Here is a 139,601-nt window from a genome sequence, read left to right on the forward strand (position 1 = left end):
TTTCTTAGAATAAGCTCTGCACTCATGTTTTAGGATCTGTTGGAAATTTTCCTTTGAGGAAGGGAAAGCACTATGTTGCATACTGCTTTTTGATCTTTGAAATTGCCTCTTGTTGATGGTGCTGAATATGCCGATCGTCACCAGCACCCTGAGGCCTGAGGCAGTCACCTGAAAGTGAAACAGCCACACAGCAGAACCAATCATCTTACAAACTAACTTGGGGAATATGACATTTTGTATGTCTGTTCTGCCCTCTTGCCATGCCTTTTCAGATACCAAGTGTCTTATCATCTAGATTTCCATTCCACCTCATAACCTGTAGTTGAGACTTTTCATTTCAGCTCTGGAGAAAGTCTGAGTAATGTGTAATGTGATTGAATTACATATATACATCAGGCAGGAAAAAGAACGAATGTAATTCTAGGCTAACACTTCTGGGGAGATTCCAGTCAAGGACAAGCAATCATTTCTCTGATAAAACTGCTCCCTAAGAGCTCACTTGAATTAATGCTCCAATGAGTGATTAAATTCTTTTGTTACTTCCTTCTACAAAATACATCCCCTACTCAGCCCAGCATATTACGGAAATTAAGAACATCACAGCCTGTTCTCCCAAAACTCAACATTTCCCAAACACAAATAGACAAATGAAAGGCTATACATAGCAACAGAATCCGGCAGTCCCCCTCATCACAGTCCTGTGGTACTGAGTTTTAAAATGGGTGTATAAAGATATGAAAAATCTGTGTGTGTGTGTCATACCGTGGCTTAAAAACAGGGCAAGCTGTGCTGCTGCAGCACTACAGGACATTTGATGTGTTTTTAACACGGCTTTAAAATAAAGCTTGTATCCTGGATCAGGCAAGAAAAAGAATAAAGTTGGATATCCATTGTTATTTTAATTAAGCATTCTTTGTTAATTAGCATTTAAATTGTCTTCAGATCATGGAAGGAAGTGGTACATTTCGTGAGCACCATCAAACAAAAATTTCACTTTGATGGGAAAGCCAGCAGAAAGAAAATTCTGTTTTCATTGGGTATGTTTTACTGTTTACGGCTAAAAATAAAAGATGGTTTTGGCTAGGAAAACCTTTAAGAGTGGTTTTTACTCTGCATAAATGGCAAAGTTGTAAAATTTCTAAAAAAAAAAAGTCACAAAACTGTTAGATTTGTATCAGCAAAAATTGCATTAAATTTTATAGTTACACACAGCTCTGAATCTGTTGTCTTAAAACATATTCATTCCTATTTCTAAAATCAGTATCCATGTAGAAGTGGACATGTTTTAGAATAGTATAGAAAATTAAACTCTTTTACTGCTTACAAGTTTCACTGAGAATATCAGGAAAAAAAAGAAGGTTGGTATTGGTATTTATTGAACAACACCAAAGTCCTTTCATTTATAGATTTTGCGTAATGAAAGATTACGTCAACACGTTCAACCATTTGTCACCTTTGTGAACTCGAGGTCTTTTTGACCCTGGCTGGGAAAAGACTAGCAATGTGCTAAAATCTTTTTGGCCTCAGTGGGCCTCAAGTACTTATTTGAAGTCAAACAGGTACCACGGGTTTTACTAAGATGGAGATTTGTTCATTGTTTAAAGCTTGCCACACATGAATTTACAAACAGATATCACTCTAGAACTTGCTCACGATCTCTTCATTATACATCTTCCTTTGGTGATTTGGCTGCTGTATATTTCACTAATGTATTCAGTGACATAATTCATCTGCAAATGAGATGCCCTTTTTTGATTATATTTCTGGAAAAAAAGTGTTTTCCAGCCAACTTTTTGACAGTACTTGGGGAAGAGTGGGAATGGAAAGAAAAATTCTTGAAGAAGTGAAAAAGGCTTTTTGGGGAGGGGTTTTGATTTATTTTACTTCCTGTTGGTTCATTTAGGCTAATAGTCTTCCTCTATATTACACTCCTTCAGTAACAATTAATTGAGTGTTTTTGTAATTAACTGCAACACTGCTTATAGCTGTATAGGCAAAAATTTACTGGGATCTAAATTAATTATTTCCACACAAATACCAGCAGAGTGGAATTCGCTTGAGGGGGGACAAAAAAAAAAAACAAAACTAACAAAAACTAAAAAAAAACCAAACACTTTTGCATTCTCTCAGCTGTCTCAAATAGAAAATTCATAACCTCTTCCAGACAAAGGCTTTTAAAAAGGCAGGCTGAAATACAAAGAATTAAACAGGTTTCTTTATGGCTTAATTAGAATATTGGATGATATAGTTACATGACAGGTCTGTTTTGGTTAATTTGGCAGCTCTGGACCATGAAGAACCAAGGGAGGTTTCAAAGTAACGCTCCGTAACATCTCACCCACAAATGCACAGAGGTCATGATGGACTCCCCTCTCAGACTGCATAACGGTCAGACAGCGGGAAAAAGCACAAGTGCACAGCTTCAGCCAGAGAGAAGCATCAGGGCCCCCAGTTCCTTTTCTCCTGAGGCAGGGATCACATCACTCACTCCCAAGATGGTGCCACAACACCCTTCTGCTTTGGTAGTGTGACAGAGGAGTTAGAGAGCAGCCCTGGGTTGCTTTTGTATTTATACCATATATGGCACAGATTTTTCTGTCTTCTAAAGAAAAAATTAGTCTGGATTACCGGATACCATAATTTCACAGCAGACATTTTAACTGCCAGAAACCGCCATCAGCAAAACCAAGTCCTTTCCTGAAACCAGGACCCAAGAGCAGATTATGGTGTACAGCCTGGGCTCAGGCTAGAAGACAACCACGGTGTGCTTCAAAGTTTTCAGAAGCGAAACCCTGTCATGGCTTGATTCTGCAAAAGGACTGACTCAAAGGTATTCCCTTGTAACTTGTGCTTGGTAAGAAGCATTTTTGTGACCACATTTCCAAGTGTCTGAATAGGTAAGCAGATGAGAATTAATTTTGCAGCAAGGGTTATTACGATGGAGTCTGAGTCTGACATTCTTAAGGCAAATGCCAGAGGATTTGTAAATAGAAGTACACCAGCTGCACTTTCTAAATAAATGAATAATGTAAAAACAATTCTTGCCTTTCATAGATACTGCACAGTATAACATACTTTTTTTGCGTAACATTTGTGTGTTTGTAATGGCAGTTTTCTCCGGGGAAGTGACAATTATGACAACTGATGACACTACCTAGAATGTGCTTTCTAATTACTGTGCTACAGGGAGGGGTGGGGGGTAGGATGGGGAATCAATATCAATGAAACCAATAATATCTAAACAAGCATTATCCTACAGATTAATTGATGTTACATTATCTGCAATTCTTCAACCCAAGCATAGTTTTCCCTGCATATTCAAGCTTTCTTCTTAGAATCTACAGACAAGACTACAGTATTGCAGTATCAAAATAGCACAAGTAACAGTGGTACCGTTTATACCACTGATAGGAATAGTCACATTGGCTAACAGCCACTATCCTTAATACGTTATTGAAGCATTTTGTAAAAGGGCTTGTTTGAAATTCAGTTTGTCTGGTCTGAAACAAGGATTCTGAGAGAAAAAATTTTCAAAAACCTGCCAGAGAAACTGGTAAAATATGAATAAGCATAAACTAGAGTTACAAATTTCTTTCCTTCCTGTGAAGCTTTATTAGTGTGGATGTAACCGGAGGGAGTATAGGAAGGTATTTTCCTAAAAGTATAAAGTAGGTCCATACTTGCCACACATTCCTTATTTAAGAAAGTGTGTTCATTATTATGCAAGAAGTGTTCTTTCTGCTAGCTAGGAGCATTTTTATGCTAAATTCAAACATAATGAAGCAAAGCAAAAAACCAAAACAAAACAAAAAAATCACCTTATGCAGATTAGGAAGCCATATTCTGGAAACAGAAAAAGTACAGCTCAACAAAATCAATCTTAAAGTCATAACAAATCAGGTTTGTTCAATATTACATCCTTCCTGAAGAATTGGATCTATGACATTTTCAGAATGACATCTGAAAAAAACATTAGGAATGCAAGGCAGAGGGAGGCAGTGAAAAGGTTACATGCTAACCACACACATAAATATAATTTCTTACCATTTAGCAGGTTGAAAAGCAGACATTTTCTAGTCAGTGTTTTAGCAAGGGGCACACGGAATAATTAGGAAATCTTTTGCCCTCTTGTGCCTTGAGATAAAGTGCCTGGCTCAGTGATGTCATAAAATAAAAGAAGTTCAGCATAATTTTTGTCCATCCAAGGGAAAGTCATTCATGTCACATGAAATGAAATTTGTGTGGCATCTGTTCAAGAATGAAACGGATCACGGCACAGGCTAAGACAAAGTGGGAAATACACTTGTCTACAAACAGAAGTTCAGAGAGATGCAAAAAAGAGTGAAGCATGCAGTCATCCAAATACAAGGTAATATTTCTGAAGCCTGTTTCAGAGAGCATTTTGGATCTTCTCATGCTTTGGATTCTCTGGTGTAGTTTCTAAAGCCTCAAAACTGAGTCATGAGAATGGATAAAAAGCTCCTGACATGAAGTAGTAATGAGAGCAAAATATGGAATCTAACGCAAGTCTGGGCAGGGCGGGGGAAAGAAGAAAAATAAGTAGATTTTAACATGGATATATAAAGACTGTAATTAGCTGTCCTTACTGAAACTGTTTTTCATTCTCTGAGCTCCAATTTCTACATCAATGAATTAAGTCCAGAAACAGGATTTTTTTTAAACAAATATATAATTTTACTGGGTGTCCACTCTAGTAATTCTTCACAAGTTAGTTATATTAGAATTTTATACAGGAGGAAAAGGAAAAGGACAGACAATGGAATTATAGAATGCAGTAGAGTTTCAAGTTTTGTGATATTTGTCATGGTCCAAACACATGGCAAGTTTTGAATGGCATTACATTGAGCACAAGTATCTGAAAGTGGATGAGAAATGACACATATGACTAATTTATCCCACGATAAGAAAGGACAATGAGAAAACATAGAAATGGTGACAGTGTAATAACACTACTCTGAAACACTAAAAATTTGAAGTCTGTGTTACTTTTGAAAGGTGATGATCCTTTTCTACACTCTTTTACTTTTCATGGTCATTTTTTCTACATCCACCTGCTGCTGATACTCTCTGAAAGGAGGAAACCATCCAAACTTCATAGACTTCTCTCATACCCTCTCCTCGTCTATCTGTGGAGAGATCTTTCCTTCTGCTTTGAGCTAAGGAAGCAGACATATATAGAGCTGATAATATGGGTGGACCATGGCTGTAGAAGTAGGCATAATTAAGTTCTCTGTTTCCTTCACTGAGTTTCCTGAAAAATTCTAAAATTCGTTTTAGCCTGTTGGAGTCTTGAGTCAGAGCTTCATAAATCTACTAATCTCACATTAGTAATGCTAGTATTGAGTTGAAACCCAACAAATTCTTAGCTAATTCACTAGCAACCAGGTCTCAGGAGACAAATTCAGTCAGCAAACAATCAAGCATTTCCTTGAATGCACAACAAGATTTTATCTTAAGTAGGGTAATTATATGATCAGTATAAATTAAATCCTGCTTCTCTTGATCACCCACAAGTAAGTTAAGACAGACGTTATTCCAGCTAAGGATTCGAAGTACTTCTCCCTCCTTCATGCCTACATGTCTAAACTTGAGAAATTAATGAAAAAACAAATAGTAATTTATTGCTATTGTGATTTGTACCGCTCTGCATTTTCCCACTACTGGGGGATAAGTAAGATAACAGAAGGCAATAAGAGGCTTCATCTGATTTCTCCAGTGGTGAAAAGAATGGTTTCAAGATAAGAAAGGTATTTCAAGTCAACTGTGGCACAGATAAAAGCAGGCTACCTGCTGGTCTCCCAGCATGTGATGCAATCATTGGTTTCTCCTTTCCAGGTAAAAATACTTTGTCATATGAGTCCCGGATTTTATCTGGTTAAATGAAATTAGTTTTTAGTCATGATAATTAAGCTTTCATTATAATGTGTGAATGAAAGATTAAAGTATGAGATGAAAGTGCTGAAGCCGAGGGAAGAATGGGAATTCCTTTTTCCCTCCCGCTTTACAGATCTCAACATAACCCTTTGAACATTTCACAGACAATTCGTTTCTGAAATGGTCAGTACCTTAAATACATGGAAGCTATGCTTGTTAACTTTTTTACCTCAGGTTTTGTGGTAGTGTATGATTCTTATGTCACGCTCCTCTATGTGCTGCCATTGCTACTAGACAAAGTACCTAAATACATGTCAGGTACAAAACCACTGTAGAAGTGGTAGGTTATACAGTCACACCCCTAGCACTAGTCCTTATTTGGCATGGGGTGTTAGCAGGTGTGTAGGCAATGCTAAAGCTGAAATCAGGCTTGGGGTATTTATTCATTTATTATTAAACATTTTCATTTGTACTGTCACAGTCACTTATTTTATACTGTATGAGCCTTCAGTCCTAATGCTACAGTATTTGCCTTTTAAGATGGGAAAAAATGTGCCAACTGGAAGGGAGATTAGAAAATTTCCTTTAGAATTTCATTTAGAATATTGTCGTTAGCTTCAGTGTCAGAAGCTGGAACTCCTTTAGCATGGTCCCAATATTCCAGAGGATTCTTAGAAAATAATTCAATTTATTATTGACAACCATTGGAGAGATATACATATAATTATATCTGTGCCTATATGTATGTGTCTATATTTGCACTATAAATATAAATTAGCAACACAAGATCTCCAAATTTATTGAGGACAATAGAAACCTCTCTCCCTCGTGAGAGTGAAAAGGTTTCTATTCACTCATAATAGCATGACAGAAGGTAGAAAGCCACTTATCAGCCTTATAAATTGAGCTCGTTATTAGTTGAGCAGTTTCAAAGCAATTCAAAGACACTAATTTCATTCTCCCCACCCCTACACCCCAGTGCTCTCATTCCAGCACTCCATGATCGCAGCTACTCACACCCACCTCTCATCTCTTACCTATCTCACACCCCCCTCCTCCACATCAAATCAAGAAACAGCATGCTCCACTACCCTAGTAACCCAGGTGCACCAGAGCAAGCACTTTACTCCAATAAAACCACACGGACAGAAGCTCCACAATGTGCTGTGAAGAAAAGCAGTCTGTAACCCCTAAGATAATATCTCTTATTGAGTGAGATGCTTAATATTGGTGGGAAGTAAAAATAAAAATAAACTACCTACAGAACTGGCTAATTAGGAGACAGCACACAGAAGATACATTAGATTAATTCAACTCCCAGATAAGGATATCTTGGCAAGTAACCTGAAATTAACCTCTTGTTTGCCAGAAGTCAGTCCACGGCAGCAAAAATGACTAGGGTTTTTTTCAGCTAAATTAATTCACAAAGGGATGTTCTTAGGAGGCTGAGGTGGGACAGAAAGTAAGCTTAAAATCTGAATATCCTGGAAAACAAAGGCTGAACAAATAGGAACAACATATCAACAATAATTTTTAAAATCTACCTTATTAAAAAAAATAAAATCCTCAATCAAGTGAAAAATCTGAATTCAAGAAGGTTTCCCATGGGCACATATCCCTGCACAGAGAAATTAGTGCATCTCTAAAGAAACAGAGACAGAAAAAACAGCAGGATCTGGCAGAGACCTGTTTTATGTCAGTCCAGGGCAGGGGTGGAGGAGATTGGTAAGAACACCTTCCCAAAACCAGTACTGACAGGTTAAAGAAAATGTTCTGTTTCCACTGTTCTTTGCCAACTAAAGAAGCCCTCCTATAAACATTCAGGCTTTTAAAAGGCAAGTAATCAGATCTGGGCCACAGTTTCTGACATTTCTTGTCTGACAAACATCCACAGCCATGCCACAGAGCACTGCAATCTTTTCAAACTTCAATGAGAAGTTTTAAAGATTCTCACAGAGTCTAGGGTTTTGTCACACCTTCTCACACACACAAGCGTACCACCTCTTTCTCTACTTCCTCAATGAAATGGTTTCTTTTCAAGTCAAATTATTTCTATGGATTCCTGAAGCTTTGACAGAACAGACTGAACTGCTGTTTGATTTCCTACAAATCCTACGTGTGGACTCAGCATTTTGAGAGGAAACCGAGAAATAAACAGTGACAGTAATGTCCTGCCTCCTTGTTCTTGAAGGGATACACTGTACAGACCTAATGCAACATGACTTTCTATAGGGCTCACCTTGCTCGGCATGCCAGAGAAGTGTCTGGTTTTGTCCATTCAGTCCTTGCCTTCCTGCATGGCTATGTGTCATACCTCTCATCGAGGTCCTGCAATGCTAGATTTGTTTTCCTTGAAAATACCTGGCCTTTGAAGCATATAATTCTGAGATAATGTCAATCAAAAAAAGTAAAGGTAGGTTTCAAGGTGATGGAGAAATCTTTAAAACACTTAGAGCTTTAAAAAATATGAAAGAAATAAAAATAAATCTGTATCATTTGTTCAAAATATATTTCAAATGTTTGGGCCTTCTATGATTTATCTAAAGAAATAGCACCAGCTCTGCAGATATACCATAAATATTGCTAGCTGTCACAGGGGAGTAAGGAGGTGTCTTATTTATCCTCAATCCCTTAACAAATCCACTTATAGAAGTTAGACACTCTGGCTCCAGGGAAGTTCGTGTTCTTGAAACTGAAAAACATAAGGCTGAGTAAGGTTCTTTCAGGTTTCTTCTTTTCATATTGTGAGATGTTTGTCTTCACTAATGTTACAGGGTAGTAATCATTGTTCATGCATTAGCAGCAAACAATCAAATAATTTCACAGCTATCCAGTATAAATAAATATTTTCTTCTAATTATACCACATGAATTATATACAGGTGTTCATGATCTTCTAGAGGTACTTAGCACTCTCATGCAAATGGAGTCTTTGTCTTTCTCAAAGATTAAGAAAATCCCGGGTGAGCCTTGTTAATGCTATGTAGGCGGATATTTGTGATCTGTGACAGGTTATCATATAATTGCAGTGGAACTATCCATGGTATTTACTTGAATGCCTGAAGAGTTTGTTATTATTGGAATTACTACAGTGATTCCATAAAAAACAGTGGTCTGATCTTCTGGTACTTAACTATCTCAAGCTGATTTACACCAGTAAAGTGAAGGAGAAACAGACAGTATCTAGATAGGTGAAAACACATGACTAACTCTTGAAATTTTACCAACCATCATGATGTTGTTCTGTTCCTTCACCTTTTTTTACTTCAAACCCCCCCAACCCCCACCCCTCACCCCCACTCCCAGTCTAGCTCTCACTCCTGGACTTTTTTGTATCATTGACTAAAAGTAAAAAGTACCAATTATGAAAAAAGATCATTTAGGCTGCCCTCACTCAGTGGCTTGAGCTTTCCTCAATGCTAAATGGTGGTTAAGTCCCAAATCTTTTTACCATTTAGCTCTATATGCAAACGTTACTATTATTTAACCTGAGTAGGATGGGAGGTTGTGACATAATGCTTTTTACCAGTGATATCACCTTCTTTTCCACACAATTAGTCTATAAATAATTAACATGAGTCATCACCCCATTTAAAGGCTGGTCTTGCTGAACTTCCATTCCTATTGAGTCTGCTCAGAGAAGGAATGAGCCTTCAAACCATGTCCCTTCTTGCTGCAATAAAAAGGGCAGAAATTTTTGGAAAGGGCCATTGAAGTCTGACAATATTGGACATTATATACTGCGTTACAAAGCAAAGAGAAGCTGGCAGGTGGTCAATTTGTCATGCATTAGAGTTTTGGCCACTTAGATAAATTGTAAAGGGCACAGGGCAGGATATTTAGGTCCACTGAATTATAGTGAGACATTTTAATGTTCTGTGATTAGTTAAAGGAATTATTTTGACCCTTAAGCCACTGTGGTATGGGAAAAGAATCACACTGTGCTAACCTATATGAATTTAACAGACAGTGACAGAAAGCCTAAACAGTGGCTAGCAAGTAGAAGCCAGCCTTTAATAATGTCGCTCATTCTAGACTATGAGAAATTGCATGGTTTCTTTGCTTCTCCTATATTGAATATCCCATAAAATTGGATCAATGACAACAAAACAAACAGGAACTTTGGAGAAGACAGCTTCCCACACATACTCAAGGTAGTTTTTTTACCCATGTAATTGATGTTATTATTAGATGAATAAAAACCACAACAAAAAATGGAAATAGTTAATATGGCAAGTAGACGACTGGATCCTGTCATAGTGATTCTAATGGGGGAGCTTAATACCTATATTACTTATAAATGACTTCAGCTCTGACTAGGCATTGTCTGTCATGAAAACATATTCTGCATTTCACATCTGTGCCACTAGATTATTAGCACTAGAACATCTTCGTGTAATCATTTAAAACTGCACCTCAAATTATACTCCAGTAAAGCTACACTTTTGTCACACAAGTCACAAATTTGACACAAATCCATGACTCTTGAAAAATATCCTTCCATTCAGTCTAAAGAGAAGCTGCAGCTGATTACCAGAGACGTAGGTCATCTAGAATAGAAAATTTTATGAAGGTCTCTGTTTTCACAATCAAAATTCTTACAGTGCAATTATATTGCGTGCAATAAATCTTAATCACCTTGCAGAAAATATTATTTTTCACAGCATTCTTTACTATTTCAGTGAGGGAAAAAATTTATAATAGCTTACATTTTGTAGCTTTAGTCATTGCTAAAATTCATCTGAACATGATTTATCTGTAGGAACTTTGTTCCCAATGTATGCACAGCACAGCTGGTTTGGTCAATACAGGCTCTTCAAGAATCTTGAATAAGAGATGTTCAAAGCATTATAATAGTAAATTGGCCAAGTGTTAGTCCTCTTCTGGATGCAAAACTGTTGAAGCCCAATATAGTTATGTGCTCCAACTCTGAACTGTTCAGATCAAGCCTAAGCTTAGAACTCCTCACACATACAAGGTTCTCATTTCTCTGCTATGAATAATTTTCTTACAAATCAGCAAGTTTTGCAAGGGTAGATGACTCTTTCCTCATATGGACCAATGGAAACACAGATTCAGTATAGGATCAGTAGATACTTCACAAAAAACCTGAAGAACAATTTTTACATTTTTTTAGTATGTTTTGCTCAATAAAGTTTATCAGGGTTTTGACTGAATATGAAGCCATACCTTGTCATTATTCATTATATATGCCACTTACAGAAAGAGTCATACCTTTTACTTGATAAGTTAGTGCAGAGTACAAAAGATCATATGGGCTGTGGGGTCTAGAAAGCAAAAATTGCTGGAGTATGTTAGACCTTCATCCAGCAGTGTGCCTCCACTCTAAAAAGACCATAATGGATGTTGGAGTAAAAAACACCCATTCTGTACAACTTATTAATTCACAGTGGTGCAATTCAATAACCCTTTCAAGGCTCTTTCTAGCTACTGAATAGTACGTGGCTTAAATAACCCTGTAATTCTGTTCCTAGGTAGAAAAGTCACACATAAATAATACAAGTTTTTAAAAGTCCATAATTACTATTTGCAAACCAGATGATAATGGACCAAACAAGTTCTACAATTCAACTAGCCAGTTCTTCTAGGCTACAAAACAGACTCTTTCATCTCTTTGAAGTTTCATTTTTTTGAACATTAATGGTACAAAATACAATTATTTCAACCTGCATTTAATTTTAAAAATGAAATTTAGAGACAAGAATGAAAGTGTAAAGTGGCTTATGCTGCTGGATCCTATTCTTCTCATAATGACTTAAATTAAGTGTAGACTGCTTGGCTTTTTTGGTTTAAAGTTAGACCTTTCATGTCTTTTACCTGTAAGATGGATTATTTCTTTAGAGCGCCTCCTCACCAATTATGAATGGTATAAAATCATACCTCAGGTCTTAACTGCTGGACCCCTCTTTCTAGATGATGTGTTTACTCTTCTGTCAGATAAATCAAAACCCTGTTGCTATACTTAAGCACATCAATATAAGTGCCTGTAGTCTGGTACTGAAACATTCATCCTTCTCTCCAGTTAGTTTTAGGGTAACAGACTCAGGTAATAATAGCTTTTGAGTAGAACGTCTGGGTAAATACAATTTGGGTAGATTTAAAAACAGGTCTCATAAATCAGTTTTTCAGTGGTGTTTATTTTTGTTGTTGTTCTCGATTCTTGTCATGCAAACATTAGTCTTGTAGGGTATGCCAGCCTTTGTTATGGCTTTGATTTATTTCATATAAGAGAAAGTAACTTGTCATTGTGTTAAGAGTTAATGGACTCTTAAAAAAAATCTCTTTAGTTTATTATGCAATTTTCTGAAATTTGGGTCAATGAGGGCCCAAATCATCTTAGCCTGTGTTGCATTACCACCTTTAAATATATATAATTATATTCTCCATTGATTAAAATATTAATTTCATAAGTTTTTCAGGTAAATGCAGTACTTTTGAAAAGAGCTCAGATTAAACTGCAATGAATGATTGGAAGGAAACTCGAAGGTGACACTGAATTTAGCTACCACAGAGATAAGGGACTAAGAAAGGGAGAGAAAAGGCAGGGTTCCACTGAGTTCTAGGTGGCAGCAGGAAAAGATCTAAAGAGCCAAGCTTGATGGTGACTGATACTGCTGCAACTAGCAGCAGCAGTCAGTGGTTGTACTCAGTCTAAAACCTCGCTTATCCCATGGCAGTAGTAGCAGCAGCATAACAGGAACAGTGGCAAGGCCCACTTCCCACGGACCAGATGTAGGCAAAACAGATGGTGGTACCATTGCTGTTTCATTTCTGAAAGTTATGTGCTCCCTCAGACAGCTGCTTCCTTGCTTCTGGCTCAGGATGGCTTCAGGACAGGTGAATCTGTTTCTGGATGAAAACTGCCACACGAACAGCTCAAGAACATGAATTGTTCGTACATCTCAGGACAGGTGTAGCATACAGAGTGGAAGTACAAGCTCCCTAAATGTATTGTGTTAAAATGTTAACCGTGGAGAATCTTGGCTCTGTAAGTCTAACAGTTCTTAGTCCAACACCTTGTGCAGTGTCAGCTGTTCTGACTTGGTAGTTTTTGCAATGATTCAGATAGCTACTTCTGCACGGCGTTTGGCCAGGGGATGTGTGCCCTCCAGACAGGACACCGATGATCCTCTATAAATGTACATATTTGGGGTATAAATAAAAAAAAATAAATGACAAATGCACAAAACATGTAAGAAAAAAAAATTATCTCCAGTCCTTCCTATTCCATAGTATTTACTTCTTACTGCTAAAAGTCTTATATCTGTAATACAAAAATACCATACGAGATTAAGTGATTCAAGTCAAGTTACCTGGCAAGGCTGTCTCAGAAGTAGGGAAACAATGTCAAGTTCCAGATTCCCAGTTAACTAAATAGACTTCTAGGTTACTGTAGATTCAGGTGTCCAATACGCTAGGCCACCTTATACAACATCTAGGTAAGCACATCTTATCCTGAGGAATTAACATTACAGATAGCATACACGAGGAATGTACAAGTTCAAAGGTAAATTTCTTAGCAGAATTCATTCTTACATATTGTGTTTACTGTTCCCTCTAAATATTTATGTAAATCATTAGAAGTGCACTTTATAAATTACTTCAGTAACATTAAATGAGGCCAACTATCCAAAAGCAATATTATGCACAACAGAAAGGTACGCAGTCTCCAGAGTTAAGCATACCCCTTCTGCATCTGGCTGTACATGAATTGTTTGTAACACCTCTGATTTAAGTTGGTATTAGTGTCCTTGTTAGGTTTTCATGTCAAAATATTGATGTTATTTTAAAAAACATTATCCTGAGGGTGTCCCCGAGGGTCGATTATGCACAAAATTAAAAGGTCGATAATGACTTCCAGAAACACCATTGGCCTGACTCTCCAAGGCTGTTAATCTTCTATGTCTGCTTAAATTTGTGCCAAGAGAATACAAAACACTACAATGGGCATCAGTGAGTAGAGAATACTCACTGGGTCATTGACCATGAACTCTTCACCCAGGTGAATTACTGTCTTTGCATGCAACTACCCAAAGGGAAAGGGAGCAAAGAATGAGGCCTACTGCCTCTGATGAAGCAATTACAGAGTGAACGCAATATTTTATTTTGCTTTCCATCAATGCCCGATTCCTCTATTTAGCCTCAGAAAGTGGCGGCTGAGCACATTTCTGATTACCATGTATAACTTCCTAGGACTTGCGCACCTAGGAAACCCCAAAGGATGTAAGGTCTCTAATTCTGAAAGATCAAAGGCTCCCTCCATAATGAAAAAGTAAACACAAGAGTAATTTTACTGGCTGTCATTCTCATTAGATTATCTTATGCATTGGAGCCCTGCATTACTCTGTTTACACTGACGAGGCAACTTGTGATTAGAGAGTAAATTTACTGTTTGAATAGGATGAGCATCAGAACGGCAGGAAATGCCATTGACTGCAGTTTCAAATTCCAACAAAAAGTCTGGCATGCTCGGCTGCCTATGAGCACCTCTGAAGTAAAGCGCTGTAGTTAAGCTTTCACCTTGCATGCTGGTCTAGAATTCATAGAAAGAACATCGGAAAGAAATAATCATAAGAAGCCCTAGCTGTTGTTCAAATTGTTACTGCTTTACTCTTGGTGAGACAATATATTTAGATGCTTCTCAATATTCACTTTTTCACTCTGCTTCCCTTTGCTGACCCCCACTCTTTCAAAAATATTGTCTACTGCACAGGGGGAAAATTTGTTTGGATAAGAGGTTCAATGTCTTCCAACTGAAAAGACCATAGCAGAAAGCAATCACAGCATACAAAACACCCTATTGCAGCAATTATAGAACAGTAAGAATCTCTAGATATAATTTGGGTGATTTATTATGCACTGTTGGTAGTCACTGGAGGAGAACACAGTCATGTAAACAGAATTATTTTATCATGTTAAAATGCTAAGTGCGCATTCTTGTTTTTCACATTTTCATATCCAGTTGCATGGTGGGGTCTGACGACCCTATACTGTCTTCAGACTGGTAAAAGGTGTCCTTCATTGACCTCTGGTTTAGACCCAGAGATCTTGCTTCAGTTTCCATGGACAAACAAGCCAGGAAGTCAGTAATAATTCCCTCCAAATCTCAACCCACCAGTATTCTAACTTTATTGAATTAGAATGTAGGCCAAAATGAGAATAGCTATGCAAAGTCAAAGCTCATTAAGGTCAGCTGGAAAAATATAACTTTCTCAATTATATTTTAAAAGTTAACTATTAAATTAACTGATGGAAACTGGTGATGCCCCATGACAAGCACCTACAATTATGCAACACAAATTATAGAGTTGAACAAAGAAGACCCTGACATATCTTCTTCAATGTCCTCTGCTTTCTCCAAGGTGACTATGCTATATTTCCCTCTGTTTTGTGTTCGTAATTAGCTAGTAAAATATCTTGGGTCCTGATAAAAGGACAGCAAGCTATAACCTCAAAGTTAGAAGTTTGCATTTTAGAGTTATTTTACTTTCATTCAAGTTTTAGTTTCCAGTCATTCTCGACTGAACAGCCTTTTCCTACAAAGTATGTTTTTATTTTGAAAATACTTATACATTGTAATGAACGCCATCTCTCGGTCTTCCCGGGTGGTCAACTAATCAGGCTGACCTCTTTGGTGTGTCTCTATCGACAATAATCTCCAATTCATATACTCAGGGGGTTTGATTCTTTTTTGCACTGTCAGAAGATTTTCAACATTCTTTTGAAGAACATGAGTACTGAAACTTCACAGAATTTCAGTATCACTTTTTACCTGTGGCAAAAAGAGATGAAAGTCCTGCCCTTCTCACCAATCTCCACTGTAAACAGCCAAAGACTCCCTTAAACCTCTTTCCACAGTTTTGTCTTGAAAGTTCATTTTTGTCTATCCACGCTGATATCTGTGTTTCTTATACAATCTCACCTTTCTAGATAAAATTGAAAGATTCCTATGGAGTTAATATTCACAATCCACACCTAACAAACCGATCAAATAATTTTTCCAATCAGGGACAGAATAATCCAATGTAGCTTAGGTAACTACTAATCAAAAGGTTCTCAGAAGTTAAGAGCTCTTAATATCTGGCAGTAATTTCTTTTTAGCACCATAAAATACTCTTGGCAGCTATGTTTTGTAAAAGTCAACATGATGATAAGCCAGGAAAGGAGGAGGAAAGGAGGAATGATGCTCTGTCACGAGGCTGCCAAAAGAAAGCTTTCCTACTTAAACCTCTGCTTAGGCAAGTCTTTTTTCATAATCTCTGGCCAAAACACTGGTTTGCACTGGGCAGAAAAGCAGTAAAGAGAAACTCACATGGGTGAAGAGAACAGCACGAATAACTTATTTCCTTGTAGAATGAGGAAAAAAAAAATGGGTACTATATTGTAACAACCATAATTGCTTGTTACCTCTTTCTGAGGCAACACAACATGGTGTAACTTGGAGAGACTAAGGGTAGGAGTCAGTCTGAAATACTTTCAGTGATAGTGGTTTATTTAATTAAGAGATGATACCACAATTTCTTATCTTGATATAGCCTGTTGAAGTCAACCAGAAAATTACTCCCTAAGAGATGAAGAAGTGTGCTGGTTTTGGCTGGGCTAGTTAATTTTCTTCACAGTAGCTTTCTAGAAGGGAAATCTTGAGTCATAGCCTCCTATTATTTTAATTGGATTGTTTTATGAAAAGTGACTGTGCTGGTTTTGGCTGGGATAGGGTTAATTTTCTTCGCAGTAGCCAGTATGAGGCTATGGTTTTGATTTGGGCTGGAAACAGTGTTGATAACACAGGGATTTTTCAGTTCCTGCTGAGCAGGGCTTGCACAGAACCAAGGCCTTTCCTGCCCCTCACCCCACCCCACCAGCGAGGGGCTGGGGGGGCACAAGGGGTTGGGAGGGGACACGGTGGGGACAGTGACCCCAGCTGACCCCAGGGATGTCCCACACCACATGGCGTCATGCTCAGTGCACAGAGCTGGGGGAGAAGGAGGAAGGGGGGCATGTTCAGAGTGATGGCGTTTGCCTTCCCCAGTCACTGTTACATGTGATGGAGCCCTGCTGCCCTGGGGATGGCTGAGCACCCGCCTGCCCGTGGGAAGGGGTACATGAATTCCTTGTTGTGCACGGCTTTTGCTTTACCTGTTAAACTGTCTTTATCTCAACGTACAAGTGTTCCTCACTTATACTCTTCCAATCCTCTCCCCCATCTTGCCATGGGGGAAGTGAGTGGCTGGGTGGGGCTGAGCTGTCGGCTGGGGTTAAACCAGGACAAGTAACAATATCAGCTATTTTTTGGTATACGTTTCTTTTGTTCTGTATTCTTTTGACAAAACTAGAATAGCAACAATATTTTAGCATTCCTGCCTCTACTGCTACATCTAATTGTCCAGATATGCCTCTTGTCCATTTCTTCAGTAGCATGTACATTCTGTGCTGTACACAGAACATATGAGGGTCATTTCCACATCATCATACCTGCTGTTTTTCAATCAAATGGTTTTGCAGCAGCTGTGCTAATATCGACAGAGCATTCTTCACTGAGCTGCTGAATACATAAATAAGTAGTGTCATGTTTGAACCTGCCAAATCTTTAGTCCCTCTGAGTTATTTAGGCGGTTGATGGTACAATAAACAAGGCCTGGAATGGATGTTTAACAAGTTAGGCGGTCATGAAAAAATAAATAGCAATGATACTAATATTAATCTTATTTACAAACTAGAGATGATCAAGCAGGGTGGGCATTTTATTATTCTGACACACCTGAAGAACTTCATTGTTCTGGCAGACTTGGTTTTGTGACTGGACAATGGAGAAACAGTTTTTCCATATTTTTGCCTGATATTTCTTTTCATTTTTCATTCTCCAAACAGCCTAAATGTCTGTTTATTTTTTCATCAGATAGTCAGTTCTTTTATTCTTCCCTAAGTTTAAGCACTAATGGATCTTCAAGTGTCCTTTTTCAGCAGCCAAATGAGAGGCAGTTTTTAAATGGAACTTCTTCCTCTGTGGTAGGAGGGCTAACAGGTATCTCTGCCAGGCATCACCCCTTCGTCAATTCTTTGAATACAGTCAAAAATTGCACGTCAGCAAGTACAGGCGGACATAAGGGAAAAACATTTTAATGGGAGGATGACACAGCACCAGAAGAGGTGACCAGAGAGGTTGAGGAATCTCCAGCTTTAGAGGTTTTTTGAGACTCAGCTAGACAAAACCTCAACTAGCCTGATCTACTGTTGGCCAAATTTTGAGCAGATTTTTTGAGCAGAAAGTTGGACTTCATGATCACCAAAAGATTCCTTCCACCCAAAATTTCTATAATTCTGTGTAATTGCAGGCAAGCCACAGGTCTAACAGAAATTCTTCCTTTGGCACATTCCCAAACCTCAGCTCAGACAGCTGTACTGAAGCTGAAGTTTTCTGTTATAATCCAGACTTAGTATATTTAATCTACCAATTTTTGCCTCAGTTTCTCTGTGTGTAAACTGGGGTTAATATACTGCCCAAGAGCAGCTGCCAGGATGACACAGCTAAAGAGTGTGAAGTGCTTTGATGTTTTGAGACTTGTTCCCAAAAGGAATTTGAAATATTGAAATATGTCACATGTCACTTGCATATGTCACAGCACTGCTATTATCGTTATATTTTAAATTGCTTGGGAAAAAAAATATCCCATGACACAAGGATTTGAAGGTGGCAAACACCCCCTCCTCACTGACCATCGGCAATAGAGGAAAACTCAATTTCTTTCCTGAGGTTGGCAAAAATCTCAGCATACCCACACAACCTGCCAAAATCCTGAGGCATGCATTGCACACAGAAACATGTCCTAACACAATTTTTCATTAAAGACTTTTCTTAAACAATAAAATAAGTCACTCCCCACCCCCCACTTCCCCCAAATAAAACCAAACCACAAAACAAACTCACAAAAATTGGACAATATAATTTGTTTCAAATTACCCCTTATTTATACTCGTTACAGTCTGGTTGCCAATTTACAGGCAGCCAATATAAAGACGACAAGAGGTGTAATCTGCTCAGGATTGCTCAAAACCAGAGAACAAATATGTCCTGGAACTCTGAGGAGGCATAAGCAGAGCAGCTACTCTGCTGGAAGCCTGACTGAAAGGGAGTTGCAACAAATCAAGCACTGTGCTTATGGGGAGGATGTCTTGCAGTTGCAAGGTCAGCCTGGGACAAATAAGAGCACAGGATGACCAAAATGTATAGATTGAGACATTTTCATGCCATGTCTCGCAAACCGGGCTTACCTTAGAACAGCTGTAGTTTACAACAAGTGACAGACAATTAGAAGAGGCTTGCTGCAATGACAGTCTTCACTAGGGAAAAATAAAGTAGGCACCCTACTCATTCTTTAAGCACCTATAGCATGACTATCATTTGCATCTAGCAATTCTTGTGTCCTTGCAACAGCACGTTGTAAGCTTGTCTGGCCAGGGAACATGTGTTTATGTACATGTTGGTAAAGATACTCTGAATGACCTCCCCTCAACAGCCAGGCTAATGTTTTTATAAAACTAAGAACAAAATAATTTGTATGCATCCAGATGGCAATGTCACGTAAGCAATTCTCCAGAGCAGAGACTAAACTCCACAGGGTACAAGATATGCAGCTGTGCATTATGAGAGTGCTGATGTTATTCTATGTTGTGTTAGGAAACAATTTCGTCTAGAGGCTTCCCATGTCCTTTGAGCAACAAAGGCTTGGAGACAGATCCTTGAAACATCATGTGTTTCATACCTCTGGGGTCCATCTCTGCAGTTTGATTATTTCTTACTGGTCTTAAGAGAGGATAAGTTCCGATATTGCAGTAGCATCTCTTAGTTGCTGAAGCAATTACACAAAATTACACAAAAACATCCGCTCTAAATCACCTGTATCTCCAGTTAGATGGAATACCTGCCTGAAAAGCTGCTGGTGCCTGAGAAGAGATGAGTAAAGAAACATACTCTCTTCTTCATGAAGTGAAAAAACATAGGCAGTAACTGATAGACCAATGGATGGTTTCTGAACAAAACATCAAGATCCTTGCTAAAAGTGGTCAGTACTATTCCAGCTCTCCATAATACATTTTTAATATACTATGACCACATTCATGCTTTCAAGCAGCTAAGGATAAACCGCAATCAGAACCGCATATACCATGCCTCTTAGTCACTTTTAGCTTCTTACTTGATCATACAAAGTCAAGCAAAACCGAACATGTGTTATGCAATGTGCTCTTGCTTTACATTATTGAGTATAGGAACACAGCTGACATTTGCAGAAAAAGGGGGTTAAAAATAATGAGTAAGACATCACAATATACACACAAGAATAACTTAGATCTGCATTTTATTGTGTCATGGGCACAGTTTACCTCAGAGTGGATGTGATCTCAATAAAAACCAGCGGAGGTAACCCCTGGCTGGAAATGCTGAACACAGACACATTTAACTGCCTTGTGGAACCTACATTTCACTTGTGAAGTGTTAGGCACGTCAATGAGGATGTATGAAGGATGTTTTTCTTTACCTGCTAGAATACTAACATTCCAGTTGTAAGCATTTTCAGGTGACTGCCTGTCTTCTTTTTCTCCTTGAGTCTTAATGTAGACTATCTCCTACAAATTACGCTAAGGAACTCTTTGCAGGGGTAATTATTTTTAGTTGTTATTCTTGATTCTTCTTATTCATCATCTGTCATTGGCCCTGCTCTTTTCAAGTAAAAAAAAAGTACACAAACCTGAATCACCTTACACTTCTTTTAAATAGGAGAAGTTAATTCAGACAGTGGCCACACAAGAATCAATCAGGAAAAATTAGCTCCTTTAAACCCAAACCTTGCTGTAACACAAATCAACTTTAGTAGACTAGACCTTCATTATGTTCAGTTTTACATCAATGACAATCCTATGATCTCATAGCTTGCGAACCAGCAGGGGTGAGATGTGAGCATTCAACCATTGGAAACTGGTTTGGCAGTTGCAGGGAAACTAAAAAAAAGAATAAGTAACTGAAGCAACCCTATGTTCCTAGTCTTATGTATTTTATACTGCAGTACATCTGCAGAATGGCACTGAAAGTGTTGGCAATAGGTTGCTTGGGAGGCAACCACTTACAAGGCTGGGGCCAAGATTCATAGAGACCATGTAGGTCCCTGGCCGTAGGATGTATTTTGCACCTGGAGCACAGGGCAAGGTGCTGAGATGACTTTAGCCATTTCAACTCTGTCCCTAACTCTGTTTGCTGTGCCATTATATATTCTATGCATGCAATTTCTTTCAACTAAGGAATAGAATTAGTCATTAAAAATATAATACAAATAGGCTTTACTCAGAATCCAAATGGTTTTTATTCTGCTGGCAGAAAGATATGGACTTCCAGTATGAACAATGTGAGAAACCTTGTTCCTGTACAGTGTTTTTCCTGCCCTCGGCACTTAAAGTGGTACACAACACCCTGTCATGACTTGCCGTTTGAGACACATGCAGAATGCATCACCATGATATTAAAATGAAATAATTAAAAAGAAAAAAAAAAAAAGAGCGGGGGGGGAATCTGGTGAGGAAGCAGCTCTGCTAATATAAGCTCAATAGTGCCACCTGCTGAGAAAACGTTCAAGGCATTTGTGCCTCCGAGGCCAGTGGCTCGTTCAGACAGAACGGTTGATTTTACACCACCTGCACTGCTCATGATGGCATCTTTTCACAGCCCTGCTTTGCATGACCTACCGCAGCAAGGCTCCCTTCCTTGGCCTGGCTTCATCCGCTTTGTGTGTTTTGTGAACAAACACACACGAGGACAGCATCTGTCTGGCAGTTGCCTAGAAATGAGTCTCATCTGAGGTGCAAATGAGCAAGTGAGCGGTGAATTTAGAAGGTGGCATGTTATCAACCTGCCTCTCCCTCATGTTACAACAGTAGGTTTAAAGGATCTATCTTCAAATAATTCTATTTATTCTTAATATTGTCTCCTTTCTTAGCTTAATCAGGCTTTTGTCTTCCTGTATTAGCAAATGCTAGCAGTTCAAGCAATAAGTGCTTTTTTTCCTTTGTTACCCCTAACAGACAAGTTATTTCAGAGCTACAACCACAGTGTGCACGAAGGTGAGGAAAGGAAGGGAAGCAGACAAAGCATAGTTTCCCCATCAAGCTCATAAAAATGAAGAGAATACAGATCTCCTTCTGCAAGTGAACGCTTGTGTTTTCACATCGAAAGAGCTCAACCTATGTCAACACTGCTCAGCTTCTACATCAGTGAACACAGCCTTCCTGTTAAACCTCAGAACAAAAGTCTTACGGTCGAGGTCATGCTCCAGCAAAGTGCAAATACGGAGCTGAAGATCTAAGTCGTCTTTGGGGCCGGATTTATTCACCATGGTGCCATGGCCACTCAGAAACAGGGAAGGATGTTTTCAAGCACTTGAAAGGAGTCCAAGCATCAGAAACCTTGCATACCTCTACAAGACATGGGCGACACTTTGTAGGACATAGCCTGCTGTTCCTATACTCATACTTCTCATTACCCTTGACAGAGATTGCCCTGGAACAGAGGGATATTTCAGGAGCCCAAAGCACATCAATTTTGCTTTTTCTTCCCTACAACATCTTGTCATGGTAAAGAGTAAAACAAGAGGGGAAAAACTACAAACCACACATCTCCTTTCAAAGTAATGGAACCATAAAGAAGAAGGACAAGGCTACAGACAGGGTGATCTGTTTCACAGTTTGTAAACTATGCTTCCTAGTGTGGAAAAGAAGCCTACATTAATAGACTGTTAGCAAGTCTAATTTAGGAAACATTCTGAAGAGAAAAATCAAGTGCAACTCTAACAGTCTGCAGTACACAGCCTCTAGAGGTACAACACGGAAGGTCATCTTGACCCACATATTTTAAAATTAAACTGGTAAACTCAGTCAACTGCCAAGATCTATCATGTAATACAAATCAGCAGAAAGCACCCAGTGTCTGCTGCGCAGAACCCAGTAATTCAGATCTAAGGATTCTCCTTGATGCCTTTGTAGGTACTTGGGGGGAAAAAAAGGAAAAAGAATAAAAAAAGAGAAAATTCTGAGCAATCGGAGGCCCAGGTTTCTAGGCTGTCACTCACATTTCATTACAAAAGGTATTAATTGGGCTCCATGCAAGAAATCTGACATAATTTTAAATAATCATCAAATTACAAAATTAAGTAGCTACAGGAGTTTTGATCTACCCTATTTGGCTTTATCTGAATTTTCTGTTCTAATTCCCATGATCTCTCAATGAATGAAACAGAATACTACATTAAGCTTTCTAATAAAGACATTTCTGGGAGGGGTTTCTTTGCTTTCAAATGCTGTGTTCCAAAAATTACATCACCAAAATAGCTTGGTCCCCTCCCCACCATGGCACTTCTAAATTGACATAGTTTAGTACACCAATTCAGAGAGAAGTAGTAATTCTTTCCTATTAATATTAAAGTTCTTAAGTGGCAGTCATATACATTGATGATGCCTACGAGTTCCTAAGTGACATATATATAGGATGGCACACTAAACTTGGCCATCCCTTCACTTACTAACAATTTGCTGGAAAAGATAGAGTTCTTTTTTTTTCCCCCTATGATAAAGAATGAATTACAGTCTGAATAGCAAGATACAAACAGTGTGTTAACCATTTATATCAACTCACAGACTATCATTGAACTTCACAGTATTATCCTAGTCTTCCTTCCAATTTCTTTCCTTTGTGTAACTGTTACAGGAACTTTTAGGGTACACACGGTACGTGAAAGCTTTCAAGTGTGACATGCAGAACTATTTTCATAAGTATTTTGAATTTTATTTTCTCTAGTGTGCCATATAAGATATCCTGTTCTACAAGAAAAATCTTCCAAAAGAGAAAAAGGTCCTGTTGTGCCATGGGTTTCCTGATTTCTTTCACCATATGCAAGGAAATGCAATGCTATTTTGGAGAAAGATGAATCTATTTGTCAGGTGCACACACTTAATTTTCCCAGACATGTTTCAATCTGTACTAAGTCTATCTTGACAATTATTCTGCCAAAATATAATTTCCCCTTTAGTTCCATATGATGAGGAAATTCTTATAATTATCACCAGGATGACAGTGTCAGCTGGCTTTAGTTTTGCTCATGCACATGTGAATGTACAAGTAAATATGGAATATATGCATTGAAGTGACCAGCTAGGCAGGTAACTGTGGACTCATTTCTGTTTAGTACACCGTTCAGAGAGAAGTAGTAATTCTTTTCCATTAATATTCAGGTTCTTAAGTGGCAGTCATGTACATTGATGATGCCTATGAGTTTCCAAGTGACTTATCTATAGGACGGCACACCAAACTTGGCCATCCGGTCACTTGCTAACAGTGTCCTAGAAAAAATTGAGGAATTTCTATGGACTAATTTCCGTAAGATGTTATCTTAAATAAACCAACATATCTATTCAGTTCCATGCCAGAGGCAGCTACAGCGAACTAGTGAATTCTATACTCTATAAATTGTGTGGTGGAGAGGCAAAGGTAGAACCCAGAGATCCACATTTCCCTGAGATTTAATATATGATATAAGTGGGCTGGTATGTGTTAAAGGTACCTGACATATATCCTATCTTAAAAAAAAAAATTAAGCTCAAATTTTAGCTTTGACTTGGGAAAAGGGAATTATATCTAAAACATACAGAATTATCTCAAACAGATATTCAGATAAAATAATTCCTCAATCATCTGTTTTATTCATGACTGTTTCTCCTTATACTTCTAAAGGGGACAATATGAATTTGTTTGAGTTCAACTTCATTTAAAACTTCAAGCCTCATTAACTGCCAAAACAATGGTAGAATGAATGTTTTAAGCCTTTTCATTTCAGAAAGATTTTTCTGCTAGTAGGAACTTATGTGAAATTTTGCAAAGAAAAGCCTCACTCATTTTTCAAGATAACTTTTTTCTGCCTCTGGATGGTGCTGGCAGAAGGAATAAAAAGCTTCTCTCTATGGAATTTTAGCTCTCTGTGTTGGTGAGGCATGTGAGCAGCCTGATGAACAGAGTCATGGAGGTGTCTGTCCTTATTAACAACTTCAACTTATTTAGATTTCCATGGGAACACAAAAAAATATAGTCAAGGGATGCCAGGGCTGTTTATATAATGACATTGCCATGAAATGCAGATGGATGTTCTAGTGCAGAACAGCAGTACCAGTCACACAAACAGCCAGGGGACAGTGCAGAGGTGGGATACAGAGGGGCATCCGGTACCAGCTTCCCTGACCTTTCACAGCATGTGTGCTGCTGCCTGTTAGTGTTACCCCCACTCTACAGACAGAGCCAAGCCATAGAACCTGAGTAATTTGCTAGAGGAATCAAACCTTTGATTGCAACTCAAACAAAGGCTAAGCTTACTAGATTAGATGCCAGTTAGATTTCATCAGCTCAAGTCTTAGGCGTTGCAGTTGGATATGGGCAAAGATGCACCTTTTGACAAAATTCTGTACCCACTTTTCAGAAATCTGTCCCTGCCACCTACCAGAAGATGGATAACCCCCCCTTCGTGTTCTTGACCAATGCAATTATGAGATAAAGTGTTCCTAGAAGATTAGTTTGGCCTGTGGTCCTTTATTATTAACCCAAATCAGGCCAAGATGATATAAATCATGGTTATATGGGCTAACCCACTTTCAAATTGAGTCCTTTTAAATATGCATCTATAAAACTTTGCTCTGTTTCTGATCAGATGGTATGGGCAACAACAACAAAATAACACTAATATTTACATAATAATGGATTAAGGGACCAAAACTACCAAAGCCTCTGGATAACAACAGCAAGTGAAGCTGGTTTTGGTACACAGGTAAAGCCAGATACTCTTTACAAAAAAAGAATCCAGACCTAACCCAGAAGTTTTTCCAGGAAGAAAGCTCATTAAAGTTCTATTTCATGTCCTATTCTGAAGGCTGAAAAGCACTAAATATCCGTTGATGAGCAAAGTCACCCTGTGTAAAGAAAAGTGAACAGAAATTTAAAGATAGTAAGAATATTCATTTTGGTTGGTAATAAGAGCTTTTCACATGTGATGTTTCCCTGTAGAACTTTAAAAAAGAGACTAGGATTCTACCTAAATGTTGTTTGACCTGTCCTCAGGATTTTAACTGAAACATTTATCCTTGTTATAAAATTCTACAGGATTTTAAAACATCTTAATAAATTTTGTCTAAGACCAAAAGCAATGGCCTTACTGCTGTTTGGAATTTTGTCATGGGCTTCAGTAAGGACTGGCTTTACTCTAAATTTTAGGAATAATTTTACAGCCATTTTTGTTCCATCACAATGAATGCTGCAGGACTCCCTGATATTAAAATGTCCTGAATAATATTAGAGTAGAATATAGATTTTAAAACCGTGCTGGAAAAATGAAATTAATATTTAATTGGAAGAAGTCAAAATGTCCTCAGAAGAACTAATTAAGAGAAGGATACGTCTCCAGAGCCTACACACTACGCACTAGGAAAGAGGCGTGAACAACAGTAAAAAGCGTTATTCAGTGTGGAGATCAAATGAGCCAGGATAAGAGCACCATGATACGAGTCATGAAGACTCGGTGCTTCTACTTACCCACTCACACTAAGGGGATAGAACAGCAATAACCCACTTCATACTTCATATAACTTTCTAGATCAGGGTGTCCTGAGGAACCTGATCAGGAACAGGCCTGCTAGGAGTTTCACATACATTCAACACACAACATTCCCCCTGCCCCGCACATCTCAGTCAACATACTTCTGTTGTAACACGATTACCCATCAACACTGCTTCCACTATTTCCACAGCTATATAATCTATTCTTTTGACAGATCTCTAAGCTGCCCAAATCTGCAAACAGGAGTCATTGCTCAACACCTTCGTAGTACAACTGCTTTGGCACTGTGTAAAGGAGACGTTTACCCTACCAGTATTATGCAATGCCATACCAAGCCAGAAAACTATCAAACACCTGCAAATACTAGAAAGGAAATAAAATAACATGAAATCACAACTACAAATAATGATGCCTGTGAAGGCAGCTATGCAATGATCAGAAGTTAACGCTACAAAATGGATTATCCTTCACATAACTGGGTGTGACAAAAAGCTGCAATGTATCAGGGACATCTCATGCGGTACAAGGTTTCATCCTGCAAGCCATCATTGACTCTGTATTTGGGACTTGTTGCTTTGAGTTTTCCCCATTCTTGATCTCGTCACAGACTTTTGTCAGTTTCCCAAACTTCTTTGGGAAGATCTTTTTTTTTTCCTCTAAATCTGAAGTCAAGCTACCATGAAGGTTTTTCCCCCTGTGTTGGGAACAGACATATGTTAATTTGTTAATTGTTTGGTTGTGGTTTTTTTTTTCCCCAAGATAAAAACTTTGTTCTTGTTGAGCTGCTAAAATAAACAGCATTGTCCAACTGTTATTCAGACTGTTTTTTTCTGTGCACCTGCAAGGTGTCCACTGAAGTACAATGATTACCTAAAATGCACAAGATTTTTCCTGATTTTTTTTCAGTCCTGTTGACCTCATTTTGCTGGGTGCCATCAGAGATTCTTGATGGTAATAGCAGTAGATGAGAGATTGCAAGAATCCTCTGTGGAAGGGTTCAGGGCAGCATGAAATCAGATACACAGAACTCCCAGAGAATTGTTTAAGGGTCTTGATCCCTAACCATGGGTATTAGAGCCAGATGAAATAGAGAAAAATAGCTTGATTACTCTGCTCAAGTTTTAGTCCCAGAAGAAGCAGCATGAAGCTATCTCTCTATGTGGCGCCGGTGCCACTGTGGTATGACCTTTATACTAGTTGCTTATAAGCATGTGCTCCAAGAATATAGGAATGCAAATACTCAGGTTCCATTACAACTACTTGAAGTATCAACAGCTGCATGGCCTTCCTGGGGAAGGTACCCCTCATGATGAGTTCAGTATTTAAGAAAAATATGCTGAGCTCCTTAAGGTATCCTCCTCAGTAACCTACGGTTTCATTCCAGTGGTTTAATGTCAGCTGAGCCAGCGTAATTTTCAGTATTTTCATGGTGCATATCTACAATTTCCCAATTCACTAACCAAAAACTTAACCAAAGGGCTCTTGAATTTTATTAGTCTATAGGTTTCATTCTGAATGATTACTCATTTGGCTCGTACTGAATGAATGTTTAGCAAGGTGTAAGAAAGAAAAAAGTCTAGCCTAATTAGACTCTTCTAAAGCATGAAACTCCTATTTTTACATTACTACCGAGACTGTTGTACATACACCATTTCCTTTCTATATTAACTGCTAACACCTTTCTCTAAATTGAACATTCTTCCCCAGCTGATTTTATGAATAAGAGACACCAGTTTCATTTTGAGGCTTCGACAATGTACCTTTCTTTCATAGAATAATAGAAATTTCAGACTGAGAACAAACAGAATTAATTCCACTTGCACGTCTCCAACACGTGCCACAGTTGTCACTGCAGATTATACATATTTACATACATGTTGTGTAAGTGTGTGTGTGTACAAACCTAGAAATAAAAAAAAGTAAGGGTGGTATACTCTAAATGGTGGTAAGACAGAAAATCTTGGTGTTCCATCAAAACACTGGGGATCAGTTTGTTTATTTAGCTGAATGTACTCAGTATGGTCCTCTCTGTCTTAATGCTCTTCCTTTTTAAGCTACTATTTGTGGTTTAAAAATTCAAAACTACAGAAAGAAGAAAAAGTTACTTTGCAGTCACGGAAAATTTGTATACAATTTGCTACAAGATGGGAAGTTTGATACAGCTTTTTTGGAACCTCTCCTTTTTTACCTTCTTCTCCATCCCACATACTTAGAAAAAGTCAAAAAGCAATTTTTTTCCATCCCCAAAAAATCAAGGTTTTTGTTGGAAGCATCAAATAACCTTAAGAAGGCATGGCACTAATATCCACTTAGGAACAGTTAGATTCACAGTTATGAAAAATGAGTGAATAAGTAAAAAACTTCTTAACAGTAACAGCAATTACAACAATAGCATGAAGAATTTTTGAAGTCCTTTTACAGTGCTAGGCCATCAAATCAGCCTCTAAAAAACACTGATCACAAACCACTGAAATTAATGGAAGGACTCTTGAGACTTTGGTCGATTCAGACATAGATATTGCAGGAAAAAATGGCACCAGACCTTTTCAGTTCTCATTCTCTATGTTGTTATGATGGGGAGAAATAAGTCATGCTGTAAAATTGTAGTCATGAGATTTCTACTAGGAGCTATAAAGAATGCATATAACAAGTCTTTCTGTCCCACATCTCCAGCATAAAGAAGGTCCTCTAGTGAACATATGAACATTAATGATAATATTGATCTACCATCCCTAAAGCCATGTTAATGGTTCAGAAAACAGTAGCTTTTGACTTAACCTAAAAATGGAACATATGTAGCTTGTAACTTTCAATGTTATTAAAAAAAAAAAAAAAAGGACAGAAAGGTGTTTTGTCTTCAGTACAACTATGCTCTTGCATCTATCCAGGCAAATCTTAGTAGAAACACATTCAGTTTTACAAGAAACTTTAATTTCAAGGCCTAATGAACATGATGAAGTCTCAGGCAATAAAATGTATCACAGCTTGAATGTGTCGTTCTTCTCTTTCAACATATAAAAAGATGTTTGTTCCTCAGCTATCAGAAACCAGAAAATGGGCTACAAGAACCAGTTATTGTAGCTGTAGCCATTTATTCTGTTAAAGAATTTCTGAAATGTTGGAAGGACTTTGAGAATATTTAACAGTGTGATGAAAGACCACATATTGGGAGAGTGGAATCGGTTTTGGAATGCTGGAGTTGAAAAACATAGGCTTGGGAAAAAGTATTAAATCCTCAAAACATTCTCTGCCTAGTATTACAAGCAGAAATGGAGCCTTTGATGTAGAAATCAGTATTTACAATTAAAGTAGGAGGCTATTATTATCTTGTTTTCCTTTCTTAATGCAATCCTTTTGACTGAGCATTCTGAAAGAAAAACAACAACACATTATATCTGAACTACTAATGAAAGGCATGATTACCCACTTTTAGGTTTGCTTTAATTGCTGCTTAATGTTCATTAATTATTTTCACGTTTAAAAGGCTTTTTCTCCCCTAAAATGCAAAGGCTTAATTCCCTGATAAACTGTCATTCCTGAAAAGGAAACCTGGCACGCCAATTTCGTTTACCCTACTGCCATGCTTCTGTTGTTACAGGTCCATGGGAGAAATGCTCAGCTGGTATATGCTGATACAATTCAGCTGAAGCTACAGAAGCTGGGCGACTTGCACTGAAGGTCTGACGTTTCATTACGAGAATTTGCAAAATTCTCTTCTCCTGTGAGACTCCAACTGAGTTCTCAGTTTGGAAGAGAGCATTGGCTACTTCTAAATGCCTTGCTGCAGGCTGTATATCGATCACCTAATTAGTCATTCAGATTACTTCAAAATAAATCCTGCTTTTAGAGTCTTTTGTCTAACCTTGTAGCAGCCTCAGCCTCCCACAAAGATTCTCATTGAAAGTGAGGCAGTACTCAGAAATATCTCGGGAGGGGAAAAAAAACCCAACCCATTGACAAAGGTCTGTTCCATTGCCTTGAATCTGCTATGTTTCACCTGCAATAGTTAAGCCACAAGGCTCTTGCCAGAGCTTCTTAAGGGAGTATTTTCTCGCCATTCTGACACAATAATACTAACTAGTGTTATTCATAATTTCAGCATATTAAAAATATCTCCTATACTCAACTGTGTCAAGACATTAAAACACCAGGAACAGTGCTTTGAGATGGTAATCCTGACTGAATGGTGCCAATCTATCATAGCGCTTCCTTGAGGTCTTACGCAAGACCTCTATTTGTAAGTGTCCTTGCGTGGAGTTCGGAGATATGCTTTATATATCGACATCATAGGCTTAACAGTGCTCCCCTGACCACCCCTGAGGACTTAGATATGCCCTGAATAATTTTCACTCAATAATTGCAGCAGGCTAAAATATACTGAACATTTTCTTACGCCTTTGTTCTTGCTTTATTTGCTTGCACCTATCCAGTGGCAGTGGCTGGGCTCTAACAATGCAGGCATTCTTGTTTGAATTCCTAAATACTAGCAAATAACCACCCATGCAGCAATATTGAGTCCTTGTTACAGAGCAAAGGTAACTTCTGTAACTTTCTTAGCTCACGCTTTATTATTTTGATATAATTTTCCACCATCTCATTAAATTGGGGGCTTCCTGCAATACGTATTTCACTAAAAACATCTTAATTCACCCATTAGATTGTGACCTATAATAAGACTATATCAAACGCATAATATCTAACAAAAACACAGACAGCCCTGCACCCTCCTCCCCGCTGCCCCAAATTACGTAACAGGCAAATAGTAGGTTGCTTGTTGGGGTGGTTGTGGGGTGTGTTTGCCGTTCCAGATTAATGTGTACAAACTAAACAGAGTGTTTTAGTTTTGCTTAGTAGTAAAAAATCCTTCTATTACTGTAATTCGATAATTCAGGCTGGGACTATGGCTTTCCTACGCTAACAGCTTCCAACGTTTTCTTCACGTTCTTGTCCTGAGAAGGAGCTCTGGCTATCTGATAGTCACAGTCATAGCTCACATTTTTCCTGATATACTTCTGTTCATTTCCTTCATAAGTTTAGGATGTGGAAATGAAGAAAACAATTATTCAGTGTTCTGTACCTCGCATGTTCACTTACCTCTACGTATAATGCAGAACCTTAGCAAGTAACTCATCCATTTTACAGGGTACAAGTAAATTACCATCCCTAATAACATTCCTTTATGTATATTTTCAAAATACTGACATTGTGAGATAGTTTTTGAAAATGCTATATTGTGCTGTGGGCTCTATCCTGCCTTTTCTGAAGTCAGTTCTTTCATATAAAGATTTCTGGGAGTGCCTGAATACATGCACGTCTATCTAGCTAGTGACAGCTAGGAGAGAAATGCAATGAGCCTGCAAGGTGAATAAAATTACAGCTGGAGGGACCTCCCCCAGAAACACAGGTGTATGCACTTGTGCCTCATGATCAGAAACAGAGTTTTAGGAAAAAGTATGTCTGAGATTGCAAAAACAGAAGGGGAAAATAATATCCATTTTTTAAAAAGTAAAGGAGTACCTGAGAGCCACAGATCACCCATCCTTATCCAATACCCTGGAAGATCCTGGAAGAGTTGCTAAGCATTCTGAGAATAGCAATAAGTAAATAAAATAACTCTCTCAATTATATTAAAAATGTCTTACTAGAGCAGTGGAACTTCCTTCTAGCTAGCTTAATGAACAAGGGGAAGCAATAGATGTGCTACACCTCAGCTTTAGTGAGGTATTTGACACTCTGACATTGTAATAAACTGGAAGTACTTGCAGAATGGCAAGCAAAATAGTGATCTCAAAAACTAATCATTCATGAATTGTTATCAGACTAAAAGTCTTTAAGGGAGGTCTTTCAGAGGTCTGTCCTGAGACTTTTTTTTAACTATTCAAGCCATAATTTCAGTAAATTATTTGAGTAATGAAATAAACACACAAAATCATACATGGCGTATTACTGGGAGGCTTTACAAACATTTTGGAGGAGATGACCAGAATTTGAAATGACCCTCTGGTAAATCAGAAACATGGTTAAAGTCAGTAAGATAAATTCCATTAAGACCAGTCCAAAGCACTGCCCATAGGAAGGGAAAAGTAAAGAACATAAGTATAAAGAAAGGAAACAAACGGATTATGTCAGGAAAGAGTCTGGTTGTTAAAATTAAACCTGAACAAGCGTCAACCATACGGAACACTTATTCTAAACTGTAGTAACAGGAATATTGTAAAACTGAAATGGAGGAAATGGCTCTGCTTTTTGCCATCCTGGCAAGAGCTCAGCTAGAACATTGACTGCAGTTTGGCCAGTCTGCTTAAGGCAGATAAAAACAAATTACTAAGTCCTGAAGAAAACAGTAAGAGTAATAACAGGTTTTAAAAGTGAGACCTGAAAGGAAAAGCTGCAGGAATTCAGTAGGGTTAGCCTAGAGAAGTCTTACAGGTAACATGACAATGGTTCTCTAATGTGAGAGTATAAAAATGGTATAGAGATATATTGTTCTCCAGTCTCACTGGGAGAAGGGAAAAGAGGAACACACTTCGGCTGCAGCAGAGATTTCAGATACTTACTAGAAAAAGTTTTTTTAATTCAGAGTGTTTCTGTGTTTATCATTATAGTGGCCAGGGAATTTCTGCACTGCTTAGACAACAAAGAACAAGACGCCTGTCATTAATCCTGTCTCACTGAAAGGAGGCAAGCTAGATTAAAAAGTCTCTTTCTAATATTACATTTCTAAGATTATTACACATCCTCTCACTAAAAGACACAAAATTAAACACTGAAAAATGTTGACAATAGTCATATTTGCAGTTTCGCAGTCAACAGGTCAAGCAGTTGTTTCTTCATCTTAAAATAATTGAAAGCCCAGATGATCCATGACGTGCTTAAATCGTACTGGTCATCATGTGTTCTGCACAGAGACTACACTCTTTTGCACATTCCAGCTGTGAACACTGTACACATTCATGAAGCCTTACAGTGAGAATGATAGGTAACAGTAATCTTTGACTGGTTAATGCATACACCACTCCTGAATAGAAATTTTGACCATAAGAATCTTATTTGCTTGCTTTTTTCAGTCACTGAAAGAGTTTAAGTAACAGCTAAGCCATTTTCTGCTATTCAAAACAAATAGTTTAAATCTGTCTGCTGTTTGGTAGGTGAATCTTGTAAAAAAAGATACAAAGTATTCTCAGTAGACATGTCCATTCTTAAACACTGATTCACAACATCCATTGCTACCATATGTTTGAAACCCATGGAATCTAGTGCTGATGCTGTTTTTTCCCTATTTACCTGCATTATGAGGAAAAATCCACTGTTTTTAGCGTTGGTTTCTCACAGAAATGTCAATACTATATAATTTCTCTATAATGATATTTGGGGGGAACAGTGCAATTTTCTTAATTAGTAAATGTGGCTAATAACACTATGTTATTTGAGCCATTATGTCTGTAATGAAGCCTTGGCAGTGCTGTGGTGTATTACAAATATAATCCCAAAATTTAGGGCTGCTTAGCAACCTTACTGTCTCTGCACGTATTTGCTTAAGAACTGGGAATAAGCATACAAACATATATACCTGCCTTCTCCTGATCACATGATGAATCACTTTCATCACCCTCCATTGCCAATCATTCTCCTGTTACTTCCTCAATTAACTTGATGAGCCCAGTTTGTCCCAGTTAAGAATCTCTTGCTCAAGTTGTGGGAGAAAGAAAGTCAGGAGAACATACCAAACACAAAAAAGCCCCCCCCCGAAATTTCTATTTCTGATGTCATCATCCAGTGTGGGTAGCACAGCCAGAAGGCTACAAGGTACATTAGGACGAAGAGTTGAAACAAATTCTGTTTCTCTGAAATCAGAAGTACAGAAAAGGAAGGGAAGAAGAGGAAAAAAAGAAAAAACTTTTATCCAAGATAGTCACAAGCCAGCTAATTATTAAAGCAGCAACCTGATGTAGTAGATTGAAATTCAAATGCTTGTTTTAAGCCAGCTCTCAATCGCCTTCGTGGAGTTGACTGTTTTCAGTGGTCATCAAAATTGTGAAACTCTAGGTCATCTTCTTTCACATTTTTAATGAAAATTTCAAATACTAAAGTGAATTTGAAATATCAAAAGAAAGATCATACTTTTAGTCCATCATAATCTTCATTAAAAAAAAAAAAGATTTCCTAATAACACTTACCTGGAGACCTTGAAAACACAGTTGAAAGAATAACTCCTTGGAGTGATAATATAAAAGAGAATGAGCAATAACAGCAAATCATGAAAAAGGTACAAGAACTTTAACCCAACTCCTAGATGAATTACTGCCTAGAGACTTCCTAGCAGGGACTGATTTTGTTTCCACATCCTTTCAGTCTGTGAGGTTTTTTACCTTGCACTGAGGTTTCCTATGCTTTCCCATCAAAGGTCAGAGAGGATGAGGAGAGGTCCTGAATTTGCATTAACCAATGGAGATACCAGTGGACTGGTGGGGCGAAATGGCATAATCTCTCTCACCTGAGTACCAGGGCTCTAGCAGCTGTTATCCTCCAGTTGCTTTACATCCACCTGAGGGGTGAGCCAGCCAAAAGCCCTGATGTATTTCTTAGCATTCTTCTGCTTTATAGGCAAACACATTTCTGTTCCTGAATGAACAACTTTTCTCTACACATCATTGGATCAGGAGCAGCATTTATATTTGGCAACACATTCCCATACCTTCTCAAAAAGATGGTGGTGGGCCAGACAGGAGCTAGACACTCTCTCTTGATTAGGCTGTTTTACAGCATTGCATCTGTGTACTATATTTAACATACATAAAAAGTATCCATCAAAATGGAGACCATCAGTTGAGCATTCTTGTTGATAACCATATTCCGGACCCTTAATTTCCCTTAGAAGATCTAATCAAGAAGTGTTGAGAAGCATTTTATCAAATAACAAGGAAAAGAAGATTGTTCAAAAATGACTAATGATTTTGGATGCCTCAATTTTTCGCCTGAGTTCCTTTGAAAGGATTTGTTCCACAAAGCACTAGCAAATATAAAATCTTACAAAATATCTCTAACTAACAAAACAAGACAATGCAAAACCACTCATCACATTTGAAAAGTTGGGCTGCAGTATGTTCCCAACCAAGCCTGTGCTTGAAATATACACTGAGATACAAATACATGAACTGCAGGATGCTGTCTGCCAAGATGATCAGGCCTGTCTGTTACATTTCTTGGGAGAGCATATAATTATCCCAGTTCATAAACGGCTACTGTTTCTGCAAAACAAGTCAATTTTTTTCTTGTTCTCTGGCTTTCATTTCAAAGGCATAACACCACATACAAGCCAAAGTACCAAACAGTATTAAAATATTTATTTTGAAAGAATGTGCTGTCTACTTGTCTCCCAAGCGGGAGGGTGCTGAGAAAGTGAATTCACTGACATTTCAGTGCTCGGGCCTTTTGTAGTGACAGTGACACACTAGCTAAGAAGGATTTTATGTCTGTTCCAATTCTAGTGTGATCTGAAACATTTTAAGTTGTCTGCGTCTGCCAAACCCTGAGAAGGGTTTAATTGTGAATGTCCAGGCAAAACCAGAATGCAACCTACTTGATTCTATGCTTGTCAAAACTGCTCTCATTACATATTTATGTTTAGTTATGCACCCTTGTCATATCTTGGCAGAATATTGCAGCAGGCGGTTCCCTATCTTATAGGAAGAGAGGCTCTATTCCAATATATATATTTTACAAACCTAAGCCAGCTACAAGGGGGTGCTACAGTCACTCAAAGATCTCCTATTATACCAAGAACAAATGGGAAAAAAAATTGATCTGACAGCCTGGTTCAATAAAACACCATTTAAAAAGATGTGGCGACTCGCCAAAGTACTGAGATTGTGTGAGCAGGACAAGCCCAATTCAGCAGGCTTGTCCTAGTGACTAAACCTCTTGAACATTTGAATAAATACTACCATACACAAAAATGTTTTTTAGAAGAAGGCTAAAGCTTACAATGAATATGGTAAAAGAGAGTTGAGAATAATTATCACTTTTGAATTATGCAGGTTGAACAAAATCAAGTAGCATGTTGATGAACTTTGAAAAAAGGAAGAGAAAGTAAAAGGGAACAGCTCTGGCATGATCTCTTTCCCCTTTATTCCTTCTTCAACTTTGGCCCATCAGGAGTTTCCTGACTCCAGCATTATGAGTTATAATCATCAAGTTGAGCACCAAAAATGATGAGCTAGGCTTAACAATTCACACAGTGTCAGAGCTGAGTTAATATATACTCACTCGGTTCAGGGTTTATTGGTTTGACTCAGCACTTTGCTCACTGACTTCAGATCTCTGAGCACAGGAGGAATACATTCACATCTGCTTGCAGCAGGAATATGCAAAGGAAAAGAGTTCTGATATCTGTGTGAATAAGACTATTTAGACCATATTCTCATTTTCAGATTCTGATCACTAGGCACAAAAGGAAAGAAGCCAGATATGCTAAACTTCTGCGGGAATCAGTTTTTCAAGGCCCTCCTCTTTTCATCAGTTTTAATGAGGTTTTAATTACCCTTCTCTTCCTTGGGCAGTGCATACCTTTTCACTAACTCCATGTACTGTTTGTGTAACATTAAAAAAACCTCTCAGCAAAGGAAACATTTGGCACCTACCATTTTGTATTGAAGTATTTAGTGTTTGGCTTGAAGTTGTTCCACCATTAACTTATTACTGTGGTGGACCTTCACTGGAACGCAGCCTATCACGTAGCAAACGCTCTCTCCAATTCTGTCTCCAGCCCACATCCAACTGCCTTGTTCTACAGGTTGTGGAAACGCAGTTTTCGTGGCAAGGCACCATTACGGTTTTCCCAGTATACCAACTGCCCCTGCGCAGCAGCTCGGGAGCTTCAAAACAGTACTTAAGATCTGCATTGGCTGGGTGCCGGACTTTTGGATAGGGCTGAATTTTCCTCTGGTATGACAAGAGGACTAGACAATGTCAAGGGAAGAAAATAATCTAAATCCCCATTTATGGAATAAATTGAAGCTGAGTATTATGTTCTTTAGAGTCATAATACCCACAGCATAGACTATGACTTGACATGCATTTACTTGCTTTTACCGTAGAGGAGCTGTTGTGATGATCACCAAACCTTAGAGCCTTATTTTTACATCTTAAAAGCTCTTCTTTCTGCATCTTGAAGTGCGTCCAGATTATTCTCTGGAGCTTGGACACTCTCTCTCCCTTTTGGATGGAGTTATTCAAGTAAGTTCAGTCCCAGCCATTTCCAACTCTGCTCAAGTGTTAAATGAGGCGTGCCACTGCAATAGTCTAATCTGTACTGCTAGCAGAAAGCGCTCTGACATACAACTATGCAATCCACTAACTGTCAACATTGCTGACTGCTCAGTTATGGACCATGATTGGCAGTTTAGAAGGAAAAAGAAGCTGGAGAAAGAATCATTAAACACTTCCAAGAACCACAAGTTTGACAAAAAAGCTATGCAGGCAGTCCAGGCTTCAGTGACACCAACCAGAGATCTACAAACTTTTGTCATGAGCATCTGGGTAACATGTTATAAAAAAGAATGTATATCTTTGAAACTTAGTAATTATTTATGAATCTGATTTTAAAATTACTTGGTATTTGAGAAAAACTTTGACACACATTTGCAGCACTTTTTTACTCAGACTGGATCATTTCTGGAAGTCAAACCTAGCTAATTATGATTCAAAAATTTGAGAGCTTTTTCCTTTCAAAAAGATCTCTATTTGAAGAACCAGTAATGCATGTTACTGAAAGGAAGTTTATTTGTAAGCAACAATATCTAAAGTGTAGCAGATACATTTTACAAGATCATTTTCATTGTTGTTCTTTGGCAAAAATTTTACAGATCCACTTATCTCCTAGTAAACTTATTTATTTTATAAGTTATATTTTACAAGCTCTCGTAATCCTTCACACATGCTTGACTGGCTAGCAGCTTGCAAGCAGATACTAGACTCGCCCTTGTGAGTCATTTATTCAAGGACAGCTCAGTTCAGGCTGATGACTTATAGAAGTTAATGTACAATGAGCTGTCTTACATTGATGGGATTCCCAGTAAACAGCTACCTAACTGCCAGTCAGAAAACCTCAGCAGGTAAGTCAAAGGCATAGTAAATTCATCCTCCCAGTCTTAAAATCTACAGAACCAAGATGAATGTAGAGTAACAAAGTGCTAAAAGTCCTGCACTGCAGTTAAAGAAGCTTGCACTCTTCGATTCAACACTTTTCAATCCCTATCACTATGCTCACCCTTTTTGTCTTGAACATCACCACATTTTCTCTGATGGTATAAAATTTTCATAGCATTTTTTTCCACTGACTTGTTTTCTTTCTCTGCTTCTTATATGGGTCTAAATCCTCTGCCAATGAAGTCAATGGGAATTTTACAGCTGACCTGTATTGATTCTAGAAATACTGGCTCTTGGCCTATTGAGTTATGATTTCCACACAAGTAACACTGGAGAGGTGGGTTTTTTTCACTTCATACAAGATAGAAAGCTTTTAAGGAATATGTGCAAATGAGTAAGGAAACGTAATGCAAGTCAGAGACCAAAACCCTCAACAAGATTATTTCAGTGACATTCAAGCTAATATTCAGAGCAAAGCAGTTTCATAAACAATAATAGACTCTTATTCAGAAAATGAATGGTATCTGAACACAGTAAAGGATTTTATATCTGTTACAGTGATGAAAGATAGGGAATTAAAAACATCTTCAAATGGTTTAATTTAAAACACTATTAAAATCAAAGTCCCTTGTCCAGCAGCAGTTTCTAAAACCTTTTCTCAAGTTCATTAGGCATGCAAAAACCCAAAGATACTTCTTGCAATACACTGTATTTTGCTTGGTGCTGGTGGGATTGCTACAAGATAAAAGGTTTGTGAGGATATGGATTTGAAAGTATTACAAATGGCTTTTTACTGAATATCAGTGCCGTTTTATTGATAATGAGGGATTTGCTGGCTATTTACCACTGACATTTTGAGAAGTTGTTCTGTAATCCAAAATGATCTCCTACTGTACAGCATTCATTTTTAAGCTAGGATCCAGAGGGAAAAAAAGCAGGCGTTCGGCACAGCGTGACATTTTGTTGTATTCTGAAGAGTTATTAAAGGACTTATCATCCAAAGTAGCAGGATAGATTAAAAAATACATAAGGATATTTTCATTAAAGATTGGCTGTTCTCAAAAAGTTCAGGTGTTTTTATATGAAGCACAAGAATTCAGACCCTCATATAAATTTTTTTCATGGAATTCAGGTCTTTGGGGTCCATCAGATTTATTCCTACACAGGTTTTTTTTGAGACTTCCCGTTCTTGATATATCTTCTTGATTCAGACATTTAACAAATTTGGAAAATGAAGGTAAAAGCAGACTTGCATTGATTTCCAGGAGTTTTGGATCAGGCAGGCACCAGCAGAGCATTCTTTTAGCATTCAGTTCAAAACTAGTGGGAATCAGGAACTCAGTAAAGCCTCAGGGAGACTGGAAGCGGAGGCACTGAGCTTTTCTTAAACTTCAAAAGAGTACTGATATTGTTATGTATAAAACTGGAGTGAATTCAGTTTGCCCACATTTGTTTGTTTTCCTTTGTTTAACTATACTGTTTATCTGAGTTTTTCTTCTCTACTTTTTCTACAATAAGTTTTCTACAGTAACTATTCTGGCACAGTTGCCAAAGGAATGCCTCAAGCACACTTTAATGGTGCACTCAAACGACTACAACTTACTGGCAAACACTAGTCTGGGGGAGGGTGTATGTGTGTGTGAAGCAAAGCAGGAATCAGGGAGGGGAAGAGATGTGTATCTCTGAAAAGAAGCAGAAGATCTTGGACCTGCAAAACTGAGCAACAAGAAACACTGAACCAGTTCATAGGCTGAGCTGTGCTAAAATTAGCTGTTTATTGTCCCAGAAAACACGATGCCTAAGCTCCTTTTATAGCCTTGCGATTACTGTTGATGAGGGAGTCTCATAATGTGTGTCTAAATAGACTGACAAGAACTGCCAGAACTTTCCGTACCTCAACATAGGCTCCAAATTTATCATTTTGCATCTGTATTGAATCATAACTTTTCTGATATGATGAACATACATTGTACATACAAAATTATGTAGAATATCGGAGACTTTTCAGTTTGGCCACTTCTATTGAGGTGCCAAAATGTGAATGTTGGACCCTAGATCTGGACATGCAACTAATTGTTGTTTGTTTTTTTTAAAAAACATTTTTAAACATAGTATAATGTAATAATGTGCATACTCCTTTAGGAAGTAAAAGAATACAAGAAAAGCAATCAGAAGATGTTGATTTCACACCACAAATCCACTGCCTGAAAGGGAAGATCTCCATCAAGGAAGTTAATAACACTGGTCTACTAGCCTTCCTGAGACAGGACATCACTCAGATGCTAACATAAATTCATTGGGTAGACATGTATCTATTGCAATATTTATTCATTTTCTTGCTGTCAATAGTAACAAATTGTTTCCCTGCATTCTTTGGTTAGAAATGGGCTACCTTTTTTTTTTTCCTTATATACCTCCCAGCGCCCCAGACACTTTGTCAGTCATATCTGTGGCTGTTACAGAACTCATAGTAACAGCATTTTATCAGACATGCAACAACAGCAGTCACTGTAAAATATCAAGCTTGACGAAGAAACTCCAGCTGTCTAGGATAAAACGAAGCCTTCAACAAATCCTCTGGTATCCCATCAAATAGTTTTTTTAAACAAACAAAAAAAAACCAAAACCCAACAACGAAAACACCTCTATAGCTCTATTACATATATATGAAGAATTTTAATACTGCAAAAATGAAACACGGGCAAGAATTCCTAGTTGGCTTCTGTAAAACACTTTTCAGCCTCTTTCATTAGAACTTCTGCCCACATCCACACATAATGAATTCCAGCATCTCTGCTGTAATCTAAGATTTTTATTTTTTTTAAAATGTATGGCAAAAACTTTATTGAACAATGAGCTCCAGGAATAACAGTCTGAAAGAAATTCATAACAATACAAGGACAGATCTGAAAATTTGTTGGTTGGACCAATCAATTAGTCAGCTTTTGTCCTCCAGAGGGTGTGGTGACAAGGAAGGAAAAACAAAAATTTGCAGATGCCGAAAGATTGGGCAAACTCCACACAAGTCCAGGGGAAGCCACCCTAAAATTTTAGTACAAACATGACTTTCAAAGACCCCCTAAAACCTCAAGTTATTCTATGATTCTACAATTCCATTCTGAGTGAAAAGCAGCTTCCTTTCTTTCACGTTTTGAAGTGGCTCCTTAAACCAGCTCTGTGCAGAATGAGGGCAGGCGATTCTCCTTCAACTTTTACCTGCTGCTTCTGGCCAACTAAAATTACAGTATCATATGCCTACATTTTATTTTCTCTGCTGGACTCCTTGGTTTGTTGAAAATTAAATTACCATGGAAAATACCCACAAAATACTAAATAAGCATAAACATTTCATCTGAACTATTTAAGAAAACATTAACTTTGTTTAAATGCTCTCTAGCTTTCCCTTCTGTAGTGAAAGGATGCACATTAAGATTACTTCAGAAAAAGAAATCAAAACAAAATAATTTAGTTGTGAAAAACAGGCATCAGTATATTCCTGGTAGCTGTTTACAATATTCCTTATTATGCGAAAGCTTTATTACATTACATTACTGAGCATTATTTCAGTATGTATTAAATAGTCCCAGTTTTTTAAAGTTTACAGACTGTATCAAAGCACATCAGATCAACCAGAACATAGCTGTTTGCCACTCTACTTTCTCTACCACAACAATTCTATTTCAGATGTTGCTTATTTTGACATTTCTATGTCTTCAGACAGTTTTCCCGCTCCTGTATCTGAAATTGTGTTTAGTGCTGTATGGAGAAAGCTGTTTGTGATAAGATTTAAATTTTCAATTTCAGAGGCTGATACACTTTATTTCATTGAATAGAAACAGTTCCATTACAGGAAACACAAGCCGCCCTGATAATGTGTGTTCCAGCTGTGACTGTGAAGGTGAGAAGGCAGATTTATCTTCTTTTGCATTCAAGGCTTGATCCAACACCCATCGGAAACATTGGAAAACATTTACATTTTTGTACATATCTACAATACTGAACTAATATTTGCTTTTCTTTTAGTGATTCATGGAGATACAAACATGTTGGACATGTTCATGTTCAGACCTGAACTTTGGACTTGGTTAACAAACTGGGCCGGTGAACGCTGACCTCCTCAGCAATCACTGTGGGTTTTCCTATTTCAAAAATCAGCCAGTCTCTTTCCTGCATTCCAGCACTGTTACCCTGGCAATTTGGGGAAGCTAAGCCAAACAGCAACAAAAAAATGCATCTTACCTACCAGTCCACTTCCATCAGGTGAATATTACTGGAGAAGGCGGCTCCTTCCCATTGTCTTTGGAGGCAATATGGCAGCTTCCTTCCTTATGGTCTTCCCATTTCTAGTGTCCAGCCACAAGTAGCACAACTAAGTCTGCTTCAGCAGATGGAAAGTCCTTAAACCAGGACAGTTTGGCATTTCCACATGTATTTCCTACTACCAGTTTTATCTTGTGTTGGTTTTGGCTGGAATAGTTAGTTTTCTTCACAGTGGCTAGTACAGGGCTGTGGTTCGGATTTGGGCTGACATCAGCGTTGATAACCCAGGAGTGTTTTGTTCCTGCTGAGTAGGGCTTGCACAGAGCCAAGGCCTTTCCTGCCCCTCACCCCACCCCACCCGCGAGGGGCTGGGGGGGCACAAGGGGTTGGGAGGGGACACGGTGGGGACAGTGACCCCAGCTGACCCCAGGGATGTCCCACACCACATGGCGTCATGCTCAGTGCACAGAGCTGGGGGAGAAGGAGGAAGGGGGGGACGTTCAGAGCGAGGGCATTTGCCTTCCCCAGTCACTGTTACATGTGATGGAGCCCGGCTGTCCTGGGGATGGCTGAGCACCCGCCTGCCCGTGGGAAGGGGTGCACGAATTCCTTGTTGTGCTTTGCTTGTGTGTGTGCCTTTTGCTTTACCTATTAACTGTCTTTATCTCAGTGCATGAGTTTTCCTCACTTTTACTCTTCTGATTCTCTCCCCCATCCCATCGGTGGGGAATGAGTGAGCAGCTGTGTGGTGCTGAGCTTCCAGCTGGGGTTAAACCACAACAGTTGTCAATCTGTAAATTATCTGCCTGAGAAGAATGACCCGATGGAACAAGTTTTTATCCGGCCTGCATTGTGGGCCCTGGTCCATCTAGTACTCAGTAAACAGGAGGCTTTTGGCAGATGAAAACCGCTATTGAAAGTTTCCTCCAGTAAAGCTGCAAGATTAAACCCTCAACCTCCAAGCCTTCACTTTGGGACACAGATGAGCAAGCCATGCCGTGCCAGCTCCATCCCACGTCGTTGTTGTTGTCGTTGTCGTCGCCCTCCTCCTCCTCCTCCTCCTCCTCAGCTGCAGCAGCTCCTCCCACCACCCCGAAGCCCACCCCGGGCCGAGGGCGGCGGCCCGGAGCCTCCCGCGCTTTTCAGCTGAGGGGAGGAGTGGGGGAAGGAGCCGGCCGGGCCGGGCCGGGCCGGGCCGGGCCGGGCCGGGGCCGCTCAGCAGCCGAGAAGCGCCGACACCTGAAACCTCACTGTTCTGAGAAGAAAAAAAAAAAATGCGCGGGAATCTATAAACTCCTTGAAGGCTCGATTTGTGTGAAGGTTTAAGGATCTCTAGAACAACCCACTGTCTTACACCCATCATGAAATTGCATGCAACTTGCAGCACAAGCCTTGAGCTAAATTCTCAGGAAAAGGTTTATATTTCCTCCTAGTCTATTTAAGTGGAAGTAATGTTCTTTTGTCATATGCTTCTTAGTCATCTACAGTAGCAAAAAATAATGTGAAATACCACATAATTAGTTGATATGGCTTAGAGGACCACAAGGAATAGTTCAATCGCGTTGCTGTACAGATGGCTCCATGACAATGTAAGAGTCATTGAAGCTTCTCAAAATCCTTAAGTTTCTTAATTTGTGATAGACATGGACTGGCAGAATTTATCCACCGAAAGCCCCAGTACTCCCTCCGCGCTGAGTTCACCGGCTGGTCTGAAGCGAGCAGAGGGTTTGATGTTATTCCTGCAGTGCTATGAGATTATCCTGACAATAATACAGGCTCCTCCTGTTAAAGAAGGGAACTCAATTCATGACCTTGTTGTACTTCCTTGTGCATGGATAATTACTGCATTACCTTAGAGATTTTTAAACCATTTCAGATCCTCCCCGACTCCCCAGCTGGTATTCTAGGAGTTAAGGTGTTCCCTGCTACAGCTCTCTGGCATTTACGTTTACAAGGACTCTGCCAGTCAGCTTCAAACCCCACATTTTTCCATTGTCTCTCACAGCACACCGCTAATGTTAAAACTAAGTTCATTAATGCATTTAATCTTTATTACAGCTGATCACAAGGATGCCACCATTGTGCAGAAACAAAGTTATCAAAGAAAAAACATCTGAAAAACTATTATCCTTCTAGACTTTGAAAACTTCACTTGATATTGAAACAGGTAAACCAACATTAATTCAGTCTCAAGTAGAGCACTCTGTTCCATTAAAATTTCATTCATTTGCTGCTGATACAAAATGAACTACCAAAGACATTGATAAAAAAGCTTTACAAAGGGATATGGCAAGTGATCATCAATTACTAAAGTGTAACTTGAATTTTAGCACCATGGGCAGGTACAGAGACAGTATTACAAACAGAATATTAGCCAGCAGGCAGGTTTCTCCTTGGTTGTTGTGAATTTTCTTCATTATTAATAGGTCGGGGGGAAGAGGAGAGGGAAAAAAAAAAAAGCTCTGATGCCTCTTAATTTATCTGCAGACTGTGGCCCAAAGTAAAAGCATCCAAGCCTTTTCAAATCACCTTGACTGTCTCCTTGGCAAAGAGAATATTTTTAGTCCATTGGATTTTGAACAACTTCCTAGAACAGATGGGTTAGCACTTCACAACTGTATGTGCTGTGCTATAGAAGAGAATGAATAAAAAATGACCTGGCTGTGAAATCCTTATTCCCAACTTACTTCTCATTGACTTCAACAAATTGTCTAAACGCCTACTCACCAATAGGAAAAAGATGTCTGCAATGGTTTCACAAAGCCTCCTTTTTTCCTTTGCAAACAGACTCTTATCTAGGGTGGGGAAGGGGAAGTATTTTTTTTCCTATCAAGGAAATATTTCAAGGTTTCAAAGTTTTCACACTCTCTTCTGACCCCACGTCTCCTCAAATAACCAGTGATCTTTGTCAGAGGAGCTGACACCACACTGACCTGGACCTCTGGATGAAGTCAACATTTCTAGTTCAGTTTAAGGTGAACAACTGGAGCCCAACTTATTCGGTTTTTGCTGCATGACAGTGGCTATTCTGTTGGATGTTTTGCATTTGCATGCAACTGGTTCATTGCAAATGTTTCTATTTGGTATTCGAACTTGTAATCAGAATTCTGTATTTCCTAATCAGAGACCTTCATCCAGGAGGAGGTTCCTGTTGTGATTAGTCACAATGACAACTTGGGAAATTAAATCCTTTTTCCTGCAAAAGTTCATATATAGGCTTAGTCTTTTACATAACCATAGGGCTGGCAGAATGAGCCCTTTTCAGAGAAACTAGAATAGTAGACTTAATTTCCATTATGTTATTTATTATTCCATTAAAATTAATTATTTTTCAGTGCTGACACTTTTTAGTAGTGTATAAATGGAAATCATACTGTAACGATCCAAGAATGTAACACAAAATATTCAAAATTGCATACAATATACCTCAGTTGTTTTTTTTTTTTTTCTGAACTCACCTACTGTGCTAGCTTGATTTTTTTCTGGAGAAAACATTATATGGGGTCTTATTTCAACTTTCATAAATTTATTTCAGTTGTCAAATCAGATATTTAATGTGCCTGACATTTTGAATAACTGTTCCCTGGGTATTTCCATTCTCCCTTAAAAGGAAACGAGCATTAAGGGAGAGAAGGGATACCTGATGAAATGTCAAAAACATTGAATATCTGTATTGACTTTGGAGCCTAAAGCAGCACATTTTCTTTTAGGGCTGAATACAGAATTGATTTTTTATGCGTATTAAATTTGTGCATACTTTTCATATTTTCTGCAAATAAAAATGTCTTTAGATATTTTTAATCTTTTTTACTCTAAAAAAATTTTAAACAATTTCATGATGCTTTGCATTTTGAAAACAGACCTTTTGTCCTTTAAAAAGTGTCAATGAAAGATCTTAGAATAGCTGAGTTTCTTTCTGGGGGAAGTGAAAAGCGATTCTGATGGGCGGTCCTTATAAATAATTCTCATATTTATCAACTAAGGATTGCCACATGAACTCCAGTGGATATTGTGGGGGCTCAGTACTGGAGTTGGATGAATATTTTTATCCCACAGAACTGTCTGCTCAAATGCACAGCTCTTTACTACTTTGTTATTAAAAAAATATAGATAGGTTCCAATGTAGCTCATCGTATACTGAAATTCAAAATGAATGAATCAGCGTGCTGTGAGTATAGCACATAAAAGGTGACAAAATACTGTCTAGCAGTCAGACCAGAACTGTATGCATTTAGTCATTGCTCTTAGAAATTTTAATTTTTTTCTAGGATTCCCTGCGAGAAAATGTTCACGGCAAATATGACAATGAAACATATACCTTAATACATCTTCCATAAAGCTGGATTTGAATTACTTACTAAAAACATATTTCTCATTAGCATCGGGCTATCACAAGCAAGACAAGTTTGAGAACCAAGAACAAATATAAGTGCGATAGGCTGTCTTACTAATTGGAGAGCAGTGATCAGTGTACAACTCTGAAATGATTTGCTGTAATATTTAAGACCATTATTAAGCTTCAACTCCTCGATGAGAAGACATTTTCTTGTTTACAACACTGACAGAAGAGGAGTGTAACCGGTGATACCTTTATTCTTGGTTGACTTTTTAAGTGCTATAAAAATTACACTGAGAAGTTCATTATGCTTTATGTGGTTAGCACTGTTTAGCTTCTACATTCTCATATCCTGATAATAATGCATAATACATTTTAAAATCCTCTGCCCCAAATATCATACAATAATGCATATGAATTCTTGTCTAAGACAAGTATTTCTGATGGTCCTTTCAGGCAATCGATGTTCTATGGATTTGTGGAATAGGAATTGCATTAAGACTGGCCATGTCTTCCCATGCATTGACCATTAATGACAATCATATGATTAAAAGAAATAATTTCTACAAAACAAGATTTTGAAATCACTCTCAGCTCTATACACAGACATACAAAATATGTCCTTACCATTTTCTTGATGTACGCTACTTCTGTACCATTCCTGGGGCACTGCAATGTTACTTATTCAACTCCATTTGGGCCCTTTTCACACCCAGTATGAACAGCTTCCTGTTGCTGTTGTGTAAGGGAAAAGCAGTGACGGTAGGTCTCAGCCTGGATCCTCTGATAAGCAGGAAAAACACCCCATCTCAGTAAATACTTAATTCAAGACTTTGCCTGCTGTTACATGTAAAATTACATGCAATAAGACAGTCCTACCTCCTTTCTTCTCTCCCACATACAGTTCTCATTAAAACTGAGAACAGAGGAGAAATGGCAGCTAAGCGTTAAAGAAGACATTAAAATGCTAAGTGTTTTCTTTGCACATAGATCAAATGAGCACAATTGGGACCAAACTAAATGTCCAATCCCGTTTGAAGTTATTTCTCCTCCGTAAGAGAAATCACTTACTGATGTTTAATAAAGGTAACATAAAATGATGTTTCCTTCATTTTAAACTACTAGAAGAAATTCCAAGAGAGAAGAAACCAAACTCATTGAAGGCTCCAGCCTGGTATAAAATATGCATTAGCTATGGGTCATAATGTAAATATACAAGATACAGGACTAATTGCTAGCAGTAAACAAATATTTGAAAAGAATGTTTCACACAGCACTTGCATGGCAAGGAATTAGCTATAAAAATAAATTACGGGTCATTATCATCAGACAGTATGTATCCAGAGGATTCATTTCAGGAAACACAAATCAAACATCTGGTCAAGCGCAAACACCTGTTCTGCAATTGATAGCCCAGCCAGGGATACATTGTTACTTCACAGAGGTCACTAGCCCTATCGTCTTAGGAAAGGAAAAAAGGAATCTTAAAGCAAAGGCATAATAAAACAGAAAAGAAAGTCAGTCCTTGAAAATCATGGAAAAATCAACTCCAACCTGTAAATTATGCAAACAAATCCATTCATACAAAGGAAGAGAAAAATTTCTCCCACAGTGAACTATCACATTTCACCTGAGATCAGGTTTGTGTTGTGGCATTATGTAAAGAGAGGAATTTTGACTGCAGTGAAACATGGTGTAACTCCATTAATGGTGTAAATTCAGGTCTGTGGGGACTCGGGAAGAATGATCAGAAGTGGATCCCTAGTTTGTACAAAACTGAATTGTTTTACTGTAAGTGTATTAGGATCATAGACCGATAGAATGGTTTGGGTTGGAAGGGACTGTTAGAGGCCATCTAGTCCAACGCCCCTGCAGTGAGCAGGGACATCTTCAGCTAGATCAGGTTGCTCAGAGCCCTGACCAACCTGACCTTGAATGTTCACAGGGATGGGCATCTCCCACCTCCCTGGGCAACCTGGGCCAGGGTTTCACCACCCTCACAGTAAAGATATTTTTCCTTATATCCAGTCCAAATCTACCCTCCTTTTAATTTTAGCTTAAAACCATAACCCCTTGTCCTGTCACAACAGGCCTTGCTAAAGAGGTTGCCCCCATCTTTCCTATAGTCCCTCTTTAAGTACTGTAAGGCTGCAATAAGGTCTCCCCGCAGACCTCTCTTCTCCAGGCTGAACAACCCCAACTCTCTCAGCATTTCTTCATAGGAGAGGTGCTCCAGCCCTCAGAGCATTTTTGTGGCCTCCTCCGGCTCATCTCAGCAAAGAAATTAGTTTTATTAGTTTGATTCAAAGTCATTGAAACGTAGTGGAAATTGTTACTCCGAATCTAGTCTTTGGAAACAGTTTCTACTCACTAACTCTGAAAATAATCTCTGTTATAACTAAGAATTTTAGGTACCTCTTTCTTGAGACAGGAGCTATCTTCTTTTGCTCAGCACTTGTTCAGCACAATAGGGATATAGTACTTAATAGCTGACCTGGATTATTCTCTTATAAAACTAATATATAAATATTCATACTACATAATTATTCCATTACAGTATTTATAAGAGGTAATACACTGGCATCTACATTCTCTGAATAGCTTTGAAAATCTCATCCATGACTGCTGTCAATTTCTGTGCTTGTTTTTTTTTTTATTTTCTTTTAGAGAAGAGAGCAGTATTACACATAGAATACACACAGAATCGTATAGGTTGCTTACTTCCCTCAAGCAGATCAACACTTCTGCACAACTTGGTGTCATCTGTGAACTCACTGAGCATGCCCTCGATCCCAGATTAGCAGACGGCGGTAGACTGAAGTCCTCCACAGAGACAAGGACTAGCAATTGTGAGGCTTCTCCCATCTGCTTGTAGAGTAATTCATCTGTCTCTTCATCCTTCTTGGGTGGTCTGTAACAGACACCCACCATGATATCTGCCTTGTTGGCCTTCCTCCTGATTCTTACCCATAAACACTCAACCCTATTGTCACCATCATTAAGCTCTAGACCAATCCAAACACTCCCTAACGTACAGGGCTACTGCACCGCCTCTCCTGCCTTGCCTATCCCTTCTGAAGAGCTTATAGCCATCCACTGCAGCACTCCAGTTGTGCTAGTCATCCCACCATGTTTCCGTGATGGCAACTATATCACGGTTTTCCTGCTGTACAAAGGCTTCCAGCTCCTCCTGTTTGTTGTCCATACTGTGTACATTTGTGTATCAGCAGCAGCAGCTGGGCCATCATCCATGTCACCTTCTTAGAGGAACACCCCATCACTCCTTTGAGGTGTTTCACTGGTGTTCCCCTCTTGGCGTCTATTACCTCAGCAGCCCCTAGCTCATCTCCATACAACTTCAACTGTGCTCCAGTGAACTCTACGCATCTCAGATACAGCCTGAGTGCCCTCGCTAGCACCCCATCCCTCTAACCGTGGCATGTCATCCCTCAGCTTGTCTCAGGCAAGCCTGATATTAACACCCTCCCCCTTCAAGCCTAGTTTAAAGCTCTGTCAATAAGCCCTGCAAACTCATGAGCAAAGACCCTGTTTCCCCTTCGAGAAAGGTGAATCCCTTCAGATGCCAACAAGCCTGGTGCTGCGTAGCCCATCCCGTTATCTAAAAAAAAAAACAAAATTGTGGCGATGACACCAGCCACAGGGACATGCGTTAATAGACTGGGTGCATCTGTTCCATCCAGTGTTGCTGCCTGCAACTGGAAGGAGACAGGAGAATATAACCTGTGCTCCAGAGTCCCTTACTAGCCATCCCAAGATGCTGAAGTCTCTTTTGATTGCCCTTGGACTACGTGTTATGGTTTCATGGAAGAGCAGGAATGGGTAATAGCCCGAGGGCTGTACCAGACTGGGAAGTTTCCTAGCAATGTCCTTAACCCAGGCCCGAGGGAGGCAGCAGACTTCCCTAAGAGGAGGGTCAGTCCAGCATATTGGACCCTCTATTCCCCTCAGAAGGGAGTCACCTACAACTATAACCCATTCTCTCTTCCTTATGGAGGCTGTTTTGATACTGGGGGTAGGCCTTTCTGACACTGGCACCGCCACTGCTATAGACAGACTGTTATCCACATCTTCCATTGACCGGTCTTCCACCTGCACAGCCTCATACCTGTTATACAGAGGCACCTGGGAAGGTGAGGTGGGCAAAGAGGGCGTTTCGCCTGCCACCCCAAGCGTGGACTTGCCAATTAAATTGGAGATGTCTGTGTACCATAACAGATGAAAACAAAATTAGAAAGAACAGATGCATCTGTGGATCCAGGAAGAAGCAAAAATAACTCCTCAAGAGCTGCTTTTTCAAAGAGATATGCAGACAAGCTTGGGACCTTATATGCCATATTTATTGCTGTGAAACAGATATGAAGAAAAGTTCAATTCATTTAAAAGTTTGTTTTCCTTATTGCTGTAGCATTTTTCCTCATGAAACAGTTACCATAATACGTGTCTCGGTGTATTCCCGCTGGTCTCATTGACATAAAATATTGACAGGAAATCTTACAATGAAAATCCATAACACGTACCTCTTATGACCCAACAATAGCTACCACTAGAAAAACAGATCAGAAAGCAAGACTTGAAGGTCACTGTCTAATAGAGTATTAGACATTGATCCAGACATTGAAACTGCAGCACTAAAAAAGACTTCATATACAGTGCTGAAGAACTTCAGACAGTGCGAAATGTAGAGGCAGACAGCATGAAGCAGATGCAGCATTCAAGGCTGCAGCATGGACCAGCCCAGCTCTTACAGACTGAGAGTGTAAAATCTAGCTCCAATGTAGATTTAGCTCAAAGCTGAAATCTTGGAGGCCTGCAGAGCGAGAGGGAGGTAGCAGTGACCAGTCTTCCTCCCAGACCAGCAAAAGTCCAAAATGCTTTTGAAACAATGGGATAAGCACATTTCCCCCTTTCTTATTTTTTCCATGCTCCATATTTACTCCTTCACTGCTTTCCCTTCTATTCTTCCTAGTAACTGGTTACCTTTTCATAGTCCTCTTATTTTCTGGAAGACAAGAAGAATTTGTTAGCTTAGAAAACATCTCCACGCTTGTACTTTGCCCACAGCCCTCAAGTGTATTGGCAGCAGCTGCACGTCTCTACCAAGGAAAGTTTCTGTTCCTCTTAATTTCTGTTTGCTATGATCTCCTTTTGTTTCCTTCAAAATTTATCTTCAGTTAAGTTGCATTGTATTTTATTGCTGCTGCTTCTGGTTATGTATTGTTGAGTTTTTCTTTCCTAGTAACTCTATGAATTGGCTGGCTATTTTTCATTATTTCTGTGGGGCTATAGAAAAAAAAAGCAATTTATTTACTTCAGAATTCTGACATTTATTAGCATAATAAAACTCCCAGATGAAGTTGGAGTTTTCCAAGTAATTTCATTTGCAGGGGAACTTACAAGGGATTTATTTTAAAGCCAGGTAAAACCTAGAATGAGAAATGGATGGAGCATAGACAGAAAAATTTAGAAAATTAAAAGTAGGAAATGTGCTCCGAAGTGAAAATGATCATGCTGTTGTGATGTCAATTACATCACAGGAAGACACATAAGCTAAAGAGCTAACACTTCCAAGCCTTCTTATTGGCTAAGCAAAATGCAAACTGTTGCTGGGAAATGATTTACTAGAAATAAATAGCTGTATTATTATCAGTCTCTGAATGTGAATTCTTTATGGAACAAGTTCTTCAACATTCTGTCTATAGACATTTCCAAAATTGTGTACAATGGGTTGAGTAATCTTCTGAAAACTTTGGAAGTTAAATCGCATGTCTTCTTTTCTAGCATGCCTAGCACGTTTTCCAAAGAGAAGGTGGCATTTTATGCCTATTTTTTTTTTTTTTTTAACAGTCCATAAAGGAAAACACCAGTCTGCAAACATGTCTAGGTCTCTAAATACCACCTTAATTACTCAGTACCGCCTTTAGACCCTCAGTCCTACACAGCCAGCTGCTGCTCTCTGGCCTCAGAAGTAAGACTAGGGATACCTGCGTTTTTTAACTTTAAAAGGTCGCTTTCCATTCTCCTTCAAAGCAGGGGCCTGGTTGTTCTGTGATGAAACATGGGCAGCTATGAATAACCTGAGGCCATTCTTGAGATGCCTATAGAGAAGGAGGAAGTGCACAGCTAGTTTCTCAGAGGGAACAGCTGGTAGATACTGGGGCTCTTTGGAGGAGGTAGACTGCACTTAGTGAATGTTCTACTGGAAAAAAAGCAATGTACTGTGTGATTATTTTACAGAGGCCATATTTGAAGCACAGTGAATTACTCTGTGCTGAGCCACACATGCTGGTATCTGGGTTCAACGTCTATATACACCTGTACCACGTGTGTTCTGATCCTGGATCACACATACCAGGCTTCTTATTTAATGGAGACTATTAGATCCTACTAGAGGCCTTCAGAATTGCAGAGCTGTATTCCACTTCAAGAATCCAGCCCCTGGTGACCTGCAGAGGACCACACTTCAACAAAATTCCAAGACCACTTGGGTATCTTGACCTTTTGTCTAGCTGCCAAGTCACTTTGTTTTTCAAGGCATCACAGGCACATAGCTAAAGGATGTCCTACCTCTGTAGGACACGTGCTGTGAGAAGCCCAGCTGTTGTCTTATCTGAGCCCTGTGCAGATAAGAACAGCTGCTCCAGCTAAAAAGCATTGCTTATTTGCTGTGTCCTGATTTGCTTTGTTATGAGGTGCTAACAGTAACTATTTAAAACCTCTGTAGCCAGTGTCCCAAGTGATTAATACAGAAACTGTCCAGCTAAGTCTCCATGGAAAGTTCATTAGAATTTTATTTTCATGGGGCACAAACATTGGTGGATTAAATCACACAAAGAGCGATGTTAAGAGAAGAGAATTTTCCCGAACAACAATGAAGTCTGCATGCAAAAATCTGGACTTTAATATGGGCTAACTGTAGAATTACTAGAACAAAAATTGATGCTATTACTACCACAGGTATTTATAATTATTGTAGCACCTTAAATGTACAGTGTGCATTATAAGCTTGGACAAGGCAAAGTATAGAAGGCAACAATGAGTCAAAAGAAATTACTATTTGAGGAGAGATGGATTTAGATGAGGTTCAGGAGGGAAGTCTGCACTGGGATTTGGAAGAGAACCACAGAGACTGCCTGAAGCAGTAGCATATAGAAATACACTCAGTGTGCCTTTCCTATATGGAAAGAGATTCCCTGAAAAAAATTGACTGTGGAGATACAGTAACACATACGGATTGGTCCACTTTACATCTCAACATACATATCACATAGGAAAAAACTGCCACAGTGAGAAACCGGTTATTAAAGGCATGACTATGAGACTAACCAAGAGGCACACAAGTACTTCTCCCATGTCCCACTCACTCTTGAAACAAATCAGTTCTTTATAAAACTGTCACAACTGTGTTATTTGAAATGCTGCCCTGCAAAATGAATGTTTGGAGCTGAAAAGATCGGTTCTATACCCAGCAATTTCTACCTGGCCGTTCATGGGAACAGAGGGAGGAACACAGGAAGGTGACAGTATCAGTTCTGCAACTCTCCCACTCCATTTCCTGAAATGGTTGCCTCAATGGTATCCCAGCTTACCAGTGAAACAATGCAGGACTACATCTATATCGTGTGACATCCTGGAGTGCAAGGACTGCTAAGACACAAATTGCAGGACTGCAAATTATCTACAATGATGAGACTTTTTTTCCAGTAGTCCAAACACTAAGGAACTGCTCCCTAGAACTAGGCTACAGATCTATTTTCATGGGGTTTAATATGTATAACAAATGGATCCAGAACACATTGTGTGCATCTTTTTTTAAACATGAAATAGCATGATTATAATGTAATTAGTTGTACCTTTTCTATGGATAAATGTACCACCCCTACCTTCACTCACAGCTCAGCTAAGGAAGATATCTTGTCCTATAGCAAAGCTAAGCTAGGAATCTCCAGCAGGTGTCTTGCACGTCAGAAAGCAGAAAACATGACAAGGCCAGTGAGAGGAGTGTTGTTTCTGCAAATCAGACTGCTTTCATTAGAATAACTAGTTTAGAATAAACTGACCACTTCCCGTACAGCAGTAAAATTCTTTCCAAGGCTGTTGGACTGCATAGAACTGTAAAGAAAATGTGAATGACCTTATTCTGTCTGTGCTCTCTATGAACTTCGTAGGCCTGAATTCAAAAGCGCGATGGCAAGTTTCCAGCTACACCTAGCCACTTAAGCAATCACAAACTGCAAAAGGACATTTTAAGACTGCTTCTCTTGTTATCAGTGAGATTGTCAACAGAAACTGACAAACCTTGCTTTGGAAAAAAGAATCTGTTCACCCATATTGGTAGTTCATACAATACTCTATGAATATGTCCAACCCATACTTGCTGCATTTTGCATTTTCAATCTCAGACATTAAGGAAATCAAGATGGGAACTTAGGGTTCGGTGCAATTGGCCACAACCCCTTGAAAATTTCTGGGAATAATCCTCATTTGTAAATTGCTGGTCATTTCTCACCTTTAAAATGTTAGCCATGTGAATAATGATGATAATTCAGATGCAAAACAATTATTTTGGGCTTCTAATGAGGATGCTTTTTGGCCACAGGACCAGCGGCTTTGGAATTTTGTTAACTACTTTTCAGTGTTTACTTTTGGAGCTATCTATTACTACGGCTATGCAGAATGCATTCCTTTTGGTCCTGGATCAGTTATTCAAATAAAGAGCTGTAGTCTGGTGGATTCTTCTGCTGTCCACATGGCTCCAGTAGTAGCTCCCCACCTGAGGATGTGATGATTTCTTCCTAGAAAGATAAAACCAATTAAAATATCATTCACAGGTGTCTAAACCTGTCTTCTAAGAAAAGCAACTGATAGCAATACAGACCACCGCTCCACTGTAACTAGTAACTAATTATGAATAAACACTTGATAAAACAAGTACAGACCAGCAAAGGGATCCTATCAACTATCCATTTTCTTCATGCTTGTTTATTTTGTACTTATGCCAGTAGTAACTTGTGCTCGTATCAAATAGTGAAATCAAACAGTTGGTGTAAAACAGAGGCTGTGATTTGAACTACCAGTAACTTGCTACACTACTTAAGGAAAACAGCTACAGGTACCTATAAAGGATGTTCTCAAGGCTTAACTTAACAGACATATGCCAGTCCTACTGTGCTACTTCCATAGTCACTGGGGTGAAAGAAGCTTCCCTAGGCAGACTGAACAGGAGCTCAATGTTGAGTGTTCACACACAACAGTAACAGCTTTCTGGCTCATTACAGAGCAGTGAAAGATATTAACCTTGCTTGGGTAAAGACAGTCCTTACAAATAGCACCTATTCTCATTAGTTAAATACCCACATGCCAAGCCCATCATTCCAGGAATTGATTACTGAGATGAATACAAAAAAACTTACTGGAAAAGTAGAGAATTTGGCTTTTGCACTTATTCCTAGAGTAATGATAGATAATTTTTATTTTTGTAGAAGTTTAAGATTTACGGATGCACCAAAATGAGCCAGAATCCAGAATTACATTGGCTAAAATAGCAACCCTTCATCTGAAAGTTTAGATCCAAGTTATGGATCTATATATGGGCATAACATTTTCAAAACTTATGTAGTTTCTCTTGAGATCAACCCAGTGGAAGTTTGGTGCCTGATTTCCTCAGAATACATGCAGGGTCCCAGTCATGGTTCTTTCCCAAGCACTACATCAGACTGAGAACAAGTTCAGAGAGAGTTACTACTCAAATTAAATGCTTTTGAGGTTATGAGGAAGTAAATACAAAGATTTAGCAACAATCTTGGACACGATATTGCTGCTTTCAACACAGTATCTAAATGCAAATAGTAATAAGAGAACATGCACCCTCACACCCTCTTCTGTAAGAATTTTGTTCTTCCAGTTAATGATTACTACGCCCTTGTATCTGTCAGCTGAGTTGCTTGGGTGACCTCTTCTTAATTTTTTTAAATCAAAATGAAGCAGTTTTAGATTACTAAATACAAGCAACTAAAAAAACTTGTTATGCCAGCCCTGCTCGTTTGGATTGAAAGTGCAAAAGGTCCTCAAAGTGAAGGCGATGCAGCTTTTGGGGAGGGAAGTATACTCTTGCCAAAAATAGCCCTGAGGAAGCAGCAACTTTTCCAAACAATATAGCAATAGCTGCAAGAGAATGTGTGCCCACAGTGCAACCATTTACATAAAGATTGCGTAGCTGGTTACCAGAAGGCTTTGGGGCACTTGACAATGTACTTCACCAGAAAGGGCAGGCAGAAAAGCTTCAGAGAAAACTGTGTGAGACAGGATAAGATGCCTCCTGAAATGATTGCCAAAGAGACCAGTTTTAATATAGCTATTAAGCTAGACAGTTAAAAGAGAATTGTGTGGTGACATTAAAGGTGAACTAGTTTCTCTGACAGGCTTACTACAGGGGGAGCTATTAACTATTATCAGGGGGCACCTAAGAAAACTTTTTTTTTCTTTAAATGTCAGGAACTAAAAGCCATTCTGCTTTGACAAGTGCCCTGCTGCTGTCTGTAAATAGATGTGTTTCTAGTACAGTGATTGCCTAGGATGAGCTGTGATGAAAATATAGGAACATAGCTGGAGCAGAAGTGGCTGGAATTGGTTGTCACCATCACGGCTCCCCAGGAGCACAGGGGACACTACTTTAGCCAGAGCTCTTATGTCCAATGCCTGATAATCTGCATTTGAGGTGTCGTATGTGTGCTTTTCTTTCCCTGACAAGGCCCTCGCTAGACCCTTTCCATTTGTACTGGGTCTGGCTGAGATGGAGGTAACTTTCTTTGCAGCAGTCTGTATGGTGGTGCATTTTGAATTTGTGGCTAAAAGAGTATTGCTAACACAGTGATGTTTTGCCTATTGCTGATCAGTGCTTGCATAGCATCAAGGCTTTCTCTTTTTTCCTGCTCAGTCCTGCTGGCAGTGAGTAGGCTGGGGATAAGCAAGGAATTGGGAGGGGACACAGCCCAGTTGGTTGACCCAAACTGGCCAAAAGGATATTCCATACCATACAACGTCATGGTCAGCAATAAAAATTGGGGTAGAGGATGAGGCGTGGGGGGAGCATTTGGCTTCCAAGGTGGCCATTGAGAGAGAATTTCATCAAACTAGAGGAAGAGATATTTTTTGGTCAAGTGTGGCGCCAACTATCCTCCCATGTGGAAATACAATGTCATATCGGTCTGTGAGGGGACACTAAGGAAAACCTCATTTGTCTTAACTTTTATTTGATCTTAAAATAAAGCCACCTCTGTGTGCACGCGTGCCCACAAGGTGGGAGAAAGAAGGTGAGGAATGACCCTTAGCACATCCCTAAAAGAGAACCCCTCTGTCTTTCCTTCTTTACCACAGGGCCCCACACCGTTGCTTTTGCACATTACAGCCCTTGCATCAAAGGTCGAAAAATGCTGAAATTTCACTGAAAGACCTTTCTATGGTATTTCCAATCCAATTTTGCACAGCAAAGAGGCTCAAAAAGTATTAGCTCTGTCAGCCCTTATTAGTCCATTTTTAGCCCAGGACAGCATGTGTTACGTAAGAATCTGCTTAGAAGGGAACACAAATACATGCTGAAGCATCTGAAAGAAGGGGAAAAGCCTTCTGATTCACTGCAACAAAAGGCACAAAGTGTAACAGCTAGGCTTACTGTAGAACATATACACGTATTCTTTTCCCCACTATGGTTACTTCTACTTTCCAGTGTGGTTTCAAATTACACGGTTCCTCTTTAAATTATTAATCCATTCCACTCAGCTATTGATCTCTACCTAGCAAGTGTTACCTTGTGAAAATCAATAAGATCTGTCAGTGTTGCATGTCGGTTTGGATCTACCCCCAAGAAGCTGTAGAAATCCCCCGAAGCATCAACCAGGAAGTGTTTGAACCCACTTTGCTGGCGATAAGACAACGCATAGCCCCAGATTTTCTCACTGACTCGCACCAGGAATGTTCCTTCAGATCTATTCATCAACAACTCTTCTGCCTCTTGGCGGCTGATAATACCTGGCAAGAAAAAATACCTATGCTTATGCAGATAACAGGTCTGTCAGAGCAAATCAAATGCAACAAATACATAGCAGAAGTGAAATTAAAATGGCAGAACTTCTCAAGATTGAAATGTTTATAGGAAGAGTTGGAGCCATGGAAATGTTTATGGTATTCACTTCTGAAGGATAGCTATAAGAGTTCTGATGGAGTCTGGTGCAATATGCTTTTTAGTTAACTGATGAAGAATTGCTTTGTCCCATCCTTACTGCTTTTTCAGAGGAAGTGCATAAACACAACTGGCCTATCAGACCAGCAAATTCTGTACAAGTGATCATTCAGTAGACTAGCACGGTTCGGCATTGCAATTTGAATTTGCAATACATTGGTGATATTTGCAATTGTACTGCAGTACTTTTGACTGTGTTGCCTTACAACTGTTTTAAAGGTCCTAAAGAAGGAACAAAAAGCACTGTGCCAGGAGGAAAAAGTATTTGTCTGCTTTTGTACGTCCATACACACACACACATCCATAGATGCGTACAGCTAAATTGGAGCACAAAGAAATCAAACCCTGCAACTAACAGAGCTGCTAACAGAGAGATGGGTATGTTAGATTACCTGTTCACAGGCTTGCATTTCTAGGGAACATTGTCACAGAGGAAAACAAGAAACAAAGATCTTAATCCTTTCTTTCAGGGACTTTTCAGGTTTAATATCAAAGTAATAGTCTCCTCTAGTAAAAACCTCTAGCCATGAACTAAACGGAGTACTAATACAAAGAAATAAATATTGTATTTGTTGACCAGAAGCAAGCTAGTCTTTACAATTCATAATGAACAACAAGTTATGCACCTTGCTCCAGAACAAGAGAAGACAAAATTACTCGGGGCTTCTTGCAGCACGTGACACCCATCCTGTGGTCATTTTCTCTATGAGCCAACATACCTCTCTGAACACACTCAACTGGGGAACAAACTCTCTCCCCATATTCTGGTCACCAAGCAGTTGTCTTATAGGAGAATTCATTCCTTTGCTGTATGACAAACTTATTTGTCATGGCAAAAGAATGATCACAAATTCACATTTGCAGCATAAGCAAGGGATAAAGTTTAACAGGAGTAGAGTTTTCAAGAGCTTTCCCATTTTATTCTTCTGTGTTGGAAAAATCTTATTCTCTCTTTTTTCCTTCTGATCCTAGGACACAACACTGAAGTTGCTGGCCCTTCTGCTTGCAAACAGGGTATAACAGATAAACCCTATTCTGATCACACCCCACATAAAAGGTGGGATGAGAATTGTACCCAGCGCTACACCAGGTCTTACCATCCACCTAGAGAGGCTGGTTCCAGTTTGCCCAGGGCCTAGTGGACAGTAAGCTCATGTCTCAATTCTCTGTGAAATACCAGATGCTTGCTTTAATCAGGAACAGATGTTGAATTAGACCATCCTGAATGTGAACATGGCACAAATGTCCATAAATAATATAAGTACATGTTCCAAAGTTACCCTCTGTGAAGCTAAACTTTCTCAAACCAATACATGTAATATTTAATGGAACTGCTTGTCATCATTACAGTTTTACTTGGTGCAATGATGAACACAGGAAGGGCTTAATCTCAGTGGGGCTCAGAGGTCCCTACTGAAATATCCTCAGTACTAAGAAGAAAAATACAGATATATACTCTGCTGAATGGTGTACAGTTCTCTCTTCTGGAGGATATTGCATCATCTTTGCACCAGACACACAGAACATGCAAACGTACGCATTTGTTTAGAAACAGCATAAAACTGCTCAGCCAACAGGGTCAGTTACTGCACTTTGCAAAATTAAAAACAGCTTTATTGGAAGACTTCTGAGATGAATTGTTAAAAATTCTTGAACTCTGTTCAAATGAGAAGATAGTACTAATACCAGTCCACATGATAGAGCATATTATGTGAAGCTGTATCACTAGATCCCAATACCAGGTGCCACATGCCAAGATTCTGAAGTCACACTATTTGTGTTAAGATGAATATCCAGTCTTCTCTCAAATTGCCCTAATTTAGATAAACAATGAAAGGTTTTATCGGTGATTATGATGCCCACTTCCTTGACAAATCTCTGCTAGAAAGTCATGAACATGAGCCACACTAACAAGCTCAGAGCATTCAATGATACCCACAAGGATAAACAGTTCCATCACCAGCAAATACTACATTAATTCCAATAATATTTATACTGTCATTCTAGATTGAAACCACGCTGGTAACTTTGGGGATAGGAAATGGGTGCTGTTTCAACTACCCCTTCTCTAAGCAGTGTCAGAACTGTTACACAGCCCTGCTAGGGAATGAGGTGCCTTAGACAATTTATAGCACCTATAAAAATAGAGTGTTCGTAAAAAAAGAGAGTTGTAAAAAAAGAGAGTTTGTATTATATGGTGAACATCATTCTTAGGATATTTCTAGGGTCTGAATGACCATCACTATCAGGCATATAATATGAAATTAATTTAGCATCGATTAGTTTAATGCTAAACAATCTGTGAACCTGCTGTCAACTCCCACCAGTAGAGCTAAGACACTGCAGGCTTTCACATGATGTTATCTTCATTGCCAGACCTTATTTTTGTTCTGGGCGCTTTATATCACTGAGTAGGTGAGGAATGCTACATTGCTCACGGCCAAGTTCTTTTTTTTTGTTTTAATTCTCTTTTCTGCTGAAGATGGTGTAATAAATTATCAGCCAGCTGCTTTCTTCCCTTTTCCTCTCCTGATTCTGTTAACAGCTCATGAGAAACCATCTCTCCCCACCACCTCCTCCCTCTCTCTGCCTCCCAGTTATCTTATTTTTCTCTGGTTCAATTCTTCAGTGGGTGGTGATTGCAGCAATGAAAGTCTCCCTCCACCCTTTAAAAAACATTATACTGTTCTCAAGACAACCAGAAAAAGAGTGGCACTGCTCACTCCTGAGACAGCTGCAGAGAGATAAACAACATCTGTGAAACCTCTACATGAACATTTAAAAATGTTTGAACTGAAGTCAAGAAACTTTGGTTTCCCAAGACTCTGGGGTAAGAGGTTTAGAATCACCAATGCTCTTATTTGTGCTAGTCAGGGTATTAATTGGAAATATTATCTGGAAAAGAATCCACTGATGCTTTGAATGCTAATTTTCCCCTCCCTCATTCTTGCTAATCTCTTAAAAAAAAAAAAAAAAAGGAAGAAAAAAGGCAACATCTCCACATGGTGTAAAGCATCACTGTGTCAAAAGCAGTAATCCTTTCACAAAAGCACAACTTTGCAAATCAGACATTTAAATAAATACCTCACAATTAATCAATGTATCATTGGTATCATCATTTTAACTCATCATGTGGCCAAGTACACAATAGCATATTTGGACAGCAATTAGCTCCCCCACTGAAACTCACATCTTCTACCTGTCATGCCAAACAATTTCCCTCAGAGTATAAACTGCTGTTGTCTATAACAAACCATAAAAAAGCAGCAGGGTTTTGACTGGGAGTGGATCAAAGGTATAACTAACTCCTCTTGAAAGCATGGAAACCCCATCAGTTGTCTTGAGTTTTAGCCCCCTACCCCCCAAATTCATTGCATGTAACATGTTACATGCATCTACCTGTCCACTTCAAACATTCCAGTTTTGCAATTCTTATGCATATAAACATTTTGGATTCTCAGCAAGAGAATAACAATTTGGAAGACAGTTATTTCGAATCATAGGACATTCATCATCAACTGACAGGCTCCTAATTAACAGCTTCATTTTTAAACCCAGTGCCTGTAATGACAATTTGTAGATGATAGGCAAGTCTTTGCATTTTTGTTGTAATTATGTTCTTTTTACTGCCACCACTCTTCCAGAAAGGAAAAAGACCATCCTAATATTTAGAGTATATTAAGCTTACGTGGGAACTGAAGAGTCCATTATAAATTTAGTGGGCACAGCTAAGAAATCTTGATGCTGCCTTCCAAGTTTACAGCAGCCTCAATAGCAGAGAATGCTATTCTGAAATATTATGCAATGACACTTCAGCTTCCCACTCTTCTCTCAGCATTATCCTACATACATCCTTGGGTGAAACTCAGGAGATGAAATACGTAAATATTTGCTAAGAGAATGCCACAACAAGCATGAATCCAAACTAGAAAAGCCGGCAAACTTTGCCAACAAGGCAAGACTACAAGAAGTCTAATTTTTTTTTTTTATTATTATACAGATTGACTTACATCATGTCCACTATTGAAATCTAGACTCATAGAATCATTAAGGTTGGAAAAGACCTCTAAGATCATCAAGTCCAACCACCAACCCAACACCCCCAGGTCTCCTAAACCATGCCCTGAGGTGCCATGTCTACACATTTTTTGAACCCCTCCAGGGATGGTGACTCCCCCACCTCTCTGGGCAGCCTGTGCCAGGGCCTGACCACTCTGTCAGTAAAGAAATTTTTTCTAATATCCAACCTAAACCTCCCCTGATGCAGCTTGAGGCCGTTTCCTCTTATCCTATCACTAGTAACTTGGGAGAGGAGACCAACACCCACAATCTACCAGTGGTCTAATGTACCGTATGTAATAATAATGTCAATCTATAATGATAATTTGGCCTTTAATGATAAATATATTTTTGATATGCATATGTGCATTTATATATGCTGAGAGGTTGACTAAGATTAGAGGGACAGTAGGTACAAACACAGCCCAGAAGCATTCATTTACTCTTCTGCAATAGAAGCTATTTGCTTAGCTGATGTTTCCTCTTTTCATTTTTTTCATTAGCTTGATCTCAAACACTCTAGTGCATGAGGTTTTACTCATAGAGCAAAAGCGTCACAAATACTGGCATGAATAAATATTAATGAGAGCATTCATGCCGAAAGTGCTTTCATGACCATTATGAAAAGCCTTCTATTTCATGCAAAATTGATTTCTTGAACAATTATGAATATTCACAGGTAATCAATGAAGAGGAAAGAGACTCATCCTGTTTATACAACTTAAGACATCTATACCAGGGAAGTGTGTGATTTAGGTCACCAATCAAAATTAGGAGCAGCATCCAAACCAGAGAAGCCAATCCCAGTATCTCTTTTGTTTTCAATGGGATTAGATCAAAGCCCTTGTGAATACAAACATTCCTGTGATCATTACATGAATAATTCACATGCTAAAAGTCACACAGACGCATTACACTTAAAGCAAGTGTAAACAATAAATAAATGAGTAAACATAAGGAATTATGAGGAATTAGCAGATAACTCCCAAATAATGTAAAGGACTATATTTGTCCAATTATACAGGCAGATCTAAACAGTAATTTGAAAGACAGTGATAAAACAGCACAAGGGTTAGAAGGATCAGTTTGCTAAGCACCAGCCAATCCCTTCCATTCTTTGGAATTGAAAAACTGAGCTAGACAGACTACTATAATGATACCAGTTGGAATAAAGTGTTTCCCAAAGGGAAATAAAGAGGTGAATTTTCCAAAAATTTCCAAATAAATTTCCTCTCTCTGAGACTTAATTTGAGAGTCAGAAGTTGGATTACACCTCACTTTGCAAAAAAGATGAAACAAATTTCAGAACAAACCACTTTAAAAGCCTGAAAATAAATTTGTATAGAACAGACTTTAGGGTCTTGGGTATTTTTAATCAAACCAGAAAAGTTCCAGGTTGAGGAGAAGAAAATAGGTCATAGTTTTTTCTGCCTACATCATTATAATAATAAAAATCATGTAGTTGGAAGTAAAGACCCAACCTACTTGGGACCAGAATATGAATACAGGCAATCAGTTTGGAAAGAAATAATCAGAAAAGTAAATAGAAATTCAGAAGGGATTAATCCAGCTGCAGCCAGTATGGTTTAGGAAGAGCTGACAGCCTGCATTAGCATGCCAGCATTAACATAAACCCCTGTCAGAAAGTGCAAAAGCAGCTTGTAAGAACACTAGCCTATGAACCTAATGGAAGGGGTCATCGATTTCAGAGCCCACAGCAAAGGAAGATATACACTAGGAACAAACACAAGCTAAGATGAAAACTGAAGCTGAAGAACTAAGGTTTAGAATAAATCTGACCTTTTTTAGATCCCATAATAAGGTGGGACAGTAAAGGCTTGAAACAAATGTTCAAATGGATGACACTAGCAACCAGCTCTGGTCTAGGAAAGGGTGAAAAATCCAGCTCCTTCAACCACTCAGAAAGATCAAAAGTATAAAAGCAGGGAAGATGAAGTGATTGCTTCCCTGCAGCGCAAGAACTAGAGCAGCTGTAGTTTATGCTCTCAAGGAAAAGCAGTCTCTACATCACTCAGAGCAATAGCTTGCTCGGGTTGACTTCTCTCCCACAGGTGCAAGTCTACATGTGGACTCTTAAGCTGACTGAACAGACGTATGGTTCTTCATTGAGACGGACACAATTAATCTATTATTATATATTATCCTTGAGACTACCAAGGTCAAATATAATTTAAAGAACACCGTTACGAGTTATGGTGGTTTATGGACTGATCTGCAACTGAAATAGCCAAAGGACAATGTACATATCGAGGTCATACCTTCTAATTTCTCTGGCATTGACAGCAGGAATAGAATGCACAATTAAATACAGGCACAAATATTTGCAGCAATAGGGTCTTACAGCATGCCACTCTATTAAAAAGGTTTCATCCTCTCCTTCTCTTTCCTTTTAGTCACGAAACTTTTTTGGGTAGTGCAACAAAACAAAAAGTGAAAGAAGAGATCAATAGTATTGTGTGAGAAAAGCTATGGCTGAGAGATAACAATAGCTCTGCCTCTGCTATTTCAGAATAGAAGCAATAAAGACTGAAAAGCAAAGCAAGGGAGTAAATCAAAGATGGCTGGTAATAGAAACAAAGCTGTTGAAGCTATTCACCATCTGCTGTTAATGCAGGATAAACTCACATGGGACTGGATCTTCAAAAGAGTTCTGTTCCCATTTAGGCATCAAAATAGATGGCCTGGTTGTTTTTTGTTTGTTTGTTTGTTTGTTTTTAAAAAAAAAAAGACCAAAACCCCCCACAAAACAGCACAATGACTGTTGGTTTGGGTTTGTTTTTTTCAAAACCTGGCCACAAGTGTCATGGCAAGAGCCCAAGAGCCGAGGGGAGCTGAGTTCCTATGAAACATTTTTCCTACTTACACCTGGTGAGAATGCAGATATTTCATGCTGTGCTGCATGTTAGCAATCTGATTTAAGTCCTAGTAAATAGCACAGTATCCATAAATGTTACAAAGTAAGGGGCTATATGCCTCTCTGCTGAAAATAGAGAAAAGATGTGCAATAGGTCACAAAAAGCAAAACCTAAAATATGAATAAATAGAATAAAACCTTCCTGTCTGTATACAACTGCAATGGCAGGCAAAGCTGGGATGTATTTAGAAATCAACAGGTTAAGTGCACATTTCAAACACACCGGCCATGTCAGATAGGGTATCTGAGTACTCAGTGCTCAGTACGGGGGCAGCCTCCTCTCTGAGCTATGTAGGCAAAGTGAAGGGACACTGGTCAGGGAGCCTGTGGAGAAACCTTTCCTTGTTCCACATTCACCACCTTTTCTTCCATGCAAGCTCAGGAGCAACACATGCAGTAACATACTTAAGATAGAGATAAATCTGTGCTGTCGAAAGGTGAGCAGGAAGGAGTCCATTGCTCATCCTTCACCATTCCTCTCCTTTGTAACCATCCTGGTACATTTAAGATACATGCAGAATTGGGAAATAACACATCAGTGAATCTCTGTTACCACCCCAGCGGGCCTTGCTCACTATGGAAAGTATGCTCTGGGCTACAGACAGACACATGTAGAAAAACAAGGCCCAGAGGAATAATGTTCTTCTGATGGCAAGAGATCCCTTCAGGCAAGGATGAGGCATATCGCTAATGTACCATGCCCTAAACAAGCTCTCCTTGAAGACTTATGTGGTGCATAGGACTATCTTGAGCCTCTATACACAGGGGAAATTCACCAAGGAAAAATATCATATGTAAAAATATACAGGCCTGTTTTGTTGGGTTTTTCCTTTGGGTTTGGTTTTTTTTTTTTTTAATAATATGGATTCATCTCTCTGTTCTGTCAGGATAAAGCAGTTCTTAGAATAAAGAAAACTCGGACCTCAGAAGCTTTCTTAATTCCCTAAGGCTGAAATTCCTCAAAGGGATTAAAAAGCTACTGAAATGCTGAAGGAAAGGGGTGCCTTACTCCCCTGGGAATCTTTGAAAATCCCATCTACACGAGCAATGCTGATATAACGGGGCTTTTTCTTCAGGTTTACAGAAAATCAGATGGTGTTCCATCCGTTGTTGCCAGTGTGGCTCACAGTTAATTCCCTATGAGCTCTGCAGAAAATATACCCCTAATTGTCTCCTTTAAAGTTCATTCTCTATCCAAACTATCAACTACTGTAAAAACCCTTTATACTCACTGTCAAAATATTTACGCCATATTCACTAACAAGCAGTGCAGCACATAAAAGATAGGCATTTGCATTACTTGTCTGAATACACCACCGGTATAACAGAGCTATAAATTTTTCTGTTAATGTCTCCTCAAAGCATAGCATTTGTTTCTTTCCTTCCTTCCTTTCAGATCAGCCTATAGAATGCATTAGCCAGCAGGAAAACAAAGATTCCAAACTCTCTTTTCTCTTTGTATGTTATTGTCACCTATCAGAGGAGAAAAGGTAGCACAACAGACCTTTAAACTTTTATCTTATATATATTACTTGATTTTTTTCTTTAGGGATGGGCTCATCTGACCCAAAATCCCTGCATTAAACCTCTGCTATTACCCTTTCACTTTTGTGAGTTTTCCTTTCTCATCTGAACAGCTTCTGAAAAGAAGCTCATTTTAAAAAATGGAACAGTTAACTGTTCCATTTTCAGTGGTTTCTTAAACTACGTTCTCTGTGTGCAGTTTATCATGTATGATCAGTAAATTGACAGAAATTTAGGGGCGAGTATATTTAATGTTGTATTGTTTTCACCAACTAAAGTTAGAAGCCTCTGTGTTCCAGTAAAGCCAATGGAAGATCAACAACAGGGAGGTTCCAAGCACCTAAATAGGGTGCCTTTCATAAACAGTACAAATATTCTTGATAGTGAGGGCTTTTTCTTTGCTGATAGGATGACTGGAAAATAAGAAAGTGTTTTTGTTTTGGGGGGTTTTGTTTTGGTTTTTTTTTTTGGTTTTTAAAAAAATGTAAATGCTTCCAGGATTATATAAGGACCTTAGATGCTGTTATAGATAGCTGACATTTCCTGCAGATAGCATGGAAAATAAGTGTATTCCTGGGGACGTCTGCAAACTCCAAATAAGAAACAAACATGCTTTGAGAAAATACCAGTATACTAATCCGAATAGCAATGGACCTTTGTTACAAATATGATTCCTGTAGGACGTGTTCACCTCCTTACAGTACAGATGGGATTGAATTTTTATTTCTATTATGTGTGAAAAAGATAGCCAACTATACAGACTATCATAAACTTTTGTGATAGGTGTGTGATGTGACACGTGTAAAGTAAATATTAAGACCTTACTGCTTCTTCTGAAACATTAAAACTTGCTTAATCAGTAAAGCACACAGAAGTACCTCGCTAGAGCAGCCTGACAGGGCTAGAACTAGTACAGTAGTGTAATACAGAAACTGTAGAGCAAAGAAGCGGATTTAAGTTCTGATCTGGTCCAGCAAAGAGAAACAAAACACATCTGTTCTGGTACAATAGTCACTGATACTGTGTTTTGTGTGAAAATTGAAAGGTGTGGCAGTTCTTTTAAAAGGTTAGTGGCCAGTATTCACCATCCTTTCTCCAGGCAGACAAAATATTTGCATTCATTCAGTCTTGGTCTTGCAAGCAACAGAGGAAAAAGGAAGGGAAATTCTAGCCTGTGGGCATCATTTACAAGCACTTCTTAACCACTTCACTTGTTTACATTACTCACCTTGTTACTTCTCATTTAAATCCTCAATTTTTGCTGAATTTGAAAATGGGAGAGAAAATCTTCTGGTATGCAAATGAGATCTAAATCCAGGAAAAAGATGAGAAAGCTGATCCGTGAGAGGAGAGGATGAGAGAGCAAAAGCCCGCCTGGGATCTATTTATGTTCTTGTAACTCCAGCCATCAAACTCCTTATTCCTCCTAAATAATTCTGAGGATAGCACGGACATGAAAAAAATGGAAGACAGAGCTTTTACCAAACCAATCACACAAAACAAAATAAAAGCTACAGTGAGATTTCTGTAAAAAGGCAAAGTAGAAGAATTAGTTGAAGGTAGACTCTTTGTACAACCCATTCTGAGGCCACGCTGCCAGACGATGCTCCAGGGGGAACACACTGACCAAAGCCAAGAATAGTGCGTGGAATAGGACTACGACTAAAGAGCTTTGGCTGGGGTGACACTCCTGCAGAGACATGGTTTCAAAGAGCCCATTACTGGCTGATGGACAATCTATTAAGGAGAGTTGGGAGATGCAGTTCTGAACACACAGAAACTGAGAAAAGTTTGTGAGGATGGGGGGAATTCTTTCTTGAACCAAAGGTTCCTTTAAAAAAGAATTTAAAGAAACACTCGTATAAAAGTAGAAGTTATCTACATTCAAATTCATCCATCACTGGACACTAAATGCTGAAGTCATTAGAAGCAGAACTGAATGCAAACTGCATTTGGAACTTAAAAGTCTACGCACCTGCTCACTTAGTGAGTGCAAACGTTACCATTTCCCGCTTTCTGCAAGTGGAAGATGAGCGTGAAAAACTGCAAGCGTTAAAACCACCATCAGTCTCAGAGAGCGCTTTTGTAAAAGCACACCTTGTCAGATTTTTATCAGCTTACCGCTTCTTCCTTCTCTCAAGTATATATGTACATTTAACCACAAAGACTTACTTTGAAAACCAGTGCCAGGAGAAATACTTGTACTTGCGAATCAACAGGTGTTTCATCTCAACAAGAAAGACAAGTCAAGCACAAAACTTCTACCTAAAAGGATAAATTATGCAATCCTTTAAAGCAGCATACGTATTCTACTAGCTCTGAAATAAGCATTACTGGCTGGAGTGTGGAATACTTTATGACACATGTAATTCCATAAGCACTACTTAAAAAATTAAATGCAAAAAAATATACAATATAGTTATTTTAGCACCAGGTTCTGCTTCTGCACTACACGTTTTAATATATTGATGTTTCTTAAGGAGTAAGATGCTTCCTTCTGTCCTCGAATAATCTTGACATAAGAAAAACGCAATATGCTAAAACCACTTATATATGGTTTCACTTTCACAGTACTGATATGGAAATCATTTTTCATGCTTACGAATTATGAACACATGGATGCTTCGGCAAACAATCATTTATGTTTGCAAATGCAGACTGGATTCTTTGTGTAACCAGCCCCTCTTCTAAAAACACAGCCACATTTAAGGATGTGTAGAACAGAGAGCAATAACGCACGTTCATTAAGAACGCCCACCATGGTTACCCCACTATTTGCATGCTTTATCATGAATATATTATTTCTTCAGGAAAAAAGGGAATTTAATTCAGTGCCTATGAAATTCTTAATATCTAGGCTGTGACTATGACATTATACTGAATAAATAATATATCAACATAAACTCTGGCAGAACAGTTAGGGCCTGATTTGCTATTGCCTTGTGTGTTGTGCAGTCATTTATTCTGGGGCAGTTTTGTGACCCATTATACACATTTTCCATCATGTAATTGAGTACAGAAAATACAGATACATTAAAAAATCAGGCCCTTGTCCGCACAGACTGAGACAACAAGCTTCCAAAAAGCTTTCTAACAATAATAGTAATATATTACTGAGAATTGTAATATGCTGTGATTTCATATCAAAAGGAATAAGTGAGACAGTGCCATTAAGTCCTAGTGCAGTTTTCCTGTGCCACTATTGGCACAGCTGTAAATACCTGTGAAACACAGCCACTGGATTTACTAAATGAAGAAAAGGAACAAATTACTTAGATAACAGGAAGCTACTGGCAAATTTCATCAAGCCAAGGGAGAAGTAGCAAAACGAACAAGATGATGATTCTTAAATCATGAGTTAATTTCACTGGAGGCCGCATGATGCAGAGATTGACTATAAAAAGACAAAACAAAAGCAAAGCGGCCCGATCTATATCACCACATTTTATGGGTACTCCTGCCTTTATCAGAGCATCTCTGAGAACCATACAAAAAACCCAGGAGGGAAGAACAGCGCATTCAGTCATGAGCTAAATTATAAAAAGCCTGCAATTTGTACTGGTTAAAACTCAGAGAAAATCAGCAGTGCTGCTTTCTCAAGCTCATCCCTAGGAGGGGGGAAAAAAAAAGAAAGCCATTCTTAGGTATTCTTCCCTTCTCCGCATTGCCATAAAGCTTGTCAGTATGTCTCATATAAAAAGCAGTATAATTTCTTCATTACAAAAAACAAAGTATGTTTAAGAATATCTTCAATACATACTTCAGTTTTTCACAATTTTGGTGAATTAAGATAAAGTCCAACACTTCAAATTTGGACTTAGAAACTGAACTTATTGTCTTTATTAGAGGGTTGACGTATTTTATTTGGGTGCAATAAAGCTACCCAAAATATAGATTACAGCTTCAGGCAAACAGGAAATATACCCTAATCCTATTTGGAATAAAACTTAAAAAAAAAAAATTTAGAAGTACTGAATGAAAGCATATTTTAAGAACATCTGAATAACATTGATCATGCTAGTGGTATAAAACGGAAGGCAACCGCATTGGCTTTAGACTAGCAGATGTCACTGATACTTCTATGGATACAAAGAGTTTTTCTATATGATGCATCTCGGCAGCAGAAATAATGTTGAATAATTAATTAATTAATTTACTTTCTATAAAGGCAATTAATCTGCCGTTCTACCTAAAACAAACAAGCTTCACGATTACGACTATGAAACAGAGAAGATTTGACATGAGTAAGGACTATTAGATACTCGAAATCTGCTTGTGTGTAAACTGAAAACCAACTCTCTCCACATACATCCATACTTAAGTCAGGTTTATGCAAATGTCAGATTTCTATGGACAAAGATCTTGAACAGGGTAATACAAAATACATGGCTGTGTGGGAAAGGTTTTGTAATTCTACTGGCTAAGGACAGAGAGGCGGTATCCAGGCTGATCATGTTTTTGAGCTTTAGGAATGTTCAGAGCCTTCTTCGGGAGTCTTCCTGGTATATTGCTAGTTTAAATGGCTTTATTTTATGCTAGTATTGATTTTCCATTCACTACACTGGGAATGCATTATGAATACAACTTCATTAATTTAGTGGCCTCACGGTAAGAGCATTTGCCCAATGAATGGACCCTGAAATGTCTAGAAGTTAATTGAGTTACATGGTAGTAAACAAAATATCACATTACAGCCTCCAACAAGCTGCTAATTTGCTAGAGTTGCTAGTGTTTTCCACAGGCCTTTTCATATTGATACTGATTTGTATTGAGGTACCTATGCTATGTTAATTTTAATTTGCTTTTCTTCTGAGTATACGGAAGTTAGATTTTGATTCTTCATTGCATCCTACAAGACTCATTAAACCTCTGTTTTACCTCAGCCCTAGAGGAAGGCAGCCCAAGGCCCGTTCAGGTGGGCAGGGACCAGTATAGCATCGTCACTAGGGTGCAGTAAGGCTCCAGCTCCTCTCTTCCCATGCTATGTTTGCTTGTACCTTATGACACAGCTGAAGGTTGCTCTATGGTCCTGGCATGAAAATATTAATTTCAGGAAGAACCTAGACTATTGTTATAAATTTGGCCCACAGTTTATACTCAGTTTGACACACTATCATGGGTACCCTAGGTAGGTATCAGCTGATAATAGCTATTATATTGTGCAATTGGCTCTGCAATCACCACAACGATTTGTGAGTATAAGGTATAAAATTTTTTCAGGAGGCTTTAATGATAACGTTCTTGATTGTGAATTAGACAGAAGAAAAGCAGTTGAATGCATTGTCAATTTGTTTTTAAATAATAAAAATCCCCTTGGTTATTGACAAAAATACTTCCCACACTCAAAAATAACCAATTAACCCTTCTCCTTTTTATAATGAAATTAATAGATCCATAAAGAAGGAAAACTTTACATGTACGTAAATACATGCATGTGCACATGATGGTCTTCAAAAGCACATATATCTTACAACCTACCTAGAACACTGCGATCTCACAGGTGTTGAAGAAGCTGTCAAGATACGTTTTCCATAAACCTAAGTGACAGATATAATAGTAAATTACCGTGTCAGTGGAGCTCACTCAATGGAAGGAGAAAAATAAAAGTCACAGTTAACATGGAGCCCTGGAATTAAAATTTTACAGCTGCTGTTACAACAGATAACTAAGCAGAAAAAAATACTGTGTTCTTTGCTTTTCATGCCTTTGTCATCAGTGAAGGAAAATGGTTTTGCCTCAAATATGTTCCAGTTGTGTAAGGTTAAGAATGCACACATTTTTTATGTACATTAGCAGTCAAACCTGAAATCTATTTACATCTGCAAGAATCTTCGAGATGACATCACTGAGCTTAAAAGAAATCTTTCTACATGTTTTTTTAATTAAGTAATCATTAGAACTTTTATTGCTAAAAGGGATCCAAATTTAAATCATGCTATGTATGTCTGGAGTATTTTCCCGTATTCAAATTAAAATAGCAGTTCCAGATAGATTTCTACAAAGCAGTTTGATTGTAGTATTTTCTGTAAGTACTTAAGAAACCACACTACTTCATCCAGCTCAGAGAAAAATTAATCTAGGGGTAAATATTGATAACTCATTTTTCTTCTCACACACTTGGCTAGATTTGGGAACTTTAAGGTAACTTTGTTAATTGCAATGCTTTCTAGCTGCTTGCAACATTCTTGCATATTGATTCAGTGTACTGTTCCTCAGGGGAAAAAGTTACCTTTAATCACTCAATAAAGTGACCCAGACACTGAAACACCATTGAAAGTCAAATGAGAATAACATTGGGATAGTAAAAACTTCATGCCTAATGAGCAGCAGGATAATAACCACGTGCAGCTCTTACGATGACCCAGTTCTGGACATCCTCTGGGGTTTGACCCACTTCTCAGTTAAGCCACTAAAAACCAATCACTAAAGAGCCTCACTTCCTACCAGCACTGGAATTAAGGTGAGTGAGCTAGCAGCTGGGCTCAAACTCACAGTAGGATGATCTGAATGAGGTGTTTGAAGCCACTATTTAGTAAGCAGAAATGGCTTCAGTGGAGATGCCAACTTCACCTGAGCTTCTGAAAAAGTTACAAACAGAAGCAAACAATTTTTTTTTACCTAATTTCTAATACAAAGTCTGGAATTAAGAGTCTTTCATTTATGCTATATTTCATCAATGGAACTATTCTGGTTTACGTGATAAGAGGATCTGGACAGAGAGAGCAAGTGGGCAGAATCACTTGTTGCTACCACCATCTTAGCTCTCGGACAGCTCCCTGTAAACAGTAGCATGGTTAAGAGAGAAAATAGGAGAGGGAGCTCTGTCTCATGACAAATGAATTACTACTTTCTTTTATCTTGGATTGAAATATCTATAAATGTTTGTGGCTCACTTCAACTACAAAAGACTTTTTTTATCAAGCATAGTGGAATGAATTTACAATAGCCACATGCTCTCATGAAAGATCCATGCTGTGTTTAATTGTGAGAAGCAGTGGTAACAGCAGTGGCAACAGCAGTGGCAGGATGTTCCATGGAATTATATATAATTTAGATCTGAGTCCTGCCTATCCTGGATTAAGAACTACTGTGTATTATATTACAGATGCTAATCTTGGATAGAGAGATAGGGTATGATCTGATCAGAGCCAATGCTAATTAGCCTGCTAATTTGCATGGCTCTCTTAGAGTTTTACCTCTTAGGAAGATTCACAAGTTTGTGATTTGACAGTCCCATTCACTGAAAGGCCAGGGAAGGAAGAACTACTGACCTTTCTTAAATTCAAGAGGGAAGAAAGGGAGCTGTCATTCCCTTAACTTTTGCAGGGGAAGGGCAAATCTATGTTTTCCACACTCCACCTCATTCTGCCTCCATGGTGAAGCTGCACATACAGGTTAGCTGCCTATGGAGTCACAGAAATCTCTTCCCTTTGTTTTCATATCATCTCCTACTGTTTATCTCCTGCGGTGAAAACATTTTAAGTGCCACAGTCTGCTCCTAACTGGGTGAACTGGAGTTAAGCTAAAGCAGCAACATAATACTGCGCAGTCATGTGCTTTCCCCCCCTGCATGAGTACACACCGTCCCTGCTGATACCCTGTTTGAAAGAGTTGTGTTTGTTTAGCAGGAAAATAGTGTTATTTCAAAGGACCTGTCAAACTAATAACTTGTCATCTTTTGCCTCAAGGCTGGATCAATAGGACTGGGGTTTCAATATTTTGTGTAGCAAGACAGAGGACCAGCAAGAAGTCCATCTGCTGGGAAACCAGTAAAATTTTCTGACCTTGGGTTTGCAAGTATTTGCTGTGCTTTAAACAGCAAATACTGCAGATAAAACAATAAATATAACTTAGTCTAGCATAAGCTGAAGAAAATATATGGAAGCCTGTAAAATGGAAAGCATGTTATTTTAAGCGAGCAGGAAAAGAAACAAGTGCTGGAGGCATGGCTGATAAACAGATACGGACTAGAAATAAGCAGGATATCAGCAATTCATCAAAGACTAACAAGGTTCTATGCAGAACACCTGTGGTATGCTAGAGGGGGCGATCAGGAAACATCCAGAGTCAGCATTTAAAGATACACAGTATGAGCTGAATGCCTTGTGCTGGTAGCGACAGACATCTAAGTGCACCTTGTGCATGGATAAACTAACCAAACAATTAACACACATACAACTGACACTGAAAGGAGAAAGCACGATTGAGCACGTAAGGAGCAGACTACAATATATGTAAAAGGGAACCATAGCTCAGATTCAGGCTGCTGGGCAGATGAGCAGGGCCTTCTGTGTTTGCTTTGGTCACCATAGACAGTCATCATAATTCCCTCCAGTCTTAGCATAAACAACCTTTGTAGATGTCGGGGCTTTTTACTCGAATCTAACCTTCCTTATTTTCTTTAAAATGGGTCACTTTTAAGTCTTTCTACATTATTTCTGCCAAGTAACTCATACTGTTATATCTCTTGGTTTTTATAAATGATTCTTCATCTCCAAACACAGAGCAGAGCTTTCTGTTCAGGAACACCTCTCCTTTTTCTTTTATGTAATATAATAAAGAAAGCCTGACTGAAGGAGCTGCAGTAATAGAGGAATGTACTCACACACAGTCCAGTTCAATAAGGCGACAGAACACAGAACTGTAATGTAAAATTACAGGCAAGTACGTTAAGCTACCATGATGGCTTACTAAATGAAATCATAATTGCTCACTTTGTCATGCTCTAATAGTAGCACATGGAGAAGAAAATATTAAAGCCTTTTAAATAAAGGGGGCAAGAAGTCTTCAGAATGTAAAGCACTTTGATTTTCAATAGCAAAATATTTTTCATTAAGAGATTAGTAAATTCACCTGGAAGAAAACTCTATGAAAAAGCTGGTGCATATTCTTCACAAATGCCAAGTATTGTCTGGCACAAACCTGAACTTGAAAGGACTCTTTTTGTTTTTTGTTTATTTGTTTTTAAAACTTTGACTAGCAGGGCACTGTACGGGCACTGCACCTGACCTCTTTGTATCCATGAAACTGTTAACGCTTCATCAAACTTGTTTCCCCTTTGTGATCACAGGCTATTTATGAGATTACTATTCTCATTTTTAGTGTCTACAATAGCAGTTCAGAAAAAATGCTGCCTTCTATCTTTAGAACATGCCTAATCTTTAGAATATAGCTTCCAGTTAAAAAGCAGTCAAGAAGGACAATGTATTGTAAAAGAATAAGAAAGCTCATTTCACATTAGCAATTAGCCTATTTACATTAATTATTCAATTGCCTCATTCTACAGTTTCTCTGCTGTTCTTTTGTGCTTCCTTTCTCCTTGCAGCGTGTTACAGCTCACATTACTTCACTTTGATACTTTTCTCCCTTCCAAGGGGAGCCATGAGTCTAAAACATTTATTTTGTTTGCTAATAACCTGTCTGTGTAGACACTTTGGAACTGTAAGGGCACTAGAAAAACAATTCCAAAGCCTTCAGAAGAACTGGCAGACTGAAACAATCATTATGACCTAAGTGGAATGACTTAGTATATGAAAGATCACCTCATTTCTCAGAAAAGGAGCAAAACACCTCTCATTTCTTAAGAAAGAAGCTGAGAACTGAATTAGAGATGATGGAGTATTTCGGTTTTGTTGTATGTTATGGGCCTGACTTGACTTAGACATCCATAATCAAGCACCAAAATCTACTGTAGGCTCTACACACTTAACTCCAAATACTTTACTATCTTTGAAAAATACCATCAGAACGTCCAGTAGATGTTTGATAGGAATATGTTCTGGAAATATAAAAAATAGTGCTCCGTCTCACAGCAAGCAAACACATGAGCACGGCTCTAATAACTATCTGTAAATCCACCCATATAGAGGATATATATAAAACTGCAAGGACAAACTAGCTTGTGTATATTGCCCCAATAAAACCTCTATGTGTAGGTTATAAACATTGCTGCTTTATAATTATTTCAAAGGAAAGTAAAATCAAAGTATTATTACTATTTAAAGGCCATGGTGCAAAACCATAGTGAGCCTGTCATCAGTCCTTCAAATGTTAGACACAGATTTTTCCAGCCTGACTTGTCTCATTCAGTGTTTAGCAACCCCTTTATATAATACAACAGAGGACTCTCATTCATCCTGCATAACCGTCATGATATGAATATCATTCAACTCTGTGTCTGAATTCAGCAGTGATGAAAAGCACAGGACTAAGCAGCCTTGGAAACTAATGTGTGCTGTTCAGCCACTGCATAGGGACCATAGGGGTGACAGCAGCGCAAGCCTCCCCCCTCAGGCCTAACAGTGTGCCTCAGCTCATTTTCTAATGTAGGGTTTTGTCACGAGAGTGTAACTGGGTGTCCAAACTTGTTCCTTACCTGTTCTTCCTGCCAAGATTCCCAGCAAAGGTAACACTCATTCCTAACAACATTTTCAGAGAAATCCAGACAGATTAGGAATGATGATTAGTACTAAATGACTGTGGCATTACTTGTTTTACACAAAATCAATGAAGTGGTAACAACTGTCAGCCTGTGTTGACCTTGGGTGCGTACCTGCAGCAGTCACAAGCCACAAAATCTAAAGATATTCAAACTGCTGATCACACATGTCAGCCCTCTCCGAGAACAGGCTGGCAGAGTAGAAATCAGAGAAGTCTACCTTTCTGATAAAAAGGGTAAGACAGAGTCTTATCTAAATCTATCATCTTGAAAGTCATCTTTTTTTTAATCTTTCCCAGATAATTGTTCAAAATAATTTTGATATTCTGTAACTATTTTTTAATCTCACACTTCCTCTTCTTTATTTCCTTGCAAAAATTAGAGACCCAGAGCTATCCTGCAAATGTGCACAAGGTAACAGGTACGTTGTAATTGACAACTTTTATTTTAGCTGTTTTTATCATTTGAGTCAGGAATTCTCTGATTCAACTCCAGATGTTTCCCCATCACAGGATGTTTTAGATACCAAGCTTTGCGTATAGCAGTTTTTTGGATGCGTCTTTCAAGGCCTATGGAAGACAGTGGAAAAGCACTCAATAAATTCAGGAGATTTTTAACACGATCTTGTGTCTCTTTCCCAACAAAATACCCCATCAACAACAATTCTAGAAGGGGAAAAATAACCCCAGACACTTGGGGCTCAGTTTACTTAAGCAGAGAATCTATCTGTGCACTTCCTCAAACAGAAGTAAAAGCAAGATAACGATAAAGCAGTGAATTATAAAATAGATCATTAATATCAAGAAGGCTGTACATCTGCTGGATTTACAACACTCGCTTCACATCTTCCGAGCATGCATTTATTAAGTGATTGGAAGGTGCTTCTTCAAGAACAGAAGAAAAACCGTGCTTTTATGTTCAAAGCAGCAAACTGTATTCACCGTTAGATGTTTTCCAAACCAAACCACTGCCATTTCTGTGTCCCTTAGAAAATATTACAATACCAGCTATGTTTTATAAGATGTATTTCCCACAGTTCAGCTATAGCAATATGCCCAGTGTTGCCACTGCTGTTCAAGGACTCAAAGTTAGTAGACTTCAGAAATGTTAAGTCTTGAATCCTTTACTGAAAGAGTCTGATTTGCAGAACCATTGTCACGCTTTAGGTCTGCTAGATCTTCCTCTTGAAAACAAGTTTGTTCCTGAAAACCTTAGCCGTCTGAAACGAAATCTTGATCTATCGACACTTGCAACGTGATCCTCTTAAACTGAAAATTGTCTTCCCTGGCTCTCCTGACCTCAGGGGTTACTCAGCTCTTGCTTCTCTCAGCATTTTTCAATCCATCCTTCAACTTGCTCTGATCAGCTTCTTCACAGCTTGCCACTCCCTTAGCCAGTCACTGCCCTGCCACCGTGACTTCCCTTGATAAAATAGTTCACCACAGGAACCATGCTACTGCAATTACATTTTAAGGGTACAACCCTTAGGGCAACTACCTCATGTTTCCAGATCTGTGATATCAGCCTCTGAACTTTCCTTTCAACCTGAAGGCAAGCACAGATCTGATAGTGCTACAGTAGGTGCTTAGCAAACGTGCGCACAGCCGCCTCACAGGCAGGCAGTGGATAAATTCCTCATTTTGTCATACCGTGTTATACTCACTATACGGCTGAGACATCCCTTTTATATTGTGGGTAAATAACATCAACAGTCATAAAATGTTGGTCTTAACTAATGCTGGGGAAATATTTAGACATCAGCCCCCCTGCAAACAAGGAACACACTCCTCAGTTCTGAATGGAAAAATAAGCAAATACAGAACAGAATATATGTGAGAGCAAAAAGTCTAAACATCTGAAGTTAAAAAATATATCAAAAATCAGATTTCAAGCAAAAGAGAAATGTTGAAGGACAAATGAAAGAGCAAACAAATGGAAAAATGATGGGTTTCAGCCACCAGCACCCTTTTGTTAAGCACTTATGGGAGGAAGAGGCCTCTAGTTTTGTTGCCCTATGGAATTCTATTCCCAGTGTCTTATGCCTGCAGCAAACTGAAAAGTACAGTTTGCTCACGTCTGTGATAGAGTTTGGCAAAACTCTTCAACATATCAGGAAGGCTGGTAACTTTCCCTTTACTTGGCATGGGTCACACAGATATTTGAAAAGAAAATTCAAAGCTAAACCTGGCCAAAACAATGAGCATTTCTCCCTTTATAGCCCTTTCGAGGGACAGACCTTCCATCCTAAACACCAAATTACTTTCCAGCTTTCAAAGCATACCAGCAACTGAGGTCTTGGCAAAGAATGTTCTGAATTCTGATTTACAAAAAAGTTTCATACGTTTTGATACAACACTAAGATGCCCCTGTAAGTTAGATTCATCTGCCCACCTTCATCAATTAGCAGGTAAGAAATCAGAATATGATTATTAACTTCCTGGTTATCAAAATGATCAGAATTTACCTTTAACTAAATCTAGACCAATTTCTTAGTTTTCATAATCAAAAAAATTGAAGGCATAATTCTTTTCACTCAAACCTAAGGCAGCTATTAACCAATACAAAAGAAACAGCTGGGTTTTGTACAAAAGATATAGACACCAATTACCCGATATCCCAAGACAGTCCCAGTGATACCTTAATTGCTTGCTCTGAGTCTCCTTTATTTTAGCAGTTTGAGAGCTGAGCATCATGGCTCTGCAGCCACTAAGTGAGCATGTGCCACTTAAAAAAAAGGCTCATTGCTTCCCACTCCAAATGAAGTAAAGATGATCTAATTTTATGGTTTCTGAAGGGATTAAAGACAGTTTTCAGATATAAATAACATTTAAAAATAGATATTTAAAAATACCAATTTTTTTCTTCATAAACTTAAGAAAAGATCATCGTATACTGAAGGGGTAAATTATCTAGTTTTTGGCAGGGATCTATTACTCAAACATAGAAAATTAATAGAATTTATATCCAAAATTCAGTTGAACATTACAGTTTGTATCTTTAACACGTTAATTTTTGTAATCAATAAAACAGTAAAGCCTGTTCAAAATTAGCTCAAAACTTCTGTTAGTGGAGTTCAGATAACTGACAGTAATGTCAAGAGACAAGCAGAGATGGAGGAACTTGAAGGTGATATTCGTTTAAGTAGTAACTTTTGGTGAATAAAGAAGGAAATGCTCAGATTGGAAAAAGACTTTTCTTGACTACAGAGTTTACCACTCCACTTGAAATGAAACATTTTGCAGTGACTCTTCAAATGAAGACAAAAGGAAAGGAAAACTTCAGGCACATTAAGCATGGCACATGTTACCCTGTTTCACATACTAAGAAAATGCTCTAGACAATATATATTTTAAACCAGAATCCAGACAAGTTTGGTGACTTAACGTGGGAAATCTGGCAAAAAATATGAGGGTAAAGACATTTTTGCATTTTTATTTAGACTTGGTTATTTTAGCCAAACACATCTGCCTCAAACCTTCATCTCTGTGTAATTAGAAAATATCATACGTCCATAGGACAATTTGAAGACAGTGAATAAGCTAATGCTTAACTTTAGCTAAACAGCTGAACAGCCTGGAAGTCAAGGCAGCTAAGCAAAGGTCTACTGACCCCAGCAGAAATGTGTAATTCTGTAACAAACTAGTATCTACTTTTTCAGTACTGCTGTAATAGATGTCTTAGTGCATTGCATTCGAAAAGCCCTTAACGTGAGGCAGAATAAGATACTCCCGTGTTATGGTCCAAAACTGGGATAATAAGACAATACAGAAGTTGTTCAAGGATGTGAAGGACCTGATTATACCTGTTCTGAGAGATGCTTGGGGTTCTAAGACCCTGTCATTATAACACTAGACAACATTAACCACTAGGCAGCAGTTCTTTCCACACTAATAGGTCTATATTAGTCTATACTGTATACAAGTATATTCTATAGACCTAAGTAGGTCTATATAATAGAAGTCACAATCTTTATTTTAATAAGAAGTAAATAAAGAATAGAAAAAACATTTTTGGCTGGATCAAAAGTTTTGTGGTTGCCTTCCCCTTCCCGCTTCCCCCGCCCCCAAACTGGAGGCCAGTTCAGTGGAGAGAGGGTTTTTTTTTCCTCAAAAAAAGAAGTTAAAGTATGTCAATCCTTTCTAATATTTTGCTCCAGGTTTTTTCTTTATTTGTTTTTCCTCAAAGTTTGCCTACATTACAAAATGTAACATAGGCACTGCATAACTCTTCCAAACATTGACTCCTGCCCCTGTAACAACCTGATGTTTAGCTTCCACCACTCCAGAAGAGTTAAATGGCAGCTGAATTGTTCACTAAGGATTACGATGACTCTGACCAGAGATCAGAAGCTGAAAGAGCTAACCCAGCAAATAGGAAGCAAAGCAGCATCCATGTGGATCTATGCAAAGAAAACCACTGAGCTTTGTGCTGGGAATCTATCTTAATTATCTTTGTCAAGCTCTTTGAGCGGGAGGAGAACAAACAATGTATTTTGCTTGCTTTTATAAATGTCATTGGATAATCACAGTTTAAGATGTGAACGGCACAATCTGAGAAACTAAAGTAAGATCATGAATTCCTCAGTTCTTGCAGTGATTAAGAGACTACTATAGCCACTGAAGTTCGTGGAAAGACTGCAGAGACATTAGCTCAAGCCCAGATGCCTTCTTTCCTTAAGGCATGATTTATGTTCATAACTACTCATGTCAATTTATGTGGTCATGAACTTCCCACAGACAGGGAAAACATTTACCATTGGACCACACAGAAAGATCATGATTGAAAATACTTTTGAAAAATGTCCACAGATGAAATTTTAATCAGTTTGTCTCTCAGAAAGAAATCACAGCAAATGTCTTTTGTAAGAAAACAAAAAGCTCTGTCTGCATCATTGTTCATAAGGAACAGAAGCGTGTAGCATTTACAAGCTATTAATGAATTACTTCAGTGTCTTTGACTAATTAAGCCAATGAAAATAGCAGCTTGCTGGTGCCCTGTAACACATAATGATTTGTATATCATCAAAAGAAACCTGAAATATATGAAACACTAAACTTGTTCAGAAATTTTCCTTGCCTGGTTCAGTTTAGAATGCCCACACATCTTCATCTTATCCTTAGAGAATCATGAAAATAGGATCAGGGTCAGCTTAGTGCTTTGAACAAAGAAATATCAGACTCACCAAAAGCAGCAATGAAAAAATACAGAGATTTAAATTTAAAGTCTTCCCAGCCCCACAGTTATGTCAGCTATTGAGCCAGAATTCTTTTTTCATGTTTAAGTATAACAAATATCATTGCTAATACCCATGAAAATAAGATGTCTTATCTGTGAATTTGATATCTAAGATACAGCTGCATAGCAAATGCTATACGGAGCAAAGCCTCAGAGATGCTAGGGACGCCAGCAGATCTGGCAGCAAATTATGGATCTAAACAGGAGGGGTTTTTTCCCATTTCATGAAAACTGCCTAAAATCATACACTGCCAAGACTTTTTGAGAAAAATAATGATCTTTCAATAATTTTTGTTTGTAAAAGAAAGCAAGTAAGAAAAAAAGCTACTCCAGTTTAGAAAGTACAACAGGGTTTAAGCAGACATAAGCTCAAGTCCTTCTTGCAAATCAGGTAGAGCAAAAACTTGAATGTCAGTCATCCACACACCGTGTCACCGTGGTATTTTGCCAGTTTATTTTGGAGCCCTCCTCACCCTACCTTGGTCTCATTCCTCCCGCTCAGCTTGCTATTTTACAGCAAATATAGTTTGGCCAAAATGTTCCTGAAAAAAATTTGGGGGTATCAGTCACATACTTAATCAGAAAAAAAGAAAACAAGAAAATCATACGCTAATAATAGGAATGATGCAAAAATCTTGTTTTAAGAGGCACTAGGATTCACGATGTCAGTAGATGTTCCTTTTTGTGATGAAAGCTGGCGAGATTTATTTCCTGAGCGTATGCTTACAGCTCTCTTACATAAGAAAGGAAGGATCAGTACATTACCATGAAACCACTGAGCAATCCTGTTGGTGCTCCTCTCAAACCCAGCACGTCGAGGGATCTGCTCTTCTTTGAACCAGCGAATAATGACATCTCGGGAGAAGGGTCTAGAAGGACGCTCCCAGATGTTACTGCATTGCAAGGGAAGTAATTACAGAAGAGAGTCATACAGAGAATTAGCAGTGCATGAAAGCAAGGGACAATATAAGTATTAATCTCTCTTTTATATATTTATATATTTATATATTTACAAAACATCCAGCTACAAAATCATCAGTACAACCGCTGTTCAGTATAGCTCACTGAACAATTTTAACCTTTTTATAGTTTGTTAAAACTACTTTGAGTTTTTATGGAAACTAGAATATTTTGATTCAACATTTGCAATGGAATTTTAACCATTTTCTCAAGCATAGAACTTGAAGTGAAAACCAATTTACCACAAAAGATGCAACGGACATTTCAGTCACCTTTCCTTTTCCACCTCGTTTTTATCCCAATGTACATACTGACAAGCAATTTTTATTTTTTTGCTCACAGTATACTCCTTTTCTCTGGCAACAAATTCTAACGCAGAATCAGCTATAACAGGTCGTGTATCTGAACCACTGAGCACGATGGAGGGAATCTTTCATTTAAACACTTGTGTTCCCTTTGCATTCTCTACTTGCCAGCCTCCCTTACTCTTTGTACTACTTCCTATGCATTTTAAATTATTTTAGCTACTAGGAAGCAAATCAAGTCAAATATATGGAAAATCTATCCAGCTACCCCAAATAAGGACTAAGGCATATGGTATCAAATGAAAGCATGACTTCATTCCAGTTAAGCATACAATCTCATTTGCCCTGATAACAGTAGTAAACGGGAGGTTTTACAATTGATTTCTGTGTAGTTTGAAAACCCGTGGGTGTCTACCCACAGTAGGCAAAAGGATAAAAGTGAATAAGCTGCCCAAAGAGTTTCATCAGGAAAAGAACACTCTGCAAAATAAGACAGACAGTAGGAAAAAATCAAATGGAAGCTTTCGAAACTATGTAGAAATTGTAAGAAAGAGAAATCTCAAGTAAAAATAAAAGAATACTATTTTCGTATGACTTTTTAAAAGAAAAGGCAAGGCAAAAACTACAGGATCTATGCTTCATGCTGAAAAACTTAGAGACATAACACTGAACCCACATTGCCTTGAGGCAAAAGAATCTGTCTCACACTAGTGGTAAATAACAACATGCTGTGCATCTCCTCCTGGAGCTAACAGGCCACTGGCAAAGCAAAGTTTTAGGTACACGCCTGCTCCTGCTTTACCTTGCCAGTGTTAGGTGTGAGCAGCTGGATTACATACATCTAGGTATATTCACTATTAAAGCACATGTTTAAAGCAACTTTTATTTTACTTGATACCTTTACAATCAAGTCATAGAGAGACAAAGAGGAGCCTTAAGAGATAAGGAAAACAAATAGTGCCTGTTTTTTGAGGTACAGGCACAGCTTAGAAACAGATAAATAGTACTGAGCATGAGCTGGATAATGGGCAGAATGTTTTTCAGCTTTTTTTCAGGCCCTTTTTGAAAAGACTCACATTTAGCACCACCAAACTCTATAGACAATAACCTCTCCCCAGAAGCTCAGAACTTCAGGTCAAAGTTATGGAGTGTCTTTTTCAAGATGAGCCACTTTTACTAGTGTTTTTATTACTTCAATATGGAGAAAACTTTAAGTAGTTTGGAAAAATAATGAGAGAATTCCTTTGACAAGTTAATTTTATGGTAAAATATCCTGCTTTCTCCAAGAGTAAAATTTGGATTCCTCCTCAGACTGGGAGTTTTGCCTGCTGTTACTGGAGAGTTTCTGTATCTCAGCACAGCAGAGCAAAGAACTTGCCAAAGCAAAACACATTTCCAAACAACAAAGGACTGATTCTCTCTAGTGCTACACTGACTGATAAAGAAAAATGACGTGATGGGACTCCTTCCTTTCTGAGCTTGGATTTTGGTGGTTGGGATTTTTTTTTATTTTTTTTTTTTTAGCATTGCATGCTACCATCCTGCTAGGGCTCACATTGCCTTTATCACCACGTGAAGCCAAATTAATGATATAAGAAATAACCAGGAAAAGCGAAGAGTGAATAGTCCATTTCTAGCACCCATCTGCCAGTTTGGATGCTTTTCTGTAATTCAAGGCCCTCCCTAAGTAGTCAGGTGAAAGATAAATAAACACCAACGACACTTGATTTTGCCTTGAAAAAAAAAAAACTAAAACCCCTCAAACTTAGGAGTATGACAGCTCTTGTAAAATGTTTCAAGGAGCTGTTATGCAGAGCAGGCAGTTTTAGGCTTGAGGCTTAAGACTTGCTTAAGAATTTGTCCATTTGACTTCTCCATATCACAGCCGTGCGTATTAATCTAACACTTTTGAAGGACCCATCTCTCTCTGTGTGAACTCTAAGAAATCTGCCTGAAAAAAATAAATGGCATTTAGTTCACATTCAGTATTAAATCTGTTTCATCTTTCTTTAAACATTCTTTTCCTGGTTGTAATGGAAGAGCAAGGCTCTGAGAATTTCCATCAACTGAAGAAGAGCTTGTTGAAGTGGTGGGGATTGGAGAGGGAGCGATTCAACATAGAACTATTTTGAAGTCACTGCTGTAACAAACCAACCTGGAGGCTGCAGAGAGAGACAGCAAAGGTCTTGCACTATTGTTGTTCATTTTTATCTCCTGATTGTTATTCAGGCTTGTTCCCTGGAACAAATTGCTCAGGCCAGCCACTCTTCCCTTCTGGATGGCACGCAAGGACTGCCGGCGGTATTCATCCCGGGCCCTGCGTGCTTTGTGGCTCCTTTCCTCATCTGCAGCTTTGGAGCGGCGCACTGGGTGGAATGAACGGGGAAGATGGGGAGGAGAGACTTTAGAAATGCAAACAGCCGTTTACCCATTTCCTTATACAATAACTTACTATCTTTATTCCTTATATGACCTGATTTTAAAAACATATAAATTACAACGCACTAGCAAAGAGCTAAACGGATTATTTACCTGATGCTTCAAATACAGGCCCACCACTAGACGACACATGCCAGACTCGAGCTACCAAAGAACTGATCACTGACAATAACGGAGCCTCTATGTACTGCAATTACATCTGATGCTTGTTTTGGCTGTAATAAGAGAAATTCTGCTTCAGGACACCTTTTCCACTGGCAGTGCACCCAGTTTTATGTTTCAGGGGAGAATGTTAACTACTGCTTAAAATTAAGTCTGTGTTTAACAGAATTCTTTGCAGCTACACACATAGCTGGAATGGCAGGAGCTCTCAAAACTTCCAATTATAAAAACATGTAGGTCACACTTTTTGTTGTTAATGTTGCTTTCTTTCTGAAAGGCATATGCTGTCTTTGTTACAGCACTTAAAATAACAGAAGTCTCCATCTGGAAAACTGCAGTCTGAAAATGGCTTCGGTAACAATGGAGAAATTAATAGCTGTTGGAAAGGGTATGCCAGTGCTATGGATGGGGTTGTCTCACACCTGAGTCTCTGAAATTGCATATAAAGAACCAGAATCTGTACATGTAATACACACCTATCAATGGCACTGACCAGGGAGTTACGTATTTCCATAACCTGAAATGAGACTGCTGCTCTGGCCATCGCAGGTCAGGCACCTTTCACTAAAGCTTCTTCATTTTATAACCAATGTACTAACAATCCTGTTTTTCAAAATGGTATAACTTAAAGGCACCAAGAATTGTACTGCAAATACTCATCACCTATCAGCTCATTTCTGGTGCCTCAAGCCCCATTTTGATGGGTGATTTTTGAGACACAAATAACTTGAGGCAGGCAAATTATTCCAGTACAAACCAAACCTTTAACATCCAGTGAAACAAATATCAAGGAAGAAAGCTATTGCCTCCAGCAGCAATTATCAATCCTGCCATGACTATCTTGGCTCAGATCATACCCAATTCATAAAGTGCACACGCTATTTCTTACTGTACTGTGATTGTACCTGTGACTAGGAATGCATGATATAATACCAGACATCTGCATTTCATTAGGTTGTTTGCATGCCTCTGGTTTACACTCCGTATTTAAAGCAAGCAGAGGTATAAACGGATTTGTCCAAATTTTGAAAAGGTTTAAGGGAATCAAGAAATAAAAGTGCTCAAAGCAAAATGAAACAAAATAAAACCCTCTGGGCAAATGAGGGAAAGAGAAGACCTTTTAAGCTTAGAGTTATATAATACTATCATAGGCAGAAAAATATGCAGGACTAAAGCTCATCAAGAGAGCATAATAAACAAGTCATAGATGCTTCATACATGTACAACTGGCAGGGTTCCAGTTTCATTTAATGACATACCCTGTGGTTTTAGCTAAACGCAGTAACAACTTTACAGTGCAGAAAATATGGGTAAGAGGTCTCACTATTTATCTTACAGGTAATTTTTAAGGGTAGATAATGTCATCAATACACTACTTCAGTGGGTCAAGTGTATTAGTCACAAAATTTCAGTGATTTATCCTTTGTAAAGCCACTCACAGCAATGGCTGCTTTAAATGTGGTCCTTGTGTTTGCAACAACATGAGAGATAGCAAGGAAGTTGAGCACGATGCAGCTTGGTAAGACATTTAGAAACCGGTCACTGCTTGTCACAGCCACCGTATACAGACCGAGGGCAGACTGCCTGGAGCTTTCTGGGATTCTTTTCTACTGATGTACAGGCTGCCTGGTAATGGGAAAGGCAAGGTATCCTCCTGCCCCACTTTCCTCAGCAATAGACACTCCTTTTAACAGACATTCCTACTGCATTTTTGCTAGCTAATAAATTGATACCATCAGAAGCCAGTGACCTGGACCACATTTTCTCAACCTGCAACAAATTTTAATATTCCTTATGGCAAAACAATGGGGAGAGGTAGCATAGTTGGCAAGTGTCAAATAGTAACATTCAGAAAACTTTTTGAAAGGATATATGACATGCAGTCTTCCCTTTCCATTCATATATATATGTATATGTGTTTACATATATGTACATACCCATACATGTGTATATGTGTCTGTATAAATGTCGGGATAGGGAAGGCTGCATGCCATCGACATCTAATTGCATGCATATAGATTATATATATACACACACACATATAAAGGCACCTCTTTTACGTTATGACGAATTTTTATTGATATTTTTCAACTGAGGTATTGGAAGAATTGTATCTTGACCACAGGGATCCATAGGGTCTCTTAATCAACTTTTTTTTTTCATTACTGGAGTCCCTACCCCATTCCTTATAGTCATTCCCAGAAAACTCTCTCTCCTTACATTCCTCTATCTTTAGGAATCGTCTAGTACAACTCCTACTGTGGATCAGGGTTGCTACGTTATCCCAAATTTCTTTTAAAACCCTCTGAGTGATCAAGGGACTTTGTGTCAGGTAAATAATCAAAGTCAGTGGCATCAGTAACTGGTCTGGTGACTGGAAAGCGTATTGTGGATAGGGATTCATCCAGCCGTTGCAGTCAGGGATCTACAGGAAGTTTTCCATTATACTCTAGACAAGATGGTGTGTGTCACATGAACCATTCTCCTTTACCAATACCTCCCACAAATTTATCTATCCTGAGAAAGTCGGGCAAAGTCTGAAGGTAAACTGGACACTTTGCTGTAGCAGGTGTTTCTTACAACAGAATTTAATTAATATTCATATTTGTCTCTGAGTCTGAACCACGTCAATAGAAATAAGAACTTTATATCCAGATCAAGTGTACCACAAATATTCTAAGATCAAAGCAGCCACAAATTCTGCATTTCTCGTTGTATTTCAGGACACATCATAGCCTTTCCCACAATAAGAAAGCAATAGCAGTCAGGACTTCTAGTACTATCTTAAATAAGAACAGATTACTTTTCTTGACTGGCTGTCCTTTTACAGTAAATGTACTTCTGGCATGACCCCTGTGCAAAGCATTAAATTCAAGAGTCAATATTTCCTGTAGGGAGACTAGATAGCTGAATGATGTCTTCCATCCTTAAAATCTCTGAATCATCACCATAGGTCCATATATCTAGCATCAAGGATTACTACAAATAATAATTTACTTTTTCTTCATCTTCCTTTTATATTAAGGATTAATGTCAGGACTGACAAGGCGGGGAAATGAAGAATTTGATTGATTTGTCAAGCTCTCAGGAAATCTACAGTTCAGCCAGTTCCCATAAGTCCATCACCACTACTAGTTTTCTCTTCAGGTGTTGGTGATACCAACAACAGGTACAATCTCCTTCAGCACTTGTAAAACTAAGCGCCCTCTGCCCTGATGGCACTGTAATTTGTATAGAAATGCCTAAGCTGTTTATATAGGTTAGGTGCCAATATGACTGTAGCTGCAGTAGAGCAGGACAAAAATGGGTTACCGAACCCTCCTGGAAAACTGGTAAAAATATCCAGACTGAGGTCTGTGCTGTCATGATCATACGGTTACCACTACTAGAAATAAATAGTTTAAAGCCAGCTTGGACACGCCTGCATGACCTACAGTGTGAACATACTCTAACAACAAAGAAGGAATCACAAAGCTTGCGTATGCAATAGCTCTTAGAATGCTATAGGTCTTAATCTGAGTTTACCTTGTCTACCTTGAACAGTTTACAAGAATCTATTATTCCTCTATGCTAACCTAAGTTGTCTTTTGAGTGAAGATACAAGATTGCCTTGTATATTTTCACTTAGGATTGGGAAATCCCTATAGCAGTCCTGGCAAAGTCCTAATACCAAATCTTCTGGTACAGATGAGGATTAATTCATGCTGTGCTGCAGCTGAACACGGTCACACCATTTGTGAAAGACTAGGAACCCTCCATTTCGTGTAATCTGTTTTGTGCTTTTGAAGTTACAGTCAGAGCTATGTGAAAGCAGAAGAAAAACCCATGTGCCATGAATATGCATCCTCATTTTTAAATTATTTTGTTTCAGCTTCACCCTTGTTAATAATTCTTGGAGGCTTGTTTATGAGCAATTCAAAATGACTACTTAATAGATAAAATTAAATCTTCACATTTTCTGAGTGCACATACAAATCACACGGTGTTTTTCCGCTTCCTAATTGGAAAATAACTTCCCCCAAATACTCTGCAATATGGCTCCAGTTCAGCAATCTTCTTATCTGCATGTGAATAATCGCATCCCTATTCAACAACACACTCTGAGACCTATTGAAGTTCAGTGAGCACATACTTAAGGTTCAGCACTTGCTTAGTTAATGCATAGCTGAACTCAGGACTACTCACTTTAAAATTCAGCATTTTATCAAAAGCTCCTGCCACTAAACTCACTCACTTTAATTTCCGTGGAAGATAAGTACCAAACAAACATAAATTCCTTTAAAAGTCAGACAAAAATAAATTCATAGATGTGGTTTGTAGAACATACAAATATTACAATGTAGAAGAAGCTATAATGAGTCAGAGCCTGGTATCCTACTTCCAGCAGAGACCAAAAGTGGGTGCTCGGGGAAAGGCATAAGACTAGATCGAGTCACTCAACTCTGTTTACATTTTTACTGGAATAATTTTTGTCTGGAGATGAGTACAGCTGGTCAGATGGTATCTGAGCACTTCATTACTTGATACAGTTTGCAGGGGTTTGTAAGCACACTAACAGAATGCCTTTGCAATATTCAATCAGATGAACCTTTATGTTGCAGTTTTTCCTTCTTTTTTGTTTTTGTGCAGGTCCCTTTTCTGCTCTCACAGAGAGAGATCACACTTAGAAACTGTGATATAGGGTATTGTTTATTTAATCCTCTAGAAGCCTACAAAAATGGAACAGCCTGTAGAAAGGTCCAAAACTAACCAGCACATATACACTCCTCTATCCAAGCTTAGCCTTAATTCTCACTTCTCAGTTTCAAAGAATAATAGCTTTGAACAGTGGACTCTCTGAATCAGTCTTTCCCTCTATTCATCTTGTATAGTGTATAATTGCTCTTACAACATCATTTTTTTCCTTTTAGTACTGATATCTCAAGTTATTCTACATCTGCCATTTAGTACATTAAAAAGCACTAAAATTACGTGTTTCAATTAACACAGCGGTTCTATGGGCCTTTATTGTTATTTGGCACGATCAGGCACATAGCAGAAGCAAACTGAACCGAACAACAGAAACTAATATTAGCAACACTTTGCTTATTGCCTTGGCAATGAACAGCTGAGTGATAATGTGATGAGGGGAGATGAATCCTCATCACATTCTAAATTCCATCTACTAAATAAATTAGTAGTGTCACCAATATCATTGCTACACTCGCTCTCCACAATAGCTGCTCTAGCACTGCTGTTCCTCTTCAGTACTGACCCCCGGCACTGTTGAATATGAAGGGCTGACTTCAAGGAGGTAAGACACAAAGGAGCCTGGCCTCGTTCCTAATGGGCAATACGGTTTCCATTGCAGGTGTGTAGAGACAAAAGATGTTAATGCTACATCTGCTTGTACTTCTCTTATGCATTCATGCATTTATTGATTGCTTATAAAAGATGAAAAGCAGATAGCTTTGCCTAACTTGACTAAATTTCCTCTTGGTGTCCCAAAGGAATATTTGAAGACAAAATTAAAGGATTACCATAAGAAGAAAAAATAAAAATCTGGAACTGAAATAAAAAGTGAAAAATCTGGTGAACCTGACGTACTAGTTCTTTCCATAGCAATTTCAGATGTTCCTGCTTTCAAATATTTGATATATTGCCTGGCTGCTGGAGGTTCTGGCTTCTGCAGCAAAGTTAAGGAAACAGAATATGTTAACATTCCTCAAGAAGCAAAATGCAAAGTGTGATGCCATAAGTCTAAACCAGCCAGGAACTGGTTTCAGATAAGGCACTAAACACTGCATCTTCATATCTTAAGTTGTCTCGCCCATTTGCTAATGGAACACCGTTCTAAGCCCTCAAACCAGCTGGGATAAATTGAGACACTGAGATAAGCATAAGAGGATAAATAAGGATGTGATACACTCTAGTCATTAGTCTGCAGTTAGTTTAATGCTAAATCAATTACTGATAACAGTGCAAACTCTGGCAGCACAGGATTTATAGTGGGCTGCAAAACCCAATTGCGGTGCCTGCGGCTAGAAGGTGCTGAGCTTTTGTTTCTCCACGGCAACACTATTATTGGTGACCAGGCCAGACAGCTTGACATTAAGTGAGCTGCAGTCAGTCACCCTTCTGACCACAGGAGAACAGGTCTATAGGTATTGAGGCGCACAGACTGAAGGCGATAGAATTCCTTCAGAGCGTACACAATACTCCAAAGGTTACACAAGAAAAAATACTGCTGGGAGATTATATCCATCAGCATATGATGCCATCAAAAGCGTTTCAACAGACCCAGAATGCCATTACAGAAATCATGGTCAAAACCTTTCATAGCTTATTTCTTTCCTCTCTGACTTCTCCCATAATTCCTCTATTGCATTTCTGATATCTGCCCCTGTACAACCAGCATTCCCTGAGAAAACGGAGACAACAATTTAAAACCTCGGTTACCTCTTTAATGCAATAGCAAGAAAATGTTCACTGGTTTTAGTACTGTTTATAGCACTTTGTTTTTATTGCCAATTTCAGGGTAAAGATAGACTGGATTTTTTTAACTTTTGGTTTTTAAATGGTTGCAAATGTATTTGCTTTCCTTATCTACCACCAAAGAAATGCTGAAGTACGTGATACCATCCTCTGTGCTAGGCTGCCAGCTGATGCTAATTGACAATGCCTCGTCTTCTACAAAACTAAAGGGTTATTTTTTCCCCTCAACCCATTCTGCTCTTAAACACCCCAACATACAGATAGCTACAGCTTTCCCTTCCAAATAAACACATACACGTGGATTTACATACCTATCCAGGAAATAACCACCTTCTCTTTATTGACAGTGTAATATACAGAGGTTTTATTGATCAAAAAAGAGCGTAGCCTGCTATAAGCTTGGAAAATGGCACCAGCATATCTTACATAGATCTAATTCATGTTGTACAGAATGATTCACAATCACATCAATTGCAGGTAACAGGACTTGCGTAATTAGTCTTCAGGAACTGAAGCGATGACTAAAACCATAAAATAAACTCATTGCATACTTTGAAACATTTCTTTTACTTCTGTCAGGAAGTAACACTACAGCAATATTGTTTCCTGCTTCATGAGGTATTTCATGCAACACATACCGACTATCAGGTCCCTAAAATCCATTTTTAGTATTAGCCGATTGACCTTCGTGCTATATATAATTAATACAATAACCCACACAAGCTAAAACTTTCCAATCATTACATTTCCCTTTTCTGCAGAGTAACCATATCAGTTTAGATGTGGAAAATAAAAAATATTCCTCCCCCAACAAAAATGCATAAATCTTAGTGCAAACAAATTTCCTACTTCTAAAGCCAGCTATACAATAGATTCTGGATGGAGTAAACTTCCATTAAACCTCTGAAGTCTTATATACTCATAATGTGGACCTTTACTTACCTACAGCATGTATGTATACATATATATAGCAATATATTTGCTCTGTTCCTTAAAGGCTTTTAGAAACCACTAATGTATTTTTAAATTAATCATAATGAGGATATTAATAAATGGGTGGCTGAAAAGGAATAACATCTCCATAGAGTGAAATCATCATCATAAGGATTTTTTTTCAGAGCAAAAATCTAAGTATTATTTACTGTAATCTTTTTAAATTAAGTGAGTTTCAGTGATGATATCATAGCTTGACCCCATCACCATATGGAAGTAATTAAAATGCAGATGAAGACAGATTTCACCTCTTCAGAGATAGCTGAGAGCAAGGTGTCGAAGTAACTGTCCAGAATTATTATTAGTAAACCAAAACTGTTAATTAATTACATCAGACAAAAATTAACTATCACTCACTGTACATGGAAAATTTTCTATAAGGGATGGACATGGATTGCTATTCGGAAAGAAAGGTGAAATTGGTAAACTTGCAGTAGCTTCTGTTTGTAAGGTCAAGCTGGTAATTTCCTGTAAAATAATATAGCACTTTGCATTACTCTAGGTAGAAGACATTTTCAGCGACACCTTTTTCCATTCTACAAGTCTCTTTTTATTCGCTTTTAAGAATATATAAACTACTCACACTGTTCTTCCCACTCCTGGTCATCGTCACTGTGCTGACTATGCTGCTGCGCTTGCTTGAGGCTCAGATACAGCTCTTTCGCTCGGATTTCTTCCTGCTGCCTTATTTGTTCTTCACCCTTTTGTCTTTCCTCTTCTTCTCTTTTCTAGGCAAAACAAAGTAAAACAGAAGTGACTAAAGAGGAAGAACGTGCCAAAACTTAGGACACAGCTTCAGTTGCTTCCTCCCACAGAGCAGCTACGTTACCTTGGACAAATCGTCTCTTCTAACATTGGGTTTCTCACCTATCACAAGAGGCAGAATAGAAGTTTCCCACCTCTTAGGAATTTCTGAGAAAGGTATGTTTTGAGATGCACAGGCATCACAGGAATAAGGAACACGTAAGTATCTAAGACCTGAAGTCCATATGGGAAAAGTGTTTTATCACGTGGCACCAAAGCCTGTGCTATCCTACAGTCCATAGCAGTGCTCGTTTTAAGTCCACACGTGCTCCCACTGGAGATATCACTGTCACTCAAGCAGTATACACATCACCTACAGAACCCGTAGAATTCAGTAACTGATTTACTGGTGTTCTTTGTTTAGCAACTGTCACCGTGTGTCGTCATAACCAACACAGAGAATAATGCTTTCCAAATATCAAGGTCATTACATTCTGGAAGAAAAGCCAGATCCTTCAGCACACACCAGTCACTTTGCAAAACATACCTAAAAGTAACATACAAAAAAGTTCCCTTCCAAGAGGACCTTTTTTGAGATGGAAATCTGATAAAGATCGCCTCTACAGCTGGCCTTCTACAAACTATCAATTACACCAGAGCTTGATTAGTGCAGAAATGGGAATCTGCATCTGTAACACACACTCACAGAATGTTAGGGGTTGGCAGGGCCCTCTGGAGCTCACCCCGTCCCACCCCCTGCGTGAGCAGGCACCCCCAGAGCAGGGGCACAGGGCCGCGTCCAGGCGGGGGGTGAATGTCTCCAGGGAAGGGACTCCACTAAATTTTTGCTAATAAATTTTCCCAATTCCCTTCGGTAGCAAAGCAGCAGATTTAATTCATTGTTCAACTGAACCCCAAAAAAACCTCAGAACTGAACTTCATGAAGTGTTATTCATGTTACTGAAATAACTTGAATTATGAATAAGAACAGTTTTTATTTCATTTTATAATGGAACCAACACTATAGCCTTTTGGGTAACAAATTTATGGATAAGAATTTTGTTATAAGTCACTGAGTAAAATCACCCTGAATTACTAACCTAGTTACCTAACCCAAACTCTACGTAAGGGAAGCCCAAGTAGACTGCGAGTTGTTGCAAAATGTTAATCCTATCGAATTTCTAGGGTGAAGCAACTGACATGCAGTTGAATATAATCTGGTGACACTCTGCTTTGTACATTAGGAGCTTTGGGGTAGATCTTTCTGTCTTCCTTAAATAACTTCTGTGTATTAGTCAGAAGTGGGATTTCATAAGATCTTTGCATTTTCCTAACTCTGTGACCTTTCAGAGGGATTTTAATGCTTCACTGCAACGGGACCAGCAATAGCTGAGTGCAGAAAAAAAAAAAAAAGCCACCAAACAAACCAAAACCCACACCCAAACAAAAACCCGTGATTACTTCAAACTGGAAAACGATTTTCTCAAATGCACCAACACTTTATCGATCAGCTGAGCTGATATTTTTGAGCAAATGTTTCTTAGCTACAGACTTTGGACAGGTAATTTTTTTCTTCTTAAGACATAGTATGATGTGAAGCCTGAGAATTATGTTCCAGTGGGATTGCTCCTGCTCTCAAAGGGGCATCAGACATATTTCGCTGCCTTTTTATTATATTTGTGCACTGTGAACTTTGTGAAAGGGCATATTTTCTAAGTTTGAAAACAAACTTTCAGCACAGCAGGATGCACAGCATGACCAAAACAATCCATGGTCTATTTTAATGAGTACCACAACTATGAGTGGAGAGATTTAAAAAATGGGGCCAAAATCTGACTTCTATTATTCTCTAAACATAAATCTGTGTGTTCAGGAGATGCAAAACTGAGCTTTCACAATGTTGTTCAGAATCCTGCAAAAAGTAACCTGCATACCTATTCTTTTTAACACATCGGTTCTTCCTGTCCGGTGTTTGAAGATGCTACTTGTATGAAAGTTCACACTACGTATAAATGTTTGTTATAATTCAGCCTCTTTTCAGGCTGAAAGGGGCTGAACTATCCAAAAGCTATATTAAATTCAGTAAAAGTATATAGAAATTGATTAACACGCCCCTATTGTAAAATAGATTGTATTTGATAATATATTGGACAAGTACTCATTCGAAGGTTGTCTGTCCTATCTTAACACCTGCCAGGACACAAAACCCAAAATCAACGTGAACGCAGTAATATGAATGTCCAAACGGTGGTGTTGTTTAATGCCCCTAAGAGTGACTCTCACACATTTTCCCAGTGGTGAAACAGGTCCCTGGGATGTCTGTCTGGGAAACAGAAAAAACCTTTAGTCCACCATGGGGAAGGAAAGGATTTTTTTCCCCTCCTCCCCCTGCACCAGATTTCTCTAGGTCTGCAGAAGTTATCTGTTGTTAACCAGCAATCTGGAATTAAAGGAAGACAACTCCAATTCTTTCCAGAAGATAGCTTTCTAAAGCAAACAGGATTGCTGTTTGCAAGCTCTAGAAGCTCAGTGAGGGCCAGAAGCAGCAGGAGGAATCAGGACTGTTTGGTGGTTCTGGTCAGGGACCACACAATGGCAGGTTTAAGGAAGAATGACAAAAAGACTGAAAAGCAGCAAGCCGTTTAGCAGCAACAAGCGACGCCATCTTCAGAGTGGGAAAATGGAACAAATGCAAATCTCCATTCTTTGAAAGAATTCAGCTGCTTTTCCATTTCCCAAAGTAACATAAAGCAATATTTCTCCTTTTAGCACAGCTGAGCTCCACCAGTTTACACCAGGAGAGGAGCTGTCTTCTTGATAATACAACAAATCAGAAGACCTGAAATATTGGGTGTTAACAGTGATGTACCAGTGTAGTGAATAACACTTCCCTAACACGCATAATGAACAATACATTAGGCTGGTCTTACTGTTTCTGAGAAAGAAAAGCCTGGTATTGTTCTTCAGTCAATTTTAATGCTAGAATCTTTGATTATTTCAAACATCACCCTCCCATTGTTATCTCCTGAGTCCTGAAAAGATTAGTTGAGTGGACAGCTCATTATTTTTGAGAAGTCAGTGCTTTTAGGAAACACTGATTTCCAAGCCCAGCAGCTTCTTCAGAATAAATAATAAAAAAACACCACAACTATCTTTTTAAATACTCCATAGAATTAGGGATTCCATATTTCGGTTGCTAGTAAATGGCTCTATTACTTTCTTGGAAAAAGTATGCAGTTGGCTATTCTATATTCTTATGAGGAGAATATTCATTCACTTAGCTTCACTAACTAAAAAAATCCAATACTTCCAGGCTATCTTTTACAGGACAATGGACAGACACAAGGGTAATCCTGAGTTATGAAAATGTTTTCTAGTCAACATTTCAAACCACAAGGTAAGCTTCACATGGGGGGAGGTAGGAATCAATTTCACAGCAGTTTCCCTGAATCACACAAGAGTTTTGTCACAAGTTTGGGTTTTTTTAAATGTAGCCACTGTTGAAGCAATTGTAGTAAAAAAAAGTCTCTAAAAAAAAAAAAAACAACACCAAAACCAAGAATTCAGGTAGCGTTTGAGTTCTTAACAGAAAGCAGTGATGCCTACTTAGAAAATTCCACCTTTTTTTTTGTGAGAAGGAGATTTAAGTGAAAGAAGAGACAACAGAAACAAAAAAACTTAATGGTGGCACTTGATTCTGAATTCACAAAACTTCCTTGTATAATTTTCCTTTTCAAGGGAAGAAAAGTTTTAAATTCTATTTATTCAAATTAGCACCTGGATGCATGTGCAAGTACATTCTACAACTGCTTAAAGGTGTGTGAGGAGAAACAACCCTTGTCAGTACGACACAGGAAAGAAAAGTCATCCTTTTGTCAAGTATTAGTAAAAAGTGTATGTTTGTATTTAAAATAAGCAACAGTTGAACTTTTCGCATTTACTCCACTGGAAGAATACAGTGACCAGTTTATCTGTTTCTCCCTGTGAACCCCAACCTGCACGTCAGAGCTGAGAGTGTAGCGCTGTAATAACCTACCAACGTCACCTCCTGCCTGACAGTGGAGAGAGGTTGTTCTGTGTGCCGTGACCCTCCCAGCTCTTCCAGAACAGTTAGGAAGGTGACAATTCAGCTGCGAATCGCTGAGAAATACCAACCTGATGCAACAAATCACGCTGGCAATTCAAGAGGCAGCAGTAATCCTCCCAGCTTTAACTCCGCTGGAGAACAGGAACACGCTAAATGATCTTACCTAGCCTCTGGCAGTTGAGCATTTACCACAGACTTGTTACTGTAAACATGTGCCTCACAAGGTTTGATAACTCCACTACAGCCAGCTCTATATAATACTTAATATTAGCCATGGTTGGCGTCTAATGTTTCAGTCCAATGCAGATGAGAGTAGATTAGGTCAGCATTTAGCTTTTGCTGTGGAAAGATTTAAAAAATACGCTGAGGAAAAGCCAAAATACAGCAGTTTATCTTTTTTCCCCAATGGAATTTTGAGCTTCTGGTTGCCATGGCTCTCGGGGTTTCTCTGGGGAGTCTTACGGGATGCAGGGCTGCTGAATGACTGCCACCCTGCTCTGAGCAAAACCTACAAGACACGTTTGTTACAACAGTCCTCTCCGAAGCAAAGGATGCCTGGGAGTCCGTCAGTGCTTCAGGCTGGCAGGAAGCATCTTTGGCAGCCCTGAGACCTGCAGCTAGTTGGCTGCTTTCCAGCTGCTGTCAATCTCCTGAGAGCCCCCAGCAATCACTCCTGCGCCAGGGCAGACATTCGGGCTACCTGCCACACCGCTGAGAGCACAGCTCATCTTCAGATTTGAGCTCGCAGGGCTCCCTGCTCTGAAGAAGGGAATCTGGAAATCCCAGGGTCCCCCGCTCCAGGACAGGCTGTTCTCAGCCAGGCTGACACAGCAGCCTGGATTCAGAGACCTGCACTCTCCACAAACCCGCCTGACAGTTTCCAGCAGAGTGAGTGAGTGTCAGCAGAAACACATCCAACCCTTCCCAACCTTTTTCTGAGAAAATTCTCTCAGTTGCCTCAGAAAAGAAAGTGTGTGCAGAGACATTGTTTTCTTCTCTACTACCAGCGTCAAAAGGAACGCAGGGTTTGCATCGCTTCACCGGTCTCTGCGTGTATTTGCACAGAGACAAATGTACGAAATACAGTCATGCTATATGTAGAAGCTGCATTTCAGTCATGGATATACCCCAGGACATACTATTCGCACATGGCTCATACAGGGAGGTAAAGACATACTCTGGTTCACAAAGACCCTCTTTAGATGAGATCAAAAACAAAGCTAAGGACTATTCCTGACTGGGAGAGATCTGAGATTTATTGCACGTGCCGGAGCAGGCTCTGCTTGGGTAACTACCACAGATCCAGTGACAACCTACTATGAGTTTGTCTCTGCATCTTAGGGACTCTTCACAGCTTGAAATCCTGATGTGTAACCTATCTCATTAATGTCTCAGATATTCCCATTTATCCATGGAAAATATCAGAGCTTTGCTAGTTTTTACTAGCGATCCAGAATAAAGACAGTGGCTTCAGCAGCGCAATCATTACCAATGTCACTGGGGAAAGATTGTTGTTTAAAATTAATATCACAGTTCGTCACAAGTAGGATAGAAAAAAATCATGAAGACCTGATTCCCAGCAGAAGCTAACAGCCGCCTCACATCCAGCATTGTTAGAGACAACTGCATAGAAAAAAAGAATTTCTGAACTGTGGTTGAACGAAAGAAAACAAAATGAAGTATTACTGTATTATTGTAATTGCAATTGAACGAACCCAGTTGAGACATTTTCAGAATGAGCTGGGTGCCAAAGCCCAGCAAGCAACTGTTGTCATATTCCTGGATTCTAAGGACACTGTCCTTGGGAATGAGTTCAGTGCTTTCTTGGCACAACAAAGCACAGAGCTGAACTTACAGCTTATTTGCACTTAAAGATAGCAGGCCCATGCGAGTGCTTGATGTTTACTGGGAGACAAGAGTCTCTTTCGGACAGGGATACGTTCACTGCTATATCACAAGGAGGCCACGGTACTGTATGTGCTGATGGTGGCATTTTACTGTATTCCTAAACTCTACACCTGGCAGCAACTGCCTGAAGAATCAGGTCCACAGCACTTTTGGGCACAGTAAAGCAATCATGTGCTGAAATCCCATCTAAGTCAGTAGGACTGCAGTGTGTTCTTCCTACTAAGTGTAAGCTCCTCTTATTAGAGATTTCCTGAACTGAAGCACTAATTATTCTGTTCTTCTCTGAAGGTTGATTCTAAACTTGCCCTCTTTGATGACAACGGCAACAGCCAGGACATAGAAACTCTTGGATCCACACCTTAAAAAAATCTCACTTCACTCACCACAACCCCAAATGGAATTAAAGCTTATGAACTTGCATTAAAAAAAAAAATAAAGTGAAAGGAAATTATAATGCACTGTTACTCTCTTGTTGCCTATCAAGAGAATAAGGATTATTTCTCCTTAAGTGCCACTCTCGTTAAAACTCCTACTAAATATTTTTTTGATGCTTGAATGAAAACAATGCCCATAAAAGTTTATGTACAGCTTTTGGTTAACACACATTTCATCTCCCAAGGAATGTTTAAGAAGCAATCTAGCTTTACTGTCAACTGTGTTTATATTATTAAATTTGGCAAGTATCTGATGTTGTCATACAGATAGTGCTTTACTATTAAAATTCTCTTGCTCTATGTAGACTACTTGAGGAATGAGCTAAGAGAGCATCTCTCTGTTATTTCTAAATGTAGCTGAAGGATACCTTCTTCCCCTGGCTGGCTGACGCTCATACCTTTAATTTGCCCTAGCTCTGCACATTGTTCAACACTCTTAATGACAGCAACTGATAACAGTAGGAAATTACGCCTATGATCTCATAGCCTTTGTGAATTAGCAAAAAGATTAATGATAGTAATTGGCTTTCTTACTTGTCCTTTGCAATAGGTGCATAAAAGACTAGCTGTCCTTAGACTGCAAAAATAGAGCAGTCACCATTTATATTCTAGCATCATAAATTAAAAGCATTTCTGCTTAAGAAACACCGAGGAAAGCAATACTTTTCTAATAGTATTGGAAAGGGAAACCGGGATCATCATTCACTTTGATATGTGAGATATCATTTATCTAGCGCAGACAGCTCTAAAGTCCCATGATAGGTCAGGAGGAATAAAAGCATTTTAAAAAGGAGTGTTTGCGATACAATATGGTTGGAAATTAAACACATCAGCAGAAAGGACAGAGTTTCAATCTCCCAAGTCAAAATGCTTCAAGAGGATGAAGCATTAGCAGAGACTGAACTTTTCATACCCCAGTTTGGAGACCGCTTTAAACACGGTCCGATCATCATCACCGAAGGATGATTACCAACGCGTTAAATATTTTAAACCGTTTAAAGCGGGCTTGCTAACTGATCTGCATCTAATTCCACACCGTAAATCATTTATGAAAGGTACATTTATTCGTGATTTCAATGATTGCAGTCATACACAAGTAGATTCATTAATTCATCTTTTTCCCCACACCTCAGTTCTATTCACTTTTTGTAGTTGGAGGTAGATGCCAGAAACCTAACCTTCCTATTTGCCTCTCCAGGTACCTTTCCACTCACATTCGGCTTGTAAATATTTCATGTACTTCTTCCACTGCACAATAGTAGTTATAAAAAGAGTAAAACGGGAAGGAGAAGGAGAGCCAAGTGAGCTTAAATAAGCCAGTGGACAGAGAAATTAACTCCCCCATATTAGCCTGTGAGATTCATTTGCCTTTGAAATGCCTTTACTGTTTTTTAAGTAGTTCTACAGCACTACACACGAGATTTGCTCTTTCAAGACCAAGTAATAGATCAGCTCTTTTTGTGAGTAGCAAAGGTGTGGTGTTATAGTACCAGGGTCCAGCCCTGCACTTGGATCTCTGCTGGTGGCACCCTACACTGGTCCAAGTCCCTCCTAACAGATCTCAAAGTATAGACCCAACTGAAGACCCAGGTCTAGAAACATGATTAGACTATGTGGTTGTATTAATACAGAGCATGCCGGGAACACACTCAATAAAGGAACATTTTAAAAATGACCACTGTTATTAAAATACAATTTTCTATTTAATATATTTTATATTTATATGAAAATATATTTCCTATTGAAAATTGCCGATATTAAAAAAATCTTGTTTCCAAACTAATTTTTGAAGCAAAAAATTTCATTTCTGCTGGGTCTCCTCTTAAAAATTGTGGTCCATTCATTTAAATTTTTGCAAATATTCTATTCAAATGCTTGATTTAAAGGAAACCGTAGGGGTAAAACCTTTTCTGTCTCTTTGATAAAATAAAGATGTTGGCAACTTTATGAATAGGGCTAAAGAAGTCTTGACCAAAGGTTAGTCTTTGAAATTCAAGGTAGAAACTGAACCAAATTCTCACCCCACTTACAGCAGTACAATTCTTGCTCCTACCAGGCACAGTTAGGTGGAGGATACCTCCTCGCTTCCCGAGAAACAGCGGGAACACAGATCATTCTGACATGACCTCTCCATCAGTGCGAAAATGAGCAGAATTTGGTGACATTCCTTTTAAACTGTATCAACAACTGAAGGACTAGTTTTATTTAATAGAAAATTATGACCGCTGGCCACTAAAAGTCTCACGAGCTGCTCACTCTTCTTTTTGAAGAAGTCTCTCTGAAACAGAACAGCAGCGAGGTTGTGGACATTTACCCCATCAGGTGCACTGTAAATCAACTGCAGAGTGAACAGGCTTGTGTTGGTCTTTGTTTAAGAGGGCTTCACTTTCCGGAAAGTGGAGGAAAGAGCGTTTAATTAATTGCTCTGCTCATTATTCATACATTAATAAAGGCACTTGAAAGGTATAGTTTCATTACTCATTGACATCAAATTTCAAAGGCCCTGTTCTCTCCTGTGAATTCAAATTAATTGTGCAAAGGTAACTCAGCAACTTTGTGCAAAGGAGGCTACAGGAACCGCCCTTGCTTTGTGCTACATAACCACCCTCTAATCCCAGCCGCAGAGTTTAGAAAGTGACAAGTAACTCGCTGACTCCAGTTTGTAATCAGACCACATAAATTTAACACTGAGTTTTCCAGCATTCCTCCCATCACACAGGGACAAGGGGGGAGTCTGTCTGCACTTTCCACACCTTTAATCACCATCCCAGGAAGGGAAAAATGACATCACAAGCTGTCAGCAGGGGAGAGGCGCGTAGACGGAAGTTACTAGATGCAGATCTCCTAAGAGTCGTATTTTGCCACAGGCTTTCTCCATGGAAACCCCGCTTCCCCAGTCTTGCGCAGTCCCACAGTGCACATCCCAGGCTAAGACGACTGTGGTAATTTCTCTGTGCGCTAAACCAATTATATTTTGTTTTCTCATTTTTAAACAAGTTCTTATCTTTATAAAGTAATATGAAAAGGGTAGACAGAGGCCTCCTTTTCCTGTTTAGTTTTCAAATCGTTATTTTTAACAAGAGAATGTGAAAAAAATATTGCAAACAAACATTAAAATACTGTAACTGAGCTCATAGAAAATTAATGAGGTCAATAAAACTCAGGCAAATAAATTTCTCCCAGGGAAGCCAACTAGACTCTTCTCAAATGTTGGGTAGGAGAAGGATCCACCCCTCGTTTTCTTAAAGAAAGTAGTTACAAAATTTTCAAGTTAAATATGTGAACAACTCATCCAAAATACACGGAATACGTTCAAGCGAGCTGACTTAAAATGAGACATTTCACAATAGTACATTTTCTCCCCCAGTATGAGTCACTCGGCACAGCTGACGGAACAATTCTGTTAATGTGTGAGCTGAATAACCAGTTTGATTGTCCTGACGCTTTTGAATGAGATATGTAATTTTTTTGCATCACACACCCAGCTGTTCTAGCGAACACCATGTAGTTATTTGTATATTCCAGGATGAAAAATTACAACTCTGGGTTTTAATGCTTATCAACAAACATGCACTGAAGGTGACACGAACTTTCAGTCTATATAAAAAACACTATTAAAAAAGTTAAATTATTCTATGCAAACCTTCAGTTCCTCCTGAATTTTCTCTTCTTCCAATTTGGCAGCTTTCCGATCTTCTATTTCTATTTTCCATTTTTCTGCCACTATTCTGGCTTTTTCTTGAGCCATAGCATCCCGGAATTTCTTTGTAATTTCAGCCTCCTTTTGCCTCCTTCAGAAAAAAATTTGAAAATAAAAATAATTTAAGATGCTTATTATTTTTTTTTAAATTGAGATCAATACTTGCTCACTGGTTGCAAAAAATAATTAGACTTCATGGAAAGTAAAACGTATTCAGTAAAACGTACTTAACAAGAGACCTACCACAAATCAGATTTGAGGAAACTATCCACAAAGCAGACATTTTCAATTTTTGATAAATGACTAATTAAAATAGCACCTTCTAAACTAGAGAAGTACTTCTTGGATGTCTTTGAGTCATATCCCATATTTTTCCTTCCCTAGCTGAAAAAACAGATTTTTCATCAGTCTAGCAAAGCATGATTAGGAATTTATTGCCTCTCAAATATCAATGCAAACGTCTGCCAAATTCTTACACTAGATTGTTTATTAGTACTGACAACGTAAAAGGAATGCAGAGCACAGGTTGAAGCTTTTAATCCCTGCTTAAACCTGCAATTGCTATAAGCAAGGAGAATCTCATATGAAAAGGAATAACATAGAATAATCTGATATTTAAACTGTCACTTTTCAGCGCTGTGCTACAAAAGGAAGCGCGGGAGGCAGGTGGCCTACTTCCCAGCAATATCAAGCATCAACACTTTCGAATCTCTCCCAAAGCTGGAAGAGGCCCTGCTGGAAACACCAGCACGGCACTTCGTGTAATCAGTTTCTGAACTGCTGGGGTAAGAATTAATGGAAGCAATATGCCAATAAAAACAATTTCAAAAAGGATTTTATGTACCAAATCCCCATTGTAGGCATGGATGTGTGATACAACAAGCATTTCTAATTTAATAATCTCAAAACCAGATTGTTTCATTTTTATTTACTTACAAACTGGTTAATGGTTTAGCAAAATTCCTCAAAAGAAAAACGTTTCTTTTGCCTTTTTTTATGCAAGAGGGTTTTTGTTTTTCAGTACCCAATAAAAATAAAATTACATTTTTTCACGTGCTGAAAAATTGCCAAAAAAAGTGAAAGCAAACGCTCACAAAACGTACTTACCAGTTTCACCCAGCATTACCTGCCACCTTTCTACAAGGCCATGTCTCCCATTATGCCAAGTGGACCCTGAATTCAGATTCTTAAATCCTCACCATAGTTCTTCTGCCTCCTTCTGTGCCTGTTGCCTGGCTCGCTCTGCTATTAGCTCCTCTGATATCTGTTCATACGGCTTGTCACCTGGGGCTTCTCCCATAACCCAGACCCAGACCTCACCATCCTTCCCACGTAGCCACTGCACATGTTTGCCATTACCTGCAACAGCCAGCAAAAACAAACCAAAAATCTAAATGATAGCTCAGATTCTTACATAAAGATAGATTAAAAGATGGGAAATCTGCAGTTTACAAACATTAAGCTTGCAATTTACAATTCAGAATAAAACATTTCTACGAGGTTGGATGAAATCATCAGATTTGACCGACTTACCATGCTGGGGGAAAAGGGGGGCTTGTTTGCTCCAGATCACACAGTCTTTAAAGACTCACTGTCCCACAAAAATAAGGAATTATTAATTCTGACATGATGTCCCAGAATGTAGGTATTATGAACCCTTTTCAGTTGTTATATTTGCTTGCTTCACTCAGCAAGGGATGAATGAAGCGAATGGAAAAAAAGGGATGGAGTGACAGCAACCACCAGCGACATTGCACGACAAGCAATGCTTCAGCGCACAAAGTCTAATGTCAAGTATATAGGGACTTCATCGGAGCCCCTGCAGGAAATCCGGGAATTTCCTGCTCCCACTGGGTGAAGGGGGAGTTTCAGAAAGCCTATATACACAGCGCACACCTCTCAACACTGCAGCAGCTTTTCTGCTCAAGTAGGAAATTGAAAGGGATTCAGTTTCTGGTTCAGTTTTCATGAAAGACACCATGCAAAAATCTAGTTACTGTGTTGACAGAGTGATTTTAAGAACACCAAAAAAGCTTGCGTACCTCTTACAAAATAAACTACATTTGGTCAACCTTCATGTCTAAGAATCAACTGCAGGATTCCTGCTGACTACAAAGGTCACTAGATTAGATCCTATCTGAATACATTTGCATAGTCATATATGCTTCCCAACTCTTTTCCTTCTGCTTTTATACATGTAACTCAGACTTTTCATGCATTTTAGAGGTTTGCAATAAGGAATTGGTAGAAACACCTCTTATGCATCCTTTTTTTTTTATTTATTTCTTGCAAATTTGTTGAAACTGCTCTTCACAAAAGGAGGTTCCACCACAAAGACCATTGCCCAGATGGACAATGGATTTACTTTAACACATGCAGATTAAAAGTCCATAAAGGCTGGGCAGTTCATCTCACCTCCTGTGTATTACAGTCCACTAGATTTCACCCTCTCACCCAAATACTGAGGTTAGTAAATCATGCATGGCCACTTAGCTTCTAAAAGGCATCCTGTCTCATTTTAAAATGCAAAGAAATGGATAATCTGCCATTGTCCTAGGCAGTTTTTCTCTGATGTTCCCGTAAGAGTTAAAAGAAACCTGGTCCTATTTGAATGGCTAGTCTTTGCTTCCACTCTTTCTACACCTTTCTCTACTAGCATCAGCTTAGCTACTCTCACCTTCAGCTACCTGTCGTTCTGCAATAGGACAGTATCCATTCAACCAGATCAAGTTTCCTGATGCACAATCAATAAAGTGTTTTTGACATCCCAGACTGAAGAGAGAAAGCTGCAGGAGGGAACGAAGCGGGGCTGTTGACAGCAGGCAGCGCCTGCGCCAACCCACGCTCGCCCGTGTTGACAATGCAAACTGAAGTCAACGAACGTATCGGATCTCTCAATGAAAGCTAATATTCTATATCAGATCTGAAAATGTGATTTATATAAATTCCCACTGTTGGCCTAACAGTACTGACTTCAGGGGTGTGTGTGGAAATTTAAGCTAATAACATTTTCCTTCAGTAACTCTCAAAAGCATTCGCTCTTTCACACTCTATCAGATTACGTCTCAGGCTATAAATGTGAGTGTATTTTATTGGGGGTCCTATTCTGCACATTTGTGTTCCTGTCAGCACAACATTTATGTCATGTTTGTTGAATACAGCATTTGAACACTACCTGCCAAGAACTGACTGGCCACATCAGTATTTGCCCACAAGGCTTTCACCTACTGCATTTTGTGGTAACTATCTTGAGAAGTGTGGAATGATTTCCCAGGAGTATTGATCCCACATAACCAAGGGCAGCTTTTGTTTTAAGTGTTCAAAAGTGGCCCATGTCCTCTTCCTGGGAAGAATCTGGATATCCTAGTCGTTCCCCTTTATTTAGTACTTTAAAGAAAACATTGCAGACAACATGCCTCATGTTAATTTATTTGTATTATAACCGGTAGATACCAAATACTTCTACTGTTTTGAGACAACTTCACTACTACTGCTCAAGTATAAGCTTATCAGATGGAAAGATAATAAAAGAAAAAACCTTTTCAGGTAAGCAGACAAATTTTATCTTTGCTTCTTTCCATGTTTTCTGTGCCACAGAGTTATTAATACGTTTCTCAGAGGCACAACTTCTCCATTACCTCCCAGCCCCATAAAACAAATAGTTTATTTGTAGGCATGCTTTGAGAAACTGTTCTCTTCCTTCCTTGTAAAACAATGGATCTCTCTTCTAAATCTATATACAGTAGATGTATAAACTCTTTTGAAAACATCAGGATAACATATCGTTGGTTCAGCACTACTATATACTACAGTACAGTATAGTACTGTATGCACTTCCACAGCTCAAGGTGAAAGATAATAGCAGGATCAAACAATCTGGCAATTTTAAGCTTCAGCATTAAACAGACAGACCAGACCTCCACTCATACAATTTAAAAACAATTCAATCTGAGGATATTTGCCTTTATTCCAGTTTTTCTTTAGAACAAGAGGTCTTTTTCACATCCGACCACCCTTTCTATTTTACCTCAAGAAATTACTCCCATGAAAATCTTCCCTTAAACCTACGCTGCCATAAAGTTGGAGATGGGCTTTACTGTACAATCTGATCATAAAACTTGGTAGTTTCTCACCACAGAGTAATAATAAAAAAAATGAGCATGCAGGAAAAGAAATAAGCAGCTCAGAGAGAAAACCTGGTATCGTGAACATGGAATTGCTGCCATACAAAAAGTCTTTGCAGCCTGCAGAATCAAGTTCACAGCAGTCAATGTCAGCTCTTCTGGCAAATGATACTGGGTTTGCGCTTTTAAACTGTAGAACCAATTGCAAGATCTGACCCAAAATTGCAGAAAATTATTCTCCTTAATATTTTTAGGAAACTAGTGTTGTCTGCTTTGCAATCAGCCCACCATTGAGGGCTGATCATAAAGAAATAATTTCTGCTTTAAGATGCCTCAAGTATTACATTCTTCTGCAAAATAAGATATTTTCTTAGCACACTTTAGTTCCAAACAAAACAGAAATATGGAAAAATAAACTAGAAAAATTCAGCTAAATCTAAAAGGAAAAGATAGGTCCTGACTAAACGAATTTGAAATCTCGGTGAGAAAGAGGCAAGGGAACCTCATGTTTCCTATTCTGAAGGAAGTTTCTGTGCCCAGTCAAAGCCTAATGCAGAGTCTGGAAAGAAAAATTGAACTTCTTGAGTCACAGTCTTGTACCTTGACCATAAAGTACTCTTTTCCTAGAAAGACTGTGACAGGCTCCAAATAATTACCATTAGGAAGTAGTGGACATCAAAATTAGTCTGGATTGGAGAGTAGAAATAGAAGTGTTTTAGGAACAAACACTGCTTTGCCAGGAAAATGTACTGAATAATTTATCAAGTCTTTTCCACCTCTACTCTTCAGACCAAAGATTTATCAGCTGTACTTTTCTACCAGCTTTTCTTCTCTAAAACAACTCTCTAGCACCACAAGAACGCAACATTATTTCTTGTGGTTCTTTTCACCTGTAGCTGCTCCATGAATTAGTATCTTCCATGGAGTTCCCCTATACCTATATCTAATACAGCTTTAAGAGCAGTAAATTGGCTTCTAGATATTGCCCCTTTTTCCAGGCAAATGCAAAATTGGGTATCCCAAATTTGCAGCACAAAGGGACCACAGCGAATACTTTCTTGAAGACCTTTCTTGGAGACCTGTTGCTGAACCAACAGCAACACAAATTTGCACATATAAACACATACAATCAAAAATGCCACCAAATCATGTTTTCTATTTGTTTGTATTTATGCAGTCAATTCTAAAACAGCAATGAAAGCATAAACCAATGCCCTAGAGAACAATAGTAAACTCAAGGCTCACCTATAGGAATTATTAGCCTCTACCAGCAGCACTATTAATCTCATACACACGCAGCGCGCTGGAGCGCAACCACGAGTCGTGCTGTACGGCACCGCAGGCTGCTCCTGCCCTCTGCGCTACCCTCAGGAAGCCCCTGCTATCGGCGGGGTGTCATTGCTGCCACAGCTCAACGCTGCCAGAAAATAAGACCGCTGCCAGCCACCTTGGGAGAGGTAGAAAGCAGCATCTGAAGGTGCCTGGGAGGGGGAATCCTGGCTGCATGCCATGCTCAGGCTAACTCAGGCTTCAAGTCCCATCAGCTCCGACTTTCACATTGTGACTGCAGCTTAAAACAAATGGAGTTACACAAAGGAGAACCGGGCCTTATGCTGCCTCTGCTTATCGGGACAGAGGGGCAGAACCACAGATTGGGTTTGGAGGTCTTACAGGTTTTGGGTTTTCTGGGTTAGAAGGTTTTTTGTTTCTTTATGTTGTTTTATTTTTAAAACGACAGTTTTGGGTTATATCTGGGTTCCTTTTCATGCGTGCTTCTAATTAAAAGTGCTTTAAAAATAACAGTAATCAGAGCAAATGGAATATTGCTGGAGTCAGCTTCCTTCCTTCAAGCCTGTTCATCATTGATTTAACAATTACAGCATCCCTGACAATTCCCATTTGTGATCCACCTCCAGTGTTTACAAAGGAACTACTCCAAGGACCATTAGAGGCCTGATTTGGTGTCAAGTCTCCCAGCTGTGCTGTCATTTAGCCACAGTCTGCTTGCTTAGTCCAGCAAAATAACAGAGTGCTAGTAACCCCAATTGCCTTTCTATCATAGGGAATATTACAGGCTGTCTTAAGTGTAAATTCAGAAAATTAGAAGATCACTGATTTATAATCTCAGAAACATGGAGTGGCATTCAAAGCCTGCTTAAAACGTTTCTCAAAAGACACTGCTATTTCCATGAACAGCCTTGTTCCTCTAAGGCTGGGCTTCCCACCACAGTTCTCCTGCTTGGAAGCTACAGATCTCTGCAACAGCAATTGACTCTCCTTCCCCACCCACTGGAAAGCTTTGTAGTCCTACAAATATCCTTTGACTCTCTCTTTAGAAAATATTCCTTTTCTTTTCTCTCTCTCTGTGCTAGAAAAAGGCTCCTGAAAATTATTCTGCGTTTGATATAGGCTGCAGGAGCATTCACGGCTGACACCAAGCTGATCTGCCTGATCTACTTTTGTCATTCTGAGATAAACCGCAGCTTGTGGAGTTTGGTGTGTTTGGAGGGCTGGCTTTTTCTGTTCTTATGGAGTTTAGATATCTGGTGTACTTTGGTCTAAGCACAGTGTGTTTCACATGAGAATTTACCCTTGGCTTTCTGAGCAAATTATTTTTATGGCTTCTTTAAAGTAGAAGCTTGAATTTTGATAGTCTGCAGGGCAGATGAGGTTCCATTCAGCATTTCATTAGCTGCAGGACATGTGTTAGAAGCACATTGATTAGGATGAAAATAAGAATATGAGCTTTAGGCTGTTCTCAGTTCCTTGATCTTGCCCAGAAGTATTTTTTTTTTTTTTTAAATACAAACACACACATAATTTCACTTCATTCTAAGGAGAAAACCTTGGAAATTATGTGTGTTTCCGAGAGACTGTTCAAAGGACAGAATGCACTTTTCCAAACGTTAACTGCCATAAATCTATTAAAATACATATAGAATAATTAGGTGGTAATGAAGAAAGTCATGAAAATAACATAATCCCACAACAAGCTGAAGATCTGCTGTAATGAATTCTGTGGTCTGCCCCTGCTAATAGCCATAGGACCATGAACCCTAGTCTGAAGGTCAAGAACACCTTCAAAAGACGCAGTCACTAGTTCTTAAAACAACAACAAAATGGGGAAAATTCTGAACTTCTCAGGCAACCCCAACACTTCCATTCACACACCCTCCAATTTCAACACTGTTGGGTGCCTTTCTATTTAAAGTAGGATTTGCAGAGAGGGAAAGAAATTCAGCTGATTTACATTGATATATCAATAAGGGTTGCAGGATCTCAGCATTGCTGAAAAATCAGCCTTCATGGCTCTCCAGCTGCTTCCTGATCATATAACAACCTCAATCTTCTGTTTATGGAATTACAGCCTGTTACCATGGAAATAATTATGCTGCAATATACCCCTGCAGGATCAAATAAAGGAAGAGTGACTGCAGGAGAGCAAACATTAAGGGAGGAAACAGTTACTCAAATAAGACTGTGGTAATTAAGAAATGTAGCAAAGATAACTGTACGTAACACTCAAAGGTAAGTGGGTTTGCATTATCACATGGTGCATATATGCGGTGTGTATATATCAGTTTGCATACTGTAAACCAAAAAGGAAGGTAAAAAAGAAAAACAGAAATAAAGTATCATTTATATGGTCTCTAGTCTGTCCCAGTAATTTTCCTGGCTCCCTGGCCAAGGCACACTCTTACACATAACAACTTTGTAATTTGCCCACTTTCACCTGGGAGATAACATTCAGAACTCATCCTTAAGGACGCTGTTCTAACTCCATGCACAATCTAGAGGTAGTCTCTTGTCTGTCCATTTTAATGACCTTCTCACTGTAAACACTAAAAATGCAGTTACACATCCGATCAAGGTCGAAGGTTATAAAATCATTCACATCAATATTATTCAATTTTTTCTTCATAAAAAAATAAAGTCAAGATCATAGCACTGTAATTTCAGATTCCTGATGCCAATTGTCTCTTGTAGAGAGTAAAAGCTATCTAGAGGGCTTGGTTTCTCACACAGAGCTATCACAAAGCATCCAGGTTTTCCCACTGCTGGAGAATATACAAAAACAAGCCTGCTACTTCAGGGTCTGCTGGAAGCTCAAAGCAGAAGGATAAGGGTTCTCTGACACAGAATGAACAGCGAACTCGGGATCACTTTCTACACCAGGCTCCCTACTTAATGCAGCATGGCAGGCTTGCATCGACTCCTTTTATCAAGCATACAGGGCCACAAAAGCAAGGAGAAGTACACTACTACAGTGAGATTTTGTAGCACCACAGCACGCGAGTAGACTCGAAGGTTAATGAACCACCATCAGCGCCTGGCTAAATCCAGTGCTGCCTTGAATACACTGAGTTTTCCCATGTCTTCCAAGTCCTGCTATCAAAACCTGGTGCCTCCGTCCTTGAACATTTTAATCATTTATGCTAAAAACTGGCAAAATCAGCAAGGAAATATTGAATCAGCTTGGGCGAAACCCACTCCCACCTTGGCCGCAGTACTGCTCTCTTTCCATATCAAGTATTCATGAGCTTGCAGACAGTCACAACCTCGTATCATTAGCAGAGCACTAGTACGTACAAGGAAGCCCATCTATCGCCACTGTGCCCAGGCAGGCTGAGGGAGGGACGCAATGCTGCAGAGAAACACAGGAATGCTTTCCCTGCCAGTGCCTCAATTAACCCAGCAGCCTCCCTCAGAAAGCGGCTTACACCAGATGCCTCAGACAACAGGAGCGCTGCGGATGGCACGTGCGCAAGAGAAACCTCCGGTACAGTAAGGGCCAGGTAGCCAGCAATATCCTGCTGCCACTTTTCTGCAAAACAGAAGTCAGCTGCAGGGCAGGATATGAGACTAAAAAGCTAATCCTAGGAGGGCAGAGCAGTCCCTCTGGATTTGTTCCATCTGGTACTTATTTAGGTCATAAGGCTGTTGGGGGGTCTCTTTCTAGCCCCAGGTTCAGAGAAGCGAACAGTTTAGAAGCTGCTGTTTAACCATACCCCAGTACACAGCCACACTGAGCACGGCTCTGAGCAGCCAAGTGCTGGCCCAAGGTATACAGTACTAGCAAAACCACATCATATCACAAGATGCTGCACGCATTGTCAATGTTACATTAAAGATTTTCCAATGACTTCAAATTAGTTGGCTCAGTCCTCTAATAATTCTCACGAGTGTTCTCCTGTTACTTTTCCAGTTGTATCTGAATTGGAAACAAAAGACAGGGCTCTGCAGAATTCAAGACCACATACAGCCAGAAATCTCAGAAATACTCAAGCTGATGTCTCTGGTTGGACCCATATCCAATGGTACAGAGGCAATGAACACTGCTAGAAGCACATCCCTGTAGGAGATGAAATCTGAGCTAAGCGTTACCAGGATGCGTAGAGGCCTTAGTATAAATGGGGAATACATTTCTGAGTTCAAAAACATAGCAAAAAATGTCGCTGCATGTACACCCACTCACCCCTCGTACACACGGTGAAACACACGCCCACTCACTGGCCTTCACATGACACTGATGCAAGTATTTCAAATATCACAAGTGGATGGTTGGAAGATGCTTCTGAGTAGCTTCATCTATTCCCTAATGATTTGCTAACACAAATACCATTTAGAGAAAGAAATTATTTTCTAGCCATGCAGTGATAAGCCTACCTAATTTTCTCCCAGCTACTCTTGTTAAGGACAGGTAAATAAGAGTGTTTACAAATAGCTCCTGCCTGAACATCTTGAGTTGCAGTTCACAGTGAATAAATGTCAGAATAAGCAGCAGCAGACCAGCGTTGCCTTCCGTCCCACATGGCTGTCCTTCAGCTACCTAATGCTCAGTAGTTCCTGAGGTCTCATTTTGGGTGTGCTGACAGCTCTGGATACTGCATCAGAGTCAAAATCCAAATTGGCAGGGTCCTTCGCTTACTCCCAGCTCAGCTATACTGGTTAAAGGGCTCCTGCCTAATCTAATAAATATGTTTCTTTGCAAATTGCAAAGCTGCCTGTCAGTCAACTCTCAGCAAATCCCAGTGGGATCTTGAAATTTTGAGGAGACTTCCCTTAGTGTTTTTAGCACAGTAAGAAAAGGCAACCTGCTTTATTACAATGAAAGTATGTTTCTGAAAGATCTGCCCAGGAGTGATTTGTAAATGAAGTGGAGATGGGTCTCAAAGAATTCAACTCACTTGCAAAGCTATTACAAGCCAGCAGTCATGATTTAATTAAAGCTACAAAATACTTTTTTTTAACCTTGAAAAAGTTCACTAAATGCTGCAGTTTTGGGAGGACCCAAACGATGCTCAAATTCTACTAATATTTTTAAGCAAGGTACAAATGTCGGCTAGGTACAGACAGCAAAAACATGGGAACAGTTTATTCAATATCTTCTAAAGGAAATATTTCATTCTGAAGTGATGTTTATATACTGCTCCATCTTAGACATTTAGGACATTTATGGACAATCTGTGTTCAGTGGTGCTTCTATAAAACCACTGTAGGTTTGGGGCCTTCACTAGTTAGTTTCCAAACAATTAAAAGATGATCACACTGATGAGGCATTCCCTAAACCTGCTCATCATTTTATCTCTAGCGCAAGGCCAATCTGACCTGCCAACGCCACTTTTTTCCTCCCCAGCTCTGCACTTTTGGTTTCTGTAAGGCAACGCATCTAAACCTTGTGCAAGAACCCTTCCTCCTCAAGTCACTGCAGAAAATCAAAATTGGATTCACAGTCACTGCTCTGTGTTGAAAAATCCACCCATTTTGCTGTGCTACTGGGTTCACGTGTACCATCGCAGGTAAGCTCTTGAACTGATGGTACCAGTTGTGATATAGGACTCCAGATCAAGCCCAAGCACTTTCTGGAGCATTTTTAATTAGAGAAGCGCCCATTGCCATTAATGCCTTTTGTTCTATCTCACCCTATCCCATCCCAAAGAGGTCCGGCAAAGTTTTCATATGTAGCTGTTCGAAGTAGGAGAAAAACAGAAGGATTTGAAAGGTAGTCTTATAAAGATAATTCCAAATAAATTAGTAAAAAATTATTTTATACAAATGTTATGTCGTATTCACAAACACACGCATTTTTCTGTCAGCTAGAAAATTTCAGGAACTCGGCACAACATTAGAGATGTGTCGGGCTACAAAAATCTCTGTGAAGCCAGAGTAACACTTGGCTTCAACAAAACAGCATGAACATAAAACCTGTGTCATGCAGTAGAGTGAAAAACAAAACCTTGCAGATGAAACTGCTCAAATCCCTCATTTTCAAAGGAATAAAGACCACGTAATGGCGATAGCGCTAAATTTCCTTGTAGCCACTAATTTTAAACAGGAGTGAAGATACTCCATGTTCTACACTGTGTAGCAGGGGGACAATGTTTGAAAATTCACTTATACATCCAGGGAAACTGAAGACTAAAACTAAGCAGCTTCAAGGTCCAAAAAAAATGTTGATGCCAAATGTCTTTTAGAAAAGAAAAAGTAACATATTTTAAGATAAGAAAGGATTATTAGTCATCTACTCTGACCCTTTGAGTCATATAGGCAAAAACATTGCACAGTAATTCCTATCTTACACCCATAATTTCTAGTTGACTTCCCTTTTTTCTTTTTTTAAACAAGAAACTAACCCCGCTATGAGACTGTTAACCATCACAGTATGGAACGGTACAATAGAAATCGGTTACAAATATGTGTATAGTTAATGACCAGCATGCTTGAAAGGAGGAGTCATCTTTTCTAACTCTGGCCCACATCAGTTCATGGAAGTCAAATACATTTTCAGCAGAACCAAATGCCTGACTTGCAAATCTAATTCCAATAGTTCTCGCTACAAAAGAATCGGTAAGATCGGTTCTTTTGTACTGTTCTGAAGGAAGTAGAAAGTTTTTAACAGCGGGCAAAAGTCAAACTTGAGCAATACTTTAAATTGGCAATTTAAGAAGGTAAAATGGAAATGAGCTACTGTGAAAGTTAACTCCATGTGTATTTGTGAATACTTCTGTCAGAGCAAATATAATCTATAAGTTACTCTGCTGCACTTTTCTCTTATTCTTTATAGATCTCCTATAGGAGGAGGCTACACAGGTTTAATGTATAATTTATATAGGGAAATTTAGGTAACAAATCATCCCCAATATTTTTGCAGCTAGATTTTTCTGCATCTGCCTCCCTCAAAGAATGAGCCTAATACAGATTATCTCCATGGTATAATGTTGTTTTGGTATGTGGAGCTGAACTGCATTTTTTAATTTTTTCTCAGCTACAAATCAATCAAAATGAACAAGGTTTTTGTGCTGTTTGAGGGAAGCTATTCTGATGCACCCCTCTTAGGGGAGCACCATTCACAGTAAGAACACTAACATGAAGAAAATAGAAATTAAACAGAACAAGGTTTTTTAACATCCCCCTTGCCATCTGGGAGGGGATGTTTTAAACTCCTATTATGGCTGATGAGGGCGTTCTGAACGTTCCCCCTTTATCTTAAGGCTGTCGCTGTAACTTACTCTAGAGTCATTTCACAAAGGCCTTTGCTTCACGTGAGTCTTGGAAACTAGTTTGGCTTTGAAACATGTTTCTTTAATAATAGTCTTTGAATTGTTAACTATGTAATGAGCACTTTGTAGGGTTCAGAGGCCCTAAACATTTTAAGAAGTCTGGCAATTGAATCCAATAACCGATCTGCATTGAGGTGCTCCAAGCAAAGCTTTCTACCATGGGTGTGTTAAATGAGCAACCCTTCAAACACCAACTGCAGAGTCACATAGCTATTAGAGAGCTTTCTCAAAAATCAGCTACCCAAAATTATTAGAAATTTTGAATATTCAAGTTCTAATAGATTTAAAGATCGGAGAAGATCTTTGGCATTTCACAGGGAAAGGACTGTTTGACATCTGTGACATTTCCTTGTTGAGTGAGGAATCGCTGCAACTACATTTTCAAGATGAAAATTTTTTTTGTCTTGCATCACCCTAACAACTCCATCCTGTGGAGGGGGAAAGAGTTGGAAGCTGCTTGTTCAGAGAAGAGAGCAAGGAAATAAGTATTTCTGTTTATTCCAAGGCACTTGGACCCAAGACCAGACGCTTGGAAATGACATTTGGAGAAGTTCTTTTTTGATGTTTTCTTCCATGATTTTGGTTATTTGCTTTTTAAGTCAACATACACATTTAGCACCCACAGCAGCCTGTGGAAGGAGCTTCACAGTTTAACAACATACTGCATGAAAACACATTTCTAGTTGTTTCTTTTTTTGGTGGTTGGTTTTTTTTTTCCCCGTGTGCTTGCCCCACTATTATCTGTTCCCTAGACTTAATCTTTTGGAGAGTGTTTGCTCATACAGTTAGAAATTTAGTTTCATATGGTACGGCTGTGCTGATGTCACATCTTATCCCCAAACAGCCCTTCATAACAAGCTCAAATTAATGAGTTTACCTCCTACTCCAGCCACTTGGAAACATTTAATGCCAAGTCAAGAAACCTCAAGAGCACAGGCAAGACTGCGTTTTGCCTGACTGAGGATGACGGGTGGAGATGGCAGGTGAAGAAAAAAAGCCTTCAGAGCAGAGGGGGACCTTGGTCATTGTACATCTGTCACGGCTGAGAGAACAGGAGCGGTGACTCCTGACTGAAAGAGGCGCTTCAAAACAATCCCCCTTACTCCCACACTAAACTATTCCCCTGGAGAAAGAACCAGCCTTCAGAGATAAGGAGCAGCAACATAGTGCTTTTGCTGCCCCAGGCTGTCTTTTTGCCTATGGGCACTCTTCCTTGTGATCTCTTCCAGATGCACGCTGCACCATAGCCAGTTGCGTGCCCACCATCCCCAGCTCTTAAGTACAGAAGGAGATCACAAATCTTACTCTGTTTGTGCCTCGCTGTCTTTCTCAGCACGGCCTCCTCCATTCGTGCTCTTTCTTCCCTCTCCTTCCAGCGCCTCAGCTGCTCTTCTCTCATTTTGTAGAACAAGATCTGCTTTTGCTCTTCATTCAGCTCTGCCAGGAGCTCAGGGTCAATATACATATCACGCAAAATTTGCTGCAGCATGACGACTCAGGGGAAAAAAAAAAAAAAACGAAACACCGAAATCCAAACCTGCTTCCAATTATAGTCACTACAGTGACAAAACCCCACTGAGAGCACTCCAGAAAGCAGCCTGCAGCAAAGGAGCTCTCCCACACCTGCCTGCCCAGGAGAGGTTTGATTCTTGCTCTGGCCCTCTTCATGCAGGCATATTCTGCTCCTCGTCTCTTACAGGGATGGAGGTCTCTGCTTACCTCATCCTCCAAAGGGTAGGGGCAGGTGTCAAGTGAAAGGGCAGGGAAGAGACAAGGATAAGGGAGGAAAGAAAAAACATTGAAAAGGCCAGGAGAAAAAAAAAAGTCACTTCACTGCTCCTGACTGCAAGCTGGTAAAAATAAGGGATTCTTGACTGAACCCATCAGCTTTGCTCCCTTGAGCAGAAGGAAATTCAGTGTAGAGAAAGTCTCAGACTTTCAGCTCAAGTGGTTCCCTTCAGCAGAAATACACTCCCAAGGGTGTAATTGTTGCCCAGGGGTTTAAAGCGACGTCATGCTTAAAGGTATCACCTACACCAACAATATCTATGTCACTTTGGGAACTGATCTCTTCTGGTAACAGAGGAGAAACAAGTTTGTATATTATTTCCCAGTCTGTTAACTAGTCTCACCAGGGTAGGTCATATTAGAGGTCTGTCTTACCTGGTGTTGACAAATATTGTCATGCAGCAAACTGATTAAAATGCCTCTAAAATTAAAAGCAGATGTAACAAAAGCCACAAGAATCTCATTATCACTTTATAAATAGTAAATTAATATTAATTAAACAAGAGTAAGCGCTCAGCAGTTCATGCGGACTATGCAAATCCTGCTGTTAATTAATTTTCCACTTTGTGACTGGAGAAAGTTACTATGTTGTTCTTCAAGCAAATTGTGGCTTTTCACTGTGTCACAGTGTTTTACCAAAATCAGTAAAATAATACCCTTTCAGCACCAGGGCCAACAGCTACTTAATTATGTTAAAAAACCCCACAACACACCAGAAAGCCTAAAACCCAAACCCTCTGGATTCTGGAGCCAGCTTTCACCGGGCAGGGGCCCCACTCCTCCGAGGAGCAGTGGCACTTTGGGGGAAAGGGACCATCTTTTGAGGAGAACCGAGATGTGGCCGCTCAGAGTCATAACAAAACACAGATCCCATTTGCAGGCTGAGCCTCATCCTACCACATGATGTTTACACAAGAAGGAGTAGCAAGAGCAGATCTGTATTTCCTCACAGGAAACCTGCTTTAGAGATCGGTATCTGTCAAACTCCTACATGACTTCCATGATCCTCATATTCAAAACTTAGCGTTAACGCACCTATTCATGTCACATTCTTCTGAGGTATGCAAATACCGCCATCTTAATTTAGTCAAAAATATATCTGAAGTAAAATTCAAGAGAAGACACTGTCTCACCTAGAAGCATTAACCCGAAGGTTATACTTGAATGATGCCTTCAGCTGAAACAGCATTTCAGAACCCATCGTGTCGGGGCTTCACAGAGTTCAGTTCACACATGCACCACTCTGCAATTCACCATCTCTCTTATGGACAGATTTTTGTCCTCTAAAATAAAACACTTTCACTTTTTGAATTTTTATTTTTTAAGAAATACAGTTGAGCAAGAAAAAAAACTAGGGTAAGAAAGACTTTGTTACTGCTTCTTTCTTCTATTTTACTTGGTCAGGTATAGAAAGGGGAGAGCCTGAGGGTTTTGGCCTTTGTTTCTCTGCTTTTATTCAATTATATTAGAGCTGTAGCTCCACATTTTGGCACTAATTGAAAAAGACTCGCCTTTGCAAAGGCTTCGGGGCAAGCAGTTTTGCTGTTCTATCCATTTGTCATCTTTTTTATTTCATTTTAGTTGACTTCACAGAACAGAAATCAAATCCTGATCAGAAGCTATCACAGTGCAAAGAACAAACTCTTCATCAAGGATTATGTGCATTTAAGCATGATAAGAACAACCATTTCTGAACTGCATTTAACCGCAGAAGTACTTCAGGATGGAGAAACAAGGCAGCGTGCAAACAAATTTTCAGGCAACTTCTGGTAATGTTCAGTGAGCAATCACACAAAACCAGCAAGAGCAAGGAGATGCAACGAACACTTCACAAACAACCCGTTACCTGAAGATTGTTCACCAAAATATTTGAGAATGGTAACAAAATGGTCAAGTGGAATTAATCTGTGTGGGAATTTTTTTTTTTTTTTTTTTTTCCAATAACATGTGGAATTGTTACCACCTAATCACATCAATGAATCTGATCAACTTCCTCTGTCATAGCTTTTCTTCTTTAGGTCATAGCAACCCCAAAATTAAAAATGGCAGAAATGCAAAGGGGAAATAAGGCAGATAAAGAAATACTCTGACATAAGCCAACATCCAAGAGAAGAAGAAAGATACATCATGAAGTCTGCCATTAGTTTCTTGCCCAAGATAAAAATACTCTGCCTCACAACTTTTGGTCTTTGAATTCTCACGTGGGTGGCAGTTTTTCATCAACTCTCTCCCTTTGCTTTCACTGGTAACTAAGCGTGTTTTAAGACCTATGTCTCTTTATGGGGTGGAAAATCCCAGAGGACCAATGGGAAGAATGGAGTGTTTTCACTAGTCCCTTCCTTTCCCTTACTAATTAACATTTGATTTAATAAGAATTTGGAAGTTGAGTGAATGGAAGGAGAGAGATGGTTACCTAGCTGCAGATCCCAAAGGTACAGACAACCTCAGCCAGGTAAGCAAACGCAGGCATGCTCGAGAAACCAGCCGATGTTCCACTTATCAGAACAGAATAACAGTGGATGCTGTTCCCAGAAATACAAGCTCTGAATATTTTGGGCCAATGAGTTATTTGGCCCAAAATAGGCCTAGCCTGTTGGATTCATCAGGAGCTAAGGCTCCTTCATCAGGAGCCAGCAACACCCAACCCATCCATGCTGAGAATTTTGCAGGATATGAAAGAATTTGACAGCAGGCCCACCTTCCATATACCACCACCAGACTAGAAGTGCTAAGCAGCAATAAATAATTCAGACAATAAAGCGTCGTCACTAACCACCATTCTAGTACCTCAAACCTCTTCTGCATCGGACAAAAACCCTTTCAGGATCACATTTCTCTTCTCTGAAAAAATACTTTTGAAGAACTATTAGAAAACAATTAAATGACCTCTCTGATACTGGGAGAATGACCCGAAACATGCACTGCCAGGAATTAAAAAAACCAACCCTGACTACACAAAACGCAGTCATCTGCCCCCCTTGTAATAACCATCATGGGGATGATGAACTGCAGGAACATTCTCCCCCTCATGCTTTTCCCAGCCCAGCTTATTTCCAAGCCTCTTCACTTGCTTTCCCGCCCACTGTGATGAAGCTTCTTGAGAAGCCAGTTTCCCCAGCTGGTGGTCCAAATGTAAGCGCCTTCCCGGCTAGCCGTGACCCTTTATCCAGAATGAAATAATATTTGTGTAAAAACGTTCTTTGTACACTGGTTGTCTTCCCATGGGAGGTGTCATTTTAGATGTTACCACACATCTGGCCTTCAGTGATCTTTAAAGGTAGACTGTTTTCACAGCCCACTCCCATGACACACAGGGGTGTCTGGATGACAAGCGGAACATGGGCATCCGCGCAGCTCAGCTTCCCGCTCACCCTCTTCACTAAGAGGAAGCTAGATGCCCAGTTCCTCTATGAATTACAATCTCTAGAATGACCTCAGGTAAAAATTAACAGATTCTGATGTAAAAGAGGTGCCTGCCAATCAAAACCACAAAGAACACACTCACTCGCTATATTTGTTAAAGTCCGAAAATGAGAGGTCACAGATGTCCTTGCATAATGGAGAACAGGATTTCCAATTCTAAGCCTATCTTGTCAGAGGAAGCGTCTGTCTAGTAGAAAACAATTTCTCTTCATTGCGGACATGGTCCTGTTAGAGATACGAAGGCTGCTTGTCTCTTATCTCGGTGAGCCTGTTGTCTGTATATTAAATGTTCCCAGTGGTATACTATGCAAATAAGACTGGATTTTTAACCTAGTAGACACTCATTCTCATTATAGTCCACCTTTCCATAAGTATTCCAAATGAAGTCTGAATTATCACAAAGAAATTAACATGAATTCTCCTGATTTCTCAGAAAATTTGGAAAATCTGAGGTCCAAAACTCAAAAGGCAACCTTGAAGAAACACCAAACCTACTTTGAAAACTCTTGCAACTTCTAGCATGAGCTCGTATCTTGTAATGGATGAGCTTTGCAGTACCAGCCAACCCAGAGTCAGAAGGGCTGAGGAACAGGAGATAACTCAGACAAAACACAAAATAAAACTTTCTCTTGCAAGATAGAAGAGAGAAATTCTCTCTCTTCCTTTCCCAGACCCGATCAAGATATGGATGAATTAATGACTCCTAAGAGCGGGGAATTTGAAGTCAGGGTGCCTGCTTCCTGATTGTGGCCATTCATTGTCTTCCCAGCCTTTCTGGGTAGTATTTTGAATAGTTTAGAAGGACAATGACCCCTCCATTGCTCCTCCATCTCGGTCACCCCTAGTTCAACAGTCCAAACTAAGATAAAATCATTACAGAGAAACATTACTGTCTCAACAACATACACCTAAAATAAGAGATTACCATTAATGCAGTTCTTTGTTGGCACTCATCACCTTACGATAACTGCCACACAACTTGAGGCTGTAATTAGCAGCAGCCTCTGCAAGGAGCTCAGAGGTGTTTAAAATTTAAGTTTGGAGTTTCCTTTAATTTCAACAGTATCTTGTGGGACTAGACACACTCTGTCCCACCTGTGGTATAACATCTTTCTGGCTAAGCAGTCCTCAGCACTGCCCCTACAGTTCATCTGCTGGGGAAGGGGGAGGCAGAGAGAGAAAAAGGCACAGAAAACTGTTTTAATTTCATTGTTAAGAAAAGGGGAAGTGCTTAATTGGTCAAGGCCTGCAAACCCCTACATCCATTTTCCTCTGAGCATGTGCATTCCCTGAATTGAATAGCTCACTGGCAATGCTGGTAAGTGCTGAGCCAGCAGAACAGCACTTCCATCTGGATTTTACGACACAGCCGTATAACCTCCTTCAGCCATGACATTTACACAAAAATATTCTGCTATAACCTACACATTACCAGAAAGACAGGGCGGTAATGCACCTCTCTCCTTAAAGGGATATAATTCAGAAAAAAAATACACAGAAAATGTGGCAATCGTATGTTTTCCTGACTGTGAACTCCATAGGCTTAATCAATTTTGTGTTATGTCTTTTTTATATTTTTCAATTTTTTTAAGAGGAAGCAGTGTACAATACCTGAATTTTTGAAGTCCTGCTGTGTCGGCATCAAAAGGGGAACAGTGGAATCTGGAATCGAATGGTGCAAGAGGGAGCTGACAACATGAAAGGTGAAAGGCAAAATTAACATTTGTTTGAGGCCTATTAAACCCTACAAATCTGTCACTAGAAAAGCAAATACATTAGGGCACTCGCCACAGCAAACCAGTCTTGTGTCTGATTTGCACATTGCTGTCAATTAAAAATTAGAAAAAACAAAAAAACAATTGAGGACCATCCCCTCTCCGCCTCCTCTATCACAGATGGAGGTAACAAAACGTGCCTGGTTTTCCTCCGCTTCCATAGTCGAGTCTGTGGCTCCCTCTAAGGGCTAAAATGAGCTCCTCAACAGCACAATCTGCAGCTGGATCAGAACGATCGTTTCCCTGAGGCTGGTATCGCATTACAAAGCATCGCACAGCAAGAATGAGGGTACGTTTTTCCAGACCTTCCTTTTCCATACGGGGCTAGTATCAGTAAATCCGACTTTGAAGTGTTTTGGAACATGGACAGGCTGCGCATGTTTGTCGTCATCTCTGTACTAGTTCAAGACTGCACTGCCATAATAAAAAGAAAAATAATAAAAAATCCACTTGAGGTCTGTATAGCAAAATAGGAATGAAATAGATTAAAATCTCATCTTAAAGAAATGAAATGCAGCAGAAGAGTTACAAACCAATTAATAAGAAAGATGTCTTATCACACTGTCCGTCACATAGCTGTAAGTGAAGTGATGCTAACTTCAGATTTTAATGGTGCAATGATGATTTACAGTGGCAAGAGTTTCATCAGATAGCTGGGGGGCGGTGTTGTATTTTTGGTTAGGTGGGTGGGGTTTTCTTCAAAATTCAAATCTGTTACTCCTCAGCCCCTCACAAAAATCAGACAATCCCAACTATAGGTAGCACTGACAGTAAGGAAAGAAAAGGGATGGGAACTAAACCAGAGAAAGTAGTATGTGAAGTCCAGGGCAGCAAATAACAGAGCGATCTGTCATTACTCCACTCTCCCAAGGTTAATTTTGTGCTCTGCAACACTACTTGCCCTTCAGAAGAAATCACATCAGTGATTATTTTTGCCTGGCAGTGTGGCAATCCTACCCTGCAAGATTACTTTAGGTCTATCCCATTGTGCTCTGTGCTACAGCTGCTGTACACACGATTACACTGGAGCCGGCAATGCCTTCATGGTTCAGCACAATTTATCACAGATTTGGGAAGTTGGTAGAAAGGGCAGCACTCCAATTTTTCTTCAAGTTGGTAGTAGATATTTGAAATTCTGACCTACATTACAGAGGTCTCAGATTAATGCAAGTTTGTCAACCTGAAGTTTAGGCTTGTTTTAATCTTAATACCTCTATAGTAATAGACTCAGGTGCAACCCAAACTGGAACACTACATACTTGATGTTTATTGCTATTAGTACATTCACAATAGCGAGGTACATCAAAGAACCATCAAGTCCCATCATAATTTTTCAAATGCAGAATGAAACATCCACCATTAAAATAATTCATAGTGAAAGCTAGTTACTTTAGTAAACCCAACAGAAAAAAAGCCAAGCTTCCTTGAGAGAGTTCATCTGAGAAAACACGGTACATAGGCTTGCAAGCAACAACTAGTGTCCTGTATGCCAAGCACTGTAGAAAGATACTTCACAGGGGAGGGACAGAGAGGGGTAAAACATGCATACACACTGCAATTTACTAAAACAAAGCTCTCTGTTCCACCACCCTCTCACTTGGACTGCGCTAATTCAATTGGAGTATATCTTATTTACAAAGCAGTAATCAAGCTCTTGAGGTCGGACCCTCAGCTATGAATGGGGTGTACTTGGTTGGCAGGCAGCGGGCTTTACTTAGGAAGCAATTACAGCTCACTAAGTGTCTGTAGGGATCCAGCCTTAACATAGATTAAATGGCCCACTGGCAACAGTCTCCAAGGAATTTCTTAGTTCAAAGAGATATGCAAAACGCACTGCCCCCTGCTCTCCTATTTACGCTCCCTTGCTCATGTCAGATCCTGATGTTATACCTCACTGTATTAAACACAGCATGTGCTTACGGTGCACGCTGCAGTTCAGCTTTGTGCTGTTTAAGTACAAAATACATCAGTCCATCTGTTTCTCAGCAGAAGTCTCCGTAGCTGAGGGAGGCCATCCATGACTCTTCAAAGCAGAAATGGTTGCCTTTCAACTCCTGAGCAATAGGCTTTTCTTAAGACTCTACACACCTTCCCTTTTTATTGATTTACCTCTATCTGATCTTTATAGTGAACTGTTAACCTAGGACGAAACTCCAAGTACAGACAGCTACCTAAAGAATATTGGTATAGTCTGCTCTTCTTCCCCTGCCCCTCAGCACACACCTTTCCAAGACCCAGCTGTCTGCATAATGACAGGATACATATCTTCAAGCAGGAATTCAATATTCTCCTTTACATGAATTATTCGCTTTGTGTATCTGTAAAGCCCCAAAGACCTTTGGATTCCATGACCTAATTGCTACATGAAATTATTCCAGCGTTTGGTACATTTTCAATGAAATTCATTACAATAAGCTACCCAAGAGATACCACGCTCTAAATTATGTAAGTTTCTTCACTCAGATATATATTAACTTAGGAAGATGCTCAGTAAGTTCACCTTTTTCCATCTAAGTGTAAGTGCATCAAAATGTATCATGTGAGAGCTAATTTTCCTTAATATACTCCCTGGTACAATTTAGCTGCATTATGTTTAATGCAGCAGTCATATCATATCAACTTCACATCATATTAGACACTGCATTATGGCAGCTAAATTGATTACTTGTGTAATTGAAGGCCACCGATAGGAAAATTTTTAATCATTTAAATGACTCGTCAGCTTTATATACAAAATGTCTTGCTTTAGTGGCATTACGCAAGTGATTGTCTTTCAGGGCATAGCATTTTGCCCATTTAAGCCACTTTTTATTCTTGTCATCTTTGCTGGCAATAAAATCCTACAGATTTGCAAAAGGCAGAGCATATTCTACTATAAAGGATGCCTTTTGAGTATCAAACTCATTTGCAAGACCTGACCAACAATCCAGCTAGACAAAGCTAGTTGCCATTTTGAATGATATCCACAAACTTTTGAGGATTTCTGGTTTGGGTTTTGTTTCTGGTGGGGGTTTTTGTGGGTTTGGTTTTTTTTAATATTTCATTTGCCATAAGAAACCAGACTTTGTTTTCAAGGGTCAGGCAGAAAAATCCGCAAACACTTCTGGCATCATATTGCTCTTTAAAGCCCTTTAATAATCAGCTTCATTTACTGTCCACCTCCTAAGGTGGCAAAACCTCTGCCCCAAAAGACCCCTAACTTTCTGCTACAGATCATTCAGCACTTTCCATGTCTTGACATTGAGGTGATGCTCAAAAGGTTTAAAAAGCAATACCTAAAGTATTCTGAAAATCCTTCCCTTTCCCTTCATAGCCTTTTTAAGACCTTCTACACTCCCGTCACATACTGTGGGACAAAGAACAGCTCAGGACATTGTTGAAACTTACTTGATTTTTTTTTTTTTTTTAAAATCTCTAATCATCCTCACAGTTTCAAACCACAAAACCTGGATTAATCCCACTGACTCTTTTTCACAATACAAGCCTTAGCAGCTTTGGCATACGAGTCTGTGTTCCATTCACCTGACAGAAAATACACCTTTCAAAGCTATTTGCAAAATCATGACAGGTCCAAGTTTCACAATAGGGATGTGCCCCATCAATCCCTTATGGCGGATTTATAAAGAGCAGCTCTATTTCTCCTCATACTCTTGTCATATCCTCAGTCATGACAGTCACCTCCTCATTCTTTTCCAAGAGTGCCAAACAGCGCAGTTCTTCATGCTTTTGTTTTCTTTCTTCTAAGCTTCTGCGTTTTAGATTTCTACTGCTGCTTCCTGTGCTAAGCCTCTACTCGCTGTCAGTAGCTACCTCCTGAGAAAGAGGGCCAGCTCAAGTAAACTCACCCCTGCTCCTCTCACTGCAACAGAGGACTGGACTGTCCCTGTGGTATCCCACCTTCTCCCTCTCCTAACAGGAAGATGAGCTCCTCTACAGTCCCCATTTGCAGAGGCAATACACTTCATGATATTAAATACGTTATACAATAGGGCCATAAAATGACTGAAATACTCAGGTGATCGAGGAATTTCTTCCTACAGAAACTCTTGCTTTGGAAAAACTGCCACCGTACTATAGCAACTCATCCCTGCAAAGAGACACCTACCATACATTGGCCAAATTTTCTGGCCATTCTTGAGACACAAGGGATTCAAGCAGGTTACAGCTATTGCTCCAGGTCGGTCTTTCCTTTTACTGAGTCATCTTAAGCCACCTACGTGCCCTCAAGAGGATTTTCTGAGATTTCCAAAAATAAGACTATCTCCAATTGCCAAACAAGATCATTTTCATGTGCTCATCTTAGAATTCTTTAAGTACCTCTTTACCTTACCATCAGGCAGTGAGTGTGCCAGCCAGGCGGGAGGCAGTGTACTACTACTGTTTCACATTCTTCTGCTCTCTCACTGCTACCTGAACAGATCATCAGCAGTTCAGATCTCTACCCTTCCCTGCAAAGCACTGAACGATGGAAACTGCTGTCAGCTGTCCTCAGAAATCTGGGGTACAGCTCAGGTAGCTGCTGTACTTCAGTCAAAATGTGCTCCAGTCAGGGGCACAGTCATGCCTGTAATGGTTAGAATCTCCTGTTGAAAGTCACTCACAGGTGACTGCAGCTGCCTATAGGTTCATTTCCATTACAGTTAGAGCTCCCTGAAGTTCATTAGCACATCACTGGTTCAGCTCCTGTGATATTTTCAGGATTCTGATGTCTCATGCTAAGGCTTACTTACCATACTCCACACTAGTAGGTGCCATCCTAACAGGTCCTCTCTTCTCTTCCACAGACCACTTGCCCCAACTGCACAACCAGGTAGCTCAGAGGTCGCCTCCATCCACACTGCCATGAACTCCAGAAGCCTTAACTAACTCTTCTGCTCCAAACTCACTCTTTGGAAACTCATTTTGGAACTCATTTGGAAACTCTTTTTTTTTTTCCTTAGCCTTCTTTCAGTCCTCTCCTCACAACTCCAATGTCCAAGCCAGGCCAGCACACAACTTTATGACCATTGCCTGTGCAGCCTGTGGCCCAACTCTCCATACCAGCCACAAGGCTGGCCCTTCCATAGAAGACTACACCCTGGTTTAATAAAGCAAGATCCCATATTTGAACTCCCAAAATAATATTTTAATCTGGATCTGCAATCAGAAACTCTCCTACTAGAGGAATCCCTTTGTGTCTTGAGGACTACAGGTGCTGGACAGGTGGAAATTCTGAAGTTCCAAGGAAGATCCAGACTTCCATAATGTTTTCCTCCCAGAAATTCATAAACTTCTAGACTTACTATGGCCTATTCTCCATTATGAACAAGTTACATATATACTGATATATTGTTATATTTTGCAGCTGTTACGTTTCAATAAAATAGCTTGTACCATTAATGATACCTGATCTTCTTGTGCACAAAGATATTTTGTGGTCTTTGCTAAGTGCTCGATAATCAAAATCATATATAAGGATATGCTTCTGTGTGTATATGTTCCTTCATCATACATGTATTGTAAAAAAAATCACATTTGCAACTTCACTCTAAAAGAAAAACCCTAATCTCATACCCTTTTATGACTAGTGATACACTGTCATCACCAAAGTGGAATGCAATGAAAACCCACAACAATCTCAGAAGAATACAAGCAGTTCTGAACATCATAAATACTTGCACATATCCTTCCTTTGCCTCTTCTCTTTTCAAGTTTATGCATACCAGCAACATACCTTTTTTTTGTGGATTTACAATACATTTACAGGCTCTTCTAATGCCCTACAAAGTCAGGGGTTCAGGTAGTTTTTTTCTTTAAAAACATATATTAATACCAATGCAATTTTATAAATTTTTCAAGCAATTCTATAATACCATAAGCATAGTGCACCAGCCCTTTTCTCTGAACAAAGAAGCTACAGGATTGCTTTATTGCTCTTCAGATATCTATTTAAGAGTAGGCAATTCTCCTCAAATGATTTAGAAGGGCATTTAATTTCAGGAAGCTATCACAAGGAACAAGCATGGTTGGGTTCCCTGTATCTTCTAGAGTTCCTCCAAAGGTCAGCTGGAATGATCCTCCAATATCCCTAAGCAAGGACTCTGGTCACTTTTTGTACAGCTGAGCTGTAGGACCTCTCTGCTTTGTTCCCTCAATGTTACAATATTCACTGCCTCACAAGGCAGAGAGTTGGGAAAGAGCACCCCAAGCCAGATTTCGTTCAGTGGGCTTTGAATCTGTCCCTTGAGCCTCAGCACGTGCAACCAAAGGAGAACCAGTCTAAACCAAAGTAGCTATTAATGAAAAGTACAGGAAGCAAGTCCTCAAATACTCAGAGGACCTAAGAAAATAATTGACACCAAAAATTAATCTCAGCAGTGAAGAAATTCCTCTGATCTCCATTATAAAATGAAAAAGAACAGCAGGATTTATGCAACAATACGTAATTAAGAAGTGGCATAGAAGATATTGAATCTTGCACTAATATTACTTATTACAGTGTTATTTGAATTCTGGAGTCAAATATACGAGTTCTCTAAGCCTGACAGAGATAATGTACAAACAACAGAATCTAATGCCTGCTTTTGAACTTTTTCCTTAGGCAATAACTGTACTAATTGTAGAAAGCAGGATCTATCTTTCCTTTTGTGCTATACATGCTATCACAGATGGATGCAAATAATTAGAGATTATCAGAATGGTTTTGACTAACAAAAGTTCTGTGAAAGCCTAAATATTTCAGAGATTTATCAATTAAAAATTGCATTAAGATTGGGTGGTCAAGGCTAGGTCTAAGTACGAAAGTGAGACATTCTCATTGCATCGGCCCCTAATATTGAAGTCGATGTACCTGGATGAATTCTCATTTAAAACCTGCTCTGCAGATAGCTGCAGAACAGAGGTGTACATTTGCCCGTTCCCAAACCAGCTTCACCAGCCTAGCTGAATATGTATGCACAGTCTTCTAATAGAAAACCCAAGGTTTAAATGGCACAGATGGCACCCCAGTACAGCTCTGGTTCTGGAAACATCAAATGAAGCCAAAAATCTTCCCAGTGTAGAAGAAAATGAAATGTCAAAATCTCAGAAAACTTTTCTGAAACCAAGTTGGTGCCATGTAGCCAGCTGCTATTGTAACACATGTTATAAGGCAATTATCTTTTTACTGAACCAGATGGGAAGAATGAGAAATCTATAGCTAATTTAAAATCCGCCTGGTACACGCAACCTAGAATATTTTGTAAATGCATAGTGGCAGAACAGTTCTAAACTAGGGATTTGCTCAGTAACTCTCCACATCACTGGTATTCCCTTAACGGTTCCTCAGTCTGTGAAAAGGAATTAGAAAGTTCATTAATTTTCTCTCAAAGTTTCTCGACCAGCATCCTGAGGGAGAAAAAGGATTTAAAAGCGAGTTATATGGAAGGACAGGACATCTCCCAGCCTCAAAGCTAGGGAACCTATAGAAATGTTAATATCCCTTCTTCCCCCCCCCCCCCCCCCCCCCTTTTTTTGTATTAAATTCTCACAGCGAACCAATGACAACCTTGGATTTCACCTATGCTATACATTGCAGCCAGAGAATCAAGGAATGGAAATCTGACCTGTATCCATGATAATAAAGGATTCCTAGGCAAAAGAAGGTTGTAGTAGTTGGTAATTATACTTGTCATTTGGTTACACAGATCCACGGTTCTGTCCCACTGAGCAGAGCCCAGGAGAATGCACATTAGCATTGCGTAGGTTTTACTACCTTAATGCAATTCACACATTTCTAATTCACTACAAGTCAGTTTATTCACTGCCTAAATAGTAAGGCCTCCATATTCCAGGGAGCAAGGAAAGTATTAACCCTGTTTTAACCCCTTTAACTAAAAACTGCAAAGAAATAAAGCTTATCACACAGCAGGTGAGAAGCAGCTCCATTTGTGCAAGTCTATGCAACAGCCTTTCAAGCAGCCTGAGGACTTCCACTGGCAGCCCCTGTACAAAACCGCCAGGCTTCCAAACAAGCATATGCAACAACAAGAAACGGTATCACAATAAAGGCTTGTGCTGGTCCACCATGACAGAAGTAGAAGACCTGCCAAATTAAAAGTGAAACTCAAGAGTGCGAATGACCTTCCGGACTGAAGCCACAGCAGCCATTTTGTCCCAACACCACTCCTTACAGCATTATGGGTGTAAAGGATAATAAATCCAAACCCAGAATGCATAAAATAGAGCTACTCTTTTGCACACAGTAATTTGGCCATCATCCTGAGACTAATGGTGCTTATGACTTAGAGCTAATCTGAATTTCTTCCATGACACTGCTACAGCACCAAACGAGGCTAGGCACAGTGTTTTGACAACTCTGAGAAACATTAGTACGTGGGCCTTGTAAAAGTGACTCACACAAAACCAGAAACCAGAGCATTACATCGTTATTACCAACTTGAATCTTCACATGCAAGCTTCCTGACTACAGTTAAATTCAGCTAGGATCACAAACTATCACACCTATTCCTGTTAGTCATTTCTTTGCCTTCCAGAAGCATCTCCCTTTTCTGAAAAAGGGGACTTTCTAGTCCCAAGATCACAGACTTCAGTTCCTTTAGGTCTCTGTCCATCATAGAAAAACTCCAGATAAGCTTCTTTGAAGTGAGAGTCAAGGGGAAAGGCAGGATAATGGTGGTGGTTTTTTCTCAGTTGAAGATATTCAGGCTGACAGGCATCTGCTGCTTTTCCATTTTCATTTGATATTTTTAGTCCGTACTAAAAAGCATAAAAATCTGTGGGTGTATGTATATTCTTATTGCATTAGCACCACACAAAACAGGAAGCAAAAAGCAGTACATAAAAATTGCAGCAAGGAAGAACAAAGGCAGGCAAAGCTGTTGAAAAATAGATAGGCTTGAACGATCTAGGTATTTCATGAACGCATAGAAAAGGACAACCCTCCTGTCCCTGAAGTACTACAAGATTGCATTCAAGTAGCAAAGATAGGACAGGAAACAAAGACTGACTTGAGTAGTAAATCCAGCTTTTCACACTTAACGCATTATTTGCTAAAATATATAATCCTTTTCTACATCTTATTTCTCACCGTTTTGGTCAGCACACTTTCCCTTGTAGAGTTCCCTGATTATTCATTGTCAAAACATGAACATTGAAAGGGTTAGAAAAGAGTTCATAGCATCAGCACTTACTCTTCTCAGCAGACACTCACTAGCAGACTTTCAAAAGTAATTTGATCTTCAGCGGAGATGATGCTTAGAGGTATTCTCTAAGGTTCTCTCTCAGTTTACTGTAGGTATAGACATCATCTTCTCCAACTAAATACGATTACTAACCTGCTTAAAACCACATTGCATTAAATGAATCCTGGATGATGCTTTATACAAAAAGTACAATTGTACAACACAAGAAGACGACTTCATATTTCTACACATTTATCACCTCCACATTTTCCACGGAGGGTGGGAAGACCCTACTCCAGAGAAAGAAAAAACTTATAACATGGACATGCAGGGGAATAGAAACCAAAACACAACCACCAAAAAAACTCAAACACACAACTTGAAGATAACCAAAGAAAAACATCAGTGACCCAGAGTTTAAAAAGCATATCTCTAAAGTAAGTGGGATTCTTAATGACACAGAGAAGAGGCAATCACCCCTTTTTGTTTTGGCAGCCAAGGAACAAAAAAGATCCAAAGAGAGACCATGGCCAATTGAATTTGTTTACACTGAACCATGGCTCCAGCTCAACGCAATCCATTTTTAAGCAATTAATTTCAAATCTTTGGTAGGAGTGTCTCTGTTCTGAGCATAAGAGTTGCTGCTTTTGATTAATCAGTAATACCAACCTAAGTCAGTCTGAAAGTGAAATAGAAGTATTCAGACGGCCCACTGCCTCAGTTTCATAAACCCATGACTTTTTAATGGGCAGACAAGCTTTTGGTGGCTGAATTCTTCTTATAATACTGAGGGTGTATTGGTAAAAACTGGTTGAAAAGAATCAGCAGGAAGAACAGCATTTCAATCACTTTTTCACTGACAAGTCCTTTTTTGCCGTCAGGAAACACTGCGCTTAATTTGAGAACATGACCATTAGGTACATCCCAATACAACCCTGTCCAAATTGCCAGAACTCCAGACATGGCCCCTGAATACGCACAGACTGGGGCTCCAGCACGTGCCAGAGTGCTCCAAATATGTAATAGTGATTTGTCCTGGGTTTGGGAATATCTGTAGTCCAATCAGGGCTGGAGTTACAAGAGGATTGTAAAACATCAGGAAATCGAAGGCAAACAGCACGCTCAGGTCACGCCCAACATGCACAGGAGCATGTACAGTAAATCCAGAGCACAGTAGACGTGTGTGCGTCTTTCCAGGAAATCTTGGATGGGACTCCAGTAACGGTGGTTACTTCTTGTTTTCACAGATAAGAATAAATAATCATTACCCTAATAAAATCAAAAGTGTACTCTAAGCCCAGTAACGGTATTTGCTAATGTGGATTCCCCAAAGTACTTCAGAGTAATCCAAATTGCAGAGAGTAATAAATCTGAAATGTCCTCTACACAGCTAGAGCAGCACCTCAGCACGCTGGGAGAGCGGCAGCCGCGTCTCTCACAGCACCGTGATGTTGTGCACTTCTCCCTGTGTGATGATATCCCCCCATGAAAAGAACGGGACTCGCTGTGGAGCTTAATGGGATGCTGTAGATCAGGTTATTTCCAGTTCTTCCCCCCAAAAAATTTGCTGAAGCACAACCACAGGCCCTAGCTCTACCCTCCGATATGCTCACCCTCTGCTCTAACTCCTCCACTTTCCATTCTGGTCTGTCAGGTTTATTTTCATCGTAGTTACAGAAATTTCGTGCTGAGCAAATAGGCCGGTGATAGTTCCTTTTCTAAAAATCTTTTGATTTTCCCAAAATAACTGCATCTACGAGACCTGTGAACCAGACTATAATATCCTTTCGCTGGCATTCAAAGGCAGAGAAGACAAACTATACCATATGTGGAAGCACTGTATATACCCCAGCATAAAGAGACCTTTCCAATAAGTATTTTTCAGGTATTTTACTGCTCAGATCAACAGAGGTATCCACTGTCTGTCCACCTTTTTTTTTTTTTCCTAAAAAGAGGCCAGTTTACTTGAAGCTGCGATCAAATAAATCACATTTCCACCTTGTAAAAAATTAAAGCAGTAAATTAACCTTCAGATGAGTGATGCATCACAATGCAGAATATTAGATTAACTTAAAGCAATCCATCAGCTAAGAATGAAACAAAGACTCCTCCATTTATTCTCGATAATTTCTTTTGCTGAAAGGAAGTTCTCTCATCGAAAGCCGCAAGGAAAATAGTTTTTCTGTGTCTGTCAGTCATGGGGTATGTCCAGGAGAGGAGGCAGAAACTTACCTCAGGTCCCCCAGGCAGAGTCCCTGATGACCAAGCTTTATTTCAGAAGCTGTAGAGCACGTGGTCGGTCTCAGACCCAAGCACATCGTCCCTCCCAGCAGTGCTGACCAGTTAATGCTTCAACAGAGCAGAGCTTGGGCCTCCCTCACCTGAGGAGCACTGCCAGGTCCGCTCACCGCCTCTGCCACCGACCCTCCACCAGGTTACTGACGAGACATTTCAATTTTTCAATTTGGTTGTAAACCTTCCCAGTGCAAACATTGCTCCTGTGCATTTGTACAGCACCTAGCGTAATCAGCACCTGATATTGGTAAGAACCTTCTGCAGTGCCTCTTACAACAGGTTTGCAGGATTATATTGAAAAAGAATGAACATTTTAGCTTGGCAGTGCTGTTCTATAAATTTGGATTCCCATACTGTCTTATTTTGCCATAATCTTTGTGACTGATTAGATCGCATATAAAATCACTGTTCATTTGGCACAGGATTTCCATACCTGGCTTCTTGTCAGTGCTTTGTGCAATATTATGAACCTCTGTTTTCCTATTAGTATTCACTGCAGCAAGACAATGAATGACACTGAAGATGAGTTTATCTGATGTCATTTCTTACTTGTCTTCACCCATTTACTCTATACCTCATTTTGTTTCCTTTGTTGTCTTCAGTCATTTACAAAGGAAAGCTGTTAAATTTTTTTCATTACTGTTTTCTACACATCCATGAGCCTGCTCCAGTGTTCCTTTGAAAAAAATGCCCATTGACTTCAAAAGACTCTGGAACTGACCCCTGTGGAGGTTGAATGCTTCTGGCATACCTAATACTGCAGTAACACCACCTACTCGTCCCCTCTGAACTTTGTATTTTGCTTCTTTTGGGGCTTCGGTTTACCACGTCTGCCACAAAACACTAACATTTACCCCTCTTGCTTGCATTTCAGAAACGTCACAACCTGTGCCCACGCTGACAGCATGTGGCAATCCTGCTGAAGACTCAGTCTGCACTGTAACCTCAATAAACAGCACTACCTTTGATATCCAAAAATGGTCAAGAACCAACTCACCTTGTTAATCCCTGAACTGGCAGGAAGCTCTCACCATTCTGTGAGATGCAGCTTAATCCATGACTGACCTTGGCCCCTTTGAAACCGTACAGTACGTACTGTACTTCCCCAGTATCTCTAGAACGTGTTTTTTCTCAACGTGACAATGCAAAAAAATTGATACGCACATAAGCAATTTTCCTCATCACAAGATGTAAAATGGCAATCTTTACCTTAGGACTTCTATTTTCCAATTCATTTGCAACTTTGCAAAACATGCCGTTACAATTGGAAAAAAAAAAAATCCAGAAAGCGTTCAGCTCACCCTCCCTCTCCATAAGCCCAGCCAAAGGGACCAGCTTTTTAATTATCTAGCAAGAGAGTCAGTAAAATGTCCCAGCCTCCTTAACAGGATCCTCAGGCTCCAAACTCATTATCAGATCATTTTTTATCTTTAAGAGTCAGCGATTTAAACTCCCTCCAGCGTTATAATCACCACAGCGATTATAGCTCCACGGTGCAGTGGAGTTTTAGAAGGCTACAGACTTGGAGCTCACCGCTGCTACCGCAAACACTGTGATACACAGCCGCCGCCAGGCAGCACCACACTGGGACGCTCAGACTGCTTACCGGAACAATCTTTAAATAGTATTAACTGGCAGACAGTGTTTCCTCCAACTCATATTGCAGCCACACTAGGGGGTTGCAACACATCTGGAACAGAGCAAAGCATATACTCCATAAGCCATCCTGCAACTGGCTCTTATTTGTTAGAGGTTCAACCCTCCAATAAAGCGGGCAGAAAAAGGCAACAGAAGAAACATACATTTTTTGAAACTGTTGCTTGAAAGACAGCATTTTTTTTTTTCATAAAAATTACCAAAAAATTGAGAATATTTAAAAAACATTCTACTTGATCAAAAATAGTAAGCCAGAGATGGCAGCTTCACGCTCTAATGTTACCTTTATGGAAGACAAAAGAATACTCCCGTATGTTTCAGCCACACAAACATGAAAGGTGAGCATGAAGCACAATAAGATAAGTTTCAGTCAGGCTTTCTCAAGCGCTTAGTGCCCACCAGGTGAGATTCAGGCATTTATATAGTTTGGCCAGACTTTAGAAATAGCTTCTAGGAGCCAAATGTTTTTTAAACCTGGCTGGTGTACCTAGATGCCAATGAAGGATCTGGTCTCTCTTGGAAATCTGTTCCTTATTAGATTCAATAATCACTCTTCTGAATGACAATAGAGGGAAATTCAATATAAATTATTTTGAAGATCTGAAAGGTTCTCTCCCAGCATGATAATGACTGTGTTTCCATTTCTGTTAATGACATCTAAGAACTGGAAGCACAAGCAGCAGCACAGGATTAAGTAATTATGGAGTATTAGATGCATTTGAAGATCAGGGTCACAGAAAAAGACAGAAGGAGAAAAGACAGCGAGCTGTGGGCTCCTCATCAGCTTGAAAGCTATAAAATATCCCCCCTTATTCACAGCTTGCTAGCTGTAAGGGACAAAGGCTCACAGTACAGATCAGCTATTCTTTAC

At 39.2% G+C, this 139,601-nt stretch overlaps 1 protein-coding gene across 1 annotated transcript; it reads right to left on the reverse strand.

The window, feature by feature from the left end:
* Positions 1 to 45,020: 45,020 nt before the first annotated feature.
* SH2D4B (SH2 domain containing 4B) lies at positions 45,021 to 120,346 on the reverse strand. The gene is made up of 8 exons (XM_075109600.1): positions 119,938 to 120,346; positions 107,147 to 107,306; positions 105,891 to 106,038; positions 95,658 to 95,802; positions 87,162 to 87,372; positions 84,507 to 84,634; positions 59,119 to 59,339; positions 45,021 to 56,107 (listed from the first exon to the last, which is right to left on the reverse strand). Exons 1-8 carry the CDS (start codon positions 120,119 to 120,121, stop codon positions 56,015 to 56,017), a joined length of 1,290 nt encoding a protein of 429 aa, XP_074965701.1. The 5' UTR covers positions 120,122 to 120,346; the 3' UTR covers positions 45,021 to 56,014.
* Between the last annotated feature and the right edge of the window lie 19,255 nt (positions 120,347 to 139,601).

Source organism: Phalacrocorax aristotelis, chromosome 14 (genome assembly GCF_949628215.1).
Source record: "Phalacrocorax aristotelis chromosome 14, bGulAri2.1, whole genome shotgun sequence".
Taxonomy (NCBI): Eukaryota; Metazoa; Chordata; class Aves; order Suliformes; family Phalacrocoracidae; genus Phalacrocorax; species Phalacrocorax aristotelis.

Bases quoted from the DNA above. Each gene is read 5' to 3' on its own strand.
- SH2D4B (XM_075109600.1), bottom strand. From the start codon at position 120,121: ATGCTGCAGCAAATTTTGCGTGATATGTATATTGACCCTGAGCTCCTG. The intron at 95,803-105,890 runs GTTTGCATAGAA...TGTTTTGCCTAG, and splicing joins AAATTCAGGAGGAACTGAAG to AAAAGAGAAGAAGAGGAAAG. The intron at 87,373-95,657 runs GTGAGTAGTTTA...CATTCCACCCAG, and splicing joins CCAGGAGTGGGAAGAACAGT to TGCGCCGCTCCAAAGCTGCA.